The following is a 144,179-nucleotide window of genomic DNA, read 5'->3' on the forward strand; positions in this document are numbered from 1 at the left end:
ATTGGAACTCTTTCCAATGATAACCAGGAGTGTGTTCCAATACAGTGTAAGCTAACTTTCTAAGTGGTAATTCTAGTTCTTAAAAAAAGAACTCTAATTAGACATAAAGCAAAATCTTATACTAAAAATTCCCTTTTCTTTTCTAACAGGACCAGAATAAAGAGATCACCACCTGTCTTTGAGAACAGAAATAATAAAGTGACAGTTAAATATTACTATAAACTGAGAAGACAACTGGCTTTTACTATGCTTAGAACAGATTTATCACTTGTTATTTAAGAAGAATAATCTTTGTGATAAAAATTAGTAAGAAGCACTTAGTATACAGTTCTTTAAGGAACATTAGCATTTTAATAGTGAGCTTAATCAAGGACAATGAAACTGTTTCTTCCTTAGGAAAACTAAACACTCACTATACAAGAAAAGCAATGACTAGAAATCTTAAATGATTTTCTATTATGAAGAGAGTCGATTTAATTTAATGATTTAACTTTTCTGGAGAATTATCACTATTACTTCCATACCAAAAGGGATGTATAATTTGGGGGAAAGAGTAAATGTATGAGGATTCTGAACTTTTTCCTATCCACTTCTCGTTTTTAAGATGTAATGATTTATGGATCTAATAGAGATTATAATATTCAGGAAATATACAAGAAATCCATGTTAAATAACAACAGTGAAGCATGAAGGCATGAGCTTTTGTCACTTTATTGTTAACCAATGAATGTTATCCAAAATTATAGGTGTAACTTAATTGTACAACACAAAATTATGCTAATGGTAAAAGCCTGCTGGAATTTACCAAATACTCATTAATATATTTTTACATTGCTATATGAACATGTGCTTCTCAAATGCTAATAATAAAAGTTATAATTGGTTTAATGAAAACCCATATTGCAAATAGTTGTTCCTGTTTAGAAAAATTCACACAGCTTTAAAAATGGATTAAATCCATTTTAATTCTAATCTACAAATAGATTATAAACAGCAAATATAACTGGTAATTTTTCAACACTGATATCAAACTGATGTAGGAATGGTAGTGCACACAATTCAAAATTAAGCAAATTAACGAAAATCCAATAAAAATCCAAGTTTTCACCTATTATGGCAATTGCTTTAATGCTTTGGAAGAGTGAGCACATGCTTTAAACCATGAATAGTAGGGCTTATCATCTATTCCTCTAATGTGCTGCAAGGAGAAATGTCCTCTTCCACAGTGTTTTGAAGCATGTGCACAACCACCGTACAACAGTCACTTCAAGGTTAACCAGTTATCTTTTGTCCTACTAAATCCAAAAAATATATTAAATGCAACCTTTCCTTTTCATAATGTCTGCCCAGATTAATCCTTTTAAAGTCAGCAAAATCAAAAAAGCACACAGATATTTTCAGACACAACTTGAATCTATTGTGCATGAAAAATGTCTAACAAAATGGCAATTTTAATAGATAAATGTAAATTTGAATGCATAATACCGAATGGAAAGTAGCTGAACCACACAGAGAAAACAAGGCTTTTCTTATCTCCAAATCTAAATGTTTTATAATAAAGAAAATGTTAGAACCTGTGAATATTGAACATCTTTCAAACTGGAAAGATTTCTTTGTAAAACATAACTGAAATTAATATAACCTATAAAATTATAATTTCTAAAATAGAATTAACTAACCAAATTTAAGTATTTTTAGTTAGATTGAAAAAAATAAGCACAATGATTTAGAAACCAAATATGCTAAAATGATTATGTAATAATTACATCAAGAAATGAAGGTACAAACATTCGTCGTCATATGCTACAAGGGCAATATCTCTCTCTCTCTCAAACACACACACACACACACACACACACACACACACACACTTCCTTAGACATACAACACCCCTCCAAGAAGACAGTATACCAGTGAGCGCTAACAATTTTAATACAAATCAAAAAGGCAGTTAAAATTTAGCACTCTGAGATATTCTGAAGGAAAAGGAAATCTCAAAAATATTCCTTCATGATTGACAGTATCATTATGTATTATAAAACATATAGCTTACACACTTCACTGTGTTTGAACAACCAGTCATCGCAGGTATAGTAGTGAGGTAGTATTACTGTCCCCTCCTCGGGACTGCTGTTTTCATATGCTGCCCTTCTAGCAAGGTCCAGGGTTTTATTAATGATGATAATCAATTACCAACAAATGTGCTTTTTCTTTTATTAAACATCTGTTTTTCTAAATCAATCTATGAAAGAATCTTTCAGAGACAACTGTTATTTGCAGTAGTGTTTCATCAATAAACTTTCCTAGGGAACTACTTACTACCTGCTGTCTATACCTTTGTAAGATCAGTGGGCAAAGAAAACCAAATGATGACAGGAGATGAAACACCAATCAATTCAGCTGTCAAAGATGACCGTAATTAAGTAAGCAAATAACAAATATCCAACAATGTTATTAAGTTGGGATTTAAAAAATTAACCACTAGCTGTACACTACACTATTAAACATTCTAATCCTTTTCATGATTCACAGCCATCTTCTACACAATGATCAAAGACTGTCCACCGTGCCACCTATGCTCGTTTTAATCACTGCCAATGATCTGTATAGTGGCAGCGCTGTGGTTACAGGGCATATCAAGGTATGAGAAGTACACACTGAGAAAACATGAATGAGAGAGAATATGGAAATACATGCAGGTAAAATATGGAAGAAGAAAAAACAGAGTGCCCTACCTAAACACTCATTAAGTCACCACCATCCTTTAAAATGTACAAAGTGCTTAAATCATACATACACGTTTGTCAGACATGGTAATTAGTGTTAATCTTCAACAGAAAAAAAAAAAATGGAAAATGAAAAATGTGAAAAAGGAGGTGAAGGAACACCGTTCTCCATTCCCTGGCCCAAAAGAAAAAGAAAACCAAGCATGATATCACACTGTCTTAATGTTGAAAAGCTCCCCTTAAATGTCTTTTAGCTACCACAGTCAAACTGCTGTAAGTGCTTTGGCAAGGTGAGATGCATTCCATCACATCTGCAAAGGCCTGCTTTTCTCTGTTGGTGGTTCAGCTTATGAAGAACATGTATGCAAAATAACAGCTCTCACATTGCTTCAAACTCATCAATACGTTGCTTTGTATTGCCTTGCCGAATCTGTCGCAGAGTCTTGTACTTATCACGGCCTGCTTTAACATTCTCAGCATGAAGAACATCATTTTGTGTTTTCTTGGTTTCATCTCTGGCTTGGGCTAATTCTGAACTTAATGCCTATGTTTAAAACATAAAAAGTATGACCATTATTAACTTTTTTTTTTAGATTTTAAAAACCTATGGAAGAGGTTTAAAGACACAAAATACATATATAACAAATCTCTGACTTTTTAGTATATTAAAATTTCCACTGTGAAATCTTTTTCTTTAAAGTATTTATGTTTGTTGTACTTTTAGTAATGGCGGGGGGTAGTGGTTAGAGAGGAATACCCATGGCCTTTCACTTCTACACTCCGCATGATGATTTTGTGTATTATTCTAAATTTCCTTAAACTTTCTCATCTAATACTTGAAATGACTTACAAAAGGTTCAATATAGCTGTTATTGAATGTTACTGTAAGTTCTAAATTCTACACCATGAGAGAAGCTTTCTCCAAAAGTCTTAATACATTTATCACAACTATCACCTCATTTTCTTTTCTTTATTAATATTTGAAGATTTCACCAATTTAAAAATTAGAGGACTGATAGTTCTCTAATAGGTATAATATTAAAATTTGCTATTTTAATCTAATTATGTACATTTAATAAACTGAACTTCTGCCATTACAAAAATCTCAACAAAAAAATTCAGATTATGTAATGTCATACAGGTAGTCTATTAAATTATCATTTCTTTTTAATGTATACTGTTTAAAAACGAAATTTGTTTTTTAAACACAGTATTTTTATGTTCTACTTTTAACATGGCTCGTTATAATTAAATAATAGCTTACTAATTAAGGCCTCATTACAAAAGGCTAACAAACATCTGGTAACAAGGACATACAACAGAAAAAATGAAATAACGTGACTGTAGGCCAAGTACTTACAAACCAATCACAAGGCCAGCTAGAGGTAAAGGCTTCCAAAAATCAAATGTTACTTTTTTAATAAGTTTGTCTTAACAAATGGGGAAAATGCAAACTATATTTAAATGTGCATACAACTGCAAATTTTAAATACCTGGAGCTGTTTTTTAACACGCTCATTTTTCTGCGTTTCTGTTACACGTTCCTCCTCACTTCTGTGGTTCATTACCCCGTCATTTGATAACTCAGCACTAGCCTCAGCATTATTCTCATCATGTTCATCATGTTCATTTTCTGTCGGAGGAATGACTGGTGGTGGTGGAGGTGGAGGGGGGGCAGACATCACAGTCTTTAACTCTTCTTTGGTCTTTTCCAAGTCTTCCTGGGCTGCAAAAGCCTGAACATAAAAAATAAGTTTATCAGCAACTTACTTTGAAAATTGGTAATTAAAAGAATCAAGTTATCCTGGGACTTCCCTGGCGGTCCAGTGGTTAAGACTTCGCCTTCCAATACAGGGGATGCGGGTTCGATCCTTGGTCAGGGAGCTTAGATCCCACATGCCTCGTGGCCAAAAAACCAAAACAGAAGCAATACTGTAACAAATTCAATAAAGACTTTAAAAATGGTCCACATCAAAAAAAAAAAAAAAAATCAAGTTACTATCCCTTCTTTCTAATATAAACTATATTTCAGGGTAATGAAAACAGGACCTATTGATAAAAGCTTACTTTTATAGAAGAATGCCAGCAGGTACATGACAGAATTAAAGACACCACTGTGCAAAACCCTAATAAAATTATTAATTCTGGCAAGGATTATCAACTGTTGCTAAAATTGTTGTACAAATGGTTGATGAGAAAACAGATATAAGTATAATGCCAAAGAATTCCACATCGAACAGATTACATTTTAGCAACAATAAAATACAACCAGACAATGGAGGAAACAGACTGTTATTACTCTAGTCCAATGATCAATTAAAACAACTAATGGTGGGTTAATCAGATATAAACTGTCTTCTGATATAATACAACAGGAAGTATCCAACATCACCAATTATTTGAGTAATTATATTGTGCTGGCTTGTCTGGAAAAGTACTGCTTTACACTGTTGTCCTGGTGTAATTATTAACAACACCCCCTTTCACTCTCAAAAGTGTTCTAGTTTGGATGATAAATTATCTGAAAGTCTCACCTATGAGGCATCATAGCCAGAAATTTTTAACTTGAATCTTTCAAACTTTTAGGTTTATCTTCCAGCTTACAAGAAATATTGATGATAAAAAGACAAGCTGAATGACACCATAAGAAAGGAATTAGACAAATACAGGAGGAGGGACAATCTGTGGGTCCTTTTAATAAACCAATATCATAAAAAGAAGAACTGTCCTACTTTAAAAGAGACTTAGAGCAAACAGATGCAATGCAAAGTCCTACTCTGGACACTGGCCTGGCAAATTAGCTATAAAAGACTTTTTGGTTCAATTCTGAATATAGTCTGCCCAGAAATAAACCCACACATATACGGTTAATTAGTTTACAACAAAGCAGCCAAGAATATAGGTTGGGGAAAGGACAGTCTCTGCAATAAGTGGTGCTAGGAAAACTAGAGAGACACATGCAAAAGAATGAAACCGGGCCCCTATCGTACACCATACAGAAAAATCAACTCAAAATGGATCAAAGATTTGAACATAGGACCTGAAACGATAAAACTTTTGAAGAAAATACATGTGGTAATAAGCTCCTTGATATAAGTCTTGGTGATAAATTTTTGGATTTGACACCGAAAGCAAAAGCAATGAAAGCAAAAATAAACAAGTGGGACTACTTCAAACCAAAAGGCTTCTGAAAGCAAAATATATATATATCCAGAAAATGAAAATGCAACATACAGAATGGGAGAAAATATATGGAAATCATATATCTGATAAGCGGTTAATACCCAAAATATATAAATAATTCATACAACCCAATAGAAAAAAAAACAAAAAACCCTAATTCTATTTTAAAAACTGAGCAGATGGTATGAACGGGCATTTTTCTAAAGACAACATAGAGATGGCCAACAGGCACATGGAAAGGTGCTCAACATCACTAATCATCGAGGAAATTCAAATCAAAACCACAGTGAAGTAACACCTCATACCTGTTAGAATGGCTATTATCAAAAAGACAAGATTAACAAGTGTTGGTAAGGATGTGGAGAAAAGGGAATGCTTGTTCACTTTCACTGGGAATGTAAATTGGTGCAGCCACTGTGGAAAACAGTATGAAGATTCCTCCTTAAAAAACTCAAAAATAGAACTACCATATAATCCAGCAATTCTACTTCTGGGTATTTATCAAACAAAAACACTAACTTGAAAAGATATATGCATCCCCCCACGTTCACTGCAGCATTATTTACAATAGCCAAGATATATATGGAAGCACCCTAAGTGTCCATCAGTAGATGGACAGATTAAAAAAAATGCGGTATAAATATTAATATATAGTGAAATACTATTCCGCTATAAAAAAGGAATTTTTTTTTTAAGATTTTTTTTTTGATGTGGACCATATTTAAAGTCTTTACAGAATTTGTTACAATATTGCTTCTGCTTTTTTATGTTTTAGTTTTTTGGCCCCAAGGCATGTGGGACCTTAGCTCCCCAACCAGGGATTGAACTTGCACCTCCTGCATTGGAAGGCGAAGTCTTAACCACTGGACCACCAGGGAAGTCCCAGGAAATCTTGCCATTTGCAACAACATGGATGGACCTTGAGGGTATCATGCCAAGTGAAATAAGTCAGACAGAGAAAGACAAATTACCATATGATCTCGCTTATATATGGAATCTAAAAATAAACCAACCAACCAACCAAACAAAAAAACTGAGCTTAAGGATACAGAGAACAGACTGATGGTTACCAGAGGCATAAATGGAAGAGGAATGGGAGAAGGGAGTTAAAAAGTACAAACTCCCAGCTATAAAATAAATGAGTCATGGGGACATAATGTACAGCATACGGACTACAGTTAATAATACTATATTCTATATTTCAAATGTGCTAAGAAAGTAAATCTGAAAAGTTTACATCACAAGAAAAACATTTCTGTAGCTGTATATGGTGATGGATGTTAACTACACTTACTGTGATGATCGCTTCACAATAGATACAAATATTGGATCATCATGTTGTACACCTAAAAATATGCTATATGTCAATTATATCTAAGGGAAAAAATTTTGAATATCGTCTAATATTAGATGAGATGAAAACTGACTAAAATAGAACAGTATGTACAGTATGATCTCACTCTAGACATATAAATGTATATGTATACACATATGCAAATAGGAAAAGATCCTGGAAGGATATGCACTACAGTGTTAAAATAGTGATCCCAGTTTGCAAGAATGTGATTTTTCTTTTGCATGCATTTTCTAATTTCTACAATTCACAGGATGTGCCTCTGTGATATGTTATTTTTGTAAGTTTGTGTGTCCCTTAAGTTCATAAATCATCCCTAAAAGGCATCTATACAATTCTAATAAAGAAAGCAGTGTTAACAAAAAAGTTAAGTCTTTTTCCTTTTGTAGAGTTCTATTGATATATACATATATACATAACTCTCAATACCAAAAACTTCCCTATGAAATCCGAAGTGCTACAACGAAAATTTAAGAGGGAAAGAAAACTGCTTTCTGTAATAAGTACATTTTGTCGTAGAAAAATCAGAGAACTATATACCTTTGAGTGTAAAAAACTGTTATTATTATAGTTCCGTTTAAGAGTTAACATTAAAGTTTGAATTAAATTCTCATTATCTTATATTCCCTACCCCTCCAAATAAAGCCTAATTTTTCACTTTTACGCCATTTCAGACAACAGTGGTTTCATCTACTTAGGAACTCAGAAATCTCAGTATCATCTTCATTGCATTCTTCTAATTCAACTTTACATCCAATCATTTGGTTGCCACGCCCCTTTGAGTCTACCACAAAATGTCCTTCAATAATTCCTGTTCCTCTTTTTTCTCAATGCCACATCCTTAGTGTGAGTCATTAGCTCTTAAGTAATCCTGCCCACTATCCCAATCCATCCTTCATGCTGATTACTAAGCTGTTTTTATAAAACCATGCTTGATCATGTTACAATCCTGTTTTGAAATCTTCAGAGCCCAACGTCTACAGATATTTCCCAGCATCTTGCCTTAGCATGGCATTTCTTTAAAGCCTTTCACAACTTAATTCCCTCTCTAACTTTCTAGCCACAACTCTCAAAATTTCTGAAAACAGACTCTAAGTTTTGCTCACTTACTAGTTGACCTCACATCTGTCGTGTGCTTTTATACTTCCTATGCTCATTCAATTCCCTCAATCTGGAATGACTACCTCTTCAGTCCCCATCTTTTCTACCCCCAAACTGAATGTATTATTCAAGAGCCGGCTTAAATTTATAAGGGTTTCCCCAACACCTGCCTCATTCCCTCAGAAATTAAACATTTCTTCTGTGTTCCCAAAGTACTTAGCTTATTATCACTAGACTAGTATTTAATACAGTACATACACATTCATACAGAGGTACCTCTTCCCCTCTAAATCATGACAGCATCTTATGTTTATCTCTATAAATTCCACATACGGCTGGGTACAAAATAGATGTTCAATAATTTATAGTGATGAACAAATGATTACTTTGTGTTGCCACTCAGTAGCTTCCTCCTCCTTTTTTTTCTTGGCTTCTTCTAGAAGCGCAATCTTGGCAGTGAATTCGGCAAGTTCTGCTGCCTAAAATAAACAAAACAATTACCAATACTAAAAAGTAATATATTTTCAGTCATTTATATTAAGTCAAAAAAGCTTTAATGTACATGGACTGTTTTTTTTTTTTTTTTTTTTTTGGTCATGCCGTGCAGCTTGCGAGATCTTAGTTCTGCGACCAGGGATCGAACCTGTGCCCCTTGCAGTGGAAGCTCAGAGTCCTAACCACTGGACCGCCAGGGAATTCCCACATGGACTGTGTTATATGTTTTTCTTAGATAGTCTTCTGTTTAAAAAAAGGAACTATTTCTTTAAGAGCATAAATATCTTACTTGTACTAGGTATAATGAGCTAATGAGACAAAGTGAAAAAATTTTTATTATTCTATATACACGTAGTTATTCGTTTTCGGGAGCTATTTTTTAACTTTCATCAATAAAGTATCTGTTAAAGCCTACAGAAGGAAAAAGAATTCTATTTACATAACACTTTATAATTTAAACAGCACTTTGTCAAATAATCTCATTTGATTCCCCAACAATACTATTAGGTGGTATTATTCCTTTTCTCAAAGGGAGGGATCTGAGGCGCAGAAAGACCCAAAGACACATAGCAAGGAAATGCCTAAACCAATATTTAAATCCCAAATTTTCTAGGTGTCATGCCTACTCCTCATTATTTGCAAGTCCACTAAATACACAAAAAAACCCTATCAATTATGATCTATCTTACAGTTAACCTACGGTTATCTTACGGGGTTTAGAATATACGTAATTGTCAACTTATCTAAAGCAAAACATGCCAGTGGCTTATACAAAATCTAAGCAAATCAGAATCTTTTGTTAGCAACAGGCTCCATGTATCTTTTATGGTTTTATTTTTAGGTTTCCTTTTAAAAGAAGAAATAAACATTTTAGGCTTATTTCCACACTTTGTTGTTTCCACACTTGTCTCTTTGGTTTGCTTTCCAGAAGGTATAATATACTTAATTTTACAAAGGTGGTTTTTTTTTTAAGTTTCCATTATTTGAACTTATTTTATTATTTTATTGGTACTCATTAGCAAACAAAATTTTACTGTTGATTTTGGATACATTACAACACACTTTTGGCAGTGGCTGCACAATACTGATCATTTATTTACTGTACTAAATACTGCAACCTCCAAATTGTCTATTTTTACACTGGTATTTCATTTGTGATGGTGGGTATTCCTCTGTCTGAATACAGAAAATGGTCCATGTATGTAGTCTATGGTTTTCATAATTCTTTGTTATTCTACTTACTGCTTTAAAATACATTCGAATAAAAAGATATAAGTTCCTTGCAGTGATTGCACACATACCACAGTGAGGAGATTTGAAAACGTAATTAACCAACACCTTTGCGCTCAGAGAATAAATACTCTGAAATTGCGGGACCGATTTTGTCCATGCTTTTGTCTGAATTTTTCCTTTCCCCTAACAGAACCCAGGTTCCCTACCAGCTGCTCCTGATTCTTCATCTGGTCGGCAGCCTGTTTTGCTATAGCAGATTTGGCCTCTTCAGCAGCTCGACGCTCCTTTTCAAGCCTTTCTGCTTCTTCTTTTGCTCGTTTTCGTTCCTGGTCCAGTTCTAGAGCTTTTCGAGTCTGTTCTTCTAGTTCTGTCAAATATATGTATCCCCCCAAAACAATGATTAATTCTAATATTCTCATTATCAAAAGAAATCAAAATAGTAGCAAGGAATCTAATCTGTACAGTTTCTTAAAATTAGCACATATGCAAATGAACATTACCTCGTTTTTAACTTGGCAAAAGCCTAATAACTTTTAAAACTCTATTACACAATTCAAAAATGCAAAGAAATGAAAATTCTCTGTAATTCAAGTTATGTCATAAAGCTAGAAGCACATCCTTTATTTTATTTTTAAAAAATACTCTCCAAAAGGGAACCCTCCTACACTGTTGGTGGGACTGTAAGTTGGTACAGCCACTAGGGGGAACAGTATGGAGGTTCCTTAAAAAACTAAAAATAGAACTACTATATGACCCAGCAATCCCACTCCTGGGGATATACCCAGAGAAAACCATAATTCAAAAAGATACATTACCCCAATGTTCATTGCAGCACTATTTACAACAGCCAGGACATGGAAGCAACCTAAGTGTCCATTGACAGATGAATGGTAAAGATGTGATACCTATATACAATGGAATATACAATGGTACCTATATACACTCAGCCATAAAAGAGAACAAAATAATGCCATTGGCAGCAACAGGGATGGACCTAGAGCTTGTCATACTGAGTGAAGTAAGTCAGACAGAGAAAGACAAATATGATATTGCTTATATGTGGAATCTAAAAAAAGGTACAAATGAACTTATTTACAAAACAGAAGCAGAGTCACAGATGTAGAAAACAAACTTATGTTTACCAGGGGATTGCGGGGGCGGGGGGGTGGGGAGAAGGGATAAACTGGGAGATTGGGACTGACACATACACAATACTATATATTAAATAGATAACTAGTAAGAACCTGCTGTATAGCACAGGGACCTCTACTCAATACTCTGTAATGGCCTATATGGGAAAAGAATCTAAAAAAAAAAGAAGGGATATATGTATATGTATAACTGATTCGCTTTGCTGAACACCTGAAGCTAATACAACATTGTAAATCAACTATACACCAATGAAAATTTAAAAAAAAAACTCTCTCCAAAGTTTTGACCTAAACAAACTGGCATCTGTTTCAAAAGTCTATAAAATAACACACTTTAAAACTTAAATAAGTTTTTACTTACCTAAACTAAGTATTAGATAAGTAAACCCAAGACATTAAGACTGAAAACAATATTTACTGACTCAAACAGGAATTTTGATGTGAATTATATGAATTACTGAAAATTTTGAGTTATTAGTACATATCCATTCCTCAAGCATGAAGACAAGTAAGTAATATTTGGAGATAAATGAGGTGAATTTTAATCCATAAGTGTACAGATCATAAAGTTAATTCTCTTTTCTTATTCTAATGAGTTGAGAAAGGAAAATATTACTAGCACAAAGCCAAAAGATTTGAAATCAATTTGAAAGTACTAATTTTAAATATTATTCTGACAGTCTTTGTTCAATAGCAAGGACATTTGTGACAGAAGACAAGTGAATGTCATCTATTAAGATGGGTGCAATGTCCTACAAAGAATGACTCTCCCTTTCTGTATACTTTAGAAAAAAAGGAAAAACTGAAAATCTATAGGTCAAAAGATTTGAAAGCTAACTGTAATGTACAAATCACCTTACTGTTCTTCATTTTGTTGTTCTTGGTCAGAACTAATTTAAGTAACTGCAGTTAAGACTTGGGAGGTTTTGAGAAGACTGGGAAGAAAAATGACTTTAAACTCTAGATAAAATGTAAAAATTCTACGTGACTATTTGGCTATAAAGATGAAATGTATATAACGAAGGATGTTACTGAAGCTAAATTCTAGGATTATTCATTTTCGTATATGTCTTCTAAAACTTGGCCATCAGAGCTAGCCCATCTAACTTTTTTTATGATCATTCTTTCCATCTGGCTGACTAATACATAAAAGAAAGCTCACAAAGTTCACAGCTGTATCCTCCTTCTAAACAAGCAAACAAATAATAAGTTTACAAATGAAAACAATGCCTTATTTTCTCTCATAATAAAAATTCTTTCTGTACTATGAGCCAATAAAGAAAAATAAGTCTGGGTTACAAAGTTAAATTTCAAAATATTCTTTATTTTCTAACAGTTTTTTTGTACTAAGTATTAATTTGAGGAATAGTTGACAGAGCAATGGTTGTTTTGTGGTATATTAAGAATTACACAAAAGTCTAATTTTTTTTAATGTTGAAAATGAACTGAAAACTTCAAATCTACTCTAGTCTCTAGTCTAGAAAGGAAGGTTTTGAAGTGCCATATATCCCACAATGATCTTTCTTTCCTCTCCAGTTAACTATGATTGGCAAACTATGGCTCAGTGACCAAACCCAACGCAATGCCGTGTTTTTGTAAATAAAGTTTTACTGGAACACACTCTCATTCGTTTAGGTATTGCACATGACTGCTTTCATGCTGCAATGGGAGAGTTGATAGCTGTAACAGACCATGTGGCCTGCAAAGCCTGAAATATTTACTATCCAGCCTTTTACAGAAAAAGTCTGTGAACCCACAAATTAGAATATTTCAGGAGTTCCCTGGAGGTCCAGTGGTTAGAACTCGGCACTTTCACTGCTGTGGCCCTGGGATGAATCCCTGGTCAGGGGAACTAAGATGGAACTAAGACCCTTCAAGGTCCGTGGCATGGCCAAAAAATATATATATATTTCTATGAAACAAACATCCCTCCAGATCTTGGATCCAGTTAGAAGCCCTTGAGGAGAAGGGTTAGATGACAAATGTGAATAGCATCAATGTTTTGCCTAACTGGGTCACAAAAAAATCAAGAACCTACAATTTTTGAGGTCTGGCATGTGAGAAGAGAGTACGAAGGAAATCTGGCTTCTTTTAGAATCTCAGCTCTTTCAGGACAAAGATGAAAGGTTACAAGAATAAATTGTTTCTCTCATTAACAGTACACAGTATATTGATGTAGATGGTTATGGAAGTTAATTAGGTGTAGACCAGGGAAGTTATTCTAAGTTCAAGCTAATAAAATTTGTGAAAGCTTCTCTTTCTCAATCAGGTTTGAACACAAGCATCACTTGATTTTGACAGGTTTAAGACTTGGCAAGCCAAATCAACTCTTATGTCACCCCCAAGGGCAAAGACTGGAAGCTATAAAAATTGTAACAGTATTCGTAAAAAAAAAAATTAATAAAAAAATATCTCAGAAAATTATAGATTTTTTTCTTCCTCTTTCCAGTCTAGGGCAATAGTTTATTTTTACCCTGGGAAAAGAACTAATACTATTATAAAAAAAAAAAAAAACAAATAAAAGTTCTATTATCAAAATTCTTAGAAATCATAGAATTAAGAATATGATTACAAATTACTTACTGAAAAAGCAATTTTAGAATACCTGTACATCTAAGCAATGGTAACTGAAAACAGCAAGGTGCAAAAGGATATATGTACCTTTTGTTTAAGAGAGAAGTGGAAGTGGAGAATTCTCAGCCAGATTAAAACCCTATAAGGCCTCAGGCACTGAAAAATTATATCTAGTGCCTTAGTCCCAGCAATCAAACTAAAAACAATACAAAGTCATAAAAAGATATAAGGGGGGCTTCCCTGGTGGCGCAGTGGTTGAGAATCTGCCTGCCAGTGCAGGCGACATGGGTTCGAGCCCTGGTCTGGGAAGATCCCACATGCCGCGGAGCAACTGGGCCCGTGAGCCACAATTACTGAGCCTGCGCGTCTGGAGCCTGTGCTCCGCAACAACAGAGGCCACGACAGTGAGAGGCCCGTGCACCGCGATGAAGAGTGGCCCCCACTTGCCGCAACTAGGGAAAGCCCTCGGACAGAAACAAAGACCCAACACAGCCATAAATTAATTAATTAATTAAAATTTAAAAAAAAAAGATTCAAGAAAAAAGAGCAGCTTACCACGTGTGCTGTTTAAGCAATGGTAGGTTGACTTCTTTAAAAAAAAAAAAAAAAAAAAAAAAGATATAAGGAAGGCCAAAAATGTTTTGCTTTTTCTAATAATGACCATTTTGGTACTTTAAAAAAAATTACCCAAAATGAAGATTTTAAAAATATATATTATACATATTTATTTATATAAAAATCTATATTTATATAAATGTACTTATTTATATAAATATATTTATATATTACTTTTTTTTTTTCTGCCCCTGCTTGGCAGATGACAGAAACATGTGCGTAGACAGACTGCGTATTGGGTAATGCAGCCTGGGAGGTGATTAGGAGGAAATGGTCAATCCTACTTCTTTCTCTACAGTGTCCATATGCTGAAGAATTTACAGATCTGCCCAAGACAAATGTACTTGGGGTTTTACACTAACGTAAGCCCATGGAAATCAAGCAGAAGAGAGGGGCAGTTCATATGTATCTGAATAGAACCAGTTTATGAGTCTCATTCATGGCTATTCTTGTTCTATACCCATTTAGAGTCAAAGCACTTGGGCCACTGCTTATTTTCTTATTTGATATATTCCCTCACTTCCATGTCTGCCTGTCCATTAAGTAAATAGCACATGTTTCTCATATGTCAGTGTTTCTCAAATGGTTTCTACCAGAATCTCCTGGATGACTTGTTAAATTAGATTGTTGGGTACCACCGCTATGGGTTCTGATTCAATAGATGTGGGATGGAGCCAGAGAATTTACTTTTCTAACAAGTTTATAGGGGATCTTCTGGTTGCTGGTCCAGGCAGTGCAATCTAATATGCCAATTTTCCACAGCCAAACAATTAGAAGAGAATTGAGACAATAAATTAATTTTTAAATTCACTGAAGTAGACACAAGGAAAAATTTTGTAAAAGTAGGATATGTTCATTATGAAGGGATAACCAGAGTAATTGGGGTGGGTGGTCTTGCTTTTGAATAAAATCTGAGATTATTGCCAACAAAAAAAAAAAAAAGAAAGAAAGAAGTGGAAAGAAAAACATATCTTTGTGTGTATATCATGTATTTGCTTATTTTATATGCCAAAAAATAGGTATATAATATTCCCAGTAGAGTGGAATAGAGGCAGAGCCTGTAGTATTCTATCAGGCTAAGAAGACACAGATTTAGACTTTGGGGCTGCCAAAGCATCCAAGGCTTGAAAGGACAAGATCCTGAAAAGGAGTAAACAGAAAAGTTTCAAAATCTATGTGTATTTTCCCTCAAGATATTTGCCAACTCCTAAAATGTACACATACGGAAACAAGCAAAAAGCAGCTGTAAGAGGGTAAAGAGGTGACCAGAGAGATTAACACTCTGTTGCAGCTTGGCAGTCAAAGGTTGGAGTTCAAGGCCCTCTAAGACAGACGGGCTCCAGTAAATATGCTGTCTTTCAGATGACACCCCTAAAGGGCTACAGACTAGCAATGAGGGAAAACCAGAAAGAGACCAACGTTAACAAAGCCTGAAACCCAGCTCAACTCTATCAAGGTGATCTGCACATATTTTGCCCGTCAAAAGCAAATTAAATCCTCTCTAAAGGAAAATAACACCATCCAAAGTCTCTATAACTTTTTATATACAATGTTGGGCATTCAATCAAAATTACCAGGTATACCAGATAGGACCAAATGAGCCCCTGACCCCCTCCCCCCACCCCAAAAAGGGAAAACAGACTATAGAATAGGCCCATAGATTATCCAGATACTGGAGTTTGCAAGCAAGGTCATTAAAATAACTATGATTGACACTGCTCATCTAGGAGAGGTGGAAAAAAAGCAAAGCATGAGGAAAGAATCAAAGGCCAGAGGAACACTGACAATAATGTAGAAACAGATTTTCAGGGGTCCTACAAACCCTCTGCAAAGATGCCAAGGGCCAGAGTCCTCTTTATAATTATAAAAGTTTAATTTATCAATCTTTTCCTTATGGTTATGAACACATTCTCTCCTTTACTACCTTCTAGAAACTTCATTCTACCTTTAACATTTAGGTTCACAATCTGCAGGCCCTCTATAAAGAAACACCAGCTAAAAATTCAGGAGCTCTTTGACAGGGACCCAAATACACTACTAATTTTATTTTAGCAAAACAGTAAGCCACTGCACTAGAATCATGCATTGAAGGAAAAAAAAAAAAAAGCCCCCTTCCCACCTCAAAAAAGATAAAACATTTATAACCACCAAATAAACAGCAATACTGCAAATGTGAAGAGGATGTGAAGCTCCTCCTGTGGCTGAGAATGAAAGATTAAAGGAAGAAAATCTGAAAAGACCAGACTTGGGCAGCGGTGGGAAACGCAAAAGAAAAGCTGTATTATAAATGCCAGCTTAGAAGATAAATCAGAGTTACAGAGCTTGTCATCACATTGAGAAACTGTTATCACATCCTCAACCCATAGAGGTTTGCAGCAAAGACATTTCAACAGCTGATCTTCCTCTCCTGGATTTTCCATCTCCAGAACTTCCTCTCCAGGAGCTCTCTATTAAGAAAAGGACTGTGAATAAGTAGAACAGGAAACTACGGGAGATGGGAGGAAAGGAAAAGTATAGTTAATACAGCAAACAAAGAGAAAACTACCAACCCAGGAATGATCCCGGAGGTGCATCACCTAGCAATACCATGGGAGGAGAGGGTTTATTCTGTGAAATATGCAGAATACTCAGTCCGTTGACTTAAATGGAGAAGTCCAGTCTTGGCAGATATTAAACTCTTCTGGAGACTTAGTTTGTCCTGTTATAAACTAAATGGCTCTCTGTATTAACTTTTTCAAGTAATTATTTTCCTTTTCTCAATTTCAGGATTATAATTTATGAAAGTATATAATGTGTAACAATTAACAACTAATACCATAAAAGATTAAAGATAAAAGATAAAGTTAAGTAACATGGGAGCCCAAGAGTTGCCTTGTCTTTGAAACATGCTTCCTACCATTTTATTATACACCTATGACTTATTTATGACACGTCAGTTAAAAATCTTTTTAGGTACAACTAGTAACTGAACACTGTGGCACTGGCAATAGGATAGACAAATAGATAAGTGGAACAGAACAGAGTCTAGAAACAGATCCATACATACAGACTTCTGGATTTGTGACAAAGGTGATGCTATGTATGGTACAAAGTCTTTGCAATAAATGGGTCTGGGTCAGTTAGAAATACGTACGGGAAAAAACAAACCTTGACTCTTATAAAAATCACTTACATATGGACTGTGGACCTAAATGTGAAAGGTAAAACAAAGTTTCTAGGAGGTAGTAAACAATAATACATTCACAACCGTAAGGAAAAAGAGTGATAAATGGAGCTTAAAGTTAAGACTGTCTTTTCATTAAATGACACCATTAAGAGAGTAAAAAGGTAAACCACAGAGAGATATTTTTACAATACATGTAAAGAACTCCTACAGATCAATAATAAGAAGAAGAAAATCCAATTTTTTCTTTTGAATGGGCAAAACAAGTGAAAAGGCACTTCACAGACAGCTATAAGCATTTGCTAATGTGCTCAAAATCATCAGTCATCAAGAAAATGCACTGTACTCACTGTATTCACCAGAATGGCTAAACAAACAAAACAAAAAAGAAACCCTGATAATAATGAGTGGTGAATGTAATGATGAAGATGTAGAGCAGTGGTAGGAATGAAATTTGACACAACCACTTTGGGAAACTGGTGGCAGTATCTACTATAGCTCTATACAGCTGTGATCCCGCAATTCCACTCCTAGATGTGTACATCCCACAAACTAGTAGGTATGTACACCAAGTGCTATGTTCAAGAATGCTCATAGCAGCCTTATTTTATAATAACCCCAAACTGGAAATATCACAAATGTCCATCACCAGTAGAATGCATAAACTGTGGTAAATACATGCAATAGAACATTACACAACAATGTGAAAAAACAAACTACAGCTACCTGCATAAGTTTGAGCAAAAAGAAGCCAAAAGGAAGTACTCATGAATTCATTTCTATGTATTTCAAACATAGGCAAGATGATTCTAAGGCATTACACCGAAAGCACAAGCAATAAAAGCCAAAATAAATAAATAAATAAATTGGACTTCATCCAAATTTAAAACCAAATTTAACACCATCAACAAAGTGAAAAGATTACCCATGGAACAGGGGAAAATATTTGCATATCATATATCTGATATATGATAAGGGATTTACACACAAATATTAAAAAAAACTCTTATACCTCAACAACAAAGAAAACATGATTGAAAAATGGGCAGAAAATTTGAAAATACATTTTTCCAAAGAAGATATATAAATGGCCAATAAGGACATGGAAAGATACTCAACATCATTAGCCATTAGGAAAATGCAACTCAAAACCACAATGAGATACCACTTCGCACCCATTATCATGACTACAATCCGAAAGATAAATATTAACAAGTGTTGGTGAGGATGTGGAGAAAACATGTCTTGCTGGTAGGAATGTTAAATGACATATAATTGTTTTAGAAATCAGATGCACATGTCCTCAAAAAGTTAAACATATGACCCAGCAATTCCACTCCCAGGCTTATACCCAAAAGAAATGAAAACATACAGATACACAATAACTTGTACACAAATGTTCATAGCAGCATATTCACAACAGCCAAACAGTGGAAACAACTGATGAAAAAGTAAAATGTAGCATTGTACGCATAAAGTCCTTGATACACGCTAAAACGTGATGGACCCTGAAAACATTATGCTCAGCGCAAGTCACAACAGACCACATTTTGCATGACTGCATTCACATGAAATGTCCAGAAGGCAAGTCTATAGAGATAAAAAGTAAATTAGTAGCTGCCTAAGGCTGAGGGAGGGAGAACTGGGAATAAATGGGAGCGACTGCTAACAGGTATGGGACTTCTTTCTGGGGTGACGAAATTGTTCTAAAATTGTGATGGCGGCTGCACAACTATGCAAATATACTAAAAGCTATTAAATTGTACACTTCAAATGGCTGTGTGGTATGTAAATTATATCTCAACAGAGCTATCAGAAAAAAAGGTAAGACTAAACTTCATGATGATATAAATCAGAATGATATATCACATCTGGGGTGAAAAAATGACTGCAAAGGGACACAAGGTGGGGCTCCCTGAGGGCAGGTAATGTTCTCTATCCTCTTCTGGGTAGTTACAAAAATAAATACACTTTGTAAAAATTCATTGAGCCTTACACCTAAGAGGTATGCACATTATTATACCTATGAAAAAATTTCAACAACAAAAAACTTTAACTTTATATATCAAAAAATCTCAAAAAAGCTAAATTAGGCATTATTTACCTCCCTTTTAGAAATTAGGAACATAAGGAAATCTAGAATGACTTGCTTATGGTCATAAGTTAATGACAGAATTAAAGCTTGGCTCCTATTTGTAAACAATGCATACCTAAACCCCCTCCTACTTACCATTACTACTTTTATCACATTATCCTGTTTATCTCCTTCACAGCACTTAGAACTACATAAAATGATTTTTATTATCTGTTAATTTTATTACTCTGTCTTTCCTCAATAAACTGTACTACATGAGAGTAGGAACCTTATCTGTTCAATACTATATCCCCAATACCTAGAACAATGCCTAGAACAGTACTGGGTGTACTTATTAAGTACTAGGTGCTTAACAAGTACCCAGAATGAATGAAATCACTATACCCCCAACTCTTTCCTATGGTTTGTCTTTGTGAAAGTGGAAATTCACTTTGATATTTGTTGGAATAGTGACTAAATGCAAGATTGGCTGTATTGTATCTCAAATATAGTCACCAATATATCTTAAAGATGGTTAAAAGAATGATAAAGGAAGCTAAATAATTTAACAATGATGAATTATGGCAATGCAAAATGTCAGAATGGTTCTATTTAATGATTTATGACATTTCAAATAATGACTTCAATAAAATTTTTTTTCAAGAAAATGACAATAATGAAGTATGGAAGTTTCTTTTCAAACAAAAACTTATAGGTTTATCTACTAAATATCATGATTTAGATATGACCAGAGTTACTGCATTTGAATGAGAATTTAGCATAAATTATAAGACAACCATGCAGAGTTTAGGACAGCCTGGAAAAGCTTTATTATTAGAAAAATAAAACAAAACAAACAAAAAAACAAACTGGATGTCCTTTGCCTTAGGATGACTGATTTGAAACTGTCTTGACAGGCATGCTCTATATTCTTTCTTATGTTTTATCTTCCTTATATTCTTTGGTGCTTCTTTACTTGAGTACTTTTCTGTATGTAAATCATTAATATTTTTATTATACATCCTAAATAAATAAGATTGAAAGATTTAGTAAATAGCTATTCTCTAAGAAAATGTATTATGTGAATGAAAAAGTGCTATCCTTCAATCTTCTCTTTAAAATCAGAGCAGTATCATACATTTCTTTAAACTTTCCTCTCTTTTTAAAATTTATTTTATTTATTTATTTTTGGCCACATTGGGTCTTCGTTGTTACACACGGGCTTTCTCTAGCTGCACTGAGCGGGGGGCTACTCTTCGTTGCAGTGCGCGGGCTTCTCATTGCGGTGGCTTCTCTTGTTGCAGAGCACGGGCTCTAGGTGCGCGGGCTTCAGTAGCTGCGGCACGCGGGCTCAGTAGTTGTGGCTCACGGGCTCTAGAGCACAGGCTCAGTAGTTGTGGTGCACGGGCTTAGTCGCTCCGTGGCATGTGGGATCTTCCCAGACCAGGGCTCAAACCCGTGTCCCCTGCATTGGCAGGTGGATTCTTAACCACTGCGCCACCAGGGAAGCCCTAAACTTTCCTTTTTTAAAAAACACACATTAGTATATTCCAGATTTTTTTTTACAGTATTCTTCCTTTAAGAGTATTGCTTATACTCTTCACATGGTGCTTAGTACATGTTACCTCACTTTATTAATATTTTTAATGTATACATCTCATTTCTGTCAACCACACAGCCTTCACTCCCATGCATGCTATGTATCTGCCTTTCTAAAACACAGCACAAAGTAGGCGCATCACAAATGTCTGCTTTAACTGATGAAAAAGCACCTAGAGTGGTAGAAACAGCATCAAGTTGGAATTCAGGAAACAAGTTCTACCCTTGTGTTATGGTCTGCAAATAAGTCTCTTTACTACCTCTGGGCTTTAAACTAAATAGTTTCTAGGTCTTTTCTAGCTCTGAGAAATGAGGCTTCTAATGAGTCAGAACAAAATCCAGTTTTTTTTTTTTTCTATTTCTTCTCTTAGAAATATTATTTCCAATCATCTTGCAATTGGAATGATCAGTTTGTGGATTTCTAACAGTCTTTGTGACTTCCTCCTCTAGCTACCCATCTGCAAGTTATTCTACCCACTGCTCAACAGCGTCTCCCCACCATGGTAGGCTGATGTAAGGAATGAAAATAAACCTTAAATAAGACCATTAGCTATTTCCAACACAAGTGAATGGCTGGTCCTACCAGTTGTCAGGAAAGCAGGTATTAACTTAATTTTATAAATAATGTAGATTTTCATGTTATCCCCTAGATCCTACTGCTTAGGAAGGAGCATAACATCTTATTTTGCTCAATACCTTTTTTCTTTTGTTCTCCCCACTATTTCTTGTTTGAAATTAGTATATTCTAGAGTTACTTTATATAAACCACACTCTCTAAATCCAATGTATCCTTTCTATATATACAATGTAGCATTTTGGTTACCTACTGCCTAGGACATAGGCTCTTCCAAACATGTTACCAAAAACAAACAAAACACTTCTACTATGTGTTGTGCATTTTTTTAATATACTGAAATTAAATTTAGAGACAGTTCCAGAAGAGTTTAAATAGTCAGAATAGCTTAAAATGCCTTTAATTATCTAGATGCCTTGAAGTTCTTACATATCCATAAAATGCTTTTGTTTAAATACTAGAAAGTATTGAAAACGTGTTTTTGTTTATGGAACCCTGAATAGTGATAGGAATAAATTAATATATACAGTCATTCGTAATATATAATAAGGGTACACATAAAAATATGTGAGTGCTTAAGTAAATGAAAGAAAAGGATATATGAGCCTTGTATAGTTGAATGTGCCTTAATCGTGTTTATGATGTAATTCCACCAAGTATTAAATTGGCAATTAAATGTAATTATTCTAGATAAGACAAATAAGATTTAACAGTAGTAAGAAATACTATTAGCTGATGACAGAGCAACAATGTTGAATCCAGTGTCAAAAAGAAACTTTTACCTTTCTGGGCTTTCATTGTCTGTTCTTCAATTTGCCTCAGACGTTCCATTAGCTCTTCCTTTTCACGTTCTATTCTTTCTTTTTCCTTTTCTGCTATTTCTCTTTTCTTCTTTTCATTCTCTAATTGTGCCCTTGAAAGAAATTACAATTGTGCTGTCACAAATTAATATATGCAAATATTCATATGAAGCCTAAGTACTAGCTATGGATCAACTAAGAAGAAACTACAGCATAAATATTTTCAGAGTCCTCATTATACTCAGATTTGTTCAAAACTCATATAGTTAAGAATATAGGACTACACTGTTAACATACACAATTGTGAGGTTGCAAAAATTTAGTCAATGACTGTTTAAAATGAACTCTTGACAGTAAATTATGTCAGCACAAAACGAGTTAACTGCACAGCTGCTATACCCAAGGACATGCCTTCTTTAGATTAGCAGAAGCCCTCCACTGGGGGAAGTAACAAAGGGTTGAAGGGAGTAAACAAGGCTATTTCACTTTAAACAGCAAAATAACCTGGGAGGGCAACAATTTTCAACCATTAACAATTAATTAATAGAAGTTTAATTTCTAAGGTAGTACCAACTTATGCTTAGATACAAGATGACAAACCAGTTTAATCTCCTTTGACAAATCCCTTAGAATGACAGTATGTATCTAAATATAGCCAAATTCACTCATCAAACATCTACCAAGGGCCTACTGTGGGTCGGACTCTATGTTGAGGGCCAGAAGTATAATGATGAATAAGAGACCCTATGTTAATTATCAGATAATACTGTCTACTTTAATGGGAATAATTTTCTCTCGTTAAAAAAAAATCGATTACGATTTCATCTGACACTTACCTGAATATACCTAAATATTTCTAAAAGACACTGCTGCCATTTGATGTCAATTCTGAATTTCAGGCCCAAACCATGTAGTTTCTCAACCTGCAGTCTCTGATAAGCTTACCAGCAAAGTTTTATTATCAATTCCTTACTCAGTAAACCTAAACTTAAAAATTCCTACAGCTCCTAGTACCTATATGCCTCCAACATGAAAAGAGAATCAACCCAGCTTTGGGATAAACAGGTACAGTTGTGGCAAGTCGGCAAGAGACAGACCCTTAAGTGTAAGGGTGACCATACCTCCCCAGCTGGTTTTAATGAATCCTCACAGCACTTAATAATCTAGGGCTTGGAGTTCATTCATGCGAGGGGAGCTCCACCTCTGTTCTAGAATTCCCTACAAGGTACTTTCTCAACAGCCAGGAGTCAATAACTAAGCACCCCTCTGCCGCCAAGACTTGGACTCACTCTGCAGCACATTCACCTCTTTCTTCCTATCCTATTCAACCTGTAAGAGTACACACAGGTAAAGAGATGTAAGAATTTGGGAGCCCCCACCCCTCTAGAAGACAGGGGTGCTTGAGGTTTAAGGAAATGTTTGAGTTTCCCAACCTCCTTGAGCAAAGCAAGGGCCTGGTGGCCTCCACAGAGGCTGCTGACCTTTCTGTACTCTTTAGAAAGCTGAAAAGGCAGGCTTGATTGTGAAAGCAAGAGCACAGTACTTTTCAAGGAATTGCTAGCATAGCCAAGAGCTACTTTTTTTCGTGCCAGGCTGTCTGCTACTCTAAGATGCTGAATAGCCTAGCCCCAACATTCCCCAGCCTCTGCTCAATCAAATCCAGCGTTGCCACAGTTCTCCAAGACAGTTAGTTACCTTCCTCCCTCCCTCCCTGAGGCCCTGAGACACTTTATGAGGACTTACACCACAAAACAGATCTCAAGACTAAAGGCTGTAATAATATTCCATGAACTCAGAACCTTTCAGGTCCAGCTCTGGCACACAGATGGCCCCTTCTGGAGATAGGCACTGGTGTTATTTAGCTTTTCCCTATTGATGTTTCATTTGTTCATCCTCAAGGATGGAGGTAAAGGAGATATGGAAGCAGGAAATAAGACAGAAGGTAACAAGCAAGTCGGGGGGAAAATTTAGTCTTTGTACTGAAAAATGGAATAAATGTATAGCCGATATTTAACTTGACTATAATATTTAAAGCATTTTGCAAAGTTTACTCTGCTGCGCTCTTATGAGGCTTGTGTCTCATATCTTAATAAGAATTCTCGCCTGACTACAGCCATCACCAACTAACATCCCATTCAATTAATACAAATGCCTTTGGCTCTCCACATTTCTTAGTGATACCTAGTTTTTGCAGGCCTGTCTTGTCTCCCTTACGAAATTGAAAAAGCTTGCTTCTCCCCTAAACATTGTTGGAGGACCAAACTGGTCCATTCACAGGCCACTAGGCATGCCGTGCATATCCTTATCTTTACACATTTGCTTAGGTTGGCTTCATCTTCTGAAAATATCTTACCCCTGTCTCTAACTCTCAAAATGAAGTCCCACTTTCCCCATGGAGCAAGCCTCTTGTGATTACTCTAAACCACAGATGTAAATATTTTTACTTAGAGTTTGGATTCGGAAACACTCATTTGACCAAGCTGTTCTATTTTAAGAAATAAATAACATATTAATAAACTATCAATTCTCTGTACTAATATACAAAAAATATTTTAGAATATACTACTTTTTAAAGAATATCAGATGGCCTCAATTACATTTTTCTTAAAGTGAAGATTAAAACTAACATATTCAGACTAACTTCTCAAACTAACTTCTATTCAGACTATGTATTAATAATATTAAGAATTATTTACTGCTACTACTTATTAAAAACATCAGGTACTTTGCTAAATGTTTCTATACTGACACTAGTATTTCTCACAAAAACTCCTAAAAGTAGGACTATTATTTTCATAGTAAGGGCAAGAGAACAGTGGGTCAGAAGTTACTTTTCAACAAGTGTCAGAAGAGAATTCAAACCCAGATTTATTTCATTCCAAAGCCTGTTTTCTTTGCATGACACCAGCTGAGTCCTAGTGATACAGGCAGCCAGCCATGACACAGAATATCCCATAGCTAACCTACAACTGACATGTAGGTATCTGGCTCTAAACTGTAAACTCAATTCAATTTGGATGCAAATAACTTAAGAACACAGACTACAGGGACCAATAACCCATGGAAATAAGATCATTTTCACTATAAGAAAAAAAGCTATCAGAGTTATGGGGAGAGAATATGGCCACATATGCCAACATACTGTAGGGAAAGAGGCCTCTTGCTGCCCCTTCCCAGCTACTGTTCTTGCCCAAGAGATTCCAGCAGCACAGGCAGCATATCTCTGAGCATTCCCCCAAGTATGTCTGCTGGCTACTTTGTCACTGGGCTTGACCAAAATTGTTTCCACATACACAGCTGTCATTTCTCTCTGACCTGTAAAGCAGGGAATAAATGAAGACTTGGAATGCCATTTCTGAAAGACTGCCAATCCCTATGTGGCTGGACTAATAAAAAACATCCTCTAGGCATTCAAATGAATTAAACAACTACCGAATTCCTACTGTGTACAAAGCAGTCAATAAATGCTTGCTAATGAAATGCTGGAACCTTTCATGGAATCCAAGAAAGGAACCATGGGGTTGTTACTGTTTAAAAAAAAAAAAAGAAAGAAAGAAACTTAAAATCTTCCACTTTCATCTAGGCCTTAGACTAACTAAAATATAGCACCATCAACAAATGGTGTTTATTAATTATACTACACTCCTCTCTATGTGTGAGAAACAAAAGAAAAATAGACAAATATATTTACGTTAAGAATGTAAATAATACATCAACATCATAGACAAGCAGATTGGTCAGGACATATTACGGCTTGATGAGTATGAGATATAATTTCTCATTTAACTCAAATAGGAGACTTTAGAGGGATGGGAAGGGAAGGAAGGAAGAAAGAGAGGGTGAGGGTGAGGGGGAGAGAGAGAACGAGAAAAAAAAAAGTTTTGTCTTTGAGAGAGAGAGGGAAAGGCTATGCTGGATAAGCAAAGAGAGAAAGTAAAGCCCAATACAGAACTATGTTAAAAAGTAGGTAAGACTAGAACTACAATGTGATTCTAAGCTACATGAGAGCAGTGAAAAATGACAGAGCCCAAAGTAACATTCCAACTTAGCATCTTTAATGGTGGGGTCAGGAATTACCGGAAAGTTTCATGCCTGTATAAAAAATGTTTTGTGAAGCAGTAAACTTCTCGAAGGCAGACAAATTGAGGGGAGCAATGTGAATTACTAAAATATCTGAAATACAGAGAACATTTAAGAAAAAAATAAATCTAATACAAACACTAAAAATATAGGTAGCAAAATTATATCTGGCAGAGGACCAATTTAATTGCTGGATTCAAATCATGTTATTGCCAACATGACACATGTTTTTATATATATGGTTAGGGGTCATCAATTTTTTTTTCTTTAGGACCTACTCTGTTCTTAAATTATTGTGTTATTCTCCAAAGATTTCCTCAATAGAGGTTAACTTTAATTTGGTCTCTAAATTTTTTCAAATAAAGCATAAAGTCTAAATTAATATAGAATCAGATTTAGGAATTATGTTGCTAGACCCAGTAATGTGGTTCCAGGGTCAACAAGGATTTTATTCAGTATTTTTACATTTCAAAAATCTCAATTTAATATATTTAACACCTTTTGATCAAAAGTCTAAGTGAACCATGGTTAAAAATATCAGTGTCATTGGTAGGGAGTGCTATTGTTATTCAGCTCTGTATACTGACTGTTCACTTCAGTTCTACAATGTCACTGACACTGTTTCAAAGCAAATACTCAGCACATTCTTACCCTGAAAAATTAAGACACACAAATCACAAGCAAAACAAACTTGAAAATTTCAAACTACTACATCCATACCAAAGTCTGTCACTAAAAAGCAAGCACAATAAAAGAAAAGCACATCTATGGAGTCACGAAAAGCCATTTTCTCAGAAATATTTGTCAAAGATTTCTAACTTGAAAATTATACATACTCATTTTAAAAGAGGATAGTGATAATACATGCTGCCATTCAATTTTTTAAAAAATATTTATTTATTTGGCTGTGCTGTGTGGTAGCTGCAGCACACAGGATATTTACTTGAAGTATGCGGGATCTAGTTCCCCAACCAGGGATCGAACCCTGGCCCCCTGCATTGGGAGCAGGGAGTCCCAACCACTGGACCACCAGGGAAGTTCCTGTCATTCAATTTTAGTAACAATGAAACTAACGTAAAAATGTAAATTTAGAGTATGTTAAAGAAACTGATGAGGATTCTTAAATTTTAGATAACCTATTCCTATCAATTAAAAATGAAAGGCTATAAATTCCATACCTTTCCAACTGCTTCTGATGTTTCTCCTCCCTCGCCTGAGCCTTCATCTGTTGTACCTCAATAGTATCAGGCTTCCTTCTTCGCATGTATAGTTCATGGTTTCCCATGCATAAGGCCAAAATCCGCTTATTGATTCTCAGACGAGGTGCATAAAAAACAAAATCCTAAACATAAAGGAGCCCAAATTTAAAATCTTCATGAAGGACAGTCTCTCTCACAATAACCTGTACTAAATTTCAACCTGTGCTATGACTTCTAATGTCATATTCCATATAGTTTAGAAATCATAAAATTTCTTCACTCCTCATGTATATGCCATACTTTCACATAACTGGTTCCTCACCTTTTCATTCCCTACCAGTTTCATGGAGAAGCTAATGTTCTTACCCTCTCAGTGCATTAAATGTCATTTATTCTTTTTTCTTCTCCAAACAAACTATGAGCATCAGTTTCTTCACCTCAGAGGAGGATTTTTTGTTTGTTTTGCCTTTTGCCATTAATCTCAAAACTGAACCTTTGTTCAAGGCTGTTAAGCTTTTTAACCTAGAAATGTTCTCCATATCTTTGTCTTTCCAATAACTGAGTTAAAATACTGGAGTATACTTGACACTAGAGGAATCAAAAAATCTATTTAAATATAAAGATTTCTTAAGTTCAAGGCTTCAAGTTATGAAAATACAAAGTTCATAATGCAAAGCTCTTAAACAAGTTAATTTAGAGTAGGGCAACCTCTACTAATTCTAGCCACCAACATGTTTTTTTAAAATAGGAATGCTGATTGTTTTCAACCACCTCCTAATAAATATTACCTACCTTATAGTTAAAACTCAGTTAAAATAAAACTCTGGTAATTTACATGTTGTAAAAAGATTAAAACCTTGTATTTTTAATGTTATTTCATCATTGGGAAAGTTAAACTACGAAAAGAGAATATTCCTCAGAAGCAATTCAATAAATGAATAATGCCATTCTTCAAGTGGTATCATAGCAAAGTGGTAGATATTAGAGTTAATACATAAAATGAAAGAATTTTACTTACAGGTGCCTTTTTGTCAATCGGCTTTATAACAAATTTTTTGTCATTAAATGAAATATTTCTGATTTCACTCCAGGGAAAACCAATTTTAGGTGTTAACCTTAAAAAATGAAAGCATCCCTTAAGATTAATGTATTCTCATTATAAAAAGAAACTGAACCATTCCAGTTAAGTCCAAAGTCCCCTTGTCCGTAATCCCCAATCCCAATCCCTCCCATCTTGAGCTAACCCCTCTTTCACATTCCCCATCTTTATCTGTAGTCATAACTATAATAGGTACTCTTACAGAAACTCATTCAAAAATGTTCTAAAGGAAGAAAAAGAAGAAAAGATTTCATCCACAAAAATTACTCTTGAAGTCATTTTTGCTTTTCAAAGATTTCAAAATTTTCTCTTCTGAATGATATAGCATTTTAACTTGCTTTGTAATATATGAAAAAATATATCAGAGTAAAATTAGTAAAATCCTCTCTTTTGGAGTTATTCTATTTGCTTAGGAATGTGTATTTTATTAGATACTTGTAAATAATGAAAATAAAATTCTGGAGCCAACCCAGAATAAAAAGAAACGTCTTAGGAGAAGGCATTACTGGCACAGACTTGAATGCTTATGTGAGATGGTAAATTAAAGAAAGGAATAAAGCAATTGTAGCTATCATTACTGAAAAGTGCTCTAAGAGTCTGACATATATATTCCTGGTCAATTTCAAAGTAAAATTACACTATTCACTATGCATGATACAGGAGGAATATTCTACTTCATTGATGTCTAAAAATATTCAAAACAATTCCTATAAGATAAATGTTCAAAAAAAGTGTTACAAAATACAGTAAATTATACACCTATTAATTCATTGTCTCACTGCTCCTGATGTATACATGTTAATTTCAATTTCAACCTACATGCCAGGCATAACATTTAAGGAATCACTCTTTATCTACGCGAGAACAAATTTTAATTAAGTTACTAGACATAACTCACAAGACATCAAGAAGCACACTTCAAATAAAAGTCAATCATTCTATTTAAAAAATACACTTGAGAACTCTGAAACTGCAAGATGTTGAGAAAACAGATATATGTTATCTGAGAGCCTATGTGGCACTAACGAATCTTTTAATTTGGGCTGGGGGGGGGAAGCAGTTAAGAGTAATTTAGCCCAAAAAGAACTTTACAAACATAAGAGCAAAGCCATATAGACCAATGAATAATGACTAGTTTACTATGCAACTAATTTACTTACTTGTCATCATGTTCATAAATATTCAGACCCAAAGCATCAACGCCTAGCCACAATTCAGTTCCCTTTTTATTTTTTATTTCAAAATAGTTGACTCCATACATTTCTAGATCCTGTGCAATCTTCAGGTATTCCATCATAGAATCTTCCCTGTTGAAATAAAGCTAATTTTAATATATATAAGTAAAAGTAATACCAAACAAATTACAAAAACACTCTGGATTAAAATTTAGTGCTTTATATTTATTTATATAAGTCAAATAATCTGTTGGGGATAATCTGATGTAATAATAAATGTTATGAAAAAAAAACTTTAATTTGAGAAAAAATACTAAGAAAATAACCACCCAAATACCTTAGCATTCCTCTATGTTCTTCATGCCAGTTCTGTATTCTTTCTCCCCACTGTTCTTTTGTCAGTTTGTGTTGTTCCAGAACACTGCAAGGAAAAAAAAATCTATGAAAATGCCTCTAAGATTCAAACATTCTTTTTAAAAGTCTAGAATCATTCAGTACCTTAACTGTGGTGGCCACACAAAGCTATACACATGATAAAACTGCACAGAATTAACAAATATATACACACAAATGACTACAGTAACACTGATGAAACCTGAATGGGGTCAGTGGATTGCATCAATGTCAACATCCTAGTTGTGATACTGTACTAAAGTCATGCAAGATGTTACCATTACGGAAGGCTGGGAGAAGGATACGCAGGACCCAGACCTCACTATCGTTTTTTACCACTGTGTGTGAATCTACAACTATCTCAAAATAAAAAGATTCTATGACCCTGAAACTATTTCACATAATATATGTTTTTAAGATAGTTATATGGCTAGTTTATGGGAATTCAAATGTTTGAAATGAATAAAATATTGGGCCAAAAAAAGGGAAAACGACTTCCTCATGATTAATAAAAAAAATTAGACAAGAACAGACTGAAAATCAGAATTCTTGGGTCTTAATTCTTCTATGACTCTATGTATTTACTTTCTTTGCTGCTAAATTTAATTTTGTTATTGTCTATCGGTAATACTTTGATATAAGAAGTATACAAGTGAAAAGGCACTTTTTTCACCACCACCCCCAACACTTCAAATAATTTATTAGTTTCTTTTGTATCCTTCCAGTGTTTCTTCTGCAAATGTAAGCAAACACAAACATTCTCATTTTCAACGACTAATATTTTAACACCAAATGAGCAAATTCAGCATGCATATAATTTACCTGCTGTGTTCACTATCCTGCTATGTATTTCTATTCTCCTTGGGAATTATGATGATAATTATCCACCTTTATTGATGAATACTCAGATCCTATTTTACTGATAGCAAAAGCTGTGGTATTAAAATATTATTTTTTTACTATGTAAAAATTTTAAGGTAAACCCACGGATTTCTTAGCAGCATAAAGGAATCTTGGGATATAATCTTCCCTTGGACAAGTTACTCACTATTTAGCGTGAATTCCTTAATGGGGCCTCAGACAGACCATGATGTTTTTACTACACACCACTTTCTCTATGTACCCTCTTTTAAGCTCTTGCTTTTGAGGAGATTTTTGTCTTCCTCTTTACAGCATTTAAGTTTCCACATTTTTCTTGTCTTTATACTCTCTCTTGCCATCTGGCCTCTGTGCTCACCAAGAGGCAAGCCTTGAGGGCATAATCAGTGCAGCCAATTGCAGATATTACAATGTTAACTAAATCTGAAGGTATGGATTAATTAAATTAAATGTCACTAAGATTTATGTTCTAGCTTTTTATATTCTGCATTTCAAATCTCATTCGTTTGCATTTTGTATAATGTGCTTGTATTATTAATCTGCATGACTGGTTTGCAGGTATCCAAAAATTCCCACTTTGGAAAAGAATCTGAAAAAGAATGGATATATATGGATATATATATATATGTATAACTGAACCACTTTGCAGTACACCTGAAACTAACACAACATTGTAAATCAACTATACCCCAATATAAAATTAAAATTAAATTTTAAAAAAAGAGATAAAAACTAAAAAAAAAAAAAAGAAAAAATTCCCACTTTTTTTTCCTTCTGTCCAGGAAAAAGAAGATCTTCTTCACGTTAAGGCTAATCTGTCCCACCTGGCTTTAAATCTGTCTATTTGGGACTTTAAAAGACTTATGCCTCTATTTTCTCAGGATCTTCACTCCATCATTTATTGTCCCCTGCTTACATATAATACCAGATACAGGCATACCACAGAGATATTTTCGGTTCATTTCCAGACCACCACAAGAAAGCAAGTCACACAAATTTTTTGGTTTCCCAGTGCATATAGAGGTTATGGTTATACTATACTGTAGTCTATTAAGTGTGCAATAGCATTACATCCATAGAGACAATGTACATACCTTAATTTAAAAATACTTTATTGCTAAAAAATGCTAACCGCCATCTGAGGCTTCAGGGAGTCATAATCGTTTTGCTAGTGGAGAGTTTGAAATATTGCGAGAGCTACCAAATGTGACACAGAGACATGAAGTGAGCTAAAGCTGCTGGAAAAAATAGTGCTAAAAGACTTGCTTGATGCAGGGTTGCCATGAACCTTCAATTTGTAAAAAACACAATACCTAAAGCACACAATAAAGCAAAGTGCGAAAAAAGGAGGTATGCCTATACGCTTATTTGTGTTAAGAGGGCAAAGATCACATCCATGTTGCTCACCACTTATGCCCAGTGCCAGAACAAAAGAGGCAAAAATCTGTAGAGTGAATAAAGGAATTAATTCTTTTCCATCTTTTAAAGAACATGTCTATAAACTCATGCTTCCCTCCTCTTAGTATTTTTCTGTGTCACAGCCAAATTTCTTTCGTGAACTGTTCATATTCACCATCCTTCATTTCCATACCTCACATCACCACCCCCAGTCCACCACAATCTGGCTTCAACCCCTGACAATCTACTGAAACTGCCCTTATACTACAGATACTTCAAACTCAATAGGTTCAAAACTGAAATCTTCCTCTTCTGAAATGTGTTCCTTCTCCTCTTACCTTGAAAAGGTATTACAAACCACCCAAATGCCCAAGTCAGAAACCTGGTACACAAAAACTTATGTATATCTAGCTCTTTTTAAAAGAGAGGGATACTATCTGGTGGAGCTGATTATTCGTATCAGCAGACTGCTAAACTCTACTGTGGGAGAACAGATTGCTTGTCTGGGTTTTTCAATACAAGAATTATAAACATCCAACAAAATCATCAAATTATTGTGTTTGACTTAGGTTCACCAAATAAGCTGATTACTAATTTTCCCCCAGATACTTAGTGATAAAAGTTTGTTATATACTATACATGGAATAAATCAACAATTGAAGGTATCTTCTCCATTCTAAACCAACAACTTAGTACTGTGACTTTATGAGTCTCTTTTAAACTTAGATAGCTTGAATTAGTCCTCCTTAGACTAACACCTTGAAGGACACCTGACTGGACCTTCAAAGTTAAAGACCAAATCTTGAACAGCATGTGCTATCTTCCTTCTTCTAAACAGAATGGGTTACAGCACATATGCATGTAAAATAAGTTAAATTAATTGTGTTTAAGTGATTCCAGTATCAAAAAAAATTTTTTTTAATCACATGACTATTAAATGTAAGCCAATTACTTCATCTGGTACTCACCCAAACAGCAATCTGATCTAACACTGAAAGAACACCTATGTCATACTTGTTGAGATAAAACATGACTATTTTATGAACAATTAAGAATTTTAAGGGTAATTTTGATTATATATAACAGTTACCTTATGTTCTGATTTAAAAGCTAATCTGCTGGCATTTTACTATATATAAATTATACCTCAATTAAAATAAAAACTTTTAACTGAAATGAAATTCTACTGTACCAGTAATCAGTTACTCGATTTAGTGCTTAAAAAATCTGAGACAAGGAATTTGGGGCTGGAATAATCATCAAAAACAAACAGAGACTAATAAGTATCTCATATTCCTGATTCTTTCAGTGAACAACATGCATTATTTTACCTTCTAAGATAACTATTATTGTTGCAATATTAAAGAGCAGAACAGTATAATATTTAATAACCAATTATTAAAGCTACTGTACTTAAGGGTACCTACAAAGCATACAACAGAATATAATTTATTAGCCAAAAATAATCATTAATGCTTACAACCAAAGGAAATTAATAAAAAGTAGACAAAGTAGTTTTGTCTTTCTTCATATTTAGTACCTATGAAAAAGAAATTACACCTAAGGGCTTAAATACTATGAGGAAGTGATAGAGAACTGAAATTTTAGGTTAATATACAGTTTTGCCTTTAAATAGAAATTTTAAAATTCAGGAATCTGAGCTAAGAATTGTAATAACTTCTCTGGATTCTAAAGAAAAATCCCCATGTACATTCTAGTATCAGGGTCACGTACGCTACTATAATTAAGAACTGAGATATTTAAAAGTAACATTTGATGTACTTTCTAGATTTTATAAATAACACTACCAACTAACACTTGTATTCACAATTAAAACTGTAAAGTACACAGTTCATGAACTGTAATCATAAACAGTAAGGTTGACAGAGCACAACTGTTATCCCCAGTTTGCAGATTCAGACACTGAGGCTTAGAGAGTTTAAGTTATGTACTAAGGCCACATAATTAGCAAAGGGTAGAATCAGCATTCAAAATCTAGGTCTTCTGCTAATGATGTTTTCCTGTGCCATGCTACTTTAAAATAACTGTTATATTGAAACTGAGTCCCCCTAAACCAAGTTCTCTTACTGAGTTTTTGATTAATCTCTCTATCCAAAACTTTATTCCCTTTCCTTGTCTCCTCTGACCTCAATCCTGTGCTAACTGAACACTAATCAACCAAGTCAGATGACTAAAGTTGCTACTGTCCTACTGTCGCTAACATTGTTAATGTACTAAAGTTGCTATTATAGATATCATCATTAATGTACAAACTCAGGTTGTTTCTCCAGGGCAAGATGAGCTAACAGACCCTCAAGCCACGGACCACTGGCCAGAGAATCTTAAACTACAGACTTCTGACTCCCAAACTGTCACAAGACAATGATTAATTCAAGCCTCTTTGTTCTTCCCCTTTAAAAACCCCCTAACTCAAAGACCAAGTGGCAGTGGATCTGAGGCTTGTCTCCCACTCCCTTGCTTGGTACCCTGCAATAAATGCTACACTTTCCTTCACCACAACCAGGTGTCAGTAGACTGGCTTTCCTGCCTGGTCTGGTGAGCAGACCCGAGTTCAGTAGAGACAGCAGTATGCTGCAGATGAGAACAGAGCCCTAGACTAGGAGTCTGAAAACCGAGTTTAAAAAGCCTTTTGAAAAGTTAGAAACTTAATTTTAATTCTATGGAGGAAATATAGCCTGGCACTATTATTATTTTCAAAAGCATTTATTAAGCAACTATCTACCTGTGTGAGAATTTTTACTAATGAGCAACAATAGTCATGTCTTCCTCAAGCCCAAATTATCACTGCCTCCATTTATTGCTTATCTTGTGGGAATGAGAAGAGGCAGAAACTTTAAGTAATTACAGAGTATATAAATCTATGTAGCTTCTGGGTCATAACTTTTAAAATTATACTCTCTGATCCAGCTGGCAACTTAAAAATCTAAAACAAACAAACAACAACAACAAAAAACACAACCATTTACAAACTTCTTAAATATGATTTTTCAGAGACTATAACATAAAAGCACATTTCACTTACCGCTGGGGTAGGAGTCTATCATTAGCCAGGTAGCCTGGCTTATGAATCTCTTTATTAAAATCTCCATACTTGGCTTGGACAGCATAGGAAGCCAAAAGAACTGCAGTTTCTGGTGGACAATATATCTCATCATTTAAGATAGCTTCTTTAACTTGCAAGAAGAAAAGTCTCTGGGTTATTTCTTGAATTAATTCCTCAGAAACATCTTCAGGAAAGAATTTAGCTCTAAATTTGAACTGCAAAGGATTCTCTTTTTTAACATCTTGTTGTGTCACCTGAAACAGTAATTTCAAGTACTGTCAAAAATATTAAGTTCACAATAACTGACCACAGTCACATAAACTTCTCTTTGGAACAAAGTAGGATGTAAAACATAAGTAAGATTCTAAATCTATTAAGATTCTAAACCTGTAAAAAATGTGTGTGTGAAAAAGATTCTATGCTCATGAATGTGACCGGTAGTTCACGATCCTAACTAATACCCAAATTGAAATTTCTCTTGAGAAGCTTATCCTGAAGATGTTTATATTAAGGTCAAAGTACTAAGTAACACCTCATAATATTTTTTACTTCTGAGTTTTCAAATAGGAAAAATGAACATTTCTTTTTTCGAAGATGATAAGTTGATGGTACCTTACTAAATTAAAAGACATGATACCTCTAATGATTCACAGAGATAACTGTAAAAGGAAGCTTGAAATCAGTCAGACTCTGAGCTTTTCTGGCACAAATTGATGACCATGATAATTTCAAAGAACCTTAATTATTAGCTGCATGTTATCATACATGCTTTACCTTTTTATTTAGTTTAAGCCACGTAGAATAGCCCTTGCTGTCCACATACTGCAGCCCAAAAAACCAGACTTCACGCAAACCAACCGTTTTCACCACCTTAAAAAAAAAAAAAAGCCAATTTCAGTTCAACACTCACATTATAACTGGATGGCACTATACTTCAAAAAAAGAACAAAACTACATAGAAATTATAGGTTTATTCTTTTGCTACAGAAAAGATCTTTCCTAAATTTAACATAGTAATTAAAGGAACGTTTCTGAAAATTTAAATTCAGGTTTTGTTTATTAAATTTTGTAGTGTCATTTCAATCTTATTTGATCCACTTTTTTGTATGTCCTTTTCCTTCTTATCTCCCATCATGACCCAAACAGATAAAAAGAAGAATCTGGGGAACAGATACAGAGCTGTCATAATCCCACTTTTCCTATTTCAGTTTAGCACCCCACCCCCAAAACTATATTATTAGGTAACCCAGACAATAGTATCATTTTGGCGATAAGAGTCTCTGAGGACACGTAAATGCCATGCCTCAGGGTATCCAGCTGCTGATTTCACCCCCATTCTTACTTCCCTTCATTCACCAGCATATATTCTATATTCTACCGTCACTGAGCAAAAAACCATCCTTGGAACATGCCATAAATTTTACACTTCTACACCTTTGGCCGTGCTTCTTCCCCTGTCTAGAATGTTTCTTCTGTACTTTTACCACCTGTTAAATAATGGATTCCTCAAGGTCCAGCTCAACTAACGTGAATGAAGCTTTCCTATCATCTAGATAAAATTAATCACTTGATCATTGATAATCCCATAGTACTTTACCTATACTGCTATTTGAACATTTATTTTATCATAATTAACTATTCTTAGTAGAGTGTCTATTTACCCTCCTTGACTGTTTAAAACTAAGGAGAGAGATTATTGCCTTATTCATCTTAATATCCATGTCATCTCCAAGAATGATTAGCCTGTGGTAGGTACTCAGGAGTATTAGGGAAAATAAAGTGGTAAACTAGGATTATTAATCCACACCTAGGATGAGGCCAACAAAAGCATATTTTTAATTCTATATTTAAAATAAAATGAGGAAGGTGAGAGTTTATTAAGATTTTAAAAGCTTTACAAAAAGATTCAACATTAGTTCTTAAGTAATAAACATTCTTGGTTTAAAATAATAAATATTTCTTTTTACTTTTTTTGGCTTTTAAAAACTTTTTATTATTGAAAACTTCAAATATATACAAATAAGCAGTTAGTTAGAATAGTACAACAGTGTAAATGTACTCATCAGTCAGCTTTAATAGATAGAAACTCATGGCCAGTTTTGCTACATCTACAGCACCTCTCCCCTCTCAGATTGTTTTGAAGCATATCCCAGATACACCATTTTATTTGTAAATACTTTATTTTAAAATTCTTAAACATAAGGAGTCTTATAAAAACAAAAATAAAACATTACAATACCATCATCACACCGGAAAGACTTAACAGTAGTTCCCTAATACACTGAAATTTCTGTGGCTATTTTTAAAATATATATTTTTTTACAGTTAATTTGTTCCAGTTAGGATACAAATGAGATTTACAAATTTCATTTGTTTATCATTTTAAGTCATTCACCTCACGACAAATAACTCAATTTCGTTCTTTTTATGTCTGAGTAATAATCCATTTTTTGTATGTGCCACATCTTCTTTATCCATCCATCTGTCGATGGACACTTAGGTTGCTTCCATGTCCTGGCTATTGTAAATAGAGCTGCAATGAACATTGTGGTACACGACTCTTTTTGAATTATGGTTTTCTCAGGGTATATGCCCCGTAGTGGGATTGCTGAGTCACAGAGTAGCTCTATTTTTTAGTATTTTAAGGAACCTCCATACTGTTCTCCACAGTGGCTGTATCAATTTACTTTCCCACCAACAGGGCAGGAGGGTTCCCTTTTCTCCACACCCTCTCCAGCATTTACTGTTTCTACATTTTTTGATGATGGCTACTCTGACTGGTGTGAGGTGATACCTCATTGTGGTTTTGATTTGCATTTCTCTAGTGGTAAGTGATGTTGAGCATCTTTTCATGTATTTGTTGGCCATTTGTATGTCTTCTATGGAGAAATATCTATTTAGGTCTTTTGCCCATTTTTTGATTGTGTTGTTTGTTTTTGTGATATTGAGCTGCATGAGCAGCTTCTATATTTTAGAGATTAATCCTTTGTCAGTTGCTTCATTTGCAAATATTTTTTCCCATTCTGAGGGTTGTCTTTGAGTCTTGTTTATGGTTTCCTTTGCTGTGCAGAAGCTTTTAAGTTTCATTAGTTCCCATTTGTTTATTTTTGTTTTTATTTCCCTTACTCTAGGAGGTGGGTCAAAAAGGATCTTGCTGTGATTTATGTCATACAGTGTTCTGCCTATATTTTCCTCTACGAGTTTTACAGTGTCTGGCCTTACATTTAGGTCTTTAATCCATTTTGAGTTTATTTAAGTGTGTTCTAACTTCATTCTTTTACATGCAGTTGTCCATTTTTCCCAGCACCACTTATTGAAGAGGCTGTCTTTTCTCCATTGTATATTCTTGCCTCCTTTCTCAAAGATAAGGTGACCATATGTGTGTGGGTTTATCTCTGGGCTATCCATCCTGTTCCATTAATCTATATTTCTGTTTCTGTGCTGGTACCATACTGTCTTGATTACTGTAGCTTTGTAGTATAGCCTGAGGTCAGGGAGCCTGATTCCTCCAGCTCATTTTTCCTTTCTCAACATCGCTTTGGTTATTCGGGGTCGTTTGTGTTTCCACACGAAATGTAAAACTTTTTGTTCTAATTCTGTGAAAAATGCCATTGGTAATTTGATAGGGATTGCACTGAATCTGTAGACTGCTTTGGGCACTATAGTCATTTTCAAAATACTGATTCTTCCAATCCAGAAGCATGGTATATCTCTCCATCTGTTTATGTTATCTTTGATTTCTTTCATCAGTGTTTTAATAGTTTTCTGAGTACAGGTCTTTTGCCTCCTTAGGTAGGTTTATTCCTAGGTATTTTATTCTTTTTGTTGCGATGGTAAATGGGATTGTTTCCTTAATTTCTCTTTCTGATCTTTCGTTGTTGGTGCATAGGAATGCAAGAGATTTCTGTGCATTAATTTTGTATCCTGCAACCTTACCAAATTCACTGATTAGTTCTAGTAGTTTTCTGGTGGCATCTTTAGGGTTTTCTATGTATAGTATCATGTCATCAGCAAACAGTGACAGTTTTACTTCTTCTTTTCCAATTTGGATTCCTCTTTTTTCTTTTTCTTCTCTGATTGCCATGGCTAGGACTTCCAATACTATGTTGAATAACAGTGTTGAGAGTGAACATCCTTGTCGTGTTCCTGATCTTAGAGGAAATGCTTTCAGGTTTTCACCACTGAGAATGATGTTTGCTGTGGGTTTGTCATATATGGCTTTTATTATGCTGAGGTAGGTTCCCTCTATGCCCACTTTCTGGAGAGTTTTTATCATTAAATGGGTGTTGAATTTTGTCAAAAGCCTTTTCTGCATCTAGTGATATGATTATATGGTTTTTATTCTTTAATTTGTTAATATGGTGTATCACATTGATTTTTGTGCCTATACTGAAGAATCCTTGCATCCCTGGGATAAATCCCATTTGATCACGATGTATGATCCTTTTAATGTGTTGTTGGATTCTGTGCGCTAGTATTTCGTTGAGGATTCTTGTGTCTATGTTCATTAGTGATATTGGTCTATAATTTTCTCTTTTTGTGACATCTTTGTCTGGTTTTGGTATCAGGGCGATGGTGGCCTCGTAGAATGAGTTTGGGAGTGTTCCTCCCTCTGCAATTTTTTGGAAGAGTTTGAGAAGGATGGGTGTTAGCTCTTCTCTAAATGTTTGATAGAATTCGCCTGTGAAGCCATCTGGTCCTGGACTTTTGTTTGTTGGAAGATTTTTAATTACAGCTTCAACTTCATTACCTGTGATTAGTCTGTTTATATTTTCTAATTCTTCCTGGTTCAATCTTGGAAGGTTGTACTTTTCCAAGAATTTGTTCCTTTCTTCCAGGTTGTCCATTTTATTGGCATATAGTTGCTTGCAGTACTCTCTTATGATCTTTTGTATTTCTGAGGTGTCAGGTGTAATCTCTCCTTTGTCATTTCTAATTTTATTGATTTGAGTCCTCTCCCTTTTTTTCTTGATGAGTCTGGCTAATGGTTTATCAATTTTAGTTATCTTCTCAAAGAAACAACTTTTACTTTTATTAATCTTTGCTATTGTTTTCTTCGTTCCTACTTCATTTATCTCTGCTCTGATCTTTATGATTTCTTTCCTCCTAGTAACTTTGGGTTTTATTTTTCCTTCTTTTCTTAGCTGCTTTAGGTGTAAGGTTAGATTGTTTGAGATTTTTCTTGTTAACTTGAGGTGAGCTTGAATTGCTATGAACTTCCCTCTTAGAACTGCTTTTGCTGCATCCCATAGGTTTTGGATCGTCGTGTTTTCATTGTCATTTATTTCTAGGTATTTTTTTATTTCTTCTTTGATTTCTTCAGTGATCTCGTTATTTAGCAGCACACTGTTTAGCCTCCATGTATTTGTGTTTTTTACTGTTTTTTTCCTGTAATTGATTTCTAATCTCATAGCATTGTGGTTGGAAAAGATGCTTGATACAATTTCAACTTTCTTAAATTTTCCAAGGCTTGATTTGTGACCCAAGATGTGATCTATTCTGGAGCACATTCTGTGTGCACTTGAGAAGAAAGTGTATTCTTCTGTTTTCCGGTAGAATATCCTAAAAATATCAATTAAGTCTATCTGGTCTATTGTGTCATTTAAAGCTTGTGTTTCTGTATTTATCTTCTGTCTGGATGATCTGTCTATTGGTATAAGTGGGGTGTTAAAGTCCCCACTATTTTTGTGTTACTGTCAATTTCTCCTTTTATGGCTGTTAGCATTTGCCTTATGTGTTGAGGTGCTCCTATGTCGTGTGCAGAAATATTTATGATTGTTATGTTTTTTTCTTGGATTGATCCAATTGATCATTATGTAGTGTCCTTCCTTATCTCTTGTAGCAGTCTTTATAGTCTATTTTATCTGATGTGAGTATTGCTACTCCAGCTTTCTTGTGATTTCCATTTGCACGGAATATCTTTTTCCATCCCCTCACTTTCAGTCTGTATGTGTCCCTAGGTCTGAAGTGGGTTTCTTGTAGACAACATATATTAGGATCTTGTTTTTGTATCCATTCAGCCAGTCTGTGTCTTTTGTTTGGAGCATTTGATCCATTTACATTCAAGGTGATTATCGATATGTAAGTTCCTATTACCATTTTCTTAATTGATTTGGGTTTGTTTTGGGGGGTCTTTTTCTTCTCTTGTGTTTTCCACTTAGAGAAGTTCCTTTAGCATTTGTTGTAAAGCTGGTTTGGTGGTGCTGAATTCTCATAGCTTTTGCTTGTCTGTAAAGCTTTTGATTTCTCCATCAAATCTGAATGAGATCCTTGCCAGGTAGAGTAATCTGGGTTGTAGGTTTTTCCCTTTCATCACTTTAAATATGTCCTGCCACTCCCTTCTGGCTTGCAGAGTTTCTGCTGAAAGATCAGCTGTTAACCTTATGGGGACTCCATTGTATGTTATTTGTTGCTTTTGCTGCTTTTAATATTTTTTCTTTGTATTTAATTTTTGATAGTTTGAGTAGTATGTGTCTCGGCGTATTTCTCTTTGGGTTTATCCTGTATGGGACTCTCTGCACTTCCTGGACTTGACTATTTCCTTTCCCATGTTAGGGAAGTTTTTGACTATAATCTGTTCAAATATTTTCTCAGACCCTTTCTTTTTCTCTTCTTCTTTTGGGAACCCTATAATTCGAATGTTGGTGGGTGCATTTAATGTTGTCCCAGAGGTCTCTGAGACTGTCCTCAATTCTTTTCATTCTTTTTTCTTTATTCTGCTCCCCGGCAGTTTTTTCCACCATTTTATCTTCCAGCTCACTTATCCGTTCTTCTGCCTCAGTTATTCTATTGATTCCTTCTAGAGTATTTTTAATTTCAGTTATTGTGTTGTTCATCACTGTCTGTTTGCTCTTTAGTTCTTCTAGATCCTTGTTAAACATTTCTTGTATTTTCTCCATTCTGTTTCCAAGATTTTGGATCATCTTTACTATCATTACTCTGAATTCTTTTTCAGGTAGGTTGCCTATTTTGTCTTCATTTATTTGGTCTTGTAGGTTTTTACCCTGCTCCTTCATCTGTAACATATTTTTTGTCATTTCATTTTTTTTTTTTTTTTGATGGGTAGGGCTGTATTCCTGTCTTACTGGTTGTTTGCCCTGAGGTATCCAGCACTGGCGTTTGCAGGCAGTTCGGTAGAGCTGGATCTTGGTGCCAAGATGAGGACCTCTGGGAGGCCTCACTCCAATTAATATTCCCTGGGGTCTGAGGTTCTCTGTTAGTCCAGTGGTTTGGATTCAGTGCTCCCACCACAAGAACTCGGGCCCAACCTCCGGCCTGGGAACCAAGATTCCACAAGCTGGGTGGCGCGGCCAAAAAAAAAAAAAAAGAGAGAAAAAGGGAGCAGTACAATAACAAAGAATAAAAAATAAAGATAAAAATATATTAGGAAAAATAAAAATATAATTGAAACAACTCCAACAAGGTAAAACAAAACCACAACAGAAAAAATAAATGGGGGGGTGGGGGGAACAAGCCAAAAGGAGCAGAACAATAACAAAGTATAAAGAATAAGATAAAATTAGAAAAATAAAAGATTTATTAGAAAAATAAAAATATAAATGAATCAACAACAAGGTAAAACAGAACCCCAAACTAAAAGAAAAAATAAAAAGAAGAAAAAAAAGCCCTGGTTATGGGTGGTGGAGTTTAGGTGGGGGGTGAAACTTAGGCAGGGGCGGGGTTTAGGGTGGAGCAGGGCCTAGTTGGAGTGGGGGAGGGTGGCGTTTGAGCATGGGGCGGGGTCTAGGCTCAAAATATTTTTTTTTGAATTTCATTTTTTATGTAGCAGGTTCTTATTAGTTATCTATTTTATGCATATTAGTGTATACATGTCAAAAATCCAAAAACATGCCAGGCTTTTGGTTTCAAGAGAGCAAACTGAACCCTTCAGTTTACTTTCCCTGTTTAAAAATTTCACTGACATGACATACGCAAAAAATTAAAAATAAGAAAAAACATTTAGCTGTGCTAGGAAAGGTTACCACATTAAAAAAAAAAAACTGAGGGGCTTCCCTGGTGGCGCAGTGGTTGAGAATCTGCCTGCCAATGCAGGGGACACGGGTTCGAGCCCTGGTCTGGGAGGATCCCACATGCCGCGGAGCAACTAGGCCCGTGAGCCACAACTACTGAGCCTGCGCGACTGGAGCCTGTGCTCCGCAACAAGAGAGGCCGCGATGGTGAGAGGCCCGCGCACCGCGATGAAGAGTGGCCCCCGCTTGCCGCAACTAGAGAAAGCCCTCGCACAGAAACAAAGACCCAACACAGCCAAAAATAAATAAATAAATAAAAATTTAAAATAATACGGACATTAAAAAAAAAAAAAACTGAGAAATTTCTGAATGGCATGGGATATAAAGACCCATACTGATGGCAAATGCTGATCAATGCCAAACAACCAAAACTTTTTTTTTTTTAATTTTTATTTATTTTTTGGCTGCATCGGGTTTCCATTGCTTCCTGTGGGCTCTCTCTAGGTTCTGTGAGCGGGGGCCACTTTTCGTTGTGGTACGCAGGCTTCTCATTGCCGTGGCTTCTCTTGTTGCGGAGCACAGGCTCTAGGCGCGTGCGCTTCAGTATTTGCAGCATGCGAGCTCAGTAGTTGCAGCACGTGGACCCTAGAGAGCGTGGGCTTCAGTAGCTGTGGCGCACAGGCTCAGCAGCTGTGGTGCACAGGCTTAGTTGCTCTGTGGCATGTGGGATCTTCCCAGACCAGGGATCGAACCTGTGTCCCGTGCATTGGCAGGTGGATTCTTAACCAGAGCACCACCAGGGAAGTCACAACCAAAACTTTAATGTGGACAAAAGAGACCCCAGATAATTCAACTTTGGCAAAAGGCAAGTTGTCCCAACAGCTCCACAGAAAACATTCCAGCTCAGAGTGGCAGGAGTAGGAAATGTCAAGAGCAGCAGAGAGAAGTGTACCAAAGCGCAGGCCTCAGCTTCTGCTTCCAGGCTTTTTGTGATTCACAAGGCTGCTAAGTAAAAGGGGGATTTGCCACAGTGGGGCACAAGACCAGTCTCTTAACTAACTTCAGACCATCACACACACACCAGGAAAAATAAGAGAGCACAGTTGTGAAATTCCTTAAGAGGCCCCATCTTTCCCTACTTCTAAAAATGTTCTAGGAAACTTTAAATCATGAACTTACAAGTAAAAACATACTTGGACACATAACTACCTTATATGTATATTTATTTATAAGTTATACAATGCTACCACACTAATATATTAGCATATTTTTAAAAAATAATTTGAAAGAGGAAAGACAAAAATATAGACAAACATTTTAATATTTTTTCTTGCATCCTAACAGATCATGTTGAGTACTCCTTGCGGGTATTACTATTCTAATCCCACAAGCAGAAGCTAGAAGAGGAGGCCAGTGAAGAAAGAGTCAGCAGGGAGCAAACCAAAGGACCTCAAGCACTCAACTAGAGTCCTCCACAGGGCAGATGGCCTCAAGCTGACATCCTAATCAGAAGTGAGGTTCTGTTACAGGTGGATTCATTTGAGAGAACTCCTACCCCTAGGTCTGCTCCTGGCCTGACCCTGAACCTACTGACCTGACAGCCCACCCATACACTCACTACACCCAAGGTAACACCTGCTTTTAGATCCTAGCATTCTGGCTCTCGTTATCAGGAAATAGAACAGGGACTATAAGAATTAATTGCTGAGAGAGCCCATAACAGATAACAATACTCTTTAATTTAGACCTCTTCATTTACAATATGAAATGTGTATAGCAAATACTGTTCTAATGTACTTTACACGGAGTCTCAATTAGTTCTCACAAAAACCTTCTGAAGGAGTAATGTTATCATCATCCTAATTGTACAAATGAGAAAAATGAGGCAAAGAAAGTATTTGTGTGAAGTCAAACAGCTACAGCTGGGATTCTACTACAGGCAGTGTGGTTCCAGAGCCCCCACTTTTCAACTACTACATATTACTGCATTATAATATATGTGGTTTCATTTTCCCTCATGTCCAAACTAAAGCAATTCTGCTTAGTAAAAAACAAATATTTTATTTCTCACTATCCAATACCAAAAAGGTCCACTTGCTGATTAGTTTTTGACTAACACAAAACATTTTGCTCACTATAAATAACATTTCAATATGCTATGAAGTAGTAAATGCTAACTGCATCTACATTTTTATTCAAATAAGACAGACTATGTATTTACAAAACAGGAGACCTAGAAGAATCAACAGAAGTAAGTATTAGTTCACAAAAGTAAAATATCTATAACGTATGGTGCATGCAGCTGCTTATGTTGTTGTCTTAAAAATTTGCTCACTCACACCAAAAAAAAGCCTTTCATCTTCCAAAAAGACTTTACCAGGGTGTTCAAGTTCATTAATTATCTAATCAAGAGATTAAGTTTACTACTTTGTCAAGAGAAGAAACAACTTCCCAGGAGTTTTTAAATTCTATTTCATCATATTTTGGATCAGTAGGTATCTAATATGTTATTTTTTTTTTTTTTTTTTAATTTATGGCTGTGTTGGGTCTTCGTTTCTGTGCGAGGGCTTTCTCTAGTTGTGGCAAGTGGGGGCCACTCTTCATCGCGGTGCGCGGGCCTCTCACTATCGCGGCCTCTCTTGTTGCGGAGCACAGGCTCCAGACGCGCAGGCTCAGTAATTGCGGCTCACGGGCCCAGTTGCTCCGCGGCATGTGGGATCTTCCCAGACCAGGGCACGAACCCGTGTCCCCTGCATTGGCAGGCAGATTCTCAACCACTGCGCCACCAGGGAAGCCCTCTAATATGTTATTTATTGCTGTAATGCCAGAAACTCTCTCTCCCATTTTCTAAGGTCAATAGTAAGCTTGATCACAGACTATTGCTCTCCTGCTCATACGTATCAATAAAAGTTTATGTAAAAGTTAACTTCCTCCTTTTTGCAATCAATTCACTTCTTAACCACTTGACCTCTGGTCACCAATCTCTTTCCTCCTTTTCTCCATAAAACTTGATTACTTACAACATTATATACAGCATTACCTAGGGAGCCTAAATAAAAATACTAATAGTTTAGAGCAGGTCCCAGACTAACAGAATCTCTAGAGGTGGTTTCCAAGCACTGGTTTTTTTTTTTCCTCTTAAAAGCTCCCCAGGGTGGCTCAAATGTGCTCTCAAGAGTGAGAAAAAAAAAAAGACAGTATCAGTAGTCCAAGTTCTTTAACATGTTCTAACTCCAGGCTAGCATATTATGAGCCGATGACATCAAACTGCTGTCAGGTGCCTGTTTATAGCCTGTGCCTTTGCTCCTGCCATCCCCTTGAAACCAAGTCCCCCTAAAACCGAGTTCCCCTGCCAAGTTTAGGATTAACCTCTCTATCCAACTTTATTCCCTTTCTTGTCCCCTCTGACCTTAATCCTGTGCTAAATGAACGCTAATCAACCAGAGTCAGATGACCAAAACTGCTGTTGTTGATAATATCATTAATGTACTAAAATTGCTGTTGTATCATCAGATATCATCATTAATGGACAGTTTACTTCTCCAGGGCAAGATAAGCTAACAGACCACCAAGTCATGGACCACCTGGCTAGCGAATCATAAACCAGAGACATCCTTTCTTCTACGATTAAGAAACGTCACAGAAAATGTCACAAGATGATGATTAACCCCAGCTTCTTTGTTCTTTCCCTTTTAAAAACAACCTCTAACTCAAAGACCAGGTTGGAGTGGATCTGAGACTTGTCTCCCACTCCCTTGCTTGGTGCCCTGCAATAAACCCTTACTTTGCTGCGAACTCTCACTGTCAAGAGTTTGGCTTTCTCTGCTGCGGGAACACAAGCCCATTGCTTGGTTACACCCTCTGTCTAGGATCTCCACCTATTCCACTCATGGACTATGGAGAATATCTTTGAATTCCTTTTAGTCCTCATTACAATGATTTGCATAACAGATGTTAAATACCTGCTAATAATTATTTTTAAAAAGTCCTATCTCTCAAATCTAGGAATGAGAAAGACTATCCCCTACAGCTGTTCAAGACATTTGAACAGGTACTGTGAAATATTCCAAGTGCTACATTGCTGCATTATAAGTAAAGGTATAGAAAAACACAGAAAGAAGTATGCAGTAGCATCCACACTATGGTGTCAAAATTACATACTTCATTTGGTAAATGATACCTGGTCAAAAAGCTGTTTGCCAGTTGTGTTGGGCTGAATGGCAAATTCCAGCTCAGCATCCATCGTTGTTACTCTTACATTGATCTGCAATAAAAACAAAGGGAAAATCAGTAGAAAAGAGAAAACACTTTTATCTGATTTATAAAATAAAGTGGTATCATATGTAGGCAGTAAAAAGCAACTCTATAATATACCTAATATTTTCTTTATTAAAGTGATAGTTTTATTTATTTATTATATATGTTTTTGATTTATTGAATACTTAACATACAGTAGGCACGAGGCCCTGCACTTTTCATTTTCTTATTTAGCCTCTGCAACAATACTAGGAGATATGTGCATTTCTATAGAAAAGTTCATTTCTATAGAAAAGTTTCCATCACTTGCCCAAGGACACATGGATATCAAATGGCAGGGCAGAGGTATAACTCCAAATTCTTTGAATGTCATTCACTATTCCATATTTCTTTCAATACAAAGATCAAATATTTAGGTTTTTTTTTTAATTTTTTTTAAAATTTATCTGTTTATTTATTTTTGGCTGTGTTGGGCCTTCGTTTCTGTGCGAGGGCTTTCTCTAATTGCGGCAAGTGGGGCCACTCTTCATCGCGGTGCGCGGGCCTCTCACTATCGCGGCCTCTCTTGTTGCGGAGCACAGGCTCCAGACGCGCAGGCTCAGTAGTTGTGGCTCACGGGTCCAGTTGCTCCGCGGCATGTGGGATCCTCCCAGACCAGGGCTCGAACCCGTGTCCCCTGCATTGGCAGGCGGATTCTCAACCACTGCACCACCAGGGAAGCCCCAAATATTTAGTTTTATTTATACTGCAAATGTATTATTCTTCACTTTATAAAAACCATTCATCTATTGCCTTTTATTTGCTAGACTTTTTTAAATTCCAATTTTTGGGTGTAAATACCTTTCTAGCTGGATATCTCACCAAAAACGTAACATGCCTTAACCAAAATAATTTTTACTCCAGAATAGCATCTTCACCTAGAATTCACCATGATATGGTAAAAACCTATCTTTTTAACTTTTAACTCACACTATTTGAACGCTAAATCAGACTTATTTCCCCTTATGTTTTACTCATGCTAACAACCACATGTACCTCCACACATGTACTTTTATCTGAAATACCTTCTCTAATCAAAAAAATCTTATAGAGCTCCTTCTTTAAAATCATCTTTTAGGAAATATTAATACACATAAAATACTTGTAACATATATAGACAATGAAGCATAACAAAATAAAACCTACTGTAACATAACAATAAATATATATTTGGTCTTCATCCTGGTTCCTGGCAGAGCTCCTAAAATCGCTGGAATTTCCTGAGTGATAGACGTGAGAGGAGGATCTTTTGTTATTCATAATAAGCTCCTTTCAACCATAACGGAGTTTATGCTAATGAGGTGACTCCAGATGGGCCCTAATAGCTTCAGAATGGAGGCTGGTAGCCAGAGAAACCAATCACATGATTAGAGGACTGAACCTTTTAGACACCCACCCCGACTGCCCAGGAGGGGAAAGGCTGGGGAATGAGCTGATCATCAATGTCCAATGATTTAATCAATCACACCTATGAAATGGAACCTCCATAAAACCCTAAACAAAAGGGTTCAGAGAGCTTCCCGATTGGTGAACGCACCCACCTGCTGAGAGGGTGGTGCACTGCAAACTCTACAAAGACAGAAAGAAACTCCTTCACTCGGGACCCTTCTGGACCTCACCTTCTTCATCTGTTTCATTTGTATCCTTTATAGTACCCTTTATATTAACTAGTAATAGTAAGTAAAGTGTCTCCCTGAGTTCTGTGAGCTGTTATAGAAAATTATAGAATCTGAAGAGGGGATCGTGGGAATCCCCAAACTTTAGCCAAGTTAGAAGTGTGAGTCACTTGCACTACCTGTGATTAACTTCAGAAGTCCAGAGCAGTCCGGTGGGTCTGCGCTAATTCTGGGTAGTTGTGTCAGAACAAATTAAATTGCAGGACACACAACTGGTATCCACATAGAACTGGAGAACTGCTTGGTATGGAAAACCCACACAGTTGGTATCAGAACATTCTGAATAAAGAAAATGGTTTCCTTTTTGGTGTCAGAACATTTTGAACAAAGAAAAGGTTCTCCTTTACCCATACATCTACCATTCAACTTAAAAACTAGAAATGACAAAAAATGCCACCAGTGTATTTCTTCTTTGTGAATTTCCCTGACCCCAATGCCCACAGGTAAGTACTAACCTAAATTTTGTGTTTGTCATCCCCTTAGCTTTTTAAAAAAACAATAGTTCTGTCACAAATGTAGGTATCTATATGTAAAATATTGTTTAGTTTTTGACTTTTAGCGGTATAGCTGTACTAAAATTGTATAATACTTGCTAATAAAGTCTTTCTTGATGTGGGCAATGATTACATATGTATATTTTATGAAAATTCATCAACTACACACTTATGATATATTCTTTTGCATATGTATATTCTATTTCAATAAAAGGTTTAAAAAAAAATTTTGCTACACTATAGTTTGCCTCTTCACAATTATATTTCTAAGATTCATTGATGTTTTTGTGAGTAGTTGCAATTCATTCATCTTTATGTGACTAGGCAGTAATTCATTTACCATTTTCCTATCTATTGACATTAAATTGTTTCAAATTTTTTGCTTATTAAGAACAATACTGCTATGAACATTTTTGTACACGTCTCCTAGTGCATGTTCTGAGTTTCTCTAGAAGTATAACTCAGAATTCCTGGGTGATAAAGTATGCATAGCTTCCACTTTACAATGTAATGCTGAATTGTCTTCCAACATGATTGTATCAATTTACACTCCCATAAATAATAATAATTCCTGCTGCTCTATATTTTCACTAATAGTGGATATAATCAGATTTTTTAATGTTTAACAATCTAGTGGGTATAAAATGATATCTCAATATGGTGTTAATATGCAGGTTCTTGATCCCTAATGAAGTTGGGAACATTTTCTTATGTGTGATATGCAGAATTATAAGACAGCCCCCATGATCTCCTCCCCCCCACCCCCACCTTACTCCCATGATTATGTTAACATTACAAGACAAAAGGGATTTTGCAGATGTACCTAAGGTTACTAATCAGTTGACCTTAAGATAGGAAAATCATTGTGGGTGGGCCTGAGCTAATGACATGATTACTTTAAAAGCAAAGAGTTTTCTCCGACTGGTTGCAGAAGTCAGAGAGATTTAAAGTGTGAGAGGACTTTGACATTAAAGAGGTTCTCCACTGCTGAATTGGAGGGGGCATGAGCAAAGGACTTGTCACACACACCACACTCTAGGACTAAGAGAGACCCCTGGCCAACAGCTAGCAAGAAAATGGGGACTTCATTCACCAGTAAAGGATAGATCATTCTGCAAGGAAATGGATTCTACCAATGACAGGAATGAGCTTGAAAGAAAACCCCAAACTCCAGATGAGAATGCAGTTGAGCTACACCTTGATTTCAGGGTAGTGAGACCCTGAGCAGAGAACCCATTCATATCATCCCATATTTCTAGCATATAAAACTGTGAGATAATAGATGTGTGTTGTTTCAAGCTACCAAATTTGTGATAATTTGTTATAGAGCAATAGAAAAGTAATATAATATGCTTATTGACCACTCAGTCTCCTAATCTTTCACAATGTCTATTCACATGTATTGCTTATTTTTCTATTAGGTTGTCTTTTTCTTACTCATATGTGGGAGATCTTTATATATTCTAGATATTAATCCTTTGTCAGTTACTTGCATTACAAAGAAATCTACTAGTTTGTAGCTTGTCCTTCTATTTTATGAAGAGTCCCTCTCTATGATAAACATTTTTAAAATTTTAATGTTGAATTTATCAATGTTTTACATGCAGATATCAATTTTTTGCCATATTTAAGAAAACCTTTAACACAACATTGTAAATCAACTATACCCCAACAAAAAATAAAAATTTTTTTTAAAAAAGCAAAGAAATCCTTCCCTAGCCTGGAGTCATAAAGATATTCTTATATTTCCTATCAAAGTTTTGTTTTTCATAGTTTGTCTTCAATGATTTTTGCTTATGATTTAAGGTAGAAATCCAATTTCATTTCCTAATCCCCAGAGGGATAATAATACAGTGATTTTAAACATCCAAATATGATGTATATTGATTACCTCATTCACTCCCCAAAGACTGCACTGTCACAAATCTTATGTCCATAGGTATGGGTCTAATTTTGTGCTATTCTGTTGCACTGTTCAATTGAACTATTCTGCCAATACCATATTGTCTGAATTACTGTATCTTTAAATAAGTCTTGACGTCTGGTATGGCAAGTCTTCCCTTATTATTTTCAGAACTGTTTTGGCTATTCTTGTCTCTTTTTTCTTGCTCTTGACTCCACGTATAATTATAAATTTTTCAGAACACCGCATTATGATTTTAATTGGAACTACACTAAATTCATCAGCCTCTTGGGGTAAAAAATGACATCTTTTCAATATTGACTCTTACTATCCAAGTGTATGGTTCTCTCTATGCATTGATTTAGGTCTTCTTTAAGATCTTTTTAAAAAATGTTTATAATTTCCTCCAGAAAAATCATATTAATCATTTAAGATATCTTTCTCCTATGGTTTTATAGCTATTATAATTATAGGTTCATAATCCCATGACATCCTAAATGCATTGAAAACTCTAGTTTATTAGCTAATTTCTAGCAAAAACAATTGAAATAAGTCCACCTGGTGAATTAATTTATCCCACTTCAAATGAATATTCACACACCGATCTATAGAAATACTGATGTGATGCAACAGACCTTGACGGAAAGTTCATAATACTACATATGCATATAATACATTGTACATTCACCTTTCTAAAATCCAAAGAATTCCAAATACTGAAACTCATCTAGCTTAAAGCGTCTCAAACACAGGGTCATAAATATGATGAAGTATCTTTCCAAAATTTTTTCTGGTTTTACTTCTGTAGAAATGCAATTGATTTTTATATTGATCCTTTTATCAGCTCCCTTGCCAACTGTTAAAATGAGTCTGTGTAAATTCTTGTATTTATATAAACCAGGGGCCAGAAAACTTTTTCTGTAAAGGTACAAATAGGAAATATTTTAGGCTTTGCAGACCATACTGTCTGCTGCATCTACTCAATTCTCCTGCTATAGCAGAAAAGCAGTTATAGATAATAAACAATGAGCATACTGTGTTCCAACAAAACTTTATAGACATTGAAATTTTAATTTCATATAATTTTCAAGTCATGAAATATTACTATTCTTTTGATTTTTTTTCAACCATTGAAAATGTAAGAATCATTCTTAGCTTGAAGGTTGTACAAAAACAAGTGGTGGGCTGGCTTTGGCCTATGGGCCATAATTTGCCAGCCCCTGATATAAATAAATACCTTAACATCTTCAAGTGTTTCTTCCTTTCCAGTCCTAGAGTTTTTAATTTTTCTGCACAGGCTTTCTGTTCAATGTTGAACAGCGGCAGTGATAGTGTGTACATTTTGTCTTGTTCCCGATCTTAAAAGAAAAGCTTCCACTGTTAACACATTAAGAATTACTTTTGTTATAGGTTTTCTTCTGTACTTAGCTTAAGAGGTATTGGTTTTTACTTTTAAATCATGAATAGCTGTTCAATTTTAGCAACTGCTCTTTCTGAATTTATTATATGATTTTTCTCCTTAAAACTAACCATATGATTGTGGCAGAGACTACTTGTTGTTTGACCACCAAAATCTAACAAAATTACCATTTGGCATGGCTACTGAGCTACAAGAACATTTCTCAATGTCTCTTGCAATTAGGTATGGCTATGTGACTAAGGTCTCACCAACAGAACATGAGCAGAAGAGACAGATATAAGGCCACTTTTCAGCCTAGGCATAAACAGTGAGCATGCTTCAGTAGTTGTGGCTCACGGATTCTAGAGCAGAGGCTCAGCTGTTGTGGCGCACAGGCTTAGCTGCTCCGCGGCATGTGGGATCTTCCCGGACCAGGGCTCGAACCTGTGTCCCCTGCATTGGCAGGCGGATTCCTAACCACTGCACCACCAGGGAAGCCTTATATACAGTTTTTAATCCTTACTCTTAGGAATAATAAATGTTCTCCACTCAATTATTCAGACAGTTTTCCAAACTACTTTTAACTTTCACATTCCTACCAGAAATAAGAGTTCTAGTTGATCCACATCCTTACAGGCAAAATATTATCAGTCTAATTATAGCCCCTCCAGTAAATATAAAGTGGTATCTCACTGTAGTTTTAATTTATGTTTCCCTGATAACCAAAGATATTGAGGATATTTTCAAGTGCTTATTGGCTATTGATATATTTTCTTTTGTGAAGTATCTATTCAAAGTTTTTGCCCACTTTTTAAAAACTGGGTTGTCTTATTGAGTTCTAAAAGAATGCGATACTGCAATTATTTTCTCCCATTCTGCCTTGCCTTTTTACTTTTTTTTTTTTTTTTTTTAAAACAATGATCAGACATTGAGGATTCTTTTTAAAATTTATTTATTTTTGGCTGTGTTGGGTCTTCGTTTCTGTGCGAGGGCTTTCTCTAGTTGTGGCAAGCGGGGGCCACTCTTCATCACGGTGCGCGGGCCTCTCACTATCGCAGCCTCTCTTGTTGTGGAGCACAGGCTCCAGACGCGCAGGCTCAGTAGTTGTGGCTCACGGGCCTAGTTGCTCCGCGGCATGTGGGATCTTCCCAGACCAGGGCTCGAACCCGTGTCCCCTGCATTGGCAGGCGGATTCTCAACCACTGTGCCACCAGGGAAGCCCCGCCTTTTTACTTTCTTACTGTTGTCTTTCAAATAGCAAATTTTTAAATTTTGATGTTCAATTTTTTTTTTTTTGCTTCGAACTTTCTGTGTACTATCAAAGAAATCTTTGCCTACCCTATGACTGCAAAAATGTTTTCTATTTTCTTCTAGAAGTTCTATAGTTTGAGCCTTTTAATTTAGGCCTGTGATCCATTCAGAGTTAGTTTTTTGTGTAAACTGTGATATAAGGGTCAAGATTCGTATTTTTCTGTATGGATAACTCTTTGTTCCAACATCATTTCTTGAAAAGAATTTAATTTCCCCATTGAACTGTGTGACAACCTTGTGTGTGGAGATGTAAATTTGTTCCACTGATCCTATCATCTAATATTTTAATACTACACTGTCTTATTTTTGTTGCCTGAAAATAAGTGTTGAAATCCAGGAGTGTAAGTGCTCCACCCTTGTTCTTTTTTATTTATTTTATTTTTTTAATAAATTTATTTATTTATTTTTGGCTGTGTTGGGTCTTCGTTGCTGCGTGAGGGCTTTTCTCTGGTTGCAGCGAGCGGGGGCCACTCTTCATTGCGGTGTGTGGGCCTCTCACTGTGGTGGTCTCTCTTGTTGTGGAGCACGGGCTCTAGGCACGCGGGCTTCAGTAGTTGTGGCTCACGGGCTCTAGAGCTCAGCCTCAGTAGTTACGGCGCACCCGCTTGGTTCCTCCGCGGCATGGGGGATCTTCCCGGGCTAGGGCTCGAACCTGTGTCCCCTGCACTGGCAGGCGGATTCCTAACCACTGCGCCAGCAGGGAAGCCCCACCCTTGTTCTTTTTTTTTTTTTTTTTAACATCTTTATTGGAGTATAATTGCTTTACAATGCTTTCTTAGTTTCTGCTGTACAACAAAGTGAATCAGCTATACGTATAAATATATCCCCATATCCCCTCCCTCTTGCATCTCCCTCCCACCCTCCCTATCCCACTCCTCCAGGTGGTCACAAAGCACCGAGCTGATCTCCCTGTGCTATGTGGCTGCTTCCCACTAGCTATTGCTTTAGCTATTCCACATAAGTTTTGGCTCTTCCATAAACATTTTATAATCAGCTAGTCAATTTTAACCAAAGGGATTCAACTGATCAGAATTACATTCAATCTACCAATATATTGGGGAGAACAGACATTGTAATAATATTTTCTAGACATATCTATGACCAATGTTTATTTTTGTATATATTTTGATCCTTTTAAGTACTTATAAGTTTTCAGCGTAGAGATCTTGTACAGCTTCTGTAAAGTTATTCCTAAATATTTTATATTTTTGATGCGATTACAAATGAAATTTTTACTTCATTTTTTTGAATTTTGCTGCTAGTATATAAAACAGAAGACTGATTTTTAAAAAATATAACCTTATGTCCAACAATCCTGCTAAATTCTGTTATTAGTTCTAATAGTTGTTTTGTAAATTCCAGGTTATTTACATAATTATGTCATCTGCAAATAGAGAAATTTAATTCTTGCTCTGTACTGATTATGCCTTTTACTTCTTTTTATTCTTCTCTCCCTCCGACAATGCACTTTTTTACCTGCTAAATCTTTAAAAGTAATTCTAAAGTGACATTCATGCCAGAAAATTCAAATAACCACAACCAATGATTTTCTTAAAAAGATAACTGGCCAAAAAATTCTTGAAAAATAACCCCTGATTTTGTTAGATGAAGAAAAGTACATTTATCCTAAGATAAAAAGACAAACCTTAGCCACAAATTATATAATTATAAAACTTAATAAAATGATCACATATATACCATTAAATTAAACATCTAGGGCTATATATAATATCAGCACTGGTATCACTAGCATCAAAGCTAGAATTATGAGAAAATTAATACTGCATGGATCCTTCTGACCTCTCATTATTTTCTCCTGTTTAACACTAAGTTACTTTTTACTGAGCACTGAATGTATATTCACCAGGATCTTCTAATCCTCACCAGACTCTCCAGTGAGTAACTAATTATATCTCCATTTTATATGTGAAGAAATTAAGAATTGGAGAGACTGAACTAATCTAACAAAGGTCAGTCAGGTTAAGTGGCAGGGTGAGGATAAGAACTAAGTTTGACCCCACAACCTGTAGTAATCTTAATTACAGTGTTACCTAAACCTCTTCATCACTGGCCCACATAACACCGTACTCTAGCCACATTAATCTAAAACAAACAACAGTAATATCACTGCTTTTTTTCCCCCCAAAACTCTACCATAATACTTTGCCTTGTTCCGAAAGGAACTTAATGCCACTGATATTTTATTAAGTAAGCAGTGTCAAAAGTAATAAAATACACTTACTGGTTTCGGCATTTTCCTTCTCTTTTTGTCACCCTCTTTAAAAATTCTTCACTTTTATGAATTCTGTTGTTCTTCTGTTAAAGAAAAGAAAGCATAATTGATCTATTATCTTTTTATATAGTAATGTTTTTGCTTAACAATATAATTTGTATAGATTAAATAAAACTTTAACATTTTAAAATGTTACAATTAACATGGAGCTCTCATTTTATTCTAATTTTCAATGTCTTCTATTATTTCACATTCTTTAAAAATACTTATATCTGTGATTTAAAACAGCACACATCTCAAATAACATAGCATAAAGCATCTCAATCATCAACTAAAAGTTTTAATTTAATTACAGACAACACATAGCAAAGGAGAGATTACTAAGGGCCAAATGCTTTCTCTTTCTGAGTCAAGTTCACCCCTATACCCAGACTGGTAGAAAAGAGGGACGGCAAAGAAGAGAACAGATAGATTCAGATTCTAAAGAAATGAATTCAGGAACACTCTCAACCTTTCTTCTGTACTGCCAAAGACAAAAAAGGAAATACTGATTAATGTAAACTACAAAAAGATAACTTTTTAAAGAAAATTATTTTTCCTCCCTGAAAGTTTAAAAGTCCAAGTAGAGACAAATAACATAAGAGTAACTTTTTCACCTAAGGTGGATAAAACAGCCATAGTCTGCACACTAGTAATCTGCATGCTAATCTGCATCAGCAAGCTAATGGCCTTCACGGAAATACAGAATTGTCCTGAAGACCAATGTTAAATTATACCTTCTCCCGCTCAGGCAAAAGAAGTAAATCTTAATCCAGGAAGAACAATGGGCTATTTTAGGGTAAATGTTCTCACAAACATCTAACAAAATTGGATTTTCCCCCTACAAACCTACCAAAAGATGTAACATTTTTAACCATTTAGTTGTCCAGAAAAAAATGATTATCATTCCAATTTGAAAACCTATAGTAAGAAATATATTAATTACCTGAAAATCAGCTTATATAAGTAATATCTCTGCCGAGAAATTTTATTCATTACACTATCAACTAAATTAATATAGAGTTAATTTTGTATTTTAAAAATATATTATCAATTGCTTTTTAAGATACTATTATTAATAAAACTGAAAATTCTCCAAATTGAAATAAAAACAAAGGATCGAAGTAAGGTCATTTCTCTAAATTTTAGCCAATCACATGTCAATGAACCTCTCCCCATACAGGGAACTTCATCAAGAGAAATTTCTTATCTAATACAATGGGCTATGAAATTCAGTTAGAAGTATTAAATTCCTCATTTCCTAACTCTTAGCTAGGAAATGATAGATAAATATTCCCTACCTACAATCACCTACCTTCATGAACCTAACTGTACTTCAGTCCTATCTTCCACTTCTAAATTCTCCTTTCATCCCTACTATCAAATTCATCTCAGGTCTTAAAACAGCCTCAAAAACCAACCTTTTACATCATTTATAAACTAGTAACTCCCAAATCTGTATCTCCAGACTTGCTTGGCTAACTTGGCTTGCTCAGTATCTAAATGACACCTCAAATACAACATGGCTAAAACATGGCTTAAATCGCTACACCCCACAGTCAAATCTGCTTTTTCCACAAGTCTTGGTGACATATTTCTATAAAGTTATTCATGGGATATTCATGATTTTTTTTATATCTCTACTACATCTACAGTCATGATCCCCTTTCCATTCCTAATACTGTTAATTTTTGTCTTCGCTTTTGCTTGATTAATCTTGCCAGAAGTTTGCTTCATTTATTGGTCTAAAAACCAGCTTTCAGTTTTGTTGATCTTCTTGTTTCTTTTATTTTTCTGTTTTGTTAATTTCTGTCCTTTTTTCTCATCATTTTTCTTCTCATTAATTGGCTTTTACTCTGAGGCTCATATTCTAATCCCTGAAATTGAAATTTTACCTAAGTAATTTCCAATCTTTTTTTTCTAATAACATGCATTAAGGTCACAAACTAAATATGTCCCACCATAAGGCAATTCCAAACGTAAAATGATCTCCCTATTTTGCCAGTGAGGCTATTTTAAAGTAATTATCATCTGATTATGTAAAATAATCTAAATTCCTCACACATCAGACATGAGCATCTATATCAAACTTCTGAATCACAGTAAGTTTTCCAGATTACATAAAGTACTTTGTGAATCTATCACTAAAATTAAAATTTTTATCCCAAGCCACAATTACCCATTTATAGAAAACATTAGTAGGATGTTATTTTTTCCTATTTGTATTGTTGGAATATATTTTAATATCCACAGTATAATTAGATGTGTTATTTTTAAGTGACCTTTAAAACCAGATCTCCTCTAGACTTCTTAGCCTCTTTTTATTTTTTTTAAAGCAACTTCTATTTTATTTATTTATTTATTTTTAAATTTTATTTTTTGGCTGTGTCGGGTCTTCACTGCTGCATGTGGGCCCTCTCTAGTTGCAGCAAGCGAGGGCTACCCCTCGCTGCAGTGCGCGGGCTTCTCACTGCGGTGGCCCCTCCCACTGCAGAGCATGGGCTCCAGGCATGTGGGCCTCAGCAGTTGCGGCTCGCAGGCTCAGCAGTTGTGGCTCGCGGGCCCCAGAGCGCAGGCTCAGCAGTTGTGGCACACGGGCCTAGTTGCTCCGCGGCATGTGGGACCTTCCCCGACCAGGGCTCGAACCCACGTCCCCTGCACTGGCAGGTGGATTCCTAACCACTGCGCCACCAGGGAAGTCCCCTTAACCTCTTTTTTACATTTAAATCACTTATCAGATGAGCTCCATGAGCTTTCCAAACTGACATGTATAGTAAAGGCATTTCAGGTCAATGTGCCTTTCTTAAACAGTACTTCCATGCTCAAGAGAAAGAGAACATCTTGCAATGAGACAGTTCCTATGAAACAAATATAAATCTCCTTTTGGAGGGAATAATTTTGGGGAAAAATACCTTATATTTAAAACTCCACTATTTTTCTAAGTATCACTTTAGTGGCTTCCCACATAGGTTTTTATATATAGTTTTTTCATTATTGTTTAGCTCTAAGTGTTTCAGTTTCCAATTATGATTTCTACTCACTACTAATAAGTTTTAAATTTTCAAATAGAATGGTCAGAGGCCTAGGGGCAGAGTACTGTCTTTTTATTATTTATTTCTAAGTTTACTATATACTCTAGTCAAAGAATTCATTAAGATTTCCTTTATGTTTAGTGCTTGGTCAGTTTCATTTCTTTTTTGATTGTTCCAGCTATAAATGAAAATAATGTATGTTTTGCATCTGATAAGTTAGACCAAGCCAGAGTAAGTATTTAATGTTTTGTTTATAGTCTCTCTACTCTCAGTTTAGTCTAGTTAATCAAATTGAGAAAAAATGTATTGAATTTTCCCAACTCAGATTGTGGATGTTAATTTCTTCTTATAAATTACCAGTTTTTAATTTATATGCTTTTAGGCTATGCTATTAAGTGAGTAAAGGTTTAGAATTATTATATCTTTCTAATGAATATTTCCTTTTTTCATTAAGTAATAATTTAATTGCATATAGAATTCTAAATTGTTATTCCTTCAGCATTTGGAAGATATCAGTTTTCTTCTGCCATCTGTTACTGATGAGGAGAAGTCTGCTGGCAATTTAACTCATTTCTCTGAGGTAATATGCCTTTTCTCTCTGCTTTCCTTTAAGATTTTCTGTGTGTGTGTGTGTGTGTGTGTGTGTTCTTCAGATTTCCTTTTATTTATCTTGTTCAAGATTTGGTAAGCTTCCTTATTCTGAAGACTCATGCTTTTCTTAAATTCTGGAAAATTATTAGCCATTGTCTCTCCCATTCAGCAATTCTTATTGCTGAATGGTGTTCTTAATGTTTTACCTGTCCACTAGTTTAAATTTTCAGTGATTATATATTTTAATTTCTAGAAATTCACTTTTGGTCTTTTAAAATAAATTTTAATGCTATACTACTTTATAATTTGTATTGAATCCTCCTTTTACTCCTACAATATTTTATAATTTGTATTGAATCCTCGTTTTACCCCTATAATGTTTATTTTATGTCACTATAAAATTTTCTGTTTCCAGTTCATTATGACTTGTTTCTTTATGGAGTTTGTAATTTTGGACAGAAAGCTCATGTCCCTAACCCACTCCCCACCCAGTGTGGGATTCCTGCAAGCCCTGAGCTGTCTGTGTCTCCCTATAGAGGTATTTCAGGTTTGCTCCTACCAGCGTACAGTACCAGGAATTTTAACTGTCCGAGATCAATTTTTACATTACCTTCTTGATTTAGCATTCCATTACCATATCAGGCCCCATGGCCACACCCTAGAGAAGTTAGCAGATACTCAAGAGAGCTTGCTCATGTACTGATCATTCTTGTTTGCTAAGCCATTTGGCTGCTCTGCCCTTCCTGTGCCATCTCTCACTGGTAAAGAAGAACAAAGGGAAAATGTGAACACTAACTGGATGCCAGACTATAAACTAAGTTACAGCACTCAAATTACAGAAAGAGTACTCATCAAACATAGGACCAGCTAGGCAGGTAAATAAACATCACGTATGTCAGGTTTTGCAGAATTTCTTAAGTTTTGTATTACTCAAATACTGGAACTAAATAAAGGTAGAGTTTTTTCCTTTTCCTTTAAGAAATAATTTATCCCAGTTTTCTATATTAGAGTTACTTCAGGTTATACTCTATAGAAAATGACCTTTCAAGCAAAATAATCCATATTAAAGCTTTAGGTTTAATATGAGTGCTCTGGTGACATAAAAGTACAAATATATCACAGGCCAACATATACAAAACCAAGTTTATACACATTAAGCTTTTAAAATCTCCAACAAGCCTAAATGATCTATATGAACTGTTGGGAAGTGAAGGGCCTAACAAAAAGCCTTTGCAAATAAGGATACGGTTTACTTCTAAAAGAAGCTTCTAAAAATGTGTATTTTCAGACCAGTGTTCTCTCCTAAATATACCACAAATAAATAAATAAATATAAAACAAAGTAATCTGTACCAAGATGTTCTCAGCAGTACAAAGATATTATAACAGCCAATGATTAAAATCAAAATCACAATTAATGTTGAAATTATGTGAAAACAAGGGGGACAGACTGTGTCAACATTTACATAAGGATAAGTGAAAAGGCAGAATACGTAGCCACCTAAGTAAAAAAACAAGTACCCTTACAAAGGATATTTGGATATACAGAACTGAGCACTTAATACTAATCAGGGTCTTATTTTTGTTAAGTTACTAATTTTAAAAATCAGGTAAGAATTTTAAAAATATATTTCACTAAATTGTCTACATACCAGTTTATTCATAAGATATCATGACATACATAAGAATTCTACCTTAAATTTTTTAGGATGAAGCTGTGTATAAATGTAGTTAAAACCTAAGTTTTTAGCCAATTTAGTGATCATTAAAAAATATTTATATCACGATAATATTATTTAACCTCAATAGTACATTTCTAGTCCTCCTTTGATTGTATTAGCATATTTTTTTCCTTGAAAATGGCAGCTGTTAGTAGTACAATGGACAATTTAATAAAATGGCACATGAAAAGCCAAGGTACCTAGATATATGTCCTGAGTTTGTACCTCTAACTGGTTCATCTTGAAAACTGTGTTTCGGTGCCTTCTTTTCTTCTCTAAAAAAATGACACCATATAATCACCTAAACCACTGTATATCAAAGATGTATAATAAAGGTCAACTCTTCTCCCCTCTACCCTCATAATAAATAATTATTGAAACAACATTTACTCCTTCCTCCCCACTCTTCCTAAATTTCTTAAAGTGGTCTTACCCTACCTCTTTTCCACACTGACTCCCACAGAACCAATGAAGCACGGTCATGGCAAGCAGTATTAAGAGATGTCACCAACATATGTATCTCCCATTTCCAGAAAACGTATGAATACGTACTCAAACACAGTGCCACATTTCTCAGACGAAACATTCACATAAAACATTCTCTTTGTCCTTTAACTCTGAGGGTGACCCTAAAACAGCCTCTTTTCTGCAGTACAATGGAAAAAACAGCCTCACGCTTAACACCTTGAGTTCTGTTAGTCACTGACACAACAAGAGACTCTCCCCACCTGTCAGGTGGTAAAACAGGTGTTAAGTCTGTCCATACTGGGCCTACAGTGATGCTTCAATAATTTATACCAGGCTGCCTAATTTTACTCTTAAGAATTTCTTTTCCCCAAGCCTAACTGTACTTTTTTTTCTGTCTTTTGAGACACCTTCCCTGAACATAACTGTGGTCTCTCCGCAGTCCTCTGCCAACTTACTGGGGGTTTGGGAAGCAGGGTAACAAAGAGAAGTATAAACTGAATTAATAAGGTAATTCTGGCAGTCAAATTAACACAATAATGGCATCCACAAAAAAAAGTTCTTAATCATTATTTTCCCCAACCGGGGCCCCTCTGGTAAAGCCTATGAACCCCTTCCTAGAAAAGTATTTTTAAATGCACAAAATAAAATACACAATATTACATTTAAAAAAATCAATCATACTGAATTATAATATCAAAAATATAAAAAGCACAGATTTATGATACAGTAATATATATGCTTCTTTGTTAACCTTTAAATCACAATATCTACCAGTGTATCTAATAATTAAACTTTAAGTAATGGGTATTAAATGTCATTTTGAGATCTGCAATAACAGTTATGCATCATGAAAATATCTGCAATTTCTATTAGAAACAGTCTCTGCTACTGCTGCCCACATTCGTAATGGAAAACGTGTAAAAAAAGATGCAACTTTTTTCACTATTCAAGTTCACAGACCCACAGGTTTAAAACCTCGAATATACAAAGAACTATGCTTATTAAATTGTTTAGCTCTGTTAAGTACTGAATTTAACAGCAATAATAATGTACTTTTACCTATATAATGCCATGTGACTCCACAAGTGAAGCAGAGGACAAGAATTTTTAGTTCCATTTTGCAAAAAAGAAATAAGGCCAAAAGCAAGGACAAGGGTAGTAAATGGAATTATTTGTAGAATGCTCACTCTTCAGCCACGTTACCTACATTATCTAATCTTCCTAATAACTGCCCTTCCTCCCTCTGCCCAAGATAAGTATCACAATCCCTTGTTCTTCTAATTAAGGAAATTAAGATTCAGATAAGTCACTTGCCCAAAGTAATAAGGCTAGTCAACAAAGTCATAGGTCCTTCTACATTCAAGTCCTGTGCTCTTTTGGCTACCCTATTCTGCCTTCCTCTGACATCATTTTAGCCAAGCTCATCCCAATTACCAGAGCTTGTCAAGAAGTTAAAGCTCTATCCTCTGTTGTTTTCAGGTCAAAAAGACTACCTCTAAAAAGATCTGTTGTAAGTGCACGTTAATACTGGTATAGTCACCTCTGTAAATTAATATCCTGTAAGGGTGGCACGCAGTTCTAAATAAGGTATTAAGTGCTTACTTTTGTAGGAACTGACTTTTGTTCAAGGAAATAAAATATTCAACATTTTAAAGCAAAACACACGTTACTGGAAACGCAAAGCAAATTTCCAGCACTTAAAACAAATATAAGGCACAAAGCAAAGTTTTACACTGAATTTAAATTCTTTTCTAAACGAATTTTGTAAATTTAAAAGAAACACCATACCTGTATTGCTTCCTAGGAGGGTGGAAAAACAATACATTACCATTTACAAAAATGAAGTTTAAATGCTAAAAGGTAAGAAAGCTAAATCCAGTCCAATTTCTTCATCTTACAGTTAAGGAAACATCAAAAATTCATATAATAAACGTTTAAAAATGGGAAAACAAAGATAGGTTCATGTAAGTCACCTAGGTAGAAGAAAAGAAGAAAAGTCTCAAACTGACCTGAGGAATTCTCACAATTCTATATATGTTTTGAAACACTAGATATTACAGTAGCTTATTTTCAAAACAGAATAAAGTTAATATGTTTCTTAAATATCTTTAAAATTAGATAGTATTCGCTCATGCAGTCAATAAGGCTATATGGCAGTTCTATCATTAAGTTTCTAACTTTTGAGATATTCAATCCCCCTTTTGAGAAATTGGAATGGTGTCTGGCTCACAGTAAGGCCTCAGATGTTTGTTGATTTTGTTGGTAAATTAAGTTCATATATAATACTCACTTGATTATTATCAAGGGTAATACTTTCCTCTCATCTTTTACATTGTAAAGTGAGCGAACTAGAAAGCAATAGGCTATAAAAGACAGCAACCATGAACATGGGAGGAAAAAAACAAAACTTCTCCCAACGAGGTCTCCCAAATTCAGGCCTTTATCATCTCTAAGTCTCTTTCAATAATCTCATTTGACAATCAAATTAAATTTAAAGGCCACCTAATTTGACACATTTAATAATATCTATAAGTATCATGCTGCTTGATGATTAGATGTAAATAGTAAGCAGTTTGGGTATACAGTCATCCCTTGGTATCCACAGGGGATTGGTTCCAGGAACCCTCTGCAGATACCAAAATCTAGGGATGCTCAAATCCCTTACACAAAATATATGTACATTTATATACATACATACATATATATAAATATAAAATATTATATTTGCATATAACCTACACACATCCTCTCATATACTTTAAATTATCTCTAGATTACTTACAATACCTAATACAATATAAATGCTATGTAAACAATTGTAAATACAATGTAAATGCTATGTAAATACTTGCCAGCATGTGGCAAATTCAAGTTTTACTTTTTGTAACTTTCTGGAATTTTTTTTCCAAATATTTTCAATCCAAGGTTGGCAGAACCCACAGATGTGGAGTGTCAACTGTATATACCAACTTTGCTTAATAACCAAACTAGGTTTTTATAGTTTCCTTAAGTCTAGAATCTAGAGACAGCTTAAATATCAAGAGCGCTCATGATGTCTAACAAAGTTTAGTCCATCCCACACACTCAATAAAAGCCAAAGGGTGATTAGATTCAATTACCATGGCTGAGATTTCCTATGTCCCCATTCTCCCTTTTATTAATGGTCCCTCTATTATACTCGTACCCACATCATTCTGAGTACTAACAGGATTTTCAGTTACAAACAACTACTCTGGTTAATTTATCAAAAGGTTATTAGTTAATTTACAGAAGCAACAAGAAGTTTTGGGGTTTTTTTAAAGTACAAAACAAGAAACACCCAGAATTCACATCACAGAAGACTATGCTTACAACACTGTTACACTGAATATGAACTCCAGTTTATACACACAAAGAGCACTTAAGCAAAAACACTTCATGGTATACAAAATGGCACAAGTATATTCCCATTAGAGTGTGGCGTTCTCATTATCTTACTGAACAAATGCAAAGAATATCTGGCATATGATTATAAATGTCTGAATGTATGAATAATACCTTAAAGCAGGAGTCAGCAAACTTTTTCTGTGAAGGGCCAGGTTAAGTAAACTTTTTAGGTTTTGTGGCCCATACAGCCTCTGTTGCAACTACTCTGTTGTTGTAGCACAACAGCAACCATAGATAATATGTAAACCAATGAGCCATCATGTGTTCACATAAAACTTTGTTTACAAAAAAGGTAGTAGGCTGAATGTGGCCTTAAAACCAGTTTGCTGACCTCTTCTCCAAATGGTTAACAGTAAAGAGAATATCATTTTCAAATAAATCAACTTTACTAGAACCCAAAAGTTTCTTATTTCAAATGTATGTAAATTATGTAGAAAAGCAGAAAAGGAACCAGTGTCACTACAGCATCCTATTCATATGCATACCGTATTTACATATGTAACTAGCCTCTATAAAATGTACTTTAGAATTCTTCTAAAAGGTAACTGACACTGCAATAGGAAAAAAATAACTTTGTGAATTTGCAAGAGTTTCTATACATACTGGTTATTCAAAGAAAAAAAAAAAAACAACTATACAACTACTAACCTGAAAGAACCCCTCTCTTCCAGGAAGTTAAAGCTAGGATTCACCATTAAATGGAACAAAGAAATAAAGAACTGAATCATATGGACCATATTTCCTTTCCAAACAGTTCCCAGGTAAAAAGCTACATATATAATAGGGACATTTCACTACCCAAAATCATAAACCCTTTTTTAAAGGACACCACTTTTCAGTGTCAGTTATATACCATACCCTAGCAGAAAAAAAAAAAAAAGTGAATTCACCTTCAATCATTAATCAAGAAAATCTGCACATGTACATGAACACTTTTGAGATTACCAGAAATTCCATTTTTATTTCATTCAAATGATGAAAATCCGAGAAATACTAATTACTTAATGCTCAACACAGTAATAAACACCCTTTCAATGTTTGTTACAAAATAACCTTATTTTTAAAGACTTTAAAATTGCAAATAAGGGATATATATAAAGTATATGTTTACCCTTGCATAAATATTGGCATTTTCTATATACTACAAGGAATAGCTAATAGCAATTACCTCTGAAAAACAGAGACCGGGACTGGGAGAGGTGGGGGGGGGGGGGGTTCTGGGAAGCTGGGGAGAACTTTTACTTTTTCCTTAACATCTTTCTGGGTTTTCTTAACTTTGTCATAAAATTTATTAATTTTATAGTCTTTAAAAATGGTTTAAAATATGTTCATTATAAATTAATATTGAAAAATATACCGGGAACTAATATGAACAGTAAAGGCAGGATTCTTCTGAAAGAGGCTAGATATTCAGGAACTCTCTGGGGTCAGACTGGCCATTTCTATCACGCAACAGGTGAGGATATACTTGCTGCATAAGTTAGGGGAGTTCCCTGAAGGGCTTTTAACACCATGAGGTTTAAAATAACCTTGTAAAGCTGGAGTCTACAGCAACCCAATCCAGTTCCACTGAATCCAGTACCCCAAGGATAATATCAGGGTCGTGAGAAGTGCCCACTAGCTCCTGGTCTGCAGGAGGTCCAAGCCATCCAAGAAAGGGTGACTTCCTCAACTTCCCAGATTCACAGCAATAGCACGATATGATATTAACTCTACCCTATCAAGTATGTTCACCAACATGGCTATCTTCACAGTCTTAATAGAACACATTTTTCTAGGCTTTGGTCTTTGGGAAATACTGGTTAAAATTTGCCATCTTTAAATTGTACAAGTTGAACTGAATCAAGTTAAAAATGGAAGAAAAAACAAGACTCCCATCATCATTCAAGATTTCAGGCTCCATTGTATTAGACTATACACAGATTACATTAGAAGATTGAGAACTGAAATTAAGATAAAAGTACATAAAGACTTTCATTTCAACTGCTTGCCAAAGATAAAAATGAATAATAAAATCCAATTCTGCTCTTGGGAATAGTGAAGCAAAAAAAGAAGAAATAAGCCTTGTTCTCTCCCTGAGACTGAGAGTTAACAAAAGAGAGAAAGAACAGCAGAGTCTGTCATTTCTCACCGCCACAGAAAAAAGGATATCAGTTTAATTTCCAGTTAATACAAATGTCCAAAACCAAGGACAGACTAAACATACTTTCCCCACGCTGAAATTAATTACATTTAACTTCTGAGCCTCTCCTACATGCTCTGCCATGCTTGGGAATGAATACAGGAGTGAACAAAACAATGTATAATCCACTAGGGCAAGAATTTAACATTCCTAAATGCCACAAATTTTGTCTCATTTAAATAAAACTGTAAAGAATTCCAATGCATGTCTATTCATTCCTCACTAATAATGTATTGTTTATTAAATCCCATCATATATTTTAAAAAGTGGTTTAGCAAAAGAAACAAAGTCAGTGCAATCAACTTTGCAGGATACCATTAACTTCAAAAGAAATGTTTTATTCAATACATTTTACCGCATTTGAGGTAATTAGTCTCTGGAAGATAAAGCCCACTGGTTAAAGTAATGTAATACTGAAATTTTTTTAAAAAAATGCAATCCTTAATATTAGTCTCTCTTCTTAAATCCATCGATAATAATGCTGTTATGGCAAATGGATTAAGCTATTATTTATCCAGCAAAATGAACGGGGCAATTGTTCATTCAGAGCTCCGTCCGAAATATAAAAAGAGTATTTAGTGTTCTAAAATATGTATGCTCCATAAACAATAGATTGCAATGTCTAAGTCCAAGTGCTCGTTTATCAAATAAACCCTTATTATCTTGGGTTTTTACAATTACATCATGGCCCGTCTTAGTGCCACAGAACTCATTAAAATGTCTTCTACACAAATCTCAACTATATTTTAAAATGTATCTTTGATGAAGTTGACTTTTAACCTATTTCCAGCCTCATTAATAACCACTCCTTAATGACAAAGAACGCTAAATACATGTTGTGAATGGTTAAAGAACCATGCCACATCTGTATAAAAAGTGAAGTGCTCTATTTAAACTGCAATAATGCAGTGCCCCCCCGCTTTCAAAGTTAGCCCGGGAATTAAGTTTACAACCCTTTAAAGGAACGGGGGACTGTAATGTACTCAACTTGTCTACTGGGGTCTAAGATACTAAACCGGGCTGCCTCAAAGGCCGAAGAAAGTTATGGGCCTCGGAGGCTGCCTTCAGCAGTAGAAGCAGCAGGTAGAGCCGGGGCCAGAACGGCGGCCCTCGCCGCGCGGGTGCGGGTGGCTGAGGGAGGTTCGCGCCCCAAACCCCGTAAGGCAGCATCCCTTTGCCACCAGGGCGGAACACACGTTCTCTAGTAATTCAACACCCTTACTTTCAAACTGGAGGCCGGGGAGAAGAAGTTGTAATAAATTGCTTCCCTACATGGCAAAACGTAATTTTCCCTAGGCTTAAATCTGTATTCTCAAACTGCCTAGAAGGGACAAGCCAGGCCGAGCCCGGGGCCGCAACCGAGCGGCGGGAACCCGACCGAGCTCGAGGCGGAGGGGGTCCGGGGCGGACGCTGAAGGCGGACCCACGCCCGAAGGGAAAAGCGCGCACCGGCGTGTTCAGGCCGCAGCCACGACTCAGGCAGAGTCTCGCGGCTCCCGCGGCCCCGGATGCGGCCTGGCCAGCCGGGCTGCTAGGGCAGCGACACCGCGGCCCTCGCGGCGCGGCCGCCGGGCAGCACTGGGCCCCGAAACTTCTCCCCGCCACCTCAGCGTCTCCGGCGAAGCCCGGGAACGGGAGTGGGGGAAGGTAGGGCGCCGGCGGCTTACCCCGAGAGCGGGCGGCTCCTTCCCGCCCTGAGTGTGGCCGGGGCGCTGCGCGGCGGCGCCGGATGTCGCGGCTGCGGCAGGGAGGGAGAGGCGGTGGAGGGAGCGATGAGCCGCGAGAGACGAGAGGCGCCGCCGCCACCGCAGACAGCTCCGCAATATGGCTGCCCGGCCGCTCCTCGCGGGAAAGGCGGGGCTGCCCCACGCCCCCGACCTCCCCCTGCCGGCCGGCCGGCCTCGCGCCGCGTCCCGAGAAGCAACGCCGCAGTCGCGGCCGCCAGACCTCCAGCGCCCCGCCCCCGCCCCCGCCCCTCCCAGGCCCGCGGGCTCGCGGCCGCCCGCCGCGCGGGGCGTCGCCTGGGGTCCCCGTCCCGGGCGGGGACGCGCGAGGGCCGGGCTGCGGCTCCGGAGACCGGAGGGAAAGGGGGAGAGCGCGGGGGTGGGGGACTCCTTCCGGGGAGGACTGGGCTTGAGCTAAACCCGATGCTCAGGGAAGAGGAGCCGCCCAACCCGGAGCTGGGAGTGGGCCCGCCGCCTCCCCTCGACGGGTGGAAACTTGAAACTCCCGCTGGTGCCGGAAAACTCACCGAGGGCGTTTCTATCGCCCCCAAGGAGGAATTCTTCCCCGAGGGAATCCAGAACCGAGTCGAGCGTGTTATTTGACTGTTCAGCTTGAAAATCCTGGACCTGGAGAGAGAAAAAGACCTGCCTTAGAGGAATTTGTGCATGCAATAAAGAACTTTACGTTATTTTGGCAGAATTTACCCAACTAGAAAAACTTGCTTTTTCAGGGGCAGTTTTTAAACCCCCACCGAAACCTCGATGGATATGGCCCCAATCGAGAGTGCAGATTTTTATCCAGGCAAGGATATTTGATAAATTTTTATTATCTCTGGCATGCTTCGGCAGTTGGAAGAAGTCGGTTAAGAGGAAAATGTTGGAAGTGGGACCCCGAAGAGCAGCCAAACCTAAATTATCCTAGACTTTGTGAAAGTTAGGCATTTGATCATGGTGTGACTCTAGCCCACTCACTTCAGTGATCGGGACGAGATAGACTTCTGGTCGATGCTGTGTCATCTACTCCCAAGCCCCTGGTATTTTCTGCTGGGATTCAAAGAGCAAAACTTGCTCTGAGTATAGAAAGAGCAAGTGCACAAAATCAGATTCGCCGAGCTTGCTCTGTTTGCAGTGCTTTATATACTTTTTATTAATAAACTTTAGATTCAAATAAAACCTCATGAGTGTACTTAACTTCTACAGAACAAATAATTCATATCCTTCCTGCCTTAGCATTTGCCTTCCCTGAGACAATAGCTTTTCCAGGAACTCTCTCCCCTGATTACTTTCACTAAATTTACTCTTTAGTGAGTTTCCACCATTGCCCTTTGAGACCTCTCTGAGCAATTAAAAGCCCCAAGAGTTAACTCAAAGGCCTTTAGATTCCTCAAGAATGGGAACCAGGTGTGTGCTTTTTTTTTTTTAACTATAAAATTACTCCCTGACCTTCTCCCTGGGGTGCAAGAATTATCCAGGTGATTGTCCAGCCTTCCACAACAAGCTGCGTGGATAAAGATAGTCAAATTATTGTGTAAATTCCTAGATAGTACACTAATCAAACATACTTTTGCAACAGAAAATGAAGCATTCATTATCGTTTGTCACATGCCAGGCACTGGTGTGAAATGCTTTACATGACTATTTCTTTTAATACTTACAACAACCCTGAGTTTGGGGTAAATATTATTACTGACCTTTTTAAAAAACCGATGAATAAAGAGAGCCTCAAAGGAGTTAAGTAGGGACTTCCCTGTTGGCACACTGGTTAAGAATCTGCCTGCCAGTGCAGGGGACACAGGTTTAGAGCCCTGGTCTGGGACGTGTGCCACGACTACTGAGCCTGAGCTCTAGAGCCCGCGAGCCACTAACTACTGAAACCCGTGCGCCTAGAGCCCGTGCTCCGCAACAAGAGAAGCCACCGCAATGAGAACCCCGGGAACCGCAACGAAGAGTAGCCCCTGCTTGCCGCAACTAGAGAAAGCCAACGGGCAGCAACAAAGACCCAACACAGCCTAAATAAATAAATTTATTTTAATAAAGGAGTTAAGTAATTTGCTTGATGTATTATAACACAGCTAGGAAGTTGCTGAGCTATGACCAGACCCAGTATTATTTGACTCCAAAGCCTTGATTTTATCCTATACTCTTCAACAGCAAGCAGACCAGAAGTTGTAATACTTCAGTCAGCTATCATATTAGTAAATATTTAAGTAAAGGATAATATTCAATGCTGGTGAGATTAAAAGGGTGCTACCAGACATTGTGAGTGGGAGTGTAAACTGAAACAACCTATTTAGAAACAATTTGGTGCTGTGATTCAACCTAAAAAAATGTTCATACTCTGTATCTGAGATTTTTTCTGAATGAAATAATCTGAAATAGAGCAAAAGCTTTGTTCATAAGCTGTATGTCACAATATTATTTATAAGATGCAAAAATAAAAATTATGGAAACTAAATGTCTTAAAAGTAACCATAAATACTTTGTAGCATTTTAGGTAACAATTTAAAAAGTATAGTATTAAGTGAAAAAAAACCCCACGAGTTATGAAACTAACCATGTAGTATGATCACATCTATGTTTAAAAAAAAAAAACAAAACTATGAAGTGTTAGAAAAAAGGAAAGATTGAAACTCAGAGTTGTCTCAGGATGATGTTTCTATGAGCACCCCTCCCCCCTGCCCCTTATTCTATTCTTCAGTATTTTCTGTATTATTTTGCAGTGGAAAAAAAAGAAAATAAGGCTTAATTGAAAATTTTCTTTCTCAGTTTAATTCCAACACTTCAGATTTTAAGTGGTAAAATCACATTTGCTAAAACTACTTTTTTTAGAAAAAATCTGATGATATTATCAGTAGTTACAAAAAATTTTTTATATATAGCACATAGTGTGCATAAAAAAGAAAGATAAAACCAATCTATTACAATCTGTTACTAAGTCTTCCATGCTAGAATCCTGCTCTACTCCACCACAATATATTGGCTAATTCTGAATTCTGGGATTCCAATGATTAGTTAAAAAGCATTTGTCTCACTAGCACGTATAAGTCTTTCTTAAAAATGAAGAAAATTCATTTTTGCAAGTACGGTTTATAAATGGAAGGTTGTTTTTTTTTTTTTTATCTAGAACTAACATTGAGTTCCAGGCCTTTACTAGTTTGAATAACACTTGGTCATTGCCCTTTAGATTCAGTAATGGGAAAGGCAAACAAACAATGCTGTGTAATATGCACCATAATAAAGATAAACACATTATTGTCAAGGAGACAGAAGAGAGGGTAATTAACTCTGCCTAGAGAAGAGAAAGATAAGCAGAGAAGGGGAGAGTAAAGGAATGAGTAGAAGTTCCCTAAGAGAAGTGAGGGGAAAGGCAATTAGCTTGGGAGACACAGTGGAAAGATGGCATTGATGTTTAGACATAAGAATATTTATAACCAGAGACTTCAGAAAGGTAAGTTGAGGTCCGTTTGGGAAGTTCAGAATTTGTCCTTCATCCTTGAGGAAATAGGAGTCCATAAGAGGTATTCTTTGTTTGTTTGTTTGTTGGCCACACCATGGAGCTTGTGGGATCTTGGTTCCCAGACTAGGGATCGAACCTGGGCCCTCGGCAGTGAAAACACAGAGTCCTAACCACTGGACCACCAGGGGATTCCCATAATAGGTATTAAGAAGAGGAATAATGTGATCCGATTTATGTTAGCAAAGTAACTGGCAGCTGTGTGGATTGCTTGGGAGAGAGGTTCAATGACATTGAAAGTGGATGTTGAGATCTGAGGGATGCCTTATGTAGACGGTTTTGCCTCTAGCACAAAAGGATGAGGGGTCTGAACTTGGGAAGTTTGTGAGGATGAAAAAGAGGAAATAGAATCTTTCAAAAGATTTTAGAAGTAAGAGAAAAGAAGAAGTGAAAATGTTTTCAGGGTTTCTGATGGATACCATTAAGATAAACGCGGATTGTAAAAAAAGTAGAACTGAGAGATGAAGATGATTAGGCAGGTTAGGAAGATGCTGACTTTTAAGTGTCTACAGAGCACTCTAGGACTCAGTAACTGCAAATATATGAACTATAAGTACAGCAAATGCGACATCCAATAAATACTTGTTAAAGAAATGAACATAGATAACATGCTAAAATAGGCCTTCCATTTCCAGCTATTTCTTTGGAAAATATAGTTTCGTTCAAGCCAAGGATTTTACTACAGTTTAGAATTAAATTAACCTGGAGCACCATAACATACTAAAATATTTTTCCATCAAAAAATTTTATTCACAGGACTTCCCTGGTGGCGCAGTGGTTAAGAATCCTCCTGCCAAGGCAGGGGACATGGGTTTCTCTGGTCCAGGAAGATCCCACATGCCGCAGAGCAACTAAGCCCGTGTGCCACAACTACTGAGCCTGCTCTGTAGAGCCTGCGAGCCACAACTACTGAGCCCACCTGCCACAACTACTGAAGCCTGCGTGCCTAGAGCCCGTGCTCCACAACAAGAGAAGCCACCTCAATGAGAAGCCCTCACACCGCAAGGAAGAGTAGCGCCCGCTCACCGCAACTGGAGAAAGCCCACGTGCAGCAACAAAGACCCAACACAGCCTAATTAATTAATTAATTAATTATTTAATTATTTAAAAATTTTATTCACTATTTTTAAAAAGCTACAACAATGTAAAATCGCTATTTTTAAAACCTATACATAGAAAAAATACAAATGAGAATCTTCTGTTGTAAACTGTGATATTTCATACTATTCACACTATCTTGCATATTTAAGTACATATTCACAATGTGTTCACCAATATAACAGACCTCAGTAAAAACAGGCAAAGTAAATAAAACTATCTTATCATCTGCTTTGTATGCCTAGTAAGCCATACAAATTTAACTGCTGATATAAGCTATAAAATTTCAGTACAGTCAATGGAGGTTTGATGTCCAATGTACCTAAACTAAGAGTCAAGAAACCACAGGTGTATTCCTACCTTTATTCTCTCCCTATCTAAGATTAAATTACATAGGTACATAATTCATAATGTGATCACAGATATGAGCATATAGTCTTAACAAAGACAAGGTAAAAGTTATTGCTTAATCCTCTCTGCTTAGGTAATAAAGCCAATTTAGTTCATGATAAACAGCAATAACATTTCAGAGGTAAGTAATAAATGGAGTGGAAAGGGTCCAAGTGAGGAAATCTATAACCTTGGCTTTATTCCCAATTCCTACCAACAAGTTGCTAAGTGACCTTGAAAGAGCCAATGGACTAGTCTGTAATTTACTTGCAAACAATGTTAAAAGGGGGAGAATGTTACATACACCTTTTGGGCCTGTCCCAGAGATTGTTTTAAGGCATTGTAGATTTTCAGAACTAGAAAGGAGCTCAAAAAACACTAAATCCCCTCCCCGGTATTACTGTGAAATGGCCATCCATCCCATCAGCAGTGGCTTCCTGCCACTGACTATGTGAGACTCTAGGAACATCTTTTTCTTTTTTCTTTTTTTTTTTTTTTTTTAATGGACTCAGTTTTCTCATCTACTAAATAAGGGAGCTAGATTAGACAGACCATCAGCAAGCTTTCTTCAAGCTCTAAAATCCTTCAGTTCTGACTGTGATTCACATATAAAATATTTGATTCTCATACATAACAATGTGTAATTTCTAGAATTCATTATGTATTTTACAACATAAAGCATTTACATAGAGGATCACTTACCATGATATTTCACAATTTTGACTCAAATATCCATTAGTTTATGACCCATTAAGCTTTGTACATTGTTAGACTTTCCTTGCCTCATTACAGAGCTATAAATAAATAAATGATAAATATTCGCCCTGAACTTAGCATTGAGTATTCTAGGCAGCTCTTTTCTAGTTTATAACACCGTAGTTTTATTTTAATTTAAACCTATACAACAGTGTTATTTACTGTCAAGGAAAGGTACCCAGCACTTTGCGAAGTGTCAAGATTTAAACTTCTCTGTGGTAGTTTTCAAATATAACCACAAATTATTTGATACCCATCAAGAGATGGGGCCTAATTTCCCTTCCCAGGAATGTGCGCTGGACTTAGTGACTTGCTTCTGACAAAAGGATAAAGTGGAATTGATGGCATGTGACTTCCAAGACTACATTATAAAAGGCACTGCAGCTTCCTTCTGGCTGGTTCTCTGTGGGATCACTTGCTTTGGGGCAAACCAGACAGCATGTCATGAGGACACTCAAGCAGCCTTATGGAGAGGCCCATGTGGTGAGAAATGGAGCCTCCTGCCAGGATCCCGTGAGGAAGTAAGGGCTTCTGCTTACAGCCCTGTGAGTGAGCCACTGTAGGAGCAGATGAATCTTCGAGCCCCAGTCAAGCCTTCAGATGACTGTAGCTACTACCAACATTCTGAATGCCACCACCTGAGAGACCCTGAGCAAGAACCACCAGCTAAGCTGCTCCTGAATCTCTGACCCACAGAAATTGTGAGATAATGTCTGTTGTTTTAAGTCACTGAAGTTTGGGATAATTTTTTTAATGTAACAACGGATAGCTAATGCATTTACCTCTAAGGAATTTCTACTCTAATTAGGCCACTCCTTATTTTCAAAAACTGATTGAATTACATAACACAATCACACAATTTTACAATAGAACTGGACAGGACTTTAAAGTTTGCCTCTTATTTTGCAGAAACAGAAATTAAGATCTGCAGAGTTTGTCTTGCTCAAGTCTGGTCTGATTCCATTATTCCCTATCTCAGCTAGAAATGCAGGAGCCATCCTAACACTTTCCTTCACCTTCTTCATACCCAGCCTGTTACTATTTAATCCTGTTGCTTTTACCTCTTCTTGCATCTGTCCACCTTTTTATATCTATCCCACTCCCAGCCGGGTCATACAACAGTTATCTCTTCTGGACTCCAGCAGTAGCCCCCTAACCGGTCCTCTCATGTCTACTTGTGCCTCCTACAATTAGTTCTCAGTACTGAATCCAGAGTTAATTTGTTGAAAAAATTATGATTATCTCACTTCTTCCCATCTCCCTGCCCCTCCCTGCCCCACACTCATTTGTTGATTCCTATTGCCAGTCATTGATTTGCACTTGTTCTCTGAGCTCAAGCCACTCTGGCCTATAATTCCTAGAATACGCCTGATGTCCCACCCAGGGTACTGGGACTTTGCATACGCAGTTCCTTCTGCCCTATTCACTTAGTTGACACCTAACCATCTTTTAGACGTCAATCACAATCAAGCCTGTACTGACCACCCTACTACCCTGGTCCAATCTCCACGTAACTTTTCTTAACAGTATTTAATAGCAGGTACATTGTTAACACATAGATTTTTTTCAAAATTGACGTCTGTCCTCTTAAACTACCAGTCTAAAAATGTAGATACAATGTCAATTTCTTTTTACTCTTGTGTCCTAGCACTTAGCACGATGTCCACAACATTATAAGGTGGCCAAGAAATATTTGTTGAATGAATGAATGAAATCACCCAAGAAGTTAGTGTGGGACTAAAATCCAGGTTTCCTGGCTCCAATTTTAATGTTATTTACAACACCTGCTGCTCTCAATTTGATGTATTCAACTCTAAGTACCAATATAATACATTTATTAAGCGCAAAGAAAATCATTGACATTCTTCAAATATTGTTTTTGGCAACACTAGTGGTATACAATATCTAGGCATAGTTACTGTATTATAATGACAAAGCTGTCATGTAGACTTGTTTACTTTGTGACTTTGCCACTTATTTCCTGAAATACAACTGTGATGGTTAATTTTATGTGTTAACTTGAAGTCTAGATAGCTGGTAAAAAATTGTTTCTAGGTGTGTCTCTGAGCGTGTTTCTGGAAGAGGTTAACATTTGAGTGGAGAGACTGAGTGAAGAGATCTGCCCTCACCAATGTGGGTGAATCATCCAATCCATTGGGGATCCAAATAGAACAAAAAGGTGAGAGAAGGGTGAACTCTCTTCTGTTTTTTTTTTTTTTTTTTAGCTGGAGATGCATCTTCTCCTGCTCTTGGATGTTGGAGCTCCTGGTTCTCAGGCCTTTAGATTCTGGGACTTTTGCCAGCAGTCCCCTGGTCCCCAGGCCTTCAGACTCAGACCGTATTACAGCACTGGGTTTCCTGGCTCTCCAGCTTGCAGGTGGCAGATCGTGGGACTTCTTCATCTCCATAATCACATGTGAGCCAACTCCTATTAAAAAAAAAAAAAACAAAACTCCTCTTATACATATCTCTATATATCCTATTGGTTCTGTTTCTCTGAGAACGTTGAGTGAGCGATACAACAACCATTACTTAAAATAACTAAAACACAACATGTACTATAAATTGCTTTACCCAATATGGGATTTATTAAGTTAGTAATTGAATGTATGAGTACTTTTTTTACACAAGAAGCTAACATACAATATAAGTGTAATGATTACAGAAAAGTTGGAGGGACTGTCTGAATCAGAGTTGGCCATTGCTGATAAATATCTAGCTGTTACTGATAACTATGTGTGAAGAAAAGGGACAAACTCTAGGCCCTCTGCAAATCCACTTAAGTCCTTGATCTAGTCCAATTATTGGTCTCTGGAGTTCTTTTCAAGTCACTGGGTTGTGCCTCTGTTCCCTTCCTCAAGACTCCTTCTATAGGCATTGTAGTGACCTGATTCCAAAAAAGGGTGCCTAGGGTGGCACTGAAGCATTGAGGTAGTGACCACTCGACACTCGGACTGACTCTCAGTTGTAGGGTAAACATGATGGCTTCCAGGGTGCAGGTACAGGGCATTATGTAAGTTCTTCATGGGAAACATAACAGAATGACATTCCCAACTAGTGAAGGACCTTTGGTTCAAAAGTATGGTGTAACTAATTTGGAATTTGAATAATGTCCCCCACCCCACCCCCGTGGGAATAATTTTGAAGGGTGGTTCAATTCTGAGGCTAGTCTGCAGAAGCTTATTAAAACATAATGTAGCTGGACCCACAGTAATGTGCAACCAACTGAGGTTTGTAATCATGTTTCCATTGGAATGTATATTGGAGTTTCAACTTGAGATGAAAAAAATATGTCCCTTTTTTGACAGATTGAAATTCATTCATTCATTTATTTAATCTGTCTCTCAATCACTGAACAAACATTTATTGAGCATTGGCTATGCTGCAGGCTCTGTTCTAGGTGCTGGGAACCCAAGAGAAACAAGACTACTTTGCCCCCAAGAAAGTCAGTCTACTGGAAGGAGTAATGTCAAAGCAGAAAATTACAAAATAATTTGAAAAGTACTCTAGCTAAGCCCTCTTCCCAGGCTTATATATTCATTTCCTGCTTAACATCTCTACTTGGTACTCAGGAATCTCTCAAGCCCAACATGCCCAGAGCTGAACCCATCATCTTCTTCATTAAACTTCCTTTTCCCCTTTCCCTTCCCCCTCCTCCTCCCTCTTTTCCTCTTCCTCCTTCTGTATATGTTCATCTCAATTTGTGAAACCATCTTCTGATCAGACATCCATCATAGAAGCCTGAGAGTAATCCTGAATTCATTCAACCCCACATTCCATCAGTCATCAAGTCTTACTAACATTATCTCTTAAAGAGTCTTCTAGCCCACTCTCCTCTCTAACTCTGTTACCTACCACTGTCTTAATCCAGGATACTGGCAAGCTTCCCAACTAAAATCCCAGACTAGGGTTCTTTCTCAAACATATCCTTAATAGAGTGCTATTTCTTAGGTTTTCTAACTAGAGAGCTTAGCACAGGGCCTGACCCACAGTAAGTACTATCGTAATTAATGCCATGTATTCATGCAGATGAGAAGCATTGACAGGCCAGGTTTCTGAATGGGTAGCATTTTATTTGTTTTATGTTAGTCTGGAATGTCAACATTCTGGTAACTCACAGGTGATCGGGTCACTGGATATCTGGCTTATATAATCTAAATTTGCGAGAGGTAGTATAATGTAACGGTAAAAATTTCGGCCTTTGAATCCAGTGCTGCCATGTAAGGAATATAAAGTGACACTTGATGCTATTTTTTCTTCCTTTTTCTTTTTTTTATTCCAAAGAAAGTCAATTTTCTACTGGACCAGTTAGGATTAAGCTCAGCAGAAACTGACCAAAAGCCCCAAATAACAGTGGTTTTGAAAAGATAGAAACTTCTCTCTTAAAATGATATCCAGGTAGGCATTCTAAAGCTGATGTGGTATCTGCCCAATCACCAGGAGCCCCAACCCCAGCCTTGTTATCTTCATGCTCCACCATCTTCAACATGTGGCTTCCAACTCATGGCAAAAAATGGCTGCCCCAGCTCCAGCCATCGTATTTACATTAAAGCCACGAGGAAAGGAGAAAGCCACTCCCATTCTTTTAAAGGCATTTTCCAAAGTGTATGCGTGTGTGCATCTTATTAGATCTTATTATATACATTACATATTATTATAATGTAATATATGTTATTATTATTATATTTATATATAAATAATAATATTCATTGGTCAGAACTTAGTCATATGACCAAGTATAGCTGCAAGAGAAGTTGCATACTACAGGGTTTACTCTGGGCAACCACGTATTTAGCTACAAATTAAAAATACTATCTTCTATAAAGGAAGTAACAATGGATATGATAAGTGTCTTAACATGGGTTCCCCAGAAAGCAGAGGCTGAGACAAAGTGAATGGGCCCCCATTTACCACGGAGGACAAAGCCAGAAGAGAAGGAGTGAAAAGAGGGTGAGTGACGCAGGGAAGGAGGGAGAGCCAATGTCAGAGTCTTTGTTGAATTGGCCATCACTTTGTATCAAGCACAACTAACCACTTGATCTTATATGGTAGCTCTCAGAGAGGAGTGCGAATGACCACATCTCAGAACAGTCTGTCCAGGTGAGAAAGAAGGAGAAATTCAACCTCCGGTTCCTATGTCCTGTCATCTGAGATTCACCCCATCAGGTATTAACCTCCTTGCAATTCCAGCTGTTTGCCTGGGTGCTGTATGGGTCCCATGGCATCTCATGCTTCAGCATCAATAGTGGAGCTTCAGCAAGAGAGTCAGTAGGCGTGTGCCTGGGCAGGAGGGGAGTCACCATCACACGGCATCTGCATGAAGTCAGAGTACATGCAGAGCTGGTACTGCAGCAGCAGCTGGGGCCAAACAAGAAGTCGAAACCCTGGAGACAGGTGAGGTTGACAGATCTCAAGGGGCACCTGATGCAACAAACATCCAACAGTCTCTCTGCCACACTACTTTAAATTGGGGTTAACTTTTCACTGACAAAGCCAGTAAGCCCCTGGTACATATGCCCCAAAATGAGATACTTACACAACTGAATTTGTAACAACAATAACATTTAGCAACCACCTGCTCTAGACCAGGTAGTCTGCTAAGAGGTTTGTATGTACTATTTCATTGAATCCTCACAACAAACCCAGATGGAAAGTATTATTCTTTTTCTTTTACTATTTTTTTTTTTTGCTCTTAATTTTCTATATGAGGAAATGAATGGACATATTAACATAGCTAGTAATTGGTGGGGCCAGGATTTATACTCAGGAAATCACCCAAGGCTTATTTGGGTGATCTCCTGAGACAGGGCTTTTCTGAGGCAGGGCATTAATAATGAGAAAGTTGCAAAATCAGTGTGGGATTAAAAGAAGATATTTGCAGGAAAGGAAACTTCATGATCTTAAAACACATGTCAGTATCTGATAGAAAAAAGAAACTAATGATTTTTTCTTCTGTGCTGTAGAGTACATCCATCTATTCCTACCCAGAAACTAGCAGTGCCTTTGGTAGCAAAGTTCCCTGCTAGTGATAATTCCTGAGGACATGTCTCCTTGCCAGGCCTGGCCCTTTATTCATCCTTTTCTCCCAGATGATCCAAGTCTGACCCTAGCTTTCTTCTGGCATCGCCCCTCATTCCCCAGCCTGAATTTTCTTCCCTCTTTGACTCTGAAAACAATATCATTGTTTATTTCCTCCCTTCCTTGTCTATATGCCAGCAAATGACTCAGAAAAGTGTTTCTAAGGAGTTTTACAGCTTTCAAAAGAAGAAAAGCATTTGGGGGGAGGTGGTTAAAATAGCATCACAGAGAAATTTCAAACTTATAAGCAGCCTTAAAACTTGATAGTTATACTACTCACTCATTTTTCCTTAGAATGTAAACCTAACTAGGTCAGATTGTCTAAGATTTCTTCTCTTTTCTGGCCCAACATTTTGGTAAAAATTGGATCTAGACAATCCAGTTCCTTGATCTCTTATCTACCCTCAGCACTGGAGCCTCTGAGGCCTCCTGCCTTGGCTAAGGAAGACATCATTCTTTCCACTCAACCAAATCTCCTCTATAAATCTGTATGGAAAAGAACAGAAATACTGAGGGGGGGATGAGGTTGACAAAGGCTCAAGTGTGATTTATTTAAACTTCAAAGAAAATTCAGACTGCTCATCTTCACATTCATCTCTTCTTTCTTCACACAGAAAATCATCTAGGGCTATTCTGAGCATAACATCCAAACCCAAGGTGTCAATCTCCTTTATTGTTGTTTTATTCTCCATCTTTTTCTTGACTCCAAGATAATGATCATTTGTTCATCCAGCAAACTTTTGTAAAGAACCTGCAAAGCACCAAGCGCCATGAAAGGCAGTAGGGGTAAGTTACTTGCACCTATCATTTCAATACTACCCTTCATCATTTCAACACATTTTTATAACATACTGCAATTTCTAATGAATATACACATTATTTACTTTTAAATCACGTTTTAGATAATTTCTCTAAGCAGGTTTCTGTAGACCTCATTCATAGTATATTTATTCATTCTTTGGCCTCAAATCGTGTAACTTTTTGTCTACTTCTTTACCATTTTACTTTCCGAATACCCCACCAAAAACTGATACTGGACCCATGGACCTTGGTCCAGCCTGGATTCTCTCTGTAGTGCTTGCCCACCAGCACCACAGACTGAGCCTACACCATTTGCTGAGTGCTGGACCAGCAAGGACAATCACTTGGGTGAACGTCAGAGCTGTCAAAGACCCAAAAGACTCAGCATTCTATAGAATGCACAAAAATGAAAACATCCTAGCACTTGATCTTTGTCTTAGTTTTCTTCCTGATATAACACAGTTTAAGAAAAAAACAGGAAATATATCTAGATTGTAGATCCTAGAATGACTCTTCATGGCTTTACCTATTCATAGTCTATATTCATATTCATAGTCTATAAAATTTATACTTGATATCTATAGCTAAGTAATTGTTACTTCTCGCCAAGTGACAATTCTCTGCTGGAAAATAATAAAACATTAAGAAAAAGAAAAATCAACTTATCATTTCACAAATTATGCCTTAAATTTTTACTTGTTTGTGTATCAGAATCAGAAACTATAGATACATGAGTTACAATGTAATGCAGTGTTGATGAATTTGACACTACTTGTCTCATAAATGTAATGCTTTAGTTTTTACTTTTCTGCAAAACTGACTCATGTCTTTTAAGTAGGATGTCATATCAAAATAATAATTTCCTTGAAGGAATTTCCTTGTTTCCTTAGACAATGGGTAGGGGGCGGATAGTGTTAAAATTTAAAAGCTCTGTAAGATTCAATACTTTGGAGAATATTGTAAGATCAGCTCTTTCATATACTTTTATATGCTTCCAGTGGGATGTGAGTTGGTATAATATTCCTGAAAAACAGTTTGGCACCATGGGTCAGGATTCCTAAAAATATTCATGCACTTTGATCATTAATCCATTTCTAAGAATCTATACTTAAAAATAAGGACACGGTTTAACACATACACATACAAAAATGTTCAACACAGCATTATATAAATTAGTGCAAATTTGAGAACAACCTAAATGTCCCTATACAAGAAAAGTTAAATAAATCATGGTATATCCATACAATGTAACATTCATTATACAATAGAAAAATTGCATTTTTTGAAATTATATAATTACATGTAAAATGCTTTTAATGTAATGTTAAATTAAATTCAAGATACAAAACATTACGTATAACATAATCCCAATTTTTTTTAAATAAATTTATTCATTTATTTATTTTTGGCTGCATTGGGTCTTCGTTGCTGCACGCAGGCTTTCTCCAGTTGCGGCGAGCGGGGGCCACTCTTCGTTGCAGTGCACGGGCCTCTCATTGCAGTGGCTTCTCCTGCTGCAGAGCACACGCTCTAGGCGCGCGGGCTCAGTAGTGGCTCGCGGTTTCTAGAGTGCAAGCTCAGTAGTTGTGGCGCATGGGCTCAGCCGCTCCACGGCATGTGGGATCCTCCCGGACCAGGGCTCAAACCCGTGTCCCCTGCATTGGCAGGCAGGTTCTTAACCACTGTGGCACCAGGGAAGCCCCATAATCCCAATTTTTAAAAAAATTATTATTTTCATATATGCATGAAAAAGTCTGAAAACAAAATAACAGCTGTTATTCCTGAGTGGTCAGAAATATATTTAATATTTTTTTCTATTTTCCACATTTTCTGAAGTAACTTTTAGTAATAAAATGTTATTAAACCATGTTTAGACACTTAAATATAACTTTAGCTTAACTACGTAAATATAATAAAGACTTTAAGTATGAATTTTGAAATGTTGGGTCAAGCACATGCGCTTGGATTGCTAACATTACATAATTCACAAACAAAGGGCTAAAAAGAGCAATGTTTACAAAGCATTTCCCCCCCAGCTTTATTGAGCTATACTTTCCGTACAATAAATTGCACACATTTAATGCATAAAATTTGATGAGTTTTGACATATTGAGCCTCACAATCCATCACCGTCACCACAGTCCAGATAATGAATACATACCATCCCAAAAAGTTTCATGTGCCCTTTTTTCCATCCATTCCTCTCTTTTCCCAACCCAGACCCAGGCAACCACTGAATCAGATCTTTGTTGCTATAGATTAGTTTGCATTTCCTAGAAGTTTATATAAATGGAATCATTCAGTGTGTATTTTTTTTTTTTTTTGGTCGTGTTTCTTTCACCTTAGAGTAATTATTTTGAGATTTATTCATGCCATTGCATGTATCAATGGTTTGTTGCTTCTCATTATTGAATAGTATTTCATTGTATGGATGTATTGTAATTTGTTTTTCCATTCAATTGTTGATGAACATTTGAGTTGTTTCCAGTTTGGAGCTGTTACAGATAAAGCTGCCATAAACATTTGTGTATAAGTTTTATATGGAATATATTTTCATTTCTCTTGAGTAAATACCCAGGAGTGGAATGATTGGGTCAAACTGTAGGTATATGTATAACTTTTTAAGAAACTGCCAAACTGGTTTCAAAGTGGCGGCACCACTTCACATTTTCACCAGCAGTGTATGAGAATTCCAGTTGCTTTATATTTTCACCAACATTTGATATTGTCAGTCTTTTTAATTTTAGCCATTTTAGTGGATGTGTAGTGATACTGCATTGTGATTTTAATTTGTGTTTCTCTAATGACTCATGATGAGCTTTTCATGTGCTCGTCACTCATATTTTCTATGCTAAAGTGTCTGTTCAATTATTTTGCCCATTTTTAGCAAAGGTTTCCATCTGATTGGTTTATGAGATATTTTAAAATTCTAAAGTCCCATGCATGATAAAAGTTTTGCAACGATTTTCTCCGAGTCTGTGGCCTGCTGTTTTATTTTCATAGCAGTGTCTAAAGAACAAAAACTTTTTATTTTGAAGAAGTCCATTTACTAAATTTTTTCTTTTCTGGTTCATGCTTTTTGTGTCATATTTAAGAGCTCTTTAACAAACTAAATGTCATTAAGATTTTTCTCCTATGTTTTCTTCTAGAACTATTATAGTTTTAACATTTATATTTAGGTCTGTAACACATTTCAAGTTAATTTTTGCACATGATGTGAAGTAGGTTTTGAGGTTCATTTTAGGGGTTATTTTTTTAGTACTATTTGTTGAAAAGATTTTCCCTTCCTCATTAAATTGCCTTGGTACCTTTGTGGAAAACCAGTTGAATCTATTTCTGGACTCTCTCTTTCATTACATTGATATAAATGTCTGTTTTATGACAATTCCTCACAATTTTGATTGCTGTAGATTTATAGTAATTTTGAAACCAGGTAGTGTATATCTATCAACTTTATTCTTTGTTTTTAAAATTGTTTTGACTATTCCAGGTATGTTGCATTTTCATACAAATTTTAGAATCAGTTTATGAACTACTATAGAAAAAATAATGCTAATATTTTGACTGGAATTTCACTGAATCTACAGATCAGTTTGGGAAGAATTGATATTTTAACAATACTGAGTCTTCCAATTTAGGAACGCACTGCATGTCTCCATTAATTTAAGTCTCAGAAATGTTTTATACTTTTCAATGTATAGGTCTTAACATGTTTGGTCAAATTTATTCCTAAATATTTTTTGGTGCTATTATAAATGGTATTGATTTTATAAATTTCTTTTTTTCAAAATAAATTTATTTATTTTATTTATTTATTTTTTGCTGCATTGGGTCTTTGTTGCTGCACTCAGGCTTTCTCTAGTTGCGGTGAGCTGGGGCTACTCTTCGTTGCAGTACGTGGGCTTCTCATTGCGGTGGCTTCTCTTGTTGTGGAGCATGGGCTCTAGGTGCACAGGCTTCAGTAGTTGTGGCACGCCGGCTCAGTAGTTGTGGCTTGCAGGCTCTAGAGCACAGGCTCAGTAGTTGTGGTGCATAGGCTTAGTTGCTCCGAGGCATGTGGGATCTTCCCGGACCAGGGCTTGAACCTGTGTCCCCTGCATTGGCAGGCAGATTCTTAACCACTGCGCCACCAGGGAAGCCCACTTTTATAAATTTCAAGATGAGATTGTTCTTCACTAGAATGTAGAAATATAATTGATTTTTATATTGGTCTTGTATCCTACAATATTACTACATTCAATAATTAGTTCTAGTGGCTTTTTTGTAATTCTGTAGGATTTCCTATACGTGATCGTGTTTCCTGCAAATAAAAACAGCTTTACTTCTTCCTTTCCAATCAATGTGCCTTTTATTTCTTGTTTTGGCTTTATTGCACAGCCAAAGACCTTCAGTACAATCTTGAACAGAAGTAGTAAGAACAGATATCCTTGCCTCACTCCCAATGTTAGGGGAAAATCATTCAATATTTACTATTAAATATGATGTTAGCTGTAGGTTTTTCATAGTTGCCCTTTATAAGATTGAGGGAGTTCCTTCCTATTCATATTTTGCTGAGAGTTTTGTTAATGATGTTGGATTTTTAAACATTTTAAGCATTATTTGAAGTTTGAGCAATTACTTTAATATTAATTTAAAAATTTGCATCAAATACACACAAGAGTGAGTCATGCTTAATATTATTTATAAAATTTGCAATGGATTTATAGTATCTCCAATTTAAAAAATGAAGAATTTTCTCATTAATATTAAAAATCAAATTTTTGACTTCCTTATGGCAGCTTTAATATAAATAGAGGGCTTCCCTAGTGGCGCAGTTGTTAGGAATCCGCCTGCCAATGCAGGGGACAGGGGTTCAATCCCTGGTCCGGGAAGATCCCACATGCTGTGGAGCAGCTGAGCCCGTGCGCCACAACTGCTGAGCCTGTGCTCTATAGCCCGTGAACCACTACTACTGAGTCCACGTGCCACAACTATTGAAGCCCACGTGCCTAGAGCCTGTGCTCCACAACGAGAGAAGCCACCGCAATGAGAAGCCCGTGCACTGCAACGAAGAGTAGCCCCTGCTCACCGCAACTGGAGAAAGCCCGTGTGCAGCAACGAAAACCCAACACAGCCAAAAATAAATAAATAAAATAAATTTTAATAAATAAATAAATAAATAGAACGTTAAGTGATTTGAGGTTGAGGTTTTCTTTTCACAGTCAACAACTTAAATTTTAGTTCCATATGTTGTGACAATGAGGAAAGTTAATTACTCAGCAGTTACTCCAATGTGCTAATAAATACAGATATTTGGTTTCAAAAACACATGTGTGACCCTAGAATTATACATTGCAGGTGATGCCTGGGTAGCAGTGCTGTCTTTGCTTCGCTCTCCTCTTGATTGTGTGGAGACCAGGCTGCAGTATAGGCAAATCGACTCTCCTTATTTATTGCAATGGGGCATCACAAGTCACATATTTTAAGGGATTTAGACTCAGGTAAAGTCAGCCTTGATGTAGACTAACACAGTCAAGAGAGAACCATTGAAACTAAAATTCCCCAAACACCCAGACTCAAAAAGCTGATACCAAAGTCCCATTGTTTATCATAGGTGCATGATGTACCATTTTATGAAAATATGCAAAGATATTATCATAACTTCTAGACAGATTGTCAGGAAATCCTCTTTTTAAAAAAAGAAAGAAAAGAGCCACACCTAATTTACTATTCTTTGGAAAAATCCATTGGTTTGTATGATAAACATTAAAATAGACTTATTATACACCTGGCTAGGTGCCAAGCCATTCTTCTGTGAACACTGAGATAATGGACCTTCATTGTTCTGTGTGTTATCGTTGCCTGTTCCTGTCAGACTGGTCCTCAGCAGTTACATGGGCTTCTGCCATTTATCAAAAGTCTGAGGCTTAGAAGTCTTTCTCTACTTGTCTGAAACAACAATTCATTTGTTTAACAAACATACATTTGATAAAATTTGCAAGGTTCACATGTGACTGGTAAACTGTAAACAGAGAAAATGTGTAAAACCATATTGCTTTAGGAAAAATTATAGAATTGGCTACATTTATCTTTGGTAGAGACATTTTCTCCTTTCTTTGATTTGACAATGAATCATTTTAGATTTCACTAAAGTAAGAATTTTCTATTGTTTAAAGGCAGTCTTATTTGGTAAAACATAAGATAACAAACTCCAGCACACAGAGTGAGTGACAGTGTTACAAAATTATATAACCTTAAAGCAAAAAGGGACCTGATTTCATTTAGGAATGAATTTCCATGTTAGCTTTGTTCTTCTAGAGATGAAGATTTCACTGTGTCCTTTGGTTTTCTTTCTGCCATTTAACTTCTATACTACCAGGATCATAAAGTTCTTTTGCTGAATTTTTTTTTTTTCTATTTTAAGCACAAAATCCTCCAGTTCTGCCCTTTTTAGAAAGAAGAACTATTTAGTCAATTAGACTCTGAACCTGCTAAACTGCATTTTACAAATCTCTAAATGTGCATTTATAAATCAGTGATAACATCAGCTCAGTAATTATCCTATGTAAACAAAAGTGTGTTTTCTTTTGGTTTGGGTGTGTGAGTATATTATAGACTAGACTGCAAAGGAGGACAATGAAAATAGGAAGACAAAGACATGTCTTGCATTCAGTTCCTAAATTCACTTTGGAAAGCTATTTTTGAAAACTGAGCATCAGAAATAGAAAGTGAAAAAAAAACGTAGGGAATTCCCTGGCAGTCCAGTGGTTAGGACACTGCACTTCCACTGCAGGGGGCATGGGTTTGGTCCCTAGTCAGGGAACTAAGATCCTGCATGCCACATGGCATGGCCAAAAAAAAAAAAAAAAAAAGTAAAAAAGGAAGTAGGATTGTAAAATATTTATGTATTAGTTACAGAAAATGATAATGCGTTTTTGTTAATGTCACATTTTATTTGCTCAGATCCTACAGAAGAGATTAAGAAAAAAAATGTATAAAATTCTAACACAAAGGAGGAAAAGGTTTTTGTTTTTGTTTTTAAACTAGGAATAGATTTTTTTAAAAGTCTCTCACTCTCTGGGCAATTTCGGAATTGTGAAAGCAGCTGTGTGTCCCTTACAGGGTATCAGGCACTCTCTGTCAGCAAGACAGGGTGAGCTGAAAGGCAAGCTGAGGTTGCCTGCACTTTTCCCGGCTTCCTTCAAGTTCTTAAGTATACTAAGAGTTCACAGCAATTTTTGTCAATGAGTTACATTTCTCATTTCTAGGGTTGAGCCTTGATGCTCTGCTCAAGACCATAGCCTCCCAGATCCTGCTCCCTGGGAAGGGAGAAGGAAGAAAGGACAGGGCAGAAACGTGCTGGGATCAGGTGAGAGGGTTTAGTTTCATGGTCATTTTTGACCTGAGCAGCTGTGGGGGGTTGCTTTTGAACTTAGCCACCGTCCATAGATGGGGGCCCACAGATAGGTCAGATAGGTCACCAAACCTTCCTGTTTTGGTTTTCTCTTGTATTAAAGGCACTAACTTTATTGTGGTCACAACACACACTTATATCAAATCATCCTGTTGTACACCTTCAGCTGACACAATGTCAATTATATCTCAATAAAGCTGGAAAAAGATAAGTAAGGGCACTGAAGACTACTTATTTCAGAGGAAGTTCTGAGATAAGATGACAGGATTTCCCTGTGAGAGAAGATAAATGCTTTTCTTTAGGATAATAAACATTCCACAATTCCATAGAGGCAATCCTTCATTTGTTCCTCCTGCCCTGACAATGGGAAGTCACAAAGCCTCTTTCACCTCTTACCCAAGGTCGTCATGCAAGCACAAACTTCAAGGAAAAGGATAAAGATAAGGTAAAAATCCCTAGGAAGGAGGTAGTAGTATAACCTACTGTTCAGAAGTCTTCCACATCCTTCTTCTTTACTTTTTGCTCTGCCTCAGATTCCCTGGCTCTGCCGCCACTGTATCTGCCTCTGGAGCATTTCCATTATTTATCCTGATTTAGGTATAGGAGATCAGTTTTTCTCTGGGTTCAGATGGGACTTAGTTGGAATTGGTGGTGGTGGTGGGGCGGGGGGGTGGCGGAAAGAACTAAAGGAAAAGAAAGCAAATATGAGAGCAGAGAAATGGATAGATTTACAAATCCCAGATTTTTTATCCTAATCTCACCAACCTTCAGCTATAGCCTGGTTAGATTGGCACTGTTTGAGGAGTTTACCCAGCTTCAATTCTTTTTCCTGGCCTCCACGCTGTCTGGCCAGATAGGGTGGAGGCTAGATTGAGCTCCTTGGATTTCTGGCCCAACGGCACTTTGGAACAAACGATCTCTGGTGGAATCTCAGGAAGGATTTTTGGTTCCTCCGGAGCTTGCCTCTGTGTCTGTTCTCTAGGATCAGCTCTCTGACTGCCAGTTCCAGCTTGGGGCTCAACTGATTTTCCTTCACACAAATCCCAGAATTTTTGGCTCAGCTTTGTTTCTCTGTGTTTCTAAGTAGAAAAAACATCTTCCTCCCTGACTTGCAAGGATTCTGCCCCTAATCTTCAGGCCATTTGGAATCAGCTCCAGCATTCCAGTTCATGTTTACGGCTCTGGTCCTAGGAAATTCTACTTTTGCTCTAATCGCTTCCTTTCTGCTTGGCTTGTCTCAAGTGAGTAGTTAGGGCTGGGTTTACCTTTGGGTGTGATATAGTACAATTTCTTCATTTCACACTAAGTCAATATCTGGGCTTCTCTCATGTAGCTTGGGTGGCCACAGTCCCCTAGAGCTTTGTCTTCCTCAAATGATGAGAAGCAGACATCTTCTCTATTTCTGTTTGAAAATATACACCCTCTTTCGGACAATCCCATTTCCTGTTTGAGGATGGCCTCCTCTTTTCAGCTCAGCTGCCAGGCAGAGAGAATGACATATTTTGAGCCCAAACACTACAAATCAGTTACCATTTCCACCAATTATTACCAGATTCTCTGAGATAACTCATCTCTCATGGACCTCACCACTTTGTGGGAGCATGCTTACTGGATGTGACCCTTTAGTTGTACCATTTATACACACACACACATACACACACAGTCCTGCTCACCAGTGAGGAAAGAGGAGTTTTCCCACCTCCAAGATTTTTTTCTGCAAAGGTTTAAAATCCCTGAACAAACAGTTTGGGAGCCCTGGCTATAGTTTTTACACCAAACAACTGAGCTTCTAGAGGCTTACATGGGGGTCAAGTACAAAGGCTCTGGAAGCAGGCCATTGGATTTGAATGTTAGCTTTGCTACTTACTAGCTAGTTAACTATTGGCAAATTACTTATCCACTTTGTGCTTTAGTTTTCCATCTGGAATATGGAGAGAAATAATAGCAACTACTACTATGGTTATTGCGACCGTTACTTAATACCTGTAAAGCATATAGAACAGGGCCTGGTACATCGTAAGTACTTGGTAAATGTTAGCCCCCATTATTACCACTGTACAGGTCTCTTGAGTAGACAAAATTTTAAAAAGTAATGGTTGGTATAGTGGTTTTAGCAGTAGAAGAGTAACTAAAATTTAGAGATTAGTTAAGGGTAACTCCAATGAACAAAAATGGACTGAGAGAGGATCCTTACTTGAAATGTTGAATAACTGTGTTTCAGTTGTAGGTACAGGAACCACCCAACATTTCTGCCACATTTTGTATTTGTGCTAGTATTCTCCTGTCCAGGAAAGTACCCACCAAAGTTATGTCTGTTTATGACTGGTTCTGCAGTTCAACTAGCTCACTACAAACTCAGATTCCATCTAACATGGGGCTGGCCTAGTCCCCTGCTTAGTGTCAACAGGCATGCATATCCAAGGGATTCCAAGAAAACCTGTTACAGAAGACCTAACAATCCTTCTTATGGGATAGATCAAGTGGTCTTACCCTCTTCCAAAACAAATCCAAATACATCTTTCATCAAAGCCAAAACTCAGATGAGAAGGTTCACTTCCTTAGTATCAATAGATTCTAAGGCAATAACATCAATAACAGTGCTGAGCATTTTCCAATACAAATATACCAACCAAAATGTGAAAAACAGACACTTATCAGCACAGAATCGATATAATTTCTCATTATAACATTGACTGGGGACTTCCCTGGTGGTGCAGTGATTAAGAATCCACCTGCCAATGCAGGGGACACTGGTTCGAGCCCTGGTCTGGGAAGATCCCACATGCCGCAGAGCAACTAAGCCCGCGCGCCACAACTACTGAACTTGAGCTCTAGAGCCCACCTGCCACAACTACTGAGGCCCACATGCCTAGAGCCCATGCTCCGCAACAAGAGAAGCCACCCCAATTAGGAGCCCGTGCACCACAACGAAGAGTAGCCCCCTCTCGCTGAAACTAGAGAAAGCCCGTGTCCAGCAACAAAGACCCAATGTAACCAAAAATAAATATATGTATATATAAAAATATATAAAACAAAACAACAGCAACCGTACATATGCAAACAAATATGGAGTCACGCTTCCACATGGAGAAGAACGAATATACATGTGAGAATTTCTTTGAATTATTTACCCATCACTTCCTTCCTCACTTTTCCCCTTCAGATCTACCATGCTCTTTCCTGGAGCATCAGCACAGAACTTTTGGTTACAAAGATTATAGTTTTTTTCCCTCCCAAACCCCCTTATCCACCACTATTTCAAGGAAGGTCATTAGATTAGTCTAAAAGGACTTCTTTTTTTACCTTTCCATGTTTCTTTTTCTATTTTTCTTTTTTCCTTCCTTTTAATAAACCTATGGATTTTAGGGCGAAAACATTCAGACTTTCACCATTAAGTATCATGTTAGCCATAGGTATTTTGTAAATGTTGTTCATCAAATTAAGGAAGTTCCCTTTTAGTCATAGTTTGTTGGCATTTCTATCATGAAAAGGTGTTGGATTTTGTCAATTGCTTTTTCAGTGTCTAGTGAAATGATTACATAGATTTTGTCCTTTATTCTACTAATATAATGTATTTCATTAATTGACTTTTGAATGTTAAAGCAATTTTACTTGCTTGAGGTAAACTCTACTTGGTTGTGATGCATAATCTTTTCTATACATTGCTGAGTTCTGTTTACTAATATTCTATTAAGAATTTTTATGTCTATGTTCATGAGAGATATTAGTCTGTAGTTTTCTTTTCTTGTGATGTATCTTTAGTAACAGGAAAATGCTGCTTCATAATATGGTTTGGGGAAATGTTCCCTCTTCCTCTACTTTATGAGAGAGTTCCTATAAGACTGATATTATTTCTACTGTAATGTTTGATAGAATCCAACAAGGAAGCCTTCTGGGTCTCCTATTTTCTTTGTGGAAAGGTTCTTAATTTAAATTCCATTTATTTACATGATATAGATCTTCAAATTTTCTATTTCTTCTTGAGACAGTTCAGTTGGCATGAAATAGTTTGTAGTATTCCTTTTAATTTCTGTTGGGTCTTTCTCATTTTTGATTTAGGTAATTTGTGTCTTCTCTTTTTTTACTTTGTCAGTCTAACTGAAAGTTTATCAATTTCATTGATTGTGTTAAAAAGTCTACTTTTGGTTTTACTGATTTTTTTTCTATTGTATCCTTATTTTCTATTTCATTTCTTTCTTTTTTTTTTTTTTAATGTGTTGGGTCTTCGTTACTGCACGCGGGCTTTCTCTAGTTGTGGTGAGTGGGGCATAATCTTCAGTGCAGTGTGCGGGATTCTCACTGTGGTGGCTTCTCTTGTTGCGGAGCATGGGTTCTAGGTGCGCAGGCTTCAGTAGTTGTGGCGCATGGGCTCAGTAGTTGTGGCTTGCGGGCTCTAGAGCGCAGGCTCAGTAGTTGTAGTACATGGGCTTAGTTGCTCCGTGGCATGGGGGATCTTCCCGGACCAGGGATTGAACCTGTGTCCCCTGCACTGGCAGGCGGATTCTTAACCACTGAGCCACCAGGGAAGTCCCTATGTCATTTATTTCTTCTCTGACTCTTCATTGTTTTAATTCCATCTATTTACTATAGATTTGATTTGCTCTTTTTCCAGCTTCTTAAGGTGAAAACTTACATTATACATTTTAGATCTTTCTTCCTTTTTAATAGAAGCATATAAAGCTATAAATTTCCCTCTAAGTATTGCCTTAGCTGTACTCCATAAATTTTGACATGTTTTGTTTTCATGTTTATTCAGTTCAATGTTTTCTAATTTTCTTTGTGATTTCTTCTTTGACTCATGATTACTTAAAAGTGTGTTGCTTAATTTCCAAATATTGGAGAGTCTCCAAATTTCCTTCTGTTGTTGATTTGTAATTTGATTCCACTGAAGTCAGAGAACATAGTTTGTATGATTTCAATAATTTTTAATCTATTGAAACTTGTCTTATATCCTAGCATATGATCTCTACTAGAGAATGTTCCATGTCTTTGAAAAAAACATGTATTCTGCTGTTTGAGTAGAGAGTCCTCTATATATCAATAAGACGAAGTTGGTTGGTGGTTCTGTTCATGTCTTCTATATCTTTACTAATTTTCTGTCTACTTGCTCTATCAATTACTTTGAGAGGAATATTGAAATCTCAAACTACAATTGTTGAATTGTCTATTTCTCATTTCCATTCTGTCAGTTTTTGCTTTATGTATTTTGTGGCTGTTTGTAGGTGTTATCTATTTACAATTGTTAACTACTCCTGGTGTATTGACCCTGTTACCATTATGAAATATCCCTCTTGGTCTCGAGAAATACTTTCCTAAAGTATATTTTGACTGACATACCCAGTCCAGCTACCATATAGTTTCTGTTTGCATTATCACCCTTTTCCATACTTTACATTGTATTTTACCATTGAGTCTTTGAATCTAAAGTGTGTCACACCTAGACAAAGAAAGAGAAAATCTTATACATTTTTTCTCTTTGTTCGGATATAGATATCTTTGTGTTTATCTTACTTAGGATTATTTGTGTTTCTTGGATCTATAAATATTCGTTTTTCATCAAATTGGAGGTTTTGGCCATTATTTTTTCAAATATGTGTTTCTGTACCATTTGGTCTTTCTTTTTTTGGGGGGGATTCCTATTATATGTTTGATGTTATCCCACAGGTCTTTGAGACTGTGTTCATTTTTCCCATCTTTTTTTTTTTACTCTGTTGTTCAGATTGAACAATTTCTTTTTTTAAAAATTTATTTATTTATTTTTGGCTGCACTGGGTCTTCGTTGCTGTGTGTGGGCTTTCTCTTGTTGTGGTGAGCGGGGACTACTCTTCGTTGTGGTGCGCGGGTTTCTCATTATGGTGGCTTCTCTTGTTGTGGAGCACGGGCTCTAGGAACGTAGGCTTCAGTAGTTGTGGCTTGAGGGCTCTAGAGCGCAGGCTCAGTAGTTGTGGCACACGGGCTTAGTTGCTCTGCAGCATGTGGGGTCTTCCCGGACCAGGGCTCGAACCTGTGTCCCCTGCATTGGCAGGCAGATTCTTAACCACTGGGCCACTCAGGGAAGTCCCCAGACTGAACAATTTCTATTGCTCTATTTTGAGTTCACCGATGCCTCCTTCTGACATCTCAGATCTGCTGTTGAGCCAATATAGCAATTTAAAAAAAATTTTTAGTGTGGCATTTTTCAACTCTAGAATCTCATTTTAAAAAATAGTCTATATTTCTCCATTGGTATCCTCAATTTGTTAAGGATATATCTTTTATATATATATATAATATTGTCACAATATTTTTAAAAATTATTTGAACTTATTTATAATAATATCTTTGAAGTCTTTTTGTGATAAATCCAACATCTGAGCTCACTAAAAGTCAGTTTCCGCTGATTACTTTTTTACTTTCCTGCTTCTTTCCTGCTTACTTTCCTGCTTACTTTCCTTTTTTTTTAAAATGAAACTAGACATTTTAGCTAATATGTTGTAGCAACTATGGATTTTGAGATTTGTCGGGGTGGGGGTATCTCTCCTGGACTTGAACTGCAGATTTTGTCTTCCCCACAGTATGCGGCTGTTGATATGTCTGCTAACATTTTCATTGCAATTTTTATTTCTTTCAGCCTAACCTCCTAGGGTTTACTTTTGTATTTTCATGACTTAGTAGTCAGCCAGTGATTTGGACAAAGTTGTTTCCAGATACCCCAAGCCTATAAGGCTTCCAAACTCTGCTGATCCATTTGTGTGGTGATTGGGTAGGGCATTCAAAGCTTAGCCAATTATCAAGTGTCCCTTGGCTTTTGCTTTCTACTGAGCTCTCTTGTGTCTCCTTTGTGTGTATGTAGAGTTTCCCAGTCATCCAGAGATGCGTGAAGAATTTATTTAGCAGATATGAGACGAGTAATTCTTCAGTGGTGTCACATGCAGATGCAGAAAGAAGTAAAAATCATAAAGGCATAAGGCATTGATGGACTCATAAAGAAGCATGCTTGGGAGAGTAAAAGATGAAAAAATTACTAGTTAATATAACTGAAAAGGGACCACCATAAAGTCACTTAAGCAACTGGTAAGGAGATGGTTTGTGTGTATCTCTTAAAGTGTTAGGCTTAGCTTATCATATTATGACCTAGTGGGTCCTATACATAGAGTTTAATTTTTTATGTGGTATAAAATGTCCTTCAAGATCTGGCCCAATGTCTTCTTATCAGCCTCATTTTTCATGTCCCATTATTTTCACTTCTGCATGCAGTCCCACACATCATTTCATATGCCCCAATTACTTCACATGTCTCTATTTGTCTCATCATTTAAGACCCAGAGAAAATATTATAAATTTTTGATACCATTTCTGATTTCTGAAAGCCAAGTATACTCTTCCCCGTGTGTTACAAACAAGAGGGAAGGAAAGAATGTTCAATAAATGATGGGCTTTTGGCTTGCTCTGGTACAGAGTAAGATTCAACTTATATCCTCATCTCCTTTCACACACCAAAATAAATATCTGATAGACATTTTTTAAGTGAAGTATAAAAAAAGATAAGAGGGATTTTGGTTAAATATGATAGAATGAACAAAAGAAAGGACTTCTGTCTTTTCTCTTCAAAACTCACTAAAATCACCTAAGTGCCTACTTAGGTGAGAAGGTAACAAGTGAAATAGTCTCAGCCTTTGAGCCTTTGAGTTCCAGAAAGATTCAAGCATGTAGTCTTCAGCATCCTTTGAAGACAAGGGTACAGGGTTGGCCTGAAAACAGAAGGATTGGTTGAAAGGAGCAGTTAGTACACCCAGATCACCTCCTCTATTCTATGACCCCTCCCTTGCTTGTGCAGAAAACTGGAGCAAAATTCATTCTCTGGAGAAACTGAACCAGAGGCTTTGAACTCTGGAAAATGAGGCATAGATGAAAGTGGGGATGAGCCACCAACATATTGAAAAGGGCAGGTTTGGGAGGTGTCAAATTAAAGTCTTAATAATAATTAGTCCTCCGTCTATACACCAGCTATTCACCTATGTATTCTGGAAATGGTGAACCACTTCGGCAGACCAGCTCTGGTCCAGACCCTCTGGCAAGCTAACACACCATGGACAGGCTGTGTCTTTCTGTGGCAGCTCTCTTTGAAGAGGTCTCATGTCTCTGCTCAATCCCTTGTTTCTACATTGTTCACTCTTTCTTAGACTACAGCTTCTCTTTTGTACTTGCTACTTATGGATATTTGAGTCATCTTTACCCTTTTTAATAGTTAACTACCTTTTATTAGTTAACAATTCTTTATTTTAAATTTCCCTTGCTCTAATTACTGGCACGGTTTCTGTCTCCTAACTGAACTCTGACTGATATAGAATTCATATCTGGGGTGGTCCCAGGAGACAGACCCGAAAAGATGAATTTCGGGATTGGGTAATGTGTTGGGCTTCTTGCCAATGGGAAACAAGATGCTAGTAACCCATGGAATGCAGCAACATTACAATTAACTTATCACCTATGGTTAATTAAGTGCCAGTTAAATAAGTGTCGTGGGATTTCACGCAGCTGTATTTGACTATTATAGACTCTTCTGAGTGCATTGCAGTGCTTACAGAAAGAAAATGAAAATCTCAGGTTCTATAACACTTAGTTAAAATCATAGTCTTAGAACAACAGAACTATGACATCTTTAAAAGAAGCTCAGTTCTTGTCGCTACAGAGCTGATGTTGAAAATCAAACATAAAACTTAATAATGTGGGTTGCAGAATTATAACATTGGTTAAATTTACAGCCTCACTAAGTAACATATGTGAAAATTAGGGCATTGATTGGGACATTATGGCACCCTGAAGCTTGATATGAGAACATCTAGTTAGACTCATATGAAACTGAGAATGTAAGCCTCCCTTAACCCCAGTCATAGCTTTCTATCTTATGTCTGAGATTACTAGTCTTCCTGTGATAATCTCACTTCAGACATATGCTTTACAAGGGGATATTCTTTCTTCTCAATACCCACCACAATCACTTTCTGTTTTCATTATACCTGTAACTATGGTCAAATTTCATCATATTTCTAAGGGCCAAAACATTTATGGGAGATAACAGATTGCACACCAAACCAATTGCAAGATTTTATGAATATGTTTCAGCAGAAATTGGGGAATGTGTGTGGAAATGGATTCTAAAGGTGTTAGACTAAAGAGGGACGATATAAAAATAAGCTAATTAAATTAATATGGATGCACTTACTGGAGATTTCAGATTTAATATGTTAATTCATGCAGCTGTAGTTGCCTCTAGTAACTTACCTGATGGATTTACTGAAACTTGGACTGATTGGTGACAATGAGATTGAGATGCCAGAGCTTCCCTGCATGATGTGCAGAAGGGAACCCAAAGGTTTAGGGAGATAGGAAGGTTGGAGTGGATTTATTATGTGTGACCTGCACACCTACCATTAAACTACAGTCCCTTCTAAGTCTTGGCACACTTCCAGGGGTACCTGTCCCCCAGTTTGAAGTCCCTGATGTAGAGATTATTTCAAGACACTGGCTCTAAAGGGAAAAAATAAAATAGTAACTCGAGAAGGTTGTAAAGTCAAGAGAGTTTATTTTATTTGTTTGTTTTTTTAACCAACATTCTTAAATACGTTAAAGAGGCAAGTAGAGGAGACAACAGGGAGAGAAAATGAAAATCCAGGCAGGAGGTTATATAAATACATCATAGCACATGTCGAAAAAATATAGTCCTGAGGATCATATTTGAACATGGCAAGGTTATAACTCCAGGAATTAATCTGTTGCTTTCTGGTTTTCCCCCCTTCCTTTCCATACTCTCATTGGTATTGGAGGACACTTTATTTTTCTTCCCCAGAGCACTATGATAGCCATGAGTTACCCACTTAGTGAGGTGAAACAAAAGGTCAAAGAAGGAAGCTGTGGAAGCTTTATCTTCTAGGGCTTACATGAGACTCTGGTTGGGGAAGGCAGGGGAAAGAGTGTAGAAACTAGGTTTGGAAAGATGAGGAAAGGACACTTTCAGCCTGTGAAAACAGACGATACAGAGCAGCTTGCCACCAACAACCCGCCCGTGCCCCCACCAGCCAGTACTGCAACCTCCTACCCAGTCCTCCTTGCCTGTGGTCAGCCTACCCTGTAGCATTCTTAAACACTAGTGAGCCTCCTCCTCTGGACACCTTGTGGTAGTTGTAGAGGTGGTGTATCTCCCTCCCAAGGTAGGATGGGAAGAACCAATTGGAAATTTCCTTATGCACTGGGCTAGAGTGGATATTGGGCCCTGTTATTTGTGTAGGTCATAGCTGTGTTTTGGACAGTGTTATGGTGCTGCTAATCTTTTACACAGAAACAAGTTAATTGTTTCTTGAGCTCCTATCTGTAGGTTTTCAGTTGTTTTTATTTGTTATGGACTGAATGTTTGTGTCCCCCTGCCCCCAAATTCATATGTTGAAACCCTACCCCCTGATGTGATGGTCCTTTGGGAGGTAATTAGAATTAGATGAGGTCAAGACTGTGCAGCCCTCATGAATGTGATTAGTGTCCTTATAAGAGTCACAAGAGAGCTTGCTTTCTCTCTTGGCTCTCCCATGTGAGGGCACAGTGAGAAGGCAGCCACCTACAACCCAGAAGAGGGCTCTCTCCAAAACCATGCTGGTACCCTGATCTTAGACTTCTAGTCTCCAGAACCGTGAGAAATAAATGTTTGTTGTTTATAAGCCACACTGTCTATGGTGTACTGTTATACCAACCTGAACTAACTAAGACATTTTTAGAAGTAGTGATTGTATAAGCCTGGTGACTGGGCTCAGGAGTTAAAACTTGGAACACCTACCTTATGAGAATTATGACTTTGGTCTCATTGACACATAACCCTGTAATGGACATAAACAAACAGACAAAAATTTACTTAAATCTTGGAGGCTTATAGAGCTATAAATTAAGGACACAGATATTAAAAATATATAAATACTTTTTTTGATATCTATTACTTTTGAAGTATGACTGATGACCTATATGGAGACATACAAAAGCAACTGAAAAACAAACAAATAAATACAAGCAAAGATGTGTGAATTATATATTTGCAAACTCTGTACCATTTTGAATAAGGTCTGTGAAGACCTATTCACTTTCTATCTCAAATATAGTCCAAAAAAAATGAATCTGTCATCTGCCTGAGAATTGAGGAACACATACATTGATTACGATATACCTTTGGGACTCTGTTGGAAGCGTGGCTGCATTCTCCTCATATTGTACTTTTTAGTGTCAGTTCAAAAAATAAGTGCCATAAATTTGGAAATAATGTTGGAATATATAAGTTGTTAAGTGTCTAATAGTAGATCTTAGGCTTTCAGGACTCTTAAAATGCTTCTGCTCTGTTTGACTGAAGTTTAGTTTAATACATAGGCCATTTTTACAAAATTTGGTACCAACATGTAAATAAGCTTCAAATGAAGAGCTAAACAATAAAGTCAAAATACATGTTTTGAATCATTTTTATATTCATTAGTAGTACTAATGATGATATACAGTCCAAAGAGGAAGAAACACTCCCAAACTCATTCTATGAGGCCAACATCACCCTGCAACAAAAACCAGATAAGGATTCACACACACAACACAAAAAGAAATTATAGGCCAATATCACTGATAAACATAGATTCAAAAATTCTCAATAAAATATTAGCAAACTGAGTTCAATAATACATTAAAAGGATCATACACCATAATCAAGTGGGATTTATGCAGGGATGCAAGGATGGCTCCATATCCACAAGTCAATCAGTGTGACACACTACATCAGCAAATTGAAGAATAAAAGATCCATTTCAATAGATGCAGAAAAAGGTTTTGGCAAAATTCAACATCCACTTATGATAAAAACTCTTCACTAAGTGCATATAGCGGAACATATCTCAAAATAATAAAGGCCGTATGTGACAAGCCAACCGCTAACATCATACTCAATGGTGAAAACCTGAAAGCATTTTCTCTAAGATGAGGAACAAGATCAGGATGCCTACTCTTGTCACTTTTCTTCAACATAGTGTTGGAAGTTCTAGCCACAGCAGACAAGAAAATGAAATAAAAGGAATCCAAATTGGACAAAAAGAAGTAAACCTGTCACTGTTTGCAGATGACATGATACTATACATAAAAAATCCTAGACACCATCAAAAACTACTAGAACTCATCAATGAATTTGGTAAGGTTGCAGGATACAAAATTGATATGCAGGATACAAAATTGATATACAGAAATCTATTGCATTTCCATACATTAACAACAAACTATCAGAAAGAGAAATTAAGAAAACAATGCCATTCACAATCTCATCAAAAAGAATAAAATACCTGGAAATAAATCTAAGGAGGTAAAAGACCTGTACTAAGAAAACTATAAGACACTGATGAAAGAAATTGAAAATGACACAAAGAGAAAGATATACTGTGCTCATGGATTGGAAAAAATTAATATTGTTAAAATGACCATAATAACCTAAGCAATCTAGGTATTAAAATACCAATGGCATTAAATTAAAATACCAATGGCATTTGCCACAGAATTATAACAAATAATTGTAACAAATAATTTTGTATGGAAACACAAAAGACCCCAATTAGACAAAACAATCTTAAGAAAGAAGAACAAAACAGGAGGTATCATGCCCCTGATTTCAAACTATACTACAAAGCTAAAGTAATTAAAACAGTATGTTACTGGTACAAAAACAGACACATAGATAGAACCTAATAGAGAGCCTAGAAATGAACCCACACTTACATGGACAATTAATTTATGACAAAGGAGGCAAGAATATACAATGGGGAAAAAACAGCCTCTTGAATAAGTGTTGTTGGGAAAACTGGACAGCTACATGTGAAACAATCTAACTGGACTATTTTCTCATGCTATATACAAATAAACTCAAAATGAATTAAAGACTTAATTTGAAGACCTGAAACCATAATACTTCTAGGAGAAAATATAGGCAGTACACTTTTTTGACATCAATCTTAGCAATATTTTTTTGGTATATCTCCTCAAGCAAGGGAAACAGAAGCAAAAATAAGTAAATAGGGCTACATCAAACTAAGAAGGTTTTGCACATCCCTTCCCCATTCATAGTTATACTGCACAAAAATATAAGAGCCTGTAAGTAAACAGGAGGCCTGGTCCTTAATCTACATAGTTGCTGGAGGTTACACTTGGTTTTTCAGTACCACATGATGCCATTTTCAATTGCTCCTCAGTATTGCTTCACTGGGAAAGTAAAGAGATACACTATACAATGATCTTCTCTACTGACCACAGACTCAGTTACAGAGGACACTACCTCTGCTCTCAGAACTGTAGTAGTTGGTGACACAGGTAACACCCACCTGAGGTCCTACCCCTCTAAGGCACTGGGTAGTAGCCATTCAAGGACATTTGTAGAATCTGTTTCCCATCCTTCCCAGTCTTGCGACTCTCTCTCTTCCCCCAGGCTAGATCCATCTCTTCTCTTAAATAAGTCAATTCTGTCCTCCAATTAGCCTACATTAAAAAATAAAAACATCTTCCATGAGCTCTTCCGTGGTGACCAAGAAGCCCTATTCTCAATTTACAAAGGCCTGGGTTCTTTCTTTAGAGGGGACTATGGTGTGGTGGTGAGGAAGTTCCTGTGTATCACTTAAACTTGCATTCACCCACAAATAACAGGAAAACCACCTACAGTTGCTTAAAAGATAGAGGTTCATTTTTCTCACTTATCAAGAAGTTAAATGCTGGTCTTAGTTCTCTAAGTCAGTGATGTCACAGTGGACACACCTATGATTTTCCTGACTTTTTCTTTCAAGGTTACAAGATGGCACTGCAGATCCAGCCATCAATTCTGCATGAGAAAGAGAAAGAATGGGGTAAAGGGAAAGAGGCAACAACACTGGTCTCATCAGTTTTCTTTTTGCAGGAAAGTAGAATCTTTCTCAGAATCCCCTCTCCCTTGACCAGTAGGCTCCAGTTGCATCCCATGGGCCAGCACTGGGTCCTAGGGCCATGTCTAAATGCAAAGAAAGATGGAAAAGAATGTATCTTGCTTTTCAGGCTGTATAGTAGGAGGCATAAATGGATGGGTGAGAGGTTTGGGAATGGCTTGGTAGGAGCCATTTAACATTATCTTCCACAACCCCTCATTCTTTCCTGCTGAGTAGGAAACAAGGCAGTCAATTTCTCAAATATAATATGCTAGCACTTGTACCATAGCAGTTTATTACATAAATGTGATGTCCAGACACTGCAGATAAGAGCCACTGTACTCCAGTAGGTCACAGAAAATGAGGAGCAGAGCATATTGCGCATCAGAAATGAGGAAAAAGTGGCCAGAGGACAGCCAAGTGTTGGAAGAGTTAAGAGTGAAATGGGAAAGAATCACAGAGACGTTGATATAGAGAAGCACACAGAAAATGACAGCCTGAGGCTCAGCACCCACAAGGCCCAGGTCAGGAGCAGAAAGGGTAGAAATGTAGATGCTGCAGACCAGGCATCACACTTGAGCGCACACTGAAGAGCATGCACCTGGTTGGAAGGGATTAAGGGATTCTGAGGGCCAAGTCAAGTTGATACTGTTTGTTACTGCCATTTTGATCTTACCATATACCTGGACTGGAGTGGGAAAACGTATTACACAATTAAATTTGATATATCAAATTTGTACTTGACAAATATAGTTCTTTTATCATTTTGAAAAGAAGATACTTTGTCATAAATAAGAACTATCTGGTGGTTGAGAGGTCACTGAGACTATAAACACAGAAGTCAGAGAAATGAAGATAAATTCTCCATTCAATTCCATATTCCAATTCCATAAATTACAATTCTTTTTATGCTATTAATTAAATTCCTTTTCTTCACATAGGCTCAAACCATTAGGAATCGTACCTGTGTGCGTGTACATGTGAATTCACATACAACAAAATCTTCTTTCTTGTTCCCTTTTCTCTTACCAACTAATTTATCAATTCAACAGTTATTTTTAGAACACCCACTCTTACCTTCTACACCTTTTCTACTTCTTGCACTGCAAACCTAAAGGGAGTCATGATGGGAATTACAGGTGGTGGTTTGGGTTGAGAAGATATAACAGAAAACATATCCACTCTGGATTGATATGTAGAAATTTCTCTCCCCCATCTCCCCCACCTTCTCCCCACCCCACATCTCAGGTCCTAGAAGCAGAGATCAATAATAAGCTAGAAGGATTCATTACATGTCTAGCTCTACCGCTATCATGCTGGGTATGTCACAAGACTTCTCTCTGTTTCATTGCCTTTTTATTAAGACAAAACTGGTATTATTCCTTTCTTTCTCCTTTTCCTTTCATCTCTCTTGTCTGACTACGTAACAGATCTGTTACACAGATAAATGAGATATTGCTGGTCACATTTCTCTGGGAAAAAGCAAAAGCAAACTATACATGAAAAACATTTTTCTTCAATAGAGCTTTTATGCCTACCACTAATGGGTCAGCTCAGAAGGAGGGATGTGCAACTGTCTTGAGAGTATTAGAGAACTCTGTTATGCACATTTGTGAGCCGCCTTTTCTATTTATAGATGTTAACCAGGACGCATGATTGTTTCCTTTACTGGCTTCCCTGATACCTCAGTCTAAGTTGCATAACTATGTATGATATCTTGACATCCTCTGTAATTTTCCTTTTTACTATCATCACATTCACTTATGTAACCTACATTTGAAGAGTACTTAGAATGTGTCAGACACTCATTGTTCTAGGCCTTGGGATACAAGAGTGAATGAGGCAAAGTCTACTGTGCTCTTGAATCTTGACTCTCTTGGAGAGACACACAATAGACACACACACGCACACACACAATGTCAGGGAGTGATAAGAACTAGAAAGAAAATAAAACAGGTCAAGAGGATCAAGAGAAGGAGATGGAGAGGTTGTGCTGTTTTAGTAGTTTAGTTTAGTAGTAAGGGAAGTCCTCTCTGAAAAGTTAACATTTGAATAGAGACACATATGAGCTGAAGAATAGAGGCTTGTAATATCTAGGTGAACAAAATTCCAGGCAGAGGGGCACAAATGCCAAGGCCTCAAAGTGGGAAGGTACAGAGAAAACTTCAGGAATAGCAAGAAGAATAGGAGGGAAGGTGAGTGAAGAGACAGGCAAAGACCAGATCGTAGAGTCTTATACATCATGGTAAGGATTTTACTCTAAGTGTCATGGGGAGCCATGGAAGGGATATAAACAAGGAAGTGACATGATGTGACTTTCAAAAGTCTTTCACTGTTGTGTGGAGAATAGAACAAAAGAGTGGAATCAAAGAGATGAGTAGGGAATCTAGTGGAATAATCCAGATGATAGAAAATGTTGTCTTGAACTAAGATAATACTGATGAAGGTGGTTGGAGACAGTAATATTGTGATATAAATTGAAAATAAATCCAATAGTGTTTTCTGGTCAGTTAAATAAGGAGTATGAAAGAAAGAAAAATTACGGCCAGTTCCAAGATCTTTAACCTGATGAAGTGAATGAATACAGTTTCCATTTAATAAAATAGTGAACAGGAGGAGAGAAGTAGATTTTTGTGGAGTGCAGAAGGGAACAAAGTTCCCTCTAAGAGTTCCGTTCAGGACAGGTTTAGTTTAAGATGCTATTAGATCTCTGAGAGGGGTTATTGGGTAGGCAAGATAGACATATAAAAGTGTCAAATTTAGAAAATATGAATTTAGCAGTCATACCAAGAAATTGGGGACTTCTTTGGCTGTCCAGTGGTTAAGACTTTGCCTTCCAATGCAAGGGGTGTAGGTTCGATTCCTGATCGGGGAGCTAAGATCCCACATGCCTCCTGGCCAGAAAACCAAAACATGAAACAGAAGCAATATTGTAACAAATTCAACAAAGACTTTAAAAATGGTCCACATCAAAAAATCTTCAGGTCTTCTCTGGCTGTCCAGTGGTTAAGACTTTGCCTTCCAATGCAGGGGGCCCTGTTTCAATCCCTGGTCAGTGAACAAGAGCTTGCATGCCGCAACTAAAAGATCCCGCATGTCGCAGCTAAAGATCCCACATGCCACAACGAAGATCCCACATGTGGCAATGAAGATCCCATGTGACCGGCACAGCCAAATAAATAAATAAATAAATAAATAAATAAATATTTTAAGAAAAAAAAGAAATTGGACATCCATTAAAGAAATGTTTAGAAAAGGAGGGTGTGATCAACTGCATCAAATGTTTTGAGAAGCTGAGTAAGATTGACTGAGAATGGACAATTGGATTTAGATCACCATATGAAGATCAGTGGTGATCTTGACCAGATGAATTCAATATATTATTGGGATCAAAATCTCAGAGTTTTGATTAGACATGAAGGCCTGTTATAGCAATCTCCCCAGCTAGTTTGTAAATTTCATGAAAGTAAGGATGATGTCTCGTTTAGTCACTGTTTTGTCTCCATTGTTTGGCCCAGTACCTGGAGCATAGTAAAAACTCCACAGATATTTGTGGAATATTCCAGTCTGTTCAGATTATTTCAAAGGAATTTATTGTCAGGAATTCCCTTGAGGATGTAGACTATTTGGGGACTTAGTGGTGATTATAATGGAGTGGAAAGGGTAATTTATAAAGTCATTAAAGGACCACTTTTTAATTTTCCTAAATATTGACTTTCTAAGTTTGAAATGGTGAACGTAAACAAGAAATTCCTGATATTTGGTAACCTGAGATTTAAAAATACATGCGTGTTTTTACCATTATTTGGTGCATAAAGTAAAAAATTAACTTTGAGAGAAGTCATGAGGGAGAAACAGAATTTCTCCTATAGTTATTTTCCTGAGAAAGGAACGTAAGCATTTCAGTGTTCAGAGAGCTGGGCCTGTATCTTTGAGCACATTTCCTGTACATGCTCACTCAATTAGGCAACAGTATTGATTTTAGGACAGGTAACACCTAAGATTACCCATTTGTTCATATTAGCTCAGATTCTCCTTTTCCCTAAATCCCTGGAAGCAAATTAAATACCATGAAAAACTCAGCAATTTTTTTCTCAGATCACCAGGGAACATTTGGCAAATTACTGCTTTAGTGCATAAAATAGCTTCTACTATCCCCAAAGCTTAAATGTGTCTTCCCAATGGTAGCTACTTTGCTCTGAGTTTGTGGATTTAAAAATCTGGCTCAATGAGTAACTACATAGAACAGAAAGCTGGTTGTGAGTAGCCCCATGACCAGTGGAATCATAATTAAAATTAGGTCAACCAGAAATAAAAATGATTGAAATATTCTCAGGAGGAAATAGAGACCATTTGGAGAGGTTACAAGACTCCTGTCATGTAAAATATACTTCTGAAAATGATGGTGGATAAAAATGAAAAACAGTGTTTTTGAGAAAAAAGGAAGGAAATGGAAATTTCCCAGAATTTCACTTGCTATTAATATACAGTGTGTTTACCAAGAAAGTTATCAGACCTAGGGAAATCTTAGGGAAAGGAAGAAGAACTCAGTCAGTGAGTGATTGAAGTTTGTAACAAAAATGCAAACTGTGAAATACAGCCAATAGTACTGAACTCCTCCTAGCCGTAATTATCACTGAAACTGAAAATGCACTACAGACTATGTCGTGTGCTTGTACAACTTCCTCTTGCCCTTTGAACAGAAAAGGGAGAGGAGAGTCACATGGTCAGGTCCAAAGGTAGAAAAAGGCTCATTGGTTATTACTAGGATCTTTTTGGACACACAGGCCTGGTAGCTTTCCCCCTTAAGTGTTGAACCTGAAAAACAGCTGTATTTTACATGTTCTAGAGGACAGAATTAATTCTGGCTCTTTCCATGTGCTTGTGGGTATAAGCTTTAGTTATTTAGGGCAGAGTAAACCTAGAGGAATATTTGTTCCCTTGAAAGTCTATGTACAACCAGAGATTATCACAGTAAGTGAAGTAAGTCAGAAAGAGAAAGACAAATACTATATGATATCACTTATATGTGGAATCTAAAATATGGCACAAATGAACCTATCTACAAAACAGAAACAGACTCATAGACATAAAGAACAGATTTGTAGTTGCCAAGGGGGAGGGGGGGAGGGAGAGGAATGGACTGGGAGTTTGGGGTTGGTAGATGCAAACTATTACATTTAGAATGGATAAACAACAAGGTCCTACTGTATAGAAAACTATATACAGGAAACTATACTCAATATCTTGTGATAAACGATAATGCGAAAGAATATAAAAAAGAATGTCTATACGTGTATAACTGAGTCACTTTGCTGTACAGCAGAGATTGCCACAACATTGTAAATCAACTATACTTCAATTAAAAAAAAAAGTCTATGGCTGAGAGTCTGTTCATTCTCAACATACCTCTAACACTGGCGATTCAATAGTTTAGTCCACAGGCATTATTGAGCACCTACTCTGTGCTATTCTCAGTGCCAAGCCTTGGAGTTAAAAAAATTTTTTTAATAGCTCTTTATTGGAGTATAATTGCTTCACAATACTGTGTTAGTTTCTGTTGTACAACAAAGTGAATCAGCCATATGCATACATATATCCCCATATCCCCTCCCTCTTGAGCCTCCCTTCCACCCTCCCTATCCCACCCCTCTAGGTGGTCACAAAGCACCAAGCAGATCTCCCTGTGCTATGCGGCTGCTGCCCTCTAGCTAACTATTTTACATTAGGTAGTGTATATATGTCGATGCTACTCTCACTTCGCCCCAGCTTCCCCCTCCCACCCCGTGTCCTCAAGTCCATTCTCTATGTCTACATCTTTATTCCTGTTCTGCTACTAAGTTCATCAGTACCATTATTTTTGTTTTTAATTTTTATTTTTTTTAGATTCCATATATAAGTGTTAGCATACGGTATTTGTTTTTCTCTTTCTGACTTACTTCACTCTGTATGACAGACTCTAGGTCCATCCACCTCACTACAAATAACTCAATTTCGTTTCTTTTTATGGCTGAGTAATATTCCATTGTATATATGTGCCACATCTTCTTTATCCATTCATCTGTCGATGGACATTCAGGTTGCTACCATGTCCTGGCTATTGTAAACAGTGCTGCAATGAACATTGTGGTACATGTCTCTCTTTGAATTACGGTTTTCTCAGGGTATATGCCCAGTAGTGGGATTGCTGAGTCATATGGTAGTTCTATTTTTAGTTTTTTAAGGAACCTCCTTACTGTTCTCCATATTGGTTGTATCAATTTACATTCCCACCAACAGTGCAGGAGGGTTCCCTTTTCTTTCTTTCTTTTTTTTTTTTTAATAAATTTATTTATTTTTGGCTTCATTGGGTCTTTGTTGCTGCGTGAGGGCTTTCTCTAGTTGAGACGAGCGGGGACTACTCTTCATTGTGGTGCACAGGCTTCTCACTGTGGTGGCTTCTCTTGTGGCAGAGCATGGGCTCTAGGCACACGGGCTTCAGTAGTTGTGGCACGTGGGCTCAGTAGTTGTGGCTCTTGGGCTCTAGAACACAGGCTCAGTAGTTGTGGTGCACAGGCTTAGTTGCTCCGCGGCATGTGGGATCTTCCCAGACCAGGGCTTGAACCCGTGTTCCCTGCATTGACAGGCGGATTCTTAACCACTGCACCACCAGGGAAGCCCCAGGAGGGTTCCCTTTTCACCACACCCTTTCCAGCATTTATTGTTTCTAGATTTTTTAATAATGGCCATTCTGACCGGTATGAGGTGATACCTCATTGTAGTTTTGATTTGCATTTCTCTAATATTTAGTGATGTTGAGCATCTTTTCATGTGCCTTTTGGCCATCTGTATGTCTTCTTTGGTGAAATGTCTATTTAGGTCTTCTGCCCATTTTTTAATTGAATTGATTGTTTTTTTGATATTGAGCTCCATGAACTGTTTGTATATTTTGGAGATTAATCCTTTGTCCATTGTTTCATTTGCAGATATTTTCTCCCATTCTGAGGACTGTGTTTTCATCTTGTTTATGGTTTCCTTTGCTGTGCAAAAGCTTTTAAGTGTTGTTAGATCCCATTTGTTTATTTTTGTTTTTATTTCCATTACTCTAGGAGGTGGGTCAAAAAAGATCTTGCTGTGGTTTATGTCAAAGAGTGTTTTTCCTATGTTTTCCTCTAAGAGTTTTAGTGTCTGATCTTACATTTAGGTCTTTAATCCATTTAGAGTTTATTTTTGTGTATGGTGTTAGGGAGTGTTCTAATTTCATTCTTTTACCTGTAGCTGTCCAGTTTTCCCAGCACCACTTACTGAAGAGGCTGTCTTTTCTCCACTGTATGTTCTTGCCTCCTTTGTTGTAGATTAGGTAACCATATGTGCGTGGGTTTATCGCTGGGCTTTCTATCCTGTACCATTGATCTATATTTCTGTTTTTGTGCCAGTACCATACTGTCTTGATTACTGTAGCTTTGTAGTATAGTTTGAAGTTGGGGAGCCTGATTCCTCCAGCTCCATTTTTCTTTCTCAAGATTGCTTTGGCTATTCGGGGTCTTTTGTGTTTCCATACGAATTGTAAAATTTTTTGTTCTAATTCTGTGAAGAATGCCATTGGTAGTTTTATAGGGATTGCATTGAATCTGTAGATTGCTTTGGGTAGTATAGTCATTTTCACAGTATTGATTCTTCCAATCCAAGAACATGGTATATTTCTCCACCTGTTTATGTCATGTTTGATTTCTTTCATCAGTGTTTTATAGTTTTCTGAGTACAAGTCTTTCGCCTCCTTGGGTAGGTTTATTCCTAGGTATTTTATTCTTTTTGTTGTGATGGTAAATAGGATTGTTTCCTTAATTTCTCTTTCTGATTTTTTGTTATGTATAGGAATACCAGAGATATCTGTGCATTAATTTTGTATACTGCAACATTACCAAATTCATTGATTACTTCTAGAAGTTTTCTGGTGGCATCTTTAGGATTTTCTATGTATAGTATCGTGTCATCTGCAAACAGTGACAGTTTTACTTCTTCTTTTCCAATTTGCATTCCTTTTATTTCTTTTTCTTCTCTGATTGCCATGGCTAGGACCTCCAAAACTATGTTGAATAAGAGTGAAAGCTCTGGAGTTTTAAAGGTGAATTTGGTAAGCAGAGACAAACATGTAAACCTATAATGACAATAAAGTATTAAAGTACTCCTACATAAATAAGGAGCAAGTGATCAGTCTTTTCGGGCATATACTTGTGAGGCTTCAGAGAGGACTGTTAGGTGGAATCTCAGATGGTAGTAGGTGAGCAGCATGGAAGGAGGGGGAGGAAGGGGACAGGGTGCGAGTGGATGGAGGTGGGATATAGCCTGACAGATTGAGGGATTAAATAGTGAAGTATCATAAAGCAGAAAGAGAGAGGTGGAGAGAGTTCCAAGGGCCAGGAGGTAGGGGATGGAGAGAGAAGAGAGAGCAAGATGAAAATTAGCCGATGGTATAAACTTTCTCTGCAGAACTATTTGTAAACAAGAAGATGCATCTTCCTCTCTGAACCTTGAACAGACTTTGTGCTTTTTTAAAAAAATTTTTATTGGAATATAGTTGATTTACAATGTTGTGTTAGTTTCAGGTGTACAGCAAAGTGAATCAGTTATAGATATACATATATCCCCTCTTTTTTTGATTCTTTTCCCATATAGGCCATTACAGAGTATTGAGTAGAGTTCCCTGTGCTGTACAGTAGGTTCTTTTTTTGGGGGGGGGGTATTTATCTCTTTATTTATTTTAATTAATTAATGTATTAATTTATTTTTGGCTGCGTTGGGTTTTCGTTGCTGCGTGCGGGCTTTTTCTAGTTGCGACGAGTGGGGACTACTGTTTGTTGTGATGCATGGGCTTCTCATTACTGTGGCTTCTGTTTGTTGCAGAGCACTTGCTCTAGGCACATGGGCTTCAGTAGTTGTGGCACACGGGCTCAGTAGTTGTGGCTCGTGGGCTCTAGAGTGCAGGCTCAATAATTGTGGCACACGGGCTTAGTTGCTCTGCGGCATGTGGGATCCTTCCAGACGAGGGCTTGAGCCTGTGTCCCCTGCATTGTCAGGTGGATTCTTAACCACTGCACCACCAGGGAAGTCCCTACAGTTGGTTCTTATTAGTTATCTATTTTACATACAGTAGTGTGTATATGTCAATGCCAATCTCCCAATTTATCCCTCCCCCTCCCCTTACCTTCAGTAGCCATAAGATAGTTTCCTACAACAGTAACTCTATTTCTGTTTTGTAGATAAGTTCATTTGTACACTTTTTTTTTAGACTCCACATATAATCGATATCATATGATATTTGTCTTTCTCTGTCTGACTTACTTCACTCAGTATGACAATCTTTAGGTCCATCTATGTTGCTGCAAATGGCATTATTTCATTTTATGGCTGAGTAATATTCCATTTTATATATGTACCACATCTTCTTTATCCATTCCTCTGTTGATAGACATTTAGGTTGTTTCCATGACCTGGCTATTGTAAATAGTGCTGCAATGAACATTGGGGTGCATGTATCTTTTCAAATTATGGTTTTCTCTGCCCTGGAGTCCAGTTGCTGGATCATATGGTAGTTCTATTTTTGGTTTTTTAAGGAACCTCCATACTGTTCTCCATAGTGGCCGTACCAGTTTACATTCCCACCAACAGTGTAGGAGGGTTCCCTTTTCTCCACACAGACGTGGTGCTTAAAATGGGGCTATACTGACATTAAAGTTAGTCAGTCCTGGGATTCATAACCCAAAATACATTTATACAACCTTGAAAATACAAAACTGATTCTTTGCCCTCCACTTGTTCTTTAGCTGGTCAAGGTTCTTTACTAGTGGAGGTGACCCAAATTTTCATTTCGAAGGGATCTAAGCAATAGTGGCCCTGCTTGTGTAGTGTTACTAGTGTGTTCCCTACTGACTTTTAACACTGGCCATAGAGTATGTGGTGGTGTATCTGGGGATCACCTCTCTGCCCCTATTATGCTATAACTCTCTTTCCCTTTATAGTCAGAGTTAACTGCCCAGTCTACACGTGAACTTTCTTTTCTGTCTGTATGCCAAGATATGAAAAAGGAAGAGTTTCACTTTCCAGTTCAGTGGAATCTTTAATATGTCCCTTGACTGAACCCTTTTTTCCTTGGATTCTAAACCCAAAGGCCATTGCTCCTTCCAGGAAGGTGGGCAATGAGATGTACTAGTGTAGTGTACTAGTGTCTTACTTCGGAGAAGAGCCATCTGAAAATCTGAAAGCTTTTTTAGCCAGCAACTCACAGGGAGTCCCCACAAGGCCACGTGTGTGAGCTGCAGGAGGGTCCTTCTCCTCAGCTCCTAGAGTGCAGGCAGTATACTCTGTCATACCAAGACTACTCAAAGTGGGGAATCCCACCCTGGGTGGGCAGGGCAGGGATCTGATGCTGGGACAGCCAAGTGTCAGGTTTTCAAGTCCTCTTTCACTTAAACATTATAAAAGTATTTATCTAAAAGTTTTTAGTACTCTAAATCTTTATTACATCTGAAAGTTCAAGGTAGGGACCCAACTTTAATTTTTCTCGAAATGATTAAACTGGTTGTCCAAATAACACATTTCTTTTCATTGTTTTATTATATAATCAAATCATATTCGTATCTAATTCTGTATTCAAATATTTTGTTTTAGTCTTCCTCTGTCTATTCCTGCAGAAGGATATTGATAAGCAGTAAATACTGCAGTTTAAATAACTGGCAAAATCCTCCTTAATATTCTTCTGTATTAGGCTCTTCCTGGCTATTCTTGCACATTTTTATACTTCCAAATTTTAAAACTGTTTTCCCAGGTGCCAAAAGAATTCCATTAGAATTTTATTGAGTTGTAATAAATTTATAGGTTGGTTTTAGGAAAAACTGACATCTTTACAATGTCTGTCTTTCAAGCCAAGAATATGACATGCCTCTTTATTTATGTGTCTTCTTTTTCACTGGACACTGATTCTTAGTGATATGAACTAGTTTCTTCTCAAGAGACTAAACTTTTTTGTTACTAATCTTGCTGTAAGAAGCAAGTTCAACAAAATGAAATCATTTCATGTTGGATCACCAAGTACTCTTGACAGTTAGCATAAACATATGGGTGTATTGTTGAAAACTGTGCTGTGATGATTAACTATCTGAGATTCCAGGTTGGGATTTTTTTGAGTTGAATATAGAGGGATGACCAATTGAAAAAACTGCTTGGAAAATTCAAGACATCCAGAAGCCACCAATGTATATTTTTATTATTTGCCTATGAAGTTTCCTTTTTTTGAAAGACTGTCATTATTCCAGAGCAGGGATGGAGGCTATGTTATCTTGGCCACATATTTGTGGCACATCTGAGAATTGTTTGCATAAATGCACTGGCTAGAAGCCACATCTACTGATCCACAACCTATTCTAATATTGACAAGACAATAAAGAAGAGTAGTGTGTGCCAAGTTATTTAACAAAGCTTGCCAAAGAAGTCACCATGCCTACTTTCTTTTTCCTTTGTGTATTCAATGCCTAACACAATGCCTGATATATAGTTAGTGACTAACTATTTATTGAAGGAATAAATGGAGTGTTCAGCAAGGATTTATCTGTATGCTTTTTAAGGTGAAAATTTGAAGAGTGTAATTTGCTGCCGGCTTGGCTAACTACCATCCCCTCTGCCTCCATGGCAGGACCAATAGCTTCTGGATTGGTAGCTGAGACTGTTGAGACCTCCTGCCTTTGCTTCCCTAATAACTATTTCCAGGGCCTGCGTTTGGAGCCTGGCCAGTTCCTCCCAGTTCACCTTCCATTCCAGTGGTGGGTGTTCCCCAAAAGTTGGCTTCTGTTTTCCTTCCCACCAGGCTTCCGTCGCCAAAGATCATTTGTGCCTCATACCCACCCAGCCAAGTCCCCAAATCTTGAGCAACCACACTGACATTTTGCTCTTGGCACTGGAATCAGAGAGTACCATGTTACAATTTGAGTGTTGGAATGACACTTTAACGACAGACTTTGCCTGATCTCCTTTTCATGATGAGTAGGCCGGTGGGCTAGCATGAGTCAGTCATAGCCAGAATGAGGCAAAGAAAATACTTTTTACCCAGGGTTGCAGATATGAGTTTGTGAATAAAAATGATGTTGAGTCAAAGAGAACACACAGTGAAAGAGAAGCATGTCCACCCAGGTAATCAAAGCTGGGAGAGTCTGTGACTGGTATTAGGAGCTGGAATCATGTGCCAAGGGATTAGAAACCAGAGAATATTGAAGGATATATCAAAGATATCTGCGGCCAAAAGCTGAGCTTTTGCATACTCTCGGAGATACATGACATGGGCAGTCTGAATCTATTTAAATATCCTAGGGTGAAGCAGATATGATGGAAAATGATTGTTAAAAAGGCTATTGCATCTAAGTGAGAATTATTAAAAGACTAGGAGAGTCCCAGTGGGAACAGAGAGGCCAGGAACAGATTCTAAAGTCATTTCAGAGACAGAATTAGTGGGAACAAATGGCTGTATAGCCAAAAGTTATGAATTCTAGAGGTATTAGTTGAGGTAGGGAGAAAGTGCAACTAGAAAAAATTCAAATGATAGAATATGGTCCATAAAGATCAATAGGCATTGTAAAATTCAGAAAGTGCAGTGATCACTGCTATGGGTCCTTTTAAAATTGACTGTTTAAAATACCTTATCATTTTTGTCTGTGACAATTCTGTAAGAGTGATATCCTTTAAAATTACTTCTATTTTAACAGTTCTGGGAGTGTGACTTACCCAAGTTTATACAGTTTGGAGGCATATCTCTAAGAAGAACATAGGGCTTTTAATCTCCATGTCCTGCTATTGGACTTTACTCATATTTGCAATTCAACCTTCATGGTCCCAGTCTAACTCAGACTTTTACACACACACACACACACAGAGTCTCCTAGATTTTAAACTTGATTTCTGAGACTAAAATTAAAGTGATTTCTCTATTATCAATACTTCCAGAGATAGATAGATGATAGATAGATAGATAGATAAATATATAAATATTGTTAAATGTTTTTGGAACAAGGGAGGTGATCTCAATTTTATGTCTTTTTCAGGAACTCTAGAGTGACAAGACCACTGGTACCTACCTCCCTCTCCCTCTTCCTCCCTCCCTGCACCTCTTTCTCCCTTTCTTCTTCCTTCCAATTTTTCTCCAGCAGACATTTATGAAGTGTTAATGAATGTCAGCTCATGCTGGGCTCTGAGAGTTACAAAAATAAAAAGACTGGGTCCCCTAACCTCTAGAACAGGGGGAGTCAAATTTGCACGAGCCCTCTCAGAGAAAAATCAAGGGTGCTTGAGGGCGATTTGAGTGCTGAAGAGCCTGCATTCAGTCACTGGGAGAAAAAAGGATAAAGGTTTTCCCAATTCTGGCAAGAGCAGCCTGAGATGGGGGAGGGGAGTGAAGGGCATGTGTCTCCTCTTGGGATGCAGAGTCAGGGTCCTAAGAGTACAAGAGAGGGTTGTGTGACACAGGCAGGCAACAACCCCACCCCACCCCCTCAACAGCACACGGGGGCTTGTGAACTTGAAAGAGTCAAGTGATTTCTTCGGCAGGCCAGCGGAGATGCAACCGTTTAGAGGACTTATCATCTGAAATTGGCTGACAGAGCTGTCCTACTTAGGAGGAAAATCTTTCTTTTGGTTGTGGAAAGAGCTGGAACTTTTAGCAAAGCTAAATAGATTTCAGTTTTGTCTCTACCACTTACTAGCTGGGCAGTCTTGAGTAAATAATTGCTGTGAGCTCTGGTTTCTCCATCTGTGAAAATCCTAAGTGATAACAATGAGTGATGCTGTTTATTGAATTACGTGAATTGTATTTTAATCCTTACAACAACCCTATGAAATAATTATTATTTTGATTCCCATAATACAGATGAGGAAATTGAGGCTTAGGGAGATAGAGTACATTTTCAAAATTTACGTATCTAGTAAATGGCAGAGCTGGAATTTGAACTTATGGCTTGACTTAAAGCCCTGTGTTCCTAACCATTTATACTCTTCTGTCTCTCTCCCAAGGATTTGTATGAGGAACTAAGTGAGATCAAGTGTCACTGAAATGTTGGTAATTGATTTGACTATTAAATGCCTGACTGTTCTGATACTTACAATCTTAGTTTTATTTAGAGAATAATTTGGGTCTATGTATTTATATTATTTTTTTCAAGCATAAGTACTTTTTTTTTATTAAAATTTTTTCCCTTAATTTTTATATTTTTGTTGTTTAGTTTATCTTGTCATATAGTTGCTTTTTGAGTAAAGAAAAATCTTTTGAACATAGCAAAAATGGTTAGAAATAATTAGCATACTCTTGTCAGGTTAATTATACCTTGTCAGGTTAATATATACCTTTATTAACTGTGATTATCCATAAATGGTCATTCTTTTCTTGATTCAGCTGTGACCTGGGAAAAGATCATGTGACTGCGAGTCTGGGAACCCGGGTTCTAATCCAAGGTCTGAGTTCATCGTCCTGTGTTTGTCTTAGGCCAGCCACCCTCTTTGGGCTGCTATTGCTTCATGTTAAAACAAGAGGATTAGATGAAATGGCTGGCAAAGTCCCTTGCAGCATTAACAGGCTACGATTCTTTGTAATTTTAGAAGAGGGCATAGTTCAGAAGAATATAGTTTTAAATCAATTTCTGTTGTAAGACTCTTTGTAGTAATATATGAAGGGACTCTAAGCAAGTAATAGATGAGAAAAAGAGACCGAATTAAAGAAATTTGACTAGATAATTTCTAAGTTCTTTCCAACTTTGAAATTCTATCATCCAAATAATACTACATTGTAATCTCAGAGCACTTTGTAGTATTTCAAAGGACTTTCAATTGATTTATCCTTTCTGATCCTCATAGGGACAGTATGAAGTAGTGAGGAGGGAGATTATATCCACATCCTACAAATGAAGGAACTAAAGATTAAGTGGTGGCCTCAGGTCACTAGGCTAGTTGGGGACAGAGCTGGGACAGAAAGGTTTTCTGACCTGAGCTCTGTCCACTTCACCACAGCATCCCCGACTCAATAAATATTAAGTATTAAAGAAACTTGCTTAATACAAAATGCATTTTATTCTAGTTTGACAGATGAGTAATCCTCAGTGATTGATGAATTCCTTTTTTGAAAGTGCAAAGTTTTTAGTTCATCAGTTTTTGAGTCATTTGTAGGGTCAAAAAGTTTAGGACACACAATATTTGCAACTTTCCCCAGTTTGAAATCAGAAAACCTGGATAGTGGATTTTACTTTTTCTTTTCAACTTAAAAAAGTCAAGTAAGTAATATGCTAAACTCTCTTTCACCTAAAAACTTCTCCTAAAAACTGTGACTCTTTGAGGACATTTAGCAACTATGACTAAGCAACATATATCTATATTAAATATTATTGTTGTGTTTGTGGAAAAGATTAATTTAGTATGCTTTCACTCTTTAAAAATATTAATGTATTTAATACTGTTGAAGCAGTTTATTATTATTCTATGGCAGTTTTATACACACATAATAAGAAAAAAATTTATCAGTACAGAAGAGTATAAAATGGATATGTAGATAACTAATAAGGTCCTACTGTATACAGGGAACTCTACTCAGTACTCTGTAATGACCTATATGGGAAAAGAATCTAAAAAAGGGTGGATATATGTATATGCATAACTGATTCACTTTGCTGTATAGCAGGAACTAACATAACATTATAAATCAACTATACTCCAATAAAAATTTTTTAAAAATAAAATAAGATGGATATGATATCCATACCATTGCAGCCTAGGCCCGTTCTTTAGAAACAAACACTGTTAACAGTTACTGTTGCTAGATCATGCCACAGTTACCATTATAATTTAAAATAATATGCTTACAGCTTCATTTCTTGATTTGGCAAGTTTAGAAAGTATGTACTGACTCCCATCTAGGAAAGATGAGTAATTTCTTATGTTCATACTTCCTCCCAACTTCTCTGTATCCCTCCATCACCTAATTTGTGTTAGTTACATTATTTATAATATATTTCTAATGTTTCAAAAAATTATATTTAAATTATTCTTTATAACTTTAAATAATGTGCCTATACTTCTACTTCTTGGTTTATTTATTAAGAGAGACTTTTTTGATTCCCAGTTATATAAGAGAGTCCATCTCTCAACACACCTCTAATGTGCAGATACATGTATATGTATCTATGTGGTCATATTTTAATATATTTATATTCTGCTCTGTAATTATAATTAAGTCTTCTGAAGAGTAAAAAAGTTAATCCATATAAAGCACTCAGCACAGTGCCAGGCACATAGGTCCTCTATAACTGCCAGCTATTACTATCAACTGAGTTTTGTGGATGAACCCTCATTGAGAAGGAAATATAATCTTATTTAATTAAAAATTTGCAGCTTAAATGAGATTCTTCTAAGCTTGAAGTACTTAGAGATCCTTCCTACCTTCTTTCCTTTACTCCTTTTCTTGCTTTCTGTAATTCCTCTGGCTCATATTCAGATAACATTGCTTCTTGTTTTCTTTCTTGGACTACTATTTGTTGGATTACTTCTTTAAGTTCTTGTTTTGTGTTGTGTAAGAAATAAGTTCTCTGAATTCCTAAATGTCTAAAAATGGTCTTTTTTTTTAGACAATTGGCTACCTGGCTATAACAAGTCTCCTCAGAAGGGGCAGGTCCAGACTGGTTCCAGACTGAACTCAAGGAATGAGATTTATTTTCCAAGGTTTATTAAAGTTTGGGTGTTCACTCCTCCTCCGACCTCTAATTGGGTCTGTTGCACCAAAACAGTGGACCAAGGGACAAAGATCTTAATCATGCAAGACTCAGATCCAAGACCTGGAACTCAGGAATATTTCCAGCTCTGTGTCAGTTCCCCAAACTGAGACAAAACTGTGCCCTGTTTCAGCAGGAAGTAGTCAGAGCAATAGTCACCCGCTCTCTCAAAGGTTTGGGGAATGTTAAAACAGGAGTGGGGATTGAAACCGAGTTTACCTGCCAAGTTTATGATTAACCTCTCTATCCAAAACTTTATTCCCTTTTTGTGCCATCCTGTTCCCCTCAGGATTGAAGAGTATCCAAAAAAGGGGGGGGGGGGGATTGGAGCCAACCAGGCCCTCCTGGGTACAAAAGCCACTCCATGTCTCTTGTTTTTAGAGCTTTAGTCTCTTAGGCCTTCTTTGAGTTCCAAAGAGCAGAGTGAAGAAGTTACTGATTAGAGAAGTGAGGGAATGCAGAAAGAAAGGAAAAGCAGTCAAGCAAGAAAAGTAATGATAGCTTAATAAATAGTTCAGTGATACAACAGAGTCACAGGAGTCCTAGTTCCTCCTCAAGGGATATACATAACAACCTGACAGATATCTTTGAGTTGTTCTGCAGAAACTAAGACCCTCTCCACTTGGTGGAGGATGGTGACTACATGCTGATCACAAGCATGTAGACCCCAGACTGGTTGGAACCAGAAGGTTGATGATTAAGATTCCTGAAATATCACTCTGTTTCCTCACCACCAACCAATCAGAAAAATGTCCATGAGCTGATCACATCCTGGGTGACCCTCACCCCAAACGTTGCTTTTAAAAATCCTTGCCTGAAAGCTATTGTGGAGTTCTGGTCTTTTGAGTATGTGCTGCCCGTTCTCCTTGCTTGGCACCCTACAATAAGTGCTGTACTTTCCTTCACCACAATACATAGATAGATAGATAGATAGATAGATAGATAGATAGATAGATAGATAGACAAATGTCTTTTTTAGCCCTCACATTTGATTGATAGTTTGGCCAGATTTAGAATACTAAGATTCATTTTTTCCCCTCAGGATTTTGGACATTTTGCAAATAGAATATAAGATCCACTAGGGCAGGATTTTGGTCTGTTTGATTCATTGATTTATCCGAAGGATCTAAAATAGTGTCTAACACACAGTATATACTCAATATATATTTGTTTTATTAATTAGTTGTCTTCTGGTACTAGTATTGCTGAAAAGAAATTGGATGACAGTCTGATTATTGTTCTTTTTTATTTCTCCCGTCTTTGGAAGCTTTTAGGATTTCTTCCTCTTCTTAGAATTCTAAAATTTCACCATGGTGTCTAGAATGTGCTTTGGTTTGTTTTTCCTGCTCTGTAATTCGTGGGCTTTGTCAATCTAAAAACTCCTTAGTGTAAGGAAATTTATTTCATTATCTTCTTGACTATTTCTTTTCTCCATAGTCCCTATACCTTCTAGAATCACATTTAGATAAATATTAGATTTCCTGTTACTAACTTCCACGTGTGTTCATTTTTTCTCATATTCTCTGCCTTTTTATTTCCTTTACTTTATCTTCCAGGTAACCAACTTGATCTTATATTGTGCCTATATTATTTAGCAATTCCAGTGGAATTTTAAATTTTAGTTTCTAAGAACTCTTTCCAGTTCTCTGATTGTTACTTTTTATCACAGACTATAATTGCCTTAAGAATGCAGTAGGTTATAAATTCCGCTGATGATACAATTAGCATTTTTATTGCTCTTATTGGAAATGTTTTAAATATTAATTTTCTTAATTGACTAATATGGGTATTAAGAATGTGATTGATTTGTGTGTGTTAATTATGTTTTTTAAAAAATTCTCTTTAACCACTTGGATTATCTTTTTCCTTCAGCCTCAGTTATTTAATTTATTTTTCTAAGTCTTTCACTTTTGCATTGTTTTTTCTCACAAGTTTGATGTTCCCTGCTGTCCATTTACACGAATGAATTAAGAACTAAACAAACACCTTAATTTAATAGAGATAGCTTGTGTGGGTTTCCTCTTCAATTGTTTAGATTTGTTTCCCCAAGAAGCTCTTGAATAGAATGACTGACAGCTTTTGTATAAATAGGTGGGGTTTGTGGACAGGAAAGCTTCTCTGTAGGGCCTCCTGTGGGCAAAAAGCAAGCAAGCAGGCTGGGGGAACCAGAAGTTTCCAGGTGGAGTGGGTGGAGGTGCATTTTGAGTCTGATTTAAGTACAATGAACTATGAGTTTATTGCAGAGATTCAGAATTTCTTCATTATCATTATCCTTTACACCTTAGGCCACAAAATCCTCACCAAGAACCCTCTCTGAGGTGCTGGCTTGCTTCCTAGAGGGCAGTGGGCTGGCTTTTAGCCCAAGGGCAAAAGTCTCAGCTGCCAAGCTCTGTTTGCACAGGTCAAAGGAAAGTGGCTCAGCTGGCCCTAGGCACTGAATCTAGTTCTTTAATGAGGCCACTTACGAAAGCCCCACAGCCCATCAGCATATTGTTGACTGAGTGTGAGCTCCCATCTGGGGCCCCCTTAGGAAAACACATGCTCGTTTCTTGTGCCCTGGCCTGAAGTTTTCCATACACTTTCTCTCAGTCCCTCCATCTGCTTTCTGTCTTTCAGAAATTTCTCAAAACTTCTCATCTGCTGATGACACTATTTCTTGTTTCCTATTCCTGTTATTATCTCATTCTCTTTAAAGACTTTTTCTGTCACTTTCATGGGAATATGGGAGGTAGTAGAGGTAAATGCATGTGCACAATCCATTTTGTGTGTGTGTGTGTATTAAAACGTGTTTGAAAAGCAAATGCAGTAGCACATCCAATTAATCCTTTGGGGGAAGATGGAGTCCCATAAATTAACAGATGAATTAATCTCTGAATTCCTTAGTTTATTCAAATGTTTTGCCCAGTTTATGCTTATTGAAAAACATAATGCTGAACAATGTGCCAGAAATTACAGTTGTAAAGTCTGAAAGTTAAAAAAAAATTAAAGTGATATTTTAGAATTATTTTACAAAATTAGTTTTACCCCAAAAGGAATATTTGGTCATTGTTGCTTTTCCAGTCCCCTTACCTTTGGACTTAGACTTGAGTACCCCAACTCCATAGTAAATTTGCGGGTCTACTTGCCAAGGTATTGTTTTAGGCACAATTTGGTAAGGATTGCTGTCCAACTCTTATATCCTCTGGCCTATCAATATCATTTGGATTCTCCTGATTCAGATTTCTTTCCTTAGAAATTTCTTAAGTGTTTAAGGACAAAGTGTTAAGACTAAGACAATCAAAAAACTTTTTATTATAAAATGCAGAACCCAAACTCTGAAAAGAGCAATATACTTAACAGTAATAAATCTGTCAAATCTGGGCTCTACCAGGTACTAACCCTGCACCCTGGGCAAATGATTTAAAGTTTCTAAGCCTCACTTTTCTGAACTTGAAAATAACCATAATAAAAAGTATTTACCTCACAGGCTACCTCATAGGTTTTGAGAATTAAGATAATGTACATAAATCCCTTAAACAGTTCCTGACTCATTAGATGTTAGCAAACATTATTAACATTCACAAATAATTCAAGTCTATATTACAGAACAGTTCTGGAAGAAACATCAAACTTCTTCTTGTTAAGATATTGGTAAAATATAGGAAAATATTTCTTACTTCCTCATTCCATATATAGGCATTTTTTTGGCAATAAAATATATGTAACATTTATCATTTCAACCATTTTTAAGTGTACAGTTCAGTGGCTTTAAGTATATTCACATTATTGTGTAACCATCAACACCATCCACCTCCAGAACTTTTTTCGTCTGGAAAAATTGAAACTCTGTACCCATTAAATAATAATTCCCCATTTCTCCCTCCACCCCAGTCCCTAGCAAACATCATTCTATATTCTGTCCCTATGAATTTGACTACTCTAGATGCCTCGGATAAGTGGAATCATACAATATCTGTCCTTCAGTGACTGGCTTATTTCACTTAGTATAATGTCCTCAAGTTTCAATGTAGCATGTGTTAGAACTTCATTCCTTTTAAAGACCGAATAATATTCCATTGTATGTATATACATTTTGTTTATCTGTTCGTCTGTTGTTGGACACAGGTTGCTTTCACTTTTTGGCTATTGTGAGTAATGCTGCTATGAACATGGGTGTACAAATATCTGTTCAAATCTCTGCTGTCATTCCTTATGGTTATATACCCAGAAATGGAAGTGCTGGGTCACATGGCACCTGACCTTTTTATTCTCACTCTTCTCCTTTGGTGTCCCATGCCAGTTTGCATTCCTGTATTTGAGGGATTTATAAATCACACACCAGATTTGTTTTCTGTCTCACAGATAAATATGCTGATGCATCTTTTCAAAGAGGGGAGATGGGGTCCTTTTCCTCAGCCAGCACAGAGTCCACCTGCACTGTCCCACTGCAATGACTCACCTGGCAGATCTACTCACCATCCCACAGGCTCCTCTGGGGACCAGGAGTCATGCTGTGGCCCTGTTTATTTGAGATGGGAGAACCCTTTCTGCTAGCCATCAGAAATAGCTCTACAAGGACTACCTCTCACTACTCCAGGAATAAGGAATTGGTTAGGAAGCTTTTTACCTTTCCCTGAAAACTCACTGCAATTTAACAGTGCTACAAATGGTCTTTGAATACCTGAAATGCGCCAGATGTGTGCTAGGCAACAGGGGTGCCAATGTTTGTGAGGCTTGGCCTCCCAGTTTAGTGGGGAGCTTATAGGTATCCTTGCCACATCCCCTCAGAATTGATTATAACTAGAATGTCTCACTCACAGTGAAGAAATTAAACAGCTCAGTGATATTGGAAATGTTTGGGTGCCAGATCTCACTTAAGCCCATCAGGCTTGGAGGAAAAACAAGGTTTTTAAAAATACCATGTTCATTGTAGAAAATTTGGAAAGGCTCAAAGAGAAAAACAAATTCACCTGTTAATTGTTCTACTACCCAGAGATAATCACTGTCAACATTTTGAGGAATATCTTCCCAGTCTGTTTTACATTTCCACAAATTTGAAACATGCTTTTAAACTTATTATTTTGCATAACAATACTTGGGCACATTTCCAGACCATGCATTTCATCAATATATACTTAAACATTTTAAGAAATTTTTCTTATGAAAAGGGAAAATAAGAAATCCAAACACTACTGTTGAACTGATCCTCAAGGCTAGACAGATGGACAGTATAAAAAAAATGCAGTTGCTGCCACCTAAAGGAAAAATGCTAAAAATACAGAAATGACATTTTAAGATGTTGTTTGATGTATTAAGCTGAGATATTAAGGAGGGCTAATTATGTTGTTCTTGTTTTTTTTTCTTCCTTTTGCCAGTTTGGTTTTTCCCTCCCTTTAAAAAATTATTCATTTGAACAGGTAACACATTTACTAGCATAAATTTTTAAATAACAAAATGGTGTATAGTGAAAAGCAAGTCCTATCCCTGCTTGTCTGATCAAAGTTCCCCTCCACAGAAGCAGTCACTATTAGCAGTTCTTTGTGTATCTTTCCAGAAATCGTAGATACACAAGATTCAGTGTTTGTGCATGTGAATATATTGATACATATATTTATTTCCCCTGCAAAGTGGTAGTGTATTGGACCCAACTCTCCCCACTGGTTCTGTTTTGTTTTCACTGTCTGGTTGTTCACGTCATCGTTTATTGTTTGGCTTTTTTTAAAGCTTGCATTGTACTCCATTTAACCATGATCTGTTTAACCAGCCTCCAGCTGACAGACACTTAAGTTGTCTCTGTTTTGTTATTTCTTGTTCAGTGATGTGGTGAACTTCTTTATACATAAATCTCTGTACATGTGTCAAAAATATGTACAGATTAGAATCCTAGAAAGGAAATCATTGAGGTTTTTGACTTCTTACCCAACTCTAACTCTCACTGCTTTCCTCCCTCCTCTTTTCCCAAAAATAATTATATTGAAATGTCTAGTTAGGTAAAAAGTCAGTGTTGGGCTTCCCTGGTGGCACAGTGGTTGAGAATCTGCCTGCCAATGCAGGGGACACGGGTTAGAGCCCTGGTCTGGGAAGATCCCACATGCCGCGGAGCAACTAGGCCTGTGAGCCACAATTACTGAGCCTGCGCGTCTGGAGCCTGTGCTCCGCAACAAGAGAGGCCGCGATAATGAGGCCCGCGCACCGCGATGAAGAGTGGCCCCCACTTGCCACAACTAGAGAAAGCCTTTGCACAGAAGCGAAGACCCAACACAGCTATAAATAAATAAATAAATAAATAAAAATTAAAAACTTAAAAAAAAAAAGTCAGTGTTTATATAATTATGACTATCAAATATTATTCACCACTGAACCAGATAGTATATCATAATCATATCTTCTTCTTGTATAACCTTTGTTTTTCCTGCCATTCATAACTGCTAACCCCCTTACTCCTGGCTAAATTGCTTAGTTTTCTACATATCATCACTTTTTTCCTCCAGATGATCCAACAGACTTGGCAAACTCTTAGTAATAATTTTTCCCCCAAATTCTCAAACACATTAAATAATCTATCAGTTCCATTTTTTCCTTAAATGACTCCCCTTCACACTTGCACAGGCCTCTGTTCTAGGCATGGTTGCTTGCCAGGTGTGATAAACATCTATCATCCTAGGACTTCCCCTTTGCCACTCTCCTGGGCGCATCCTCTGGTTTTTTGTTTTGTTTTGTTTTGTTTTTTTCTGGAGTCCGTGTCTTCTGCGGTCTTGTTCACTCCACATTGTGTTGAATTATGCTTGTTGGTAACTTCCTCCTAAATGATGTGTTGTGGGCAAATTATTCAAAACTTGCATGTCTGAAAATGTCTTTACTTTCCCCTTACATTTGGTGGGAGTTTGGCTGGATAGAAACTTTTCAGCTATAAGCTATTTTATCTCAGAATTTTGAGGGTGTTGCCATATTGTCTTCTAGCATCTTGTATTGCTGTTTTAAAGTCTTATGTCAGTCAGATTGCTGGTCTTTCGTACATGAAGTAACCAGGTTTTTTTTTCATTTGGGAAGCTTTTAGAATCTTCTCTTTATTCCCAGTGTTCTGAAATTTTAGGATAATGTGGCAGACATTGCTATTGGGCCATCAAAAAGCATGCCTTCCTTCTCGGCACAGAGGGGTGGTGGGAAGCCCAGGCGGCCCTGCGTGGCATCTCCCAGCCGCCCTGCTTCTAGGAAGAACCTTGAGACCAGTTCTCTCCAACAGAGGGAATGTGAGTGGTACTGATGTGGTGGTGAGATTGGGGGAATGGACTGAGGTTGGGGAGGCGAGAAACAGGGATACACCTCACTCTTGGCTGGCCAGTATCAAACAGGGGATGGGGCAAGCGACCCAAAGTCGCATTCTTACTGCCAGTCTCCTCCAGTTTCAGCCCCACTCCCTGCTCCCGCCCCTGTGGGGTGCTTGGTGACCCTGAGCTTACAGCTCTGGGAGAAATGACTCCCGGCTTGTTCACAGCCTTTTCTCCTGGATCTTCTGGTTGCAGTTTTCTCTACTCTGATGAGTAAGTTGCCTCTCATTCATTTTTCCATCTTCCAAAAATTTACGGGAATTCTTTTCTGCTGCTCTCTTTATCTTTATGAGTTGCATCATTTTCCCTCCCTTAACTGTTATTTTGGTGGAGTTTGGGTGGATCCAGAAGTGTATTCGTTTTCTAGGGATGCTATGCAAATTACCACTAAACTGGTGACTTAAAACAACAGAAATTTATTCACTCACATTTCTGGAGGCCAGAAGTTTGAAATCAGTTCCACCGGACTGAAATCAAAGTGTTGGCAGGGCCACATTCTTCCTGGAGGCTCCAGGGGAAAATCTGTTCCTAGCCCTTCCAGCTTTTGGTGGCTGCTAGCATTCCTTGGCTTGCTGGCTGCATCACCTCAGTCTCTGCCACTGGGATCACACTGCCTTCTCTAATGTGTGGGTCACACCTGTCTCTTCTCTCTCCTATAAAGATGCTTGTTGTTGCATTTAGGGCCCACTCAGATAATCCAGGATAATCTCCCTATTTCAAGGGCTTTAGCTTAATCATATCATAACGTCTTTGTCATTTAAAGTAACATTCATAGGTTCTGGGGATTAGGACATGGACATATCTTTGGGAGTCGTTATTTATCCTACTACAGGGAGAAAAGATAAAAGCATATGGTCAGTCCACTGTATGTAATGCGGATCCTTTCTATGCTTTGTTTTAGTACCTTTAGATTTTCTTTTATACATTTACATCTTTGATCCAGTTGGAATTTGTTTCAGAATGGAGCTTCCCTGTTATCCCGAACAGTAATTATTAAATAGTTTTCCTTTCCCCCTTAGAGAGGAAACAAAGGTGAGTAGCTCTTAAGAGAAAAAAAATAAAACACTCACATTTATTTTTCTGTATTAAATACAAAAGTATTTTTAAAAAAGTAAAAAAAGATATAATTTTGGTGAAATTACCTTTCTCCTTTGGATTGTGGAGACTGTGAGTGACATGCCCGTCTGTGCATGGAGAACAGAAAGCCCCATCTCCTGTATCACTCATCTGATGGGAACACCCCAGCCTCAGGCTGCAGGATACAGTATTATAGGCATTAGCATTACTCCTATAGACAAACAACAGTGGGAGAATGGTGTGGGGTAGGAAATGATACCCTTAGCTTCCTTCTGGCTTCCCAGCCTCATAAGGAACAATACCCTTTGAGGCCTGCAAGCCTGTCCCTGCAAAACATGTAGTGGGTGGTAAGAAGACAAAGCAAACCAGGTCCCTAGTCAGACTTCCCAGGAACCACAGGCTTGGCCGGTCCCCCAACTGAACCTGAAAAAGTGTAAAATGTTCACATTTTCATCCCATTTCTGACACATCCTGGGGCAAATAGTCAATTGCCTCCATAGGGGTTTTTGTGTTGGCTATGAATAAGGATATTTGTATCTCTGCCTTCTTTTAACCTATTTAAGGAAAGTTTAGAGTATGCCAGGAATAATTGTTTTCATTTAAAGCACTGTAATTTAGTTCCTTTCTGGACTTTGTATGTATGAGTCTCAGTTTGCAGCAGTGCCAGGAGATGCAAATAGAAGAATATTAGTTCTGAAAACTTGAGATTTTAAGCTGGGTCTTTTATTTCTATTTGTTAGTTTTAGTCTTAGTTGTGACATTCATATTATTAAAAGAATAACAGATTCAAATCACATTTTTGTTCCAAGTACTAATGCAACAAGTTGCTTCTCAATTTCACACTATTTCTTTTATATATGGGTTATATAAAAGAAATAGGGAGGTTGCCCTCCCCATCAGGGCAAGGTTCCTCTCTCTCTCACTCACACATACACACATATTTCTGGGATCCCAGATCTTTCTCTATAGGTGATACAGATTTTTATGCATTCTAATTTTCTTTTTTTTTTTACTTTTCATACCTTCTCAGTACCCTTTTTTGTCTAAGTTTGACTGTTTTTTCCATGTCCTACACCCGATCTTCCTTCTTGTAATAGTACAGCAACTCAGTCTAATTCTGTATCTTTGTTTTGAGTGTGCCCAGAGAGTGAAGAAGGGATGTGGTGAGTTGAAAGGAAGCATGAGCCAAGGACAAAGAAAGAAGAAGAGGGAAGTAGAGTGAGAGGAGATAGTGGCCCTTAAAGAAGATCTTGGGTCTTCTCCTTTGAAATTTGAACCCAATATCAGAATGCACATTTGATTTTGAAATGTATAGAATGTATGGGATGCCTAGCACATGAGCAAATGTCAGAGCAGTAATAAAAGTTAGGGCCACAGCCACTTTGCTTGCATCTCCTATTTTTTTCCTTGGCTTTTTGTGAAAACCTTGGCATAATGCACTATTGCTTAGTTTACAAGCTATTTATTTATTTATGAAAGTTGCTAAGGTGAGAGCAGAGGTTTTAGAATCAGAAAGACTTAGTTATAATTCTCAGCTTCGCTATGTGCCCTTGGTCAAACTATCAACCTATTAAAGCTTTAGCTTTTTCATAGTGAATGTTTATCTCATGAGAGATAAAGGAGAAAATGTATGTAAAAACCTTAGTATAGTGTTTGGCACTTGAACCAGTCCAGAATATCGGTTAATTCATTCAACAAATGAATAGAAACCTTATAGAAGGTTTCCTGTGTGCTGGACTGTCTGCTGGGTTCTAAGGATGCTGTGGGAAATGGAACAGATGAGGTCCCTGCCCTCATGGAGCTTATATTCTAGCAGAAGAGGCAGATAATAAACACGCAAACAAATAAATGAAATAATTACAGGTGTGTGACTGGGAACAGCAGAGGGGACCTGTGTTAGCTGAGAAAGTCACAGAAGGCTTCACCATAGCCTGAGGGATGAGAATGAACCAGTGGACCCAAGAGTTGTTTAAGGCAGAGGAAACTGGATCACTGGTTAGAGATTGGGCTCTACTCGCTGTCAGAGGCCATCAGGGCAAGGTTCCTCCTTGCTTTCTTATGGCCTTTGTCCTTCTATAACCCTGGACACTGAGAATAGGCTCAGACTGTGCCTGTGACTTTCCTTCCTCATTGATCTTCTTATCTAACTGAAATTCAGTAGCCAATCATTATAATCACCTCCTTGAACATACCCTAACCTCCCTTTTCCATCTCATGGTACTTTACTCCCTTGGCCCACCCCAACCTTGTTAAATCCAGGTATCAGCCCTATGCCCTTGTCTGCCCCCATTGAGTGTAGCAGAAGAACAGCATGCAACCTCATTGACTGGTCTCACTTTACGTTCCTGGAGGCCCTTATGCAGCCCAGCAATCTTATGAGATTTCCCTGGTCCTTCTCTCCCCTACTCTCCTCACAGGCTGATGAAGAGAGAGGATGGAGCATTATGATCCCTGCCCTCCCCCACCAGGTGGATAAGAGAGGGACAGGCCTGTGATTCCAAGCTCACTTAGCCCCAGCTCCCCTTCCTGCCACTCTTTCTTCACCAACACCATGTCATCTCACTCCCCAAAGCACAGCTCCCCTCTCTTCAGACATGTATTCTTATTCAGTCACACCCACAAAATCTGTTCGAAGAATCAAGGGGGCAGGTGACTCTTGGTGGTTGACAGGAGCTTACAGCAAAGGAGTGCAGGTACATAAGACAGGGTCATTTTTTACTAATTGCGCCGTTAATCTTGGACTAATTATCAATTTCTGCCTCTGAGGTTTGCTGTCAGGAAGATCTATGGGAGACCATCTTAAAAGTGGTAGAGTACTAAGTGCATCCATGAACTATAATCCAATATTTGTAATTCAATAGATTTTATTAGCATCACAATGTTCAAATTTTGAATAAACCTTACATATCTGGTTATTAATCAGTCAGTAATGGGAATCACAAGGCTTCTTTTACACTTTTTTTCTTTCTTTCCTTCTAGTACACATGTGTTTACCATAAAACCACAGCCCTATGGCTTTAATTTTAATACAAGAACTAGCCCTATAATTTTAATATAAGTACTCATTTTTTATTTCTAATCCAAAGAGTGTCACAAATCCACCTCCATCCCGTCTCGGTTCCTAAAGTTCAAAGTTTTGCACACTTGCAAAAACAAACCCTTGGTGTTCAAATTAAAATCAGATTTGTTTTCTTTCCATTGCACATTGTTTTTCCCTGCTATATACTCTATGAGTTCATTGAGTTCATTTCAGGCTCCTTCCCCTCCCCCCGACACCAACCGACTGGAGAGGGCCCTGGCTGGATGCCTAATGGGCTCTTAGGGGCTGGAATCCACAGTAGATTCCCAATTCCAATCTCTCTTTGTGAGATTTCACAATCTGCCAGAAATTGCGTCCTTTCTACTCTGGCTCCATCTGTTGGACGAAAATGACCAATGCTGCCTAAATTTCCCCATTATGGCTTTGTTTGCAGTCTCCAAATTAAGCAGAACTCTACTACATCTTCCCTTAACATTATACTTAAATGTGACTCTGTGAAGCTCTATTCCTGGACAGAAGGAGTTTAAATGGTTTTTGATCGTACCTCCTGTACACATTTTCTTCTTTGGAGGAAAGTTCCAGTGTTCCTTAAGAGTAAATACTTACTTTGGTTAGTGGGAGCTTATGGAAGCTGGAAACTCCCATTCATTTTCAGTGATCCTCGGTTACTATTTTCAATATGCAAAGGTTCCCTTTCTGGAAGATCTTCTGCTGATAATTGCTACCTCTATTAGAATCACAGGAACTGACCTGGGTCTTGAGTTCTAAGTGAACACATTGCTTATATAGCTTTCTAGTCCCTTTGCCTTCCTTATCTCAGGGAAATCTGGTCCACCATGTTACCTACATATTTCTAACCTTGGAATTGCATTTCTGGCGGTTTCACTTTACTTCTACTCTCAAGTCCAAGGATAAATATCTTTAGTTCATTAATTCTTTCAGCTAATGTTTATTGACTGCCTACTATGAAAAAACATTGATTTATTTAAATAAGAGTATTTAATATACTCGTTGGGAGTATATTAAAATTGCTACCCTCTTGGTGGGGAGAAAAAGGAACACTTCTACACTATTAGTGGGAATGTAAATTGGTACACCCACCAACTATGGAGAACAGTATAGAGGTTCCTTTAAAAACTAAAGATAGAGCTACCATATGATCCTGCAATCCCACTGCTGGGCATATATCCAGAGAAAACCATAATTCAAAAAGATACATGTACCCCAATGTTCATAGCACTATTTACAATAGCCAGGACATGGAAGCAAACTAAATGTCCATCAGCAGATGAATGGATAAAGAAGATGTGGTATATATATGCATATTACTCAGCCGTCAAATAGAAAGAAATAATGTCATTTGCAGCAACATGGATGGACCTAGAGATTATCACACTAAGTGAAGTAAGCCAGACAGAGAAAGACAAATATCATATGATATTGCTTATATGTGGAAACTAAAAAGTGATACAAAATGAACTTATTTCCAAAACAGAAAGAGACTCACAGACATAGAAAACAAATTTATGGTTACCAAAGGGGAAGGAGGGGTGGGGGGAAGGCTAAATTAGGAGGTTGGGATTAACATATACACATACCACATATATAATAGATAACCAAAAAGGACCTGCTGTATAGCACAAGGAACTATCCTCAATATTTCATAATAACCTATAAGAGAAATGAATCTGAAAATGAATATATATATATATCACTGTGCAGTACACCTGAAACTAACATGATATTGTAAATTAACTATACTTCAATTAAAAAGTTAAACTAAATTTTAAAAATTAAGTTGCTACCCTCCTGAAGAGTATATTCTACGAGATGGGGAAGGGTGGATATGGAGACCGACAGTAAATAAGCAAGTAAACATAAAGAATGTGAGATAGCAAATAAGTGCTGTAGAAAACAGTAAAGCAAGGGAGAGGAGAAAAGGAGTGCGGGGTGGTGGGCAGTTGCTATTCTGTGATTTTCAAAGGCCTCACTAAAAATGTAATATTTGAAAAGGTACCTAAAGAAAGTGAGTGAGTGAGGCATGTAGTTATCTGCGGAAAAACATTTTAGGCGGAAGGAACAGCAAGTGAAAGGCCCTGAGGTAGAAGGCCTGAGTGGCTGGAACAGAACAGGTGAGGGGTAGGAAATAAGATCAGGAGGGAGCAGACCAGGTGGGGTCTTATAAGCCACTGTAAGGCTCTTACTTCTGCACTGAATGAAATGGGAATCCATCTGAGTATTTTGAGCAGTGGAATGACATGATCCGACTCAAATTTTTAATAAAATTTGTGTTGAGAAGAAACTACAGGGATAGCAAATGTAGAAGGAGAGATACAATAGGGGGATATTGCAATAATCCAGGCAAGAAAGGATGGTGGTTTGCTACCAGGGTGGTAGCAGCTGAAGCATAAGAAGTGGGCTAATTTTAAAACGTCCTAAGGATAGAGCTGACAGGATTTGCTGATGGATTGATTGGATGAGGGATGAAGGAGTAAGGCCTCAAGGATGGCAACAAGGTTTTTAGCCTGAGAAAACCGGAGGACAGAGTTTCCATTAGTCGAGACAGAGAAGACAAGGAAGAGGAAATTTTTCTCATGGAGATGATTCAGAAGTCAGTAATGTGATTTAGCATATGTTAATTTGAGAGGCCTTTTGGACATTCAAGTAGAGATGTCAAGTAAGTAGTTAGAAAATCAGATTTGGAATCCAGACTAAAGGCCTGAGCTGGAGGTATACATTTATGCTTCAGTGTGTGTGTGTGTGTGTGTGTGTGTGTGTGTGTGTGTGTGTGTACTTATTTATTTATTTATTTTGCTCACGCAGCTTGCAGTATCTTAGTTCCCTGACCAGGGGTTGAACTGGGGCTCTGGCAGTGAGAGCACCAAGTCCTAACCACTGGACCACCAGGGATATACTTTTAATGTCAGGAGCCTTCATGAGATCGCCCAGCAGAAAGAGGACAAATAGAAGGTTTGAGGACTGATCTCAGGGGCACTCCAACATTTAGGGTTGGGGACATGAGGAAACACCAGCAAGGGAGATTGAGAGGGAGCAGAACCAAGAAATATGTCCTTAACATCCACATGTAAATCAATGAAGTTAGAACACTCCCTTACACTTTCCACAAAAATAAACTCAAAATGGTTTAAAGACCTAAATATAAGACATGACACCATAAAACTCCTAGAAAAGAACATAGGTAAAACATTCTCTGACATAAATTGTAGCAATGTTGTCTTAGGTCAGTCTCCCAAGATAAGAGAAATAAAAGCAAAAATAAACAAATGGGACTTAAAAGCTTTTGCTCAGCAAAGGAAATCATCAACAAAATGAAAAGACAACCTACGGAATGGGACAAAGTATTTGCAAGCAATGTGACTGACAAGGGCTTAATTTCCAAAATATACAAACAGCTCACACAGCTCAATATCAAAAAAACAAACAACCCAACCAAAAAAATGGGCAGAAGACCTAAATAGACATTTCTCCAAAGAAGAAATACAGGTGGCCAATAGGTACATGAAAAGTTGCTCAACATCACTAATTATCAGAGAAATGCAAATCAAAACTTCAATGAGGCAGCACCTCACACTGGTCAGAATGGCCATCATCAAAAAGTCTACAAATAATAAATGCTGGAGAGGGTGTGGAGGAAAAGGAATCCTCCTACACTGTTGGTGGGAATGTAAATTGGTGCAGCCACTATGGAGAACAATATGGAAGTTCCTTAAAAAACTAAAAATTGAGTTGCCATATGATCCAGCAATCCCACTCCTGGTCATGTATCTGGAGAAAACTCTAATTCGAAACACACCCCAGTGTGCATAGCAGCACTATTTACAACAGCTAAGATGTGGAAGCAACGTAAGTGTCCATCAACATATGAATGGATAAAGAAGATGTGATATATATATATATATATAATGGAATACTACTCACTTATATATATAATGGAATACTACTCAGCCATAAAAAAGAATGAAATAATGCCATTTGCATTATTTCCACATGAATGGACCTAGAGATTATCATACTAAGTGAAGTAAGCCAAAGACAAATATTATATGATATCACTTTATGTGGAATCTAAAAAAAAAATGATACAAATGAACTTATTTACAAAACAGAAACAGACTCACAGACACAGAAAACAAACGTATGGTTACCAAACGGGAAAGGGGGTGGGGGGAGGAACAAAGTAGGAGTTTGGGATAACAGATACACACTACTATATATAAAATAAATAACAACAAGGTCCTACTGTATAGCACAGGGAGCTATATTCAATACCTTGTAATAACCTATAATGGCAAAGAATCTGAAAAAGAATATAAACATATATATATAACTGAATCACTTTGCTGTACACCAGAAACTAACACAACAATGTAAATCAACTACTATACTTCAGTTTAAAAAAATGTGTCCTTGGGACTTCCCTGGTGGTCCAGTGGTTAAGACCCCATGCTTCCACTGCAGGGGGTGCAGGTTCGATCCCTGGTCAGGGAACCAAGATCCTGTATGCTGCCGTGTGGCATGGCAAAAAAAAAAAAAAAACACAAAAAATTAAAAAATTTTAAAATGAGTCCTTAAAGACAAGGGGAGGAAGCATTTGTAGAAGGAAAAAATAATTAGCATGACAAATGCTGCTGGTAGATCGGAGAGGACTGAAAATTGACCATGATATTTACCACGAGGAAGTCATTGATTACCTTGATTCAGGCAATCTCAGTGAAGTGATGAAGTGGAAGTCTGACTTTAATGGTTTACATAGAGAACGGGAGAAGAGAAAAGGAACACAGAATACACATAACTCTTTCAAGGAATTTTTCTGTAAAAGGGAACAGAGAAATAGAACAGTAGGTGGAGGGAGATGTGTTTTTAAACCAAGTCCATGGAGGCATATTTTATATACAATATAATATAAAATAAAATGCTTACATTTTAAGTATACTCTTCTATGAGTTTTGACAAATATACACAAACTAGTTATCACCACTACAATGAACATATAGGATGTTTGCATCACCTCAGAAAGTTCCTTCGCACTTCCTGCTGTCAGCACTTCCTCATCCTCAAACCCAGGCAACCACTGATCAGATTTTTATTACCATTGATTTTGTGCCGGTTCTAGACTTAATATCCTGGAATCATACAATATGCAATCTTTTGTGTTTGGCTTCTTTCTCTTCTTTCTCCCTGTTGTGTTTATCAGCAGATCATTCCTTTTTTTTTTTTTTTTAACATCTTTATTGAAATATAATTGCTTTACAATGGTGTGTTAGTTTCTGCTTTATAACAAAGTGAATCAGTTATACATATACATATGTTCCCATATCTCTTCCCTCTTGCATCTCCCTCCCTCCCACCCTCCCCATCCCACCCCTCTAGGTGGTCACAAAGCACCGAGCTGATCTCCCTGTGCTATGCGGCTGCTTCCCACTAGCTATCTATTTTACATTTGGTAGTGTATATATGTCCATGACACTCTCTCACCCTGTCACATCTCACCCCTCCCCCTCCCCATATCCTCAAGTCCATTCTCTAGTAGGTCTGTGTCTTTATTCCCGTCTTGCCACTAGGTTCTTCATGGCCTTTTTTTTTTTTCCCTTAGATTCCATATATATGTGTCAGCATACTGTATTTGTTTCTCTCTTTCTGACTTACTTCACTCTGTATGACAGACTCTAACTCCTTTTTTTATTGCTAACTTGTATTCTATTGATGGACATAACACGATTCGGTTATCGATTTACTTGCTGATGGGATATTGGAGTTGTTTATAAATTATATAAAAATATATACTTATAATGTATATATGAGTATAGTATATACAGAAACAAAAAAAACTTTGTAACTGTGTGTGGTGATGGATGTTAACTAGACTTATTGTGGTGATCATTTTGCAATACATACAAATATGGAATCATTGTTATATACTTGGATGTTAATTTCTTCACATTTTTATAATACAAAGACATTTTATTGAATTCTGCACATGTGCAGAATTTATAAACATGTAAACATTTATATATAATATGTATACTTTTATAAAAATAATGTATATCATTTATATGTATATAATTCATTGTATCATTTATACATAAATAATTTTTACATAATTGTATTTATATATATTATATATTTAATCTTGTCTGGATTAAATCGTCTTCTTTATGTGAGAAAAACCTTTTCTAACCACCAATTAGATGTCAAGGAATATAATGTTAGCATACACAAAATAATTAATATTTATTTATAATCTGTTAGATCCTATGATGACAACAAAATAAAATCTGATTGCATACAAGAGATTTTTTCCTTTGCTCCCATCCAAATACATCAGGTTGTTATCTTTTCTTTTTTCTACAAAGGCTCATATTGACTGAGCAAGCCAAAGTAGAAAAACTGCTGTAATGAGTTAGAGGAAAACGAAGTGCATTGAATCTAAGGATTATACAGGGATGGAAAGAGTATGAGAATTTTAAGTGAGAAAAGCTAGATTGAGTTCTTGACCCACCACTTCTTAACTATGTGTCCTCGGGCAAGATACTCAACCATTCCCCCAAATCCCAGTTTCTCATCTGTAAAATAAAAGCAATAACAGAAATAACATTCAGGGAGCACATGTTAGGTGCCAAGCTAGTGCTTCATGTGCATTACTCCGTTTACTCTTCACATCAACCCTTTCAGGTGGGTACTGTTATATTCTCAATCTGCAAATGAGGAAACTGAGGCTTGAGAAGTTAAATAATTTGTCCAAGATCTCACAGCGAGTAAGCGATGAGGCAGAGATTCAAAGTTTGATTCCAGAGCCCACAATCTTAGCTATTACACTGTACTACCTTACCATAATAATATAATGTGATAATCAAACTAGTTAATGTATGTTAAAATGCTTAAGTTACTTGGCACGTGTTATTTTCACCTCATTAGAGGGGGTATCATTAATCAATAGAGAGCATCAAGATATAAAGAAATGAGCACTGAGATTGTTAATCAGGGGCCCTGGGATTGTCCATAAATCAGAGCAGTGGTTGTGGCAACGCCGCTTAACACTTCCAGCCTCAGTTTGATTAATCTGCAAAAATGATCAGGTAACATATAGCTCTTTCTAGCTAGAAAATTACGTCGCTTTGTCATTTTATGACTTTCTGGGCCTAGCTTTCTCTCATCTGCTGGTTCTAAGTTTTCTTCTCGGAGACTTTGTTGCGTTTTCCTCTCTTGTTCCCACCTCCTGAATGCCTTGAGCTCATATACAAGATTTTCAAAACGTATAACATGCTTAGAAATATTTGTGAACAAGGGAATGACAAATCTTTTTTTCCTTTGGAAAGTTTTGCTTATTTTGTTTTGTTTTGAGAAGGTAATGCATTTTCACTGTCCAAAAGTCAAAACCCTATCACAAGTCATACACTGAGGAGTTTTGCTCCCCACCCTGACCCTGTCTACCCTTTTTCCCCTGCCTCCATTTCTTACTTTCTGATTCACCCTTCCAGTGATTATCTATCTATGCAAGTTCAAGCAATATGAGTATAAATATTCCTATTTTCTCCCCCTTCTTACACAAAAAATGATACATTATATTCAGTGTTCCACACTTTGCCTTTTTCTCTTAACAATGTACCTTGGAAGTTACCTTACATCAGTACACACAAAAAGCTTCCTTTACTTTATTCATTTTTTTAGCTGTGCATTATTCAATTGTGGGACAATACCATCGTTTATTTAGCTAATCTCCTAATGAAGGACACTTGAAGGGCATTTCTAATATTTTGCTATTACAGACTATGCTGCAAATGAACAAACCTGTACACATATCATTTCATACTATACACAGCTGTATCTGTAGGACAAATTCCCAGAAGTGGAATTCCTGGGTTTAAGAGTAAATGAATTTGTAACTTTTATAAATATTATCATATTGCCCTGCATAGAAGTCAGACCATTTTACACACCAGCTAGGAATATATCAGAGTGCCTACTTCCCCACAGATTTGCCAACATCGCGCTGTCAAACATTGGATTTTTAAGTAATCTGACAGGGAAAATGGTATGCAGAGTGAGTTTAATTTGCATGAAGATGTAGCTTTTAAAAAAGAGCTGGAACCGCGGTGGGCTGGGGATGGTGGTGTGATTGGGCGATTGGGATTGACATGTATACACTGATTTGTATAAAATTGATGACTAATAAGAACCTGCAGTATAAACAAACAAACAAACAAAACAACTAATACTAAACTTTCTTTGGGTTATTTGTATGGAAATATGTTAATATAAACGTTTCAGACATTACATGAAATTTCTAAAAATCTTATATGTTCTGGTATAATGTTATAAGTCATAATTCTAGTTATTACTTTAAAATGTATATCTCAGAAATATGAACTTTCATAAAATTATGAACATTCATGAACTTCATGAACATTCATGAACATTCATGCATTATGAACTTTCATAAAATCTTTAACCATGGTCATATTTAAGTCTTTTGTCATTTACAGACAGTTCTGGGTGTACTCTGATGCTTTTGCAAATATGTTCCTATAAAAGGGTTTCATCTTCAAGGAATTCATGGAAAAGACTCTGACAAGTACAGGTTTCTGGTAACTGACTATACTGCTGAACTGAATGAATAAGCATTTTCAGAACTCTAATGGAAAACTGATGAACTCATAAAAGTGCTAACAAAAGATCAAGATGAAAAAAAAATTAATTACGTGGGACTGAGTGAACTGATGAGGATGATTATAATTTTTGTGACTTTCTGTTTGAATAAAAAAAAAGATAAGTACTAGGGATGTAATGTACAACATGATAAATATAATTAACAGTGCTGTATGTTATATATGAAAGTTAAGAGAGTAAACCCTAAGAGTTCTTATCACAAAAAAAAAAAAAAAAAAAAAAGAGTTGGGAAGTTGAAATGCTGGTCAAAATTCAAGGTAAATTTTGGTAGAAAGGGATTCTTCAAAGCAGACCCTAAGTCTGAAGCTTTGCAGCAGACTAATACGTAAAACTGACTTTGGAAAGAAACAAAAATATTTTTCAGTAACTCAAAGATTTATGTCAAGGAAGTTCACGGAAATTTGGCAACTGCTCTGTAGTTACTCAATCTTAATCCAGAAAGATCAAATGCTGCATTCCTGCAGACTGGCCTTGAGCTCTCCCGCAGCCCTGTTAACTGAATTTTATTTATTGTTGGGTTCTAGTATGGCCTGCATATTAGTAACTCCAAATTAATAATTGCATATTAATAAACTCCAAAGGCAAAATAATACACATATAATGTCTTGAACAGATATCATAGAGCAAAAATGGCACAAATGATGAAAAATAGGACCGGAGGAAATCCCTTTTGTTAGTGAGTCAATCTCTCCCTCTCCTTCCCCCTTTCTCTCTCTTTCTCTCTCTCTCTCTCACACACACACACACACACACACACACAATCCCAGCAGAAGCATTTCTTTCAGAATCAAAGAAATAGAAATGTGTAGATTCTGTTCTACTTTTCCCCTTGACTCCAAGGGAGGAAAGGAATAAATCCATTTTGGGGGGTAGAATGTAATGTAAAATATGTAGTGTTTCTGCTATGTTTGTATGTTATAGAAACCACTGTACTGAAGGCCATCTAGTAACATTTCTTTTGGTAACACTTCACACCTCATTTAATTTATTTATTTATTTATTTTTTAAACATCTTTATTGAAGTATAATTGCCTTACAATGGTGTGTTAGCTTCTGCTTTATAACAAAGTGAATCAGTTATACATATACAATATGTTCCCATTTCTCTTCCCTCTTTCATCTCCCTCCCTCCCACCCTCCCCATCCCACCCCTCTAGGTGGTCACAAAGCACTGAGCTGTGCGGCTGCTTCCCACTAGTTATCTATTTTACATTTGGTAGTGTATATATGTCCATGACACTCTCTTACCCTGTCACATCTCACCCCACCCCCTCCCCATATCCTCAAGTCCATTCTCTAGTAGGTCTGTGTCTTTATTCCCATCTTGCCACTAGGTTCTTCATGGCCTATTTTTTTTTTTCCCTTAAATTCCGTATATATGTGTTAGCATACTGTATTTGTTTTTCTCTTTCTGACTTACTTCACTCTGAATGACAGACTCTAACTCCATCCACCTCATTACAAATACCTCCATTTCATTTCTTTTTATGGCTGAGTAATATTCCATTGTATATATGTGCCACATCTTCTTTACCCATTCATCTGTCGATGGACATTTAGGTTCCTTCCATGTCCTGGCTATTGTAAATAGAGCTGCAATGAACATTGTGGTACATGACTCCTTTTGACCTATGGTTTTCTCAGGGTATATGCCCAGTATTGGGATTGCTGGGTCGTATGGTAGTTCTATTTGTAGTTTTTTAAGGAACCTCCATACTGTTCTCCATAGTGGCTGTATCAATTTACATTCCCACCAACAGTGCAAGAGTGTTCCCTTTCCTCCACACCCTCTCCAGCATTTATTGTTTCTAGATTTTTTGATGATGGCCATTCTGACTGGTGTGAGATGATATCTCATTGTAGTTTTGATTTGCATTTCTCTAATGATTAATGATGTTGAGCATTCTTTCATGTGTCTGTAGGCCATCTGTATATCTTCTTTGGAGAAATGTCTATTTAGGTCTTCTGCCCATTTTTGGATTGGGTTGTTGGTTTTTTTGTTATTGAGCTGCATGAGCTGCTTGTAAATCTTGGAGATTAATCCTTTGTCAGTTGCTTCATTTGCAAATATTTTCTCCCATTCTGATGGTTGTCTTTTGGTCTTGTTTATGGTTTCTTTGCTGTGCAAAAGCTTTTAAGTTTCATTAGGTCCCATTTGTTTATTTGTGTTCTTATTTCCATTTCTCTGGGAGCTGGGTCAAAAAGAATCTTGCTGTGATGTATGTCATAGAGTGTTCTGCCTATGTTTTCCTCTAAGAGTTTGATAGTGTCTGCCCTTACACTTAGGTCTTTAATCCATTTTGAGTTTATTTTTGTGCATGGTGTCAGGGAGTGTTCTAATTTCATACTTTTACATGTACCTGTCCAATTTTCCCAGCACCACTTATTGAAGAGGCTGTCTTTTCTCCACTGTATATGCTTGCCTCCTTTATCAAAGATAAGGTGACCATATGTGTGTGGGTTTATCTCTGGGCTTTCTATCCTGTTCCATTGATCTATATTTCTGTTTTTGTGCCAGTACCAAACTGTCTTGATTACTGAAGCTTTGTAATATAGTCTGAAGTCAGGGAGCCTGATTCCCCCAGCTCCATTTTTCGTTCTCAAGATTGCTTTGGCTATTCGGGGTCTTTTGTGTTTCCATACAAATTGTGAAATTTTTTGTTCTAGTTCTGTGAAAAATGCCAGTGGTAGTTTGATAGGGATTGCATTGAATCTGTAGATTGCTTTGGGTAGTAGAGTCATTTTCACAATGTTGATTCTTCCAATCCAGGAACATGGTATATCTCTCCATCTATTTGTATCATCTTTAATTTCTTTCATCAGTGTCTTATAATTTTCTGCATACAGGTCTTTTGTCTCCTTAGGTAGGTTTATTCTTAGATATTTTATTCTTTTTGTTGCAATGGTAAATGGGAGTGTTTTCTTAATTTCACTTTCAGATTTT

The 144,179-nt window shown here is 36.9% G+C and overlaps 1 protein-coding gene across 1 annotated transcript; it reads right to left on the reverse strand.

Annotated features, from left to right (window-relative positions):
* Positions 1 to 695: 695 nt before the first annotated feature.
* Positions 696 to 70,566, reverse strand: RDX (radixin). The gene is made up of 14 exons (XM_068554348.1): positions 70,337 to 70,566; positions 57,221 to 57,294; positions 48,080 to 48,163; positions 36,704 to 36,799; positions 35,909 to 36,183; positions 30,533 to 30,616; positions 30,181 to 30,327; positions 28,940 to 29,036; positions 27,901 to 28,064; positions 22,625 to 22,755; positions 10,299 to 10,459; positions 8,751 to 8,843; positions 4,220 to 4,462; positions 696 to 3,270 (listed from the first exon to the last, which is right to left on the reverse strand). Exons 2-14 carry the CDS (start codon positions 57,230 to 57,232, stop codon positions 3,106 to 3,108), a joined length of 1,752 nt encoding a protein of 583 aa, XP_068410449.1. The 5' UTR covers positions 57,233 to 57,294; positions 70,337 to 70,566; the 3' UTR covers positions 696 to 3,105.
* Between the last annotated feature and the right edge of the window lie 73,613 nt (positions 70,567 to 144,179).

The sequence above is a fragment of the Eschrichtius robustus genome, chromosome 11 (genome assembly GCF_028021215.1).
Source record: "Eschrichtius robustus isolate mEscRob2 chromosome 11, mEscRob2.pri, whole genome shotgun sequence".
Taxonomy (NCBI): domain Eukaryota; kingdom Metazoa; phylum Chordata; class Mammalia; order Artiodactyla; family Eschrichtiidae; genus Eschrichtius; species Eschrichtius robustus.

What these genes read in the sequence shown, in the direction of transcription:
- RDX (XM_068554348.1), bottom strand. An exon ending in ATTTATGAACATGATGACAA is followed by an intron (nt 29,037 to 30,180) that starts GTAAGTAAATTA and finishes TCATTTTTTAAG; the next exon opens with GTTAACACCTAAAATTGGTT. An exon ending in CTACTGAGTGGCAACACAAA is followed by an intron (nt 4,463 to 8,750) that starts GTAATCATTTGT and finishes TTTTATGTTCAG; the next exon opens with GCTTTTGCAGCCCAGGAAGA.